Raw genomic sequence first — 144179 nt, 5'->3', positions numbered from 1 at the left:
TTTATTGACTTTAAAAAAAATGTAGGATATTCCAAAGGCGTGCATCAGCAGCTTGTATGCAGGGAGGCCTGAAGATGCTAAACGTGTTTACGTGAATTACAATTACTGTGAGACTTTCAGCACGTACATAGAGAAGGGCACTCAACTTGTACTACACTGACTCCGATGACAGATGATTGGTTAAAATAAATGGATAACAAGATGATAGTTGGAGCTGTATTGCTGGATTTCAGTGCAGCCTTTGTTGTTACTGATCATAAATTGTTGTTGAAGAAACTCACTTGCTATGGCTTTACATGACCTGCCATCACATGGTTGGAGAGTTACTTGTCCAATAGAACCCAGAGAGTGTTCTTCAATGCAAGCTTCTTTAATATCAGATATGTACAGTGCAGTGTCGCTTAGGGCAGTTGCCTTGGGCCATTACTCTTCTCTATTTTTACAAGTGATTCGCCACTGGTCTTACACAAAGCCAGAATGACTATGTATGAGGATGATTCCACACTCTACATGTCAGCAGCCAGTGAGCTCACCGACATTCACAATCAGGAGTTACAGACAGTATCAGAATGGGTGATTTAATAATAAACTGGTCTAAAATACATCCACAACTAAAACCATTGTATTTGGTTTAAAACGTTCGCTAAGACCTAATTCTCAACTGGAGTGTATAAAGGATGTGACCATTGAGCAAGTTGACGAAGCTAAACTCCTAGGTATAACATTGGATGGACAATTATAATGGTCAAGTCATATTAACAAAGTTGTTGTGAAGATGGGGAGGGGTATGTTCTGCACACAAAAATCAACTGTACTAGTTGTTCAGGCTCTGGTCTTGTCCCATCTTGATTACTGTCTGGTAATATGGCCAAGTGCAGCAAAGAAAAACTGCAGCTGGCTCAGAACAGAGCAGCTCACCTTGCCCTTAACTGCACATACAGAACTAACAACATGCATTAACAACAGTATTTCCTGGTTGAGGGTTGATGAGAGATGAACTGCTTATTTTCTAGTTTTTATAAGAAGTATAACTGTAATGAAAATTCCAGATTGTCTGCATAATCAAATAACATTCAGCACAGACACCCATACATACCCCACAAGACATGCCACCAGGGGTCTCTTCACAGTCCACAAGTCTAAAATAATTCACGGCAACACACAGTATTATAAAGAGCTCACTTCCATCTCCAATTACTCAAGCAAACAGCAAAATTACCTTTAAAAAAAGATGAAACAACATCTCACGGCAGGGACTGCGAGGGAACACATGTAAACACACGCACACAGAGACACACTCTAATACACATATTATATATATATATACACACACACACACACAGTTGAAGTCAGAAGTTTACATACACTTAGGTTGGAGTCATTAAAACTAATTTTTCAACCACTCCACAAATTCCTTGTTATTAACAAACTAAAGTTTTGGCAAGTCGGTTAGGACATCTACTTTGTGCATGACACAAGTTATTTCTCCAACAATTGTTAAAAGACAGATTATTTCACGTATAATTCACTGTATCACAATTCCAGTGGGTCAGAAGTTTACATACACTAAATTGACTGTGCCTTTAATCAGCTTGGAAAATTCCAGAAAATTATGTCATGGCTTTAGGAACTTCTGATAGGCTAATGGACATAATTTGAGTCAATTGGAGGTGTACCTGTGGATATATATCAAGGCCTACCTTCAAACTCAGTGCCTCTTTTCTTGACATCATGGGAAAATCTAAATAAATCAGCCAAGACCTCAGACAAAAAATTGTAGACCTCCACAAGTCTGGTTCATCCTTGGGAGCAATTTCCAAACGCCTGAAGGTACCACGTTCATCTGTACAAACAATAGTACGCAAGTATAAACACCATGGGACCATGCAGCCGTCATACCGCTCAGGAGACGCGTTCTGTCTCCTAGAAAGGAACGTACTTTGGTGCAAAAAGTGCAAATCAATCCCAGAACAACAGCCAAGGACCCTGTGAAGATGCTGGAGGAAACAGGTACAAAAGTATCTATATCCACAGTAAAACAAATCCTATATCGACATAACCTGAAAGGCCGCTCAGCAAGGAAGAAGCCACTGCTCCAAAACCGCCATGAAAAAGCCAGACTACGGTTTTTGCAACTGCACATGGGGACAAAGATCTTGGAGAAATTCACATTTTTTGAGAAATTAAACAAAAATAGAACTGTTTGGCCATAATGACCATTGTTTTGTTTGGAGGAAAAAGGGGGCGGCTTGCATGCCGAAGAACACCATCCAAACCGTGAAGCACGATGGTGGCAGCATCATTTTGTGGGGGTGCTTTGCTGCAGGAGGGACTGGTGCACTTCACAAAATAGATGACATCATGAGGTAGGAAAATTATGTGGATATATTGAAGCAACATCTCAAGACATCAGTCAGGAAGTTAAAGCATGGTCGCAAATGGGTCTTCCAAATGGACAATGACCCCAAGCATACTTCCAAAGTTGTGGCAAAATGGCTTAAGGACAACAAAGTCAAGGTATTGAAGTGGACATCACAAAGCCCTGACCTCAATCCCATAGAAAATGTGTCAGCAGAACTAAAAAAGTGTGTGCGAGCAAGGAGGCCTACAAACTTGACTCAGTTACACCAGCTCTGTCAGGAGGAATGGGCCAAAATTCACCCAACGTATTGTGGGAAGCTTGTGGAAGGCTACCAGAAACGTTTGACCCAAGTTAAACAATTTAAAGGCCATGCCAACAAATACAAATTGAGTGTATGTAAACGTCTGACCCACTGGGAATGTGATGAAATAAATAAAAGCTGAAATAAATCACTCTACTATTTTTCTGACATTTCACATTCTTAAAATAAAGTTGTGATCCTACCTGACCCAAGACAGGGAATTTTTTACTAGGATTAAATATCAGGAATTGTGAAAAACTGAGTTTAAATGTATTTGACTAAGGTGTATGTTTTTTATTTATTTTATTTCACCTTTATTTAACCAGGTAAGCTGGTTCAGAACGAGTTCTCATTTGCAACTGCGACCTGGCTAAGATAAAGCATGGCAGCTCGACACATACAACAACACAGAGTTACACATGGAATGAACAAAACATACAGTCAATAATACAGTAGAAAAAAAGAAAAAAAAGTATATATACAGTGAGTGCAAATAAGTTAAAATAAGGGAGTTAAGGCAATAAATAGGCCATGGTGGCGAAGTAATTACAATATGGCAATTAAACACTGGAATGGTAGATGTGCACAAGATGGATGTGCAAGTAGAGATACTGTGGTGCAAAAGGAGCAAAATAAATAAATACAGTATGGGGATGAGGTAGATAGATGGGCTGTATACAGATGGGCTATGAACAGGTTCAGTGATCTGTGAGCTGCTTTGACAGCTGGTTCTTAAAGCTAGTGAGGGAGATGGGAATCTTCAGCTTCAGTGATTTTTGTAGTTCATTCCAGTCAGTGGCAGCAGATTACTGGCAGGAAAGGCGACCAAAGGAGGAATTGGGTTTGGGGGTGACCAGTGAGATATACCTGCTGGAGCGTGTGCTAGGAGTGGGTGCTGCTATGGTGACCAGCGAGCTGAGATAGGACGGGGCTTTACCTAGCAGAGACTTGTAGATAACCTGTAGCCAGTGGGTTTGGCGACTAGTATGAAGCGAGGGCCAGCCAACAAGAGCGTACAGGTCGCAGTGGTGGGTAGTATATGGGGCTTTGGTGACAAAACGGAGGGCACTGTGATAGACTACATCCAGTTTGCTGAGTAGAGTGTTGGAGGCTATTTTATAGATGACTTCGCCGAAGTCCATGAACGGTAGGATGGTCAGTTTTACGAGGGTATGTTTGGCAGCATGAGTGAAGGAAGCTTTGTTGCGAAATAGGAAGCCGATTCTAGATTTAATTTTTGATTGGAGATGCTTAATGTGAGTCTGGAAGGAGAGTTACCAGTCTAGCCAGACACCGAGGTATTTGTAGTTATCCACGTATTCTAAGTCAGAGCCGTCCAGAGTAGTGATGCTGGTATGGGCGGGCAGGTGCGGACAGTGATCGGTTGAAGAGCATGCATTTAGTTTTATATGTGTTTAAGAGCAGTTGGAGGCCACGGAAGGAGAGTTATATGGCATTGACGTTCGTTTGGAGGTTTGTTAACACAGTGTCCAAAGAAGGGCCAGAAGTATACAGAATGGTGTCGTCTGCGTAGAGGTGGATTAGAGAATCACCAGCAGCAAGAGCGACATCATTGATGTATACAGAGAAGAGAGTCATCCCGAGAATTGAACCCTGTGGAGACTGCCAGAGGTCCGGGCAACAGACCCTCCGATTTGACACACTGAGCTCTATCAGAGAAGTAGTTGGTGAACCAGGCGAGGCAATCATTTGAGAAACCAAGGCTGTTGAGTCTGCCAATAAGAATGTGGTGATTGACAGAGTCAAAAGCCTTGGCCAGGTCGATGAATACATCTGCACAGTAATGTCTCTTATCGATGGTGGTTATGATATCGTTAAGGACCTTGAGCGTGGCTGAGGTGCACCCATGACCAGCTCTGAAACCAGATTGCATAGCGGAGAAGGTACAATGTTATTCGAAATGGTCAGTAATCTGTTTGTTAACTTGGCTTTCGAAGACTTTAGAGATGCAGGGTAGGATAGATATAGGTCTGTAGCAGTTTGGGTCTAGAGTGTCTCCCCCTTTGAAGAGGGGGATGACCGCGGCAGCTTTCCAATCTTTGGGAATCTCAGACGATACGAAAGAGAGGTTGAACAGGTTAGTAATAGGGGTTGCAACAATTTCGGCAGATAATTTAAGAAAGAGAGGGTCCAGATTGTCTTGCCCGGCTGATTTGTAGGGGTCCAGATTTTGCAGCTCTTTCAGAACATCAGCTATCTGGATATGGGTGAAGGAGAAACGGTGGGGGCTTGGGCGGGTTACTGTGGAGGGTGCCGGACAGTTGACCGGGGTAGCCAGGTGAAAAGCATGGCCAGCCGTAGAGAAACTTCCGACTTCAACTGTATATATATTTTGCATTGTTTTTTAAGTTTGTGTTTTGTGCTCTTTTCTATCTGTCACGCCCTGACCTTAGTTATCTTTGTTTTCTTTATTATTTTGGTTAGGTCAGGGTGTGACGATGGTGATATATGCCTTGGATAGTTTGTGGGTTATTGTCTATGTGTAGTTGCCTGTCAGTACTCATGTCGCATAGCTTCACATTCGTTTTGTATAGTTTGTTCAGTGTTTATTTTTCATTAAAAGAAGTATGTATTCTAATCACGCTGCGCTTTGGTCTTCTCTATACGACGAACGTGACACTATCAGTACATCAGTGTTTTGTTACTTAAAATGGGGATACAAATAAATTAACAAATAAATATGCTCTGGGTGAGGTGTTCCCTTCATTAAACAGTAACTAGCATAGTCTGGTAGTTGTGCCATTTTTGCTAACCCTAGTCGGCAGGTGTTACTACAATATACAGTCATGTACACAAAAACACTACAGTAAATACTACATTATACTACAGCCATGTCCGCAAAACACTACAGTGAAAACGACAGTAAAGTCCGAAAAAACACGACAATGAATACTTTAGTATACTACAGTCATGTCCGCAAAAACACTACAATGAATACTAAAGTATACTACAGCCATGTCTGCAAAAACACTATAGTGAATACTATAGTATACTACAGTTATGTCTTCAAAAATACTACAGTGAATACTATCGTATATAAATATAGTAATACTACATTATTTAGACCATAGTATGCTATAGCATTTTTTCACGTGTTGTTTGATGTGGTACTGTTTTCAATCAGATAAGGGCTAATATCATTTGGAAGTGGATGATTCCTTCAAAGATGAAGTCTCCATTCCATTCCATTCTCTCTATGGAACCTCTCGATGTGTGCTTGGAGAAAGTAAGTGAAGTAGTGCCAATACATCTTGGACTCCACACATACCAATGGCAAAATAACCGCAGAACAACAGTTGGAGCATGATACAGAGATTTAGTTTTATTGATTGTTTTTTCCCTTTGAAAATATGCATGCGGTCCTTTGGCCCAGGGAGAAGTTTTTCAAAGCAGGTGTGACACAGAGTGGAAAGAATTTAGAGCGTTCCAAATTCTGTTGTCGTCATGCGGCAAAGTTTTTTTTATGACAAGGCATTTTTTATCAACCATTCTCTCGCAAAAGCCTGCGGTCACATGGCTGGAGAAGTACATTTATGCTGACTGATATTCCGAGTCATGGAAGTAAACATGTTTTAATTTCATGACAGTTTGAGATCTGAGCTGCTCTTATATCAACGGTCCGCCATAAAATCAAGGTCAAACCATTCTATTTATTTTGTTGCTGAACAATTTATCCATTGAAAGTTATTTTGACATCAGCAGATCTTTCATCTTACAGTTAAGTCGACATAAGTTTACTACCATACTATTCTATATGCATATTAAGAACGCAGTGTGTGTGAGGTGTTGTCACTCATCCACTCTAGCCAACATCCAACAGAAGAAGAATGACATCCTTGATTAATCAGTGCAATTGCTGCCGTGGGGAGATTGATGTGTCTTGTTTAGAATTTACCTTGGCTATAGCAGCACTTCAAGATTCATGAGGGAAGAAGGGAGACGGGATCAGAGGGGCAATCAAGATGCTGGGGTCCATCTCTATTGAAACAGACTCTTAGTATTCCAGCCACATCCAGACAGAGGAGAGAAGGCAGCGCCAGTGTCTGCACCCACCCATATGAGGGCAGCAAGCTCCTCTGATGAGCTCAGCCCTCGTCTGAACTCAAATCTGGGCTAAATCTCCTGGCCTCCACACAGGTCAGTCGATGACTAGGGGATGGGATGGTTGCAGTGACAACGAGTGTGAGGGAAACACTTTTTGAAGCCCACCGACCGACTGTTTGCTCTGAAATAGAAACGATTAGGATGATGCTTTCAGCAGCTGAGAGTAAAAAATGTGATGGTTTGAGACAGGTCTTTGTGTTTCTCCAGAACTACAGTGCCTTTATGAAGTATTCATACCCCTTGATTTATTCCACGTGTTGTGTTAAAGCCTGATATCAAAATTGATTAAATATATTTTTTTTTACTCTCACCCATCTACACACAATACCCCATAACAACAAAGTGAAAATATATTTTTAGAAATAAAATACAGAAATATCTCATTTATGTAAGTATTCACACCCCTGAGTCAAAACTTTGTGACCTTTGTCAGTGATTACAGCTGTGAGTCGTTATGGGTAAGTCTCTAAGAGCTTTTGACACCTGGATTGTGCGACAATTGTCCATAATTATTTTCAGAATTCTTCAAGCTCTGTAGAATTGTTTTTTGATCATTGCTAGACAATCATTTTCAGGCCTTGCCATACATTTTCAAGTAGACTTAAGTCAAAACTGTAACTCAGCCTCTCAGGAACATTCACTGTGTTCTTGGTAAGCAACTCCAGTGTAGATTTGGCCTTGTGTTTTAGGTTATTGTCCTGCTGAAAGGGGAATTGATCTGCCAGTGTCTGGTGAAGAGCAGACTGAACCAGGTTTTCCTCTAGGATTTTGTCTGTGCTTAGCTCTGTTCCATTTCTTTTTTATCCTGAAAAACTCCCAGTCCTTAATGATTACATGCATCCCCAGAACATGATGCAGCCACCACTATGCTTGAAAATTTGGAGAGTGGTACTCAGTAATGTGTTGAATTAGATTTGCACCAAGTATAACACTGTATTCAGGACAAAAAGTTAATTGCTTTGCCACATTTTTTGCAGTATTACTTTAGTGCCTTGTTGCAAACAGGATACATATTTTGGAATATTTGTATTATGTACAGGCTTCCTTCTTTTCATTCGGTCAACTAGGTTCGTACAATATTGTTGATTCATCCTCAGTTTTCTGCTATCACAGCCATTAAACACTGTAACTGTTTAAAATCACCACTGGTCCCATGGTGAAATCCCTGAGTGGTTTCCTTTCTCTTTGGCAACTGAGTTAGGAAGGACGCCTGTATCTTTGTAGTGACTGGGTGTTGATACACTATCAAAAAATACCAAAATGTGCACAACTGAGGGACCTTATAATAATTGTACGTGTGGGGTACAGAGGTGAGGTAGTCATTCTAAAATCATGTTAAGCACTATTATTGCATACAGAGCTGGGCTGGCCACTCATCAGGCAGGATTGGCGTCAGATTGACGAGGGCTGCATTTTCTGAGCTAAACTGACCAAGACACACCTCCAAAAACACATAAAACTTCACAGAATCCTGCCCAAAAACAATGACAATTTCTCTCAACCGGTGGCATATGGGCTTTAAATGAGTGCTGATGCCGCCCTGGGATAAGCAGTGCCCACCTATTTATCTTGTCCATTCCCAGCGCGCCTCTCCAAGGTGCTGTTGGAGAGACACATCGCTGCGGTGCTCCACCAACATTCCGTCCAAAAAATGATCTAACATGAAGCAGATATAGCATATGGTAGAAAGAATATGTGGCCTTTTCTGTAGCCTACAGGCTGGAGATAAGATGTATGACAATGTAATAAGACGAAAACTTTTTACATCCAATCAAATAGCCCAACCTAAATGGCATCCAATCAAATAGCCCAACCTAAATGGCATCCAATCAAATAGCCAAACCTAAATGGCATCCAATCAAATAGCCAAACCTAAATGGCATCCAATCAAATAGCCAAACCTAAATGGCATCCAATCAAATAGCCCAACCTAAATGGCATCCAATCAAATAGCCCAACCTAAATGGCATCAATCAATCAAAAAATGGCCAATCAAATAGCCCAACCTAAATGGCATCCAATCAAATAGCCAAACCTAAATGGCATCCAATCAAATAGCCAAACCTAAATGGCATCCAATCAAATAGCCAAACCTAAATGGCATCCAATCAAATAGCCAAACCTAAATGGCATCCAATCAAATAAAAAATGGACTGACATAAAAAAAAACATAATTCCATTTTGACATTATGTGGTATTGTGCATTGGCCTGTGACAAAAAAAATTGTAATGTAATTCATTGTAAATTCAGGCTGTAACATAACAAAATGCGGAAAAAGTCCAGAGGTGTGAATCCTTTCTGAAGGCCCTGTTGGTCTTCCTTCTGACCTCGACTTTGAGGAGGTCTGTAATGTTCCACTTTTCTTAGGATCCTTCTTTTGTTATGCACAGTGTCATCCTGGAAATCTTTAAAGGGACATTATCATGTAGTTGCAACTGTGGTAATAGGCACATTTTTGAAATAAATAAATGTTCCTTATAATCCCATGTACTGTTTGTTATTGTATTTATTTTCTGTTTATCAGTTGCAATTATGTACTCTCAATGCTTCCAGCCAAATAAATAACGTATTATAACTCAGGGGGATGATCGAAGCAGCAGTGTTTGAGAAACATTAAGAAACATTTGCACAAAGTCTCTTTGTTTGATGAAGTGTTGATGTACACCCACTTCTCCAGTGAGAAACAACAAACAATCCTTCTGCTGTGCATCCCTGTTTATAATTGAATGGGCGACCCATAGCCAACATTAGAGCAAATAATAGGCGGTGCCTTGGTGAATTATGCCGTGGTGGTCTGAGAGGAACGGCTATCTGGACAGCTCAGGCCTGGCTGGAACAGACGGGGAGTTGTTGGATTGCCATGCTCTGTCCACAACAGTTGTCTTAATAATAATCAGTAGGCGAGCAGCAGTCGGAGAAGAGGCTCTTCCATCACTCAGGACTGGGAGGGGAAGGGGGAGGGGTTGATAAGGACATCATGTTTGTGTGGCTTGTACGGGTTCTGAATACACACCAGGCACCCAAGGAGTTACAATCAAGTGTTGGTGTTTTTCCTCATACCGAGAGTATCTAGTCGCTGGTTCATGCTTTAAAGCTAAAATCCTTAGGTTGCTAAATCGATTTTCGGACTTACACTGAGTGTACAAAACATTAGGAACACCTTCCTACTATTGAATTGCAACCCCGTTTGCCCTCAGAACAGCCTCAATTTGTTGGGGCATGGACTCTGCAAGGTGTTGAAAGTGTTCCATAGGAATTCTGGCCAATGTTGACTCAAATGCTCCATTCCAAAGGTGTGTCAAATTGGCTGGATGTCCTTTGGGTGGTGGACCATTCTTGATACACACGGGAAACTGTAGAGCGTGAAAAACCCAGCTGCGTTGCAGTTCTTGACACGGTCGAACCGGTGAGCCTGGCACCTACTATCATACCCCGTTCAAAGGCGCTTAAATATTTTTATTGCCTGTTCACTCTCTGGATGGCACACAGACATAATCCATGTCTCAATTGTCTCAAGGCTTAAAAATCCTTCTTTAACCTGTCTCCTCCTCTTCATCTACACTGATTGAAGTGGATTTAACAGGTGACATTAATATGAGATCATAGAATGACCAGGTGAATCCAGGTGAAAGCTATGTCATGGAAAGAGCAGATGTTCCTAATGTTTTGTCCACTGAGTGTAGATTTGCGTTGACCGTGATTAGGGCACAGGAATAGAATATGATCTACTAAGCTAAATTAACAAACTAGGCATGCATAGCTCATCACGTGATCCTCAAACCAAAGACTGGCTAAACTCATGTTTCTAAAAGTAAATTAACTAACCTAAATGACTATATAAATCAGGTACATAATTGTCTTAAGCTAACAAGGGGTAGCCCTATGCTTTTAGCCATTGTCCTTAACAAAAGCCAAGACCCTCACATACCCCCTCAATTCGAGCCCTGGTTTTAACTTAACACATGAACCAAGCCCTTCACTCACACTGAGATATTAAAGGAGTGCATGGAGACTGAAGGTATAATATAGATTATTGTGAGGTCAAAAGCTCTGATAAATGCAGTGCCTTCAGGAAGTATTCACACCGCTTGACTTTTTACACATTTTGTTGTGTTACGGTCTTAAATGAAAATATATTAAAATGAGATTTCGTGTCACTGGCCAATGGACAGTACCCATATTGTCAAAGTGGAATTATGTTTTTAGATTATTTTTATTTTGTTATTTTAATTTTACAAATGAATGAAAAATGAAAAGCTGAAATGTCTTGAGTCAATAAGTATTCAACCCCTTTGTTATGGCAAGCCTAAATAATTCAATAAAAGCCCATATGCCAATTAATAACTGGTGAAGTTATTAATTACATTTTTTAAGGTGTATCAATATGATGGGGGTCACCTTGGGGTCATGATAGGGGCTGCACCAAATTGTTGTATTAATAGAAGGGGAAGGGCTATAAGACACTCCCCCACTACATTTATAGGGTCCTGGACCCCAGATGAGCAATATATGCATGAAAGGTTTAATACTGTTCCACGGTTCTTTTCTAGTCTCTGTGTCACGGCCGTTGAAAGAAGAGGACCATGGCACAGCGTACATTCTCTTTTCTTTAGAAAAAGACTCCGAACATAACAATAAACACTACCAAACAAACCGTGAAGCTAAAGGCTATGTGCCATAAACAAAGTCAACTTCCCAAAAAGACAGGTGGGAAAAAGGGCTACCTAAGTATGGTTCTCAATCAGAGACAACGATAGACATCTGTCCCTGATTAAGAACCATACCCTGCCAAAACATACAAACAATAGAACATAGAATACCCACCCCAAATCACACCCTGACCAAACCAAATAGAGACATAAAAGGATCTCTAAGGTCAGGGTGTGACAGTACCCCCCCCCCCCCCCAAAAAAAAGGTGCGGACTCAGGCCGCAAAACCTGAACCTATAGGGGAGGGTCTGGGTGGGCATCTATCCACGGTGGCGGCTCAGGTGCGAGACGCAGACCCCGCTCCACCACTGGCTCACCCCACTTTGGTGGCACCTCCGGTGCGAGGACCCTCGTCGCCGACCCCGGACTAGGCACCCTCATTGCGGGCCCTGGACTGGGAACCCTCGTTGCGGGCCCCGGACTGGAGACCGTCGCTGGAGGCTCCGGTCTGGAGGCCGTCGTTGGAGGTTTCTTGCCATGGATCATCACTGAAGTGGAGAGACACACAGGAGGCCTGGATATGGGAGCAGGCACAGGACTCACCAGGCTGGGGAGACATACAGGAGGCCTTGTCCTTGGCAGAGGCACCGGATACACTGGGCCGTGGAGGCGCACTGGCGGTCTCGAGCGCAGAGCTGGCACAACCCGTTCTGGCTGGATGCCCACTTCCACCTGGCAAATGCGGGACACTGACACAGAGCACACCGGCCTGTAAATGCTCACTCGAGACACCCTGTGCGCATCACCCCATAGCACGGTGCCTGACCAGTCACATGCTCGCCACAGTAAGCACGGGGAGTTGGCTCAAGTCTGAATCCTGACTCTTCCACACTCCCCGTGTGCCCCCAATTTTCTTTTGGGGGGGGCTGCCTCTCGTGCCTGCATCGATGGTTAGCCTCCTCATATCGCCGCCGCTCAGCTTTAGCTGCTTCCTGTTCCTCTTTCGGACGATGATATTCCCCAGCCTGCCTCCAGGGTCCTTTCCCGTCCTGGATTTCCTCCCAAGTCCATGAATCCTGGACACGCTGCTCCTCCTTACCACGCTGCTTGGTCCGTTGTTGGTGGGAAGGTCTGTCACGGCCGTTGAAAGAAGAAGACCAAGGCGCAGCGTGGTAAGCGTACATTCTCTTTTTATTAGAAAAAGATGAAGAACAAAACAATAAACAGTACCAACAAATACACCCAGTCACTACAAAGATACAGGCATCCTTACTATAAATCAGTTGCTGGGGAGAAAGGAAAATGCTCAGTGATTTCCCCATGAGGCCTGTAGTGACTTTAAAACAGTTACAGAGTTTCATGGATGTGATAGGCGAACTACATTATAGTTACTTCACAACACTGACCTAAATGACAGATTGAAAAGAAGGAAGCCTGTATATAGAATAAAAATATTCTAAAATATGCACTGAAGTAATACTGCAAAATAAATGTGCAAAGAAATTAACTTTATGTCCTGAATACAAAGCGTTATGGTTGGGGCAAATCCAACACAACACATCACTAAGTACACTCTTCATATTTTCAAGCATGGTGGTGGCTGCATCATGTTATCGGTAAGCTTGTCATTGGCAAGGGAGTTTGTGGAATAAAAATAAACAAAATAGAGCTAAAGCACAAGCAAAATCCTAGAGGGAAACCTGGTTAAGTCTGCTTTCAAACAGACATAGGGAGACAAATTCACCTTTCAGCAGGTCAATAACCTAAAACACAAGGCCAAATATACACTGGAGAACACAGGAGGCTGCTGAGGGGAGAACGGCTCATAATAATGTCCAGAACAAGGCAAATGGAATGGCATCAAGCACCTGGAAACCACGTTTGATGTATTTGATACCATTCCACTCATCCTGCTCCAGTCATTAACATGAGCCCATTCTCCTCAATTAAGGTGCCACCAAGCTCCTGTGCTGGAGTTGGTTACCAAGACGACATTGAATGTTCCCGAGTGGCCTAGTTACAGTTTTGACTTAATTCGGCTTGAAAATCTATGGCAAGACTTGAAAATGGCTGTCTAGCAATGATCAACAACCAACTTGACAGAACTTGAAGGAAAGAAAAGTATTGTATGTATGAGTGTGCAAAGCTCTTACATGCTGACCAGAACAGACACGTCGCGTGCGTGAGCGTCGCAAAATACATTTAGAAATCCATGTTATTCTATTATTGCAGCCACACTGCTCACGCGCACCAACGAGCGTCTGCGATGCCAAGGGCTAAAATAGAACTCATTTCTATTTCTGGCGCTGATTGCGCTGGAAGTCCTGCCTCTCCCATCTCCTCATTGGTTTATAGAAGCAGGTACCCACGTGCCATCTCCTCATTGGTTATACCCACGTGGGTGATTGAAAGACTAACTGTTTTGCCGGTAGTCGTGGTAATACTATGAAAGTTTAGATGCCAATCACCATATAGATTCAAAGATGAAAGCCTGGAAGGAGGAGAGATGACTAGAAACGATTTGGTTGGCTGTTTCATGTGTGGATTAATTGGCGGAGTAGAGGAGCATGTGCATTTCAGGTAAAACAACAACTCAATGTTTATATCCCAGGACAAATTAGCCAGCAACAGCAAGCTAGCTAAATAGGACAAATTAGCTAGCAAGTGCAAGCTAACTAGCTAAATTGCCATACATGTTTAATGCTTTTTGACCTGTCTCCAAATTAAGCTAATTGGTTCAGAGTTTGTTTTGATATTTTAACCTGCGTGTCGTGATCGCGTTTGGTGTAGGGGGACAAAATAAATGTATGCACGATGGTGCAGCTGGTTTGGGTTCCGTGTTAGACTTACCCAGGAAGACTCACTTCTGTAATCGCTGCCAAAGGTGATTCTAACATGTATTGACTCAGAAATCACATTTACATAAGTTTTCAGACCCTTTACTCAGTACTTTGTTGAAGCACCTTTGGCAGTGATTACAGCCTCGAGTCTTCTTGATAACGTATTATACAGGTGTGCCAAATTTCAAGCTTGGCGCACCTGTATTTGCAGAGTTTCTCCCATTCTTCTCTGCAAACCCCCTCAAGCTCTGTCAGGTTGGATGGGAAGTGTTGATGCACAGCTATTTTCAGGTCTCTCCAGAGATGTTCGATCGGGTTCAAGTCCAGGCTCCGGCTGGGCCACTCAAGGACATTCAGAGACTTGTCCCAAAGCTACTCCTGCGTTGTCTTAGCTGTGTGCTTAGGGTTGTTGTCCTGTTGGATGGTGAACCTTCGCCACAGTCTGAGGTCCTGAGTGCTATGGAGCAGGATTTCATCAAGGATTTCTCTGTACTTTGCTCCGTTCATCTTTCTCCGTTCATCGATCCAGACTAGTCTTCCAGTCCCAGGCCACTGAAAAACATCCCCACGGTATGATGCTGCCACCACCATGCATCACAGTAGGGATGGTGCCTGGTTTCCTCCAGACATGACGCTTGGCTTTCAGATAAAAGAGTTGAATCTTGGTTTCATCAGACCAGAGAATCTTGTTTCTCATGGTCTGAGAGTCCTTTAGGTGTCTTTTGGCTAACTACAAGCAGACTGTCATGTGCCTTATACTAAGGAGTGGCTTCTGTCTGGCCACTCTACCATAAAGGCCTGATTGGTGGAGTGCTGCAGAGATGGTTGTCCTTCTGGAAGATTCTCCCATCTCCACAGAGGAACTCTGGAGCTCTGTCAGAGTGATCATCGGGTTCTTGTTCACCTCCCTGCCGGGCAGCCAGATCTTGGAAGAGTCTTGGTGGTTCCAAATGTCTTCAATTTAAGAATGATGGAAGCCACTGTGTTATTGGGGACCTTCAACGCTGCCAACATTTTTTGGTAACTTGCCAAGATCTGTGCCTCGACAATCCTGTTTATTTTTTATAAATTAGCAAAAATGTCTAAAATCAGTTTTCGCTTTGTCAAGCTTACCTCCGTCCTCCTTCTCATCTTCACACTCCCTCTCTCTCAAACTGAACAGGACATCAGTAGGCCTAGTCTGTGCGCACAGATATATATATTTTTTCTACAAATAAAAACATATTTTGAGAAGAAGCCTTTGATTCGCCTCCTGAAATGCCACCGTACACGGAACAGCCATTAGTTAGGTAGCACAAAAGGGTTTACATCAGCAAGAGTCGGGCAGGCCAGGGCTCATGTTTGGGATAGCCTATCTATTGCAGTGTGTAATTCTCTGTAGCCTAGTATTAAGTACACCATCCCAAACTCGGGAAGGAAGTACATTTTATTAGAAATATAACTTTGCCCAATGCTACTCTTCTCTGAGCATGCTATTTGATTGAGACCACTTGATATTGCGCACCCAGTAGAGAATCAGGAATGAGGAGCAGCATCGAGCACACATCAAGATATAATAAGCAACTAACTGTCAAACACTGAGCAATATGGCATTTAATTTATTTGAAATTACATGACCCTCCCCTGGACTAAAAAAATAAATAATAATAAACGCTAATTGAAATTGAATAAGAATGACCCCCATTTTCCTCTGGGAAACAATTGTTCACGTTTCGACCGCTCTCTTACTGTTCCCAATCAAAATATATAAGTATTCTGGCTTTCTGTAGTTTCACTAGCCACATTGTCTTCAGTGAAGAGGCACTGTCACAGTGCATTTCCACATAACACGATCATTCGGAAAGCCACGCTAATTCCGGCCCTCATGTGGGTGCTAGCAAGCAGGCTAGGTAGTGCTAGGTACTGTATCATCAGCCAATACATTAGATGCTGGAAGCATATAGTAAGCTATAGTAGTAAGTTTTAGTGGAGTGCGGGTCAGCGGTTTGTGACCCGCGCCTGCCCGCAGTTCCTAATAACCCATCCGCAACAGCCCAACTATATGCCCAACTATATGCTCTAAAGTGAAAATCTGAGGCTCACACCCAACCCTAACCCGCAAATATAGAACATTTAACAACTTTAACTGAAAGTTAAAGAAAGTTTCTGACAGGGGGTGCAGGATTTTTGTTCTTTTTCCTGATTTATAATTTCTGACGTTTTGGTTGTCTATTTGTTAGTCAACTTGTATATAATAGATACATGTAGCTTCTCTTTTGTCATTATACACTGCTCAAAAAAATAAAGGGAACACTTAAACAACACAATGTAACTCCAAGTCAATCACACTTCTGTGAAATCAAACTGTCCACTTAGGCAGCAACACTGATTGACAATAAATTTCACATGCTGTTGTGCAAATGGAATAGACAACAGATGGAAATTATAGGCAATTAGCAATACACCCCCAATAAAGGAGTGGTTCTGCAGGGGGTGACCACAGACCACTTCTCAGTTCCTATGCTTCCTGGCTGATGTTTTGGTCACTTTTGAATGCTGGCGGTGCTTTCACTCTAGTGGTAGCATGAGACGGAGTCTACAACCCACACAAGTGGCTCAGGTAGTGCAGCTCATCCAGGATGACACATCAATGCGAGCTGTGGCAAGAAGGTTTGCTGTGTCTGTCAGCGTAGTGTCCAGAGCATGGAGGCGCTACCAGGAGACAGGTCAGTACATCAGGAGACGTGGAGGAGGCCGTAGGAGGGCAACAACCCAGCAGCAGGACCAAACCCTCCGCCTTTGTGCAAGGAGGAGCAGGAGGAGCACTGCCAGAGCCCTGCAAAATGACCTCCAGCAGGCCACAAATGTGCATGTGAACACCAAGATTGGCAAATTCGCCACTGGTGCCCTGTGCTCTTCACAGATGAAAGCAGGTTCACACTGAGCACATGTGACAGACGTGACAGAGTCTGGAGTCGCCGTGGAGAACATTCTGCTGCCTGCAACATCCTCCAGCATGACCGGTTTGGCGGTGGGTAAGTCACGGTGTGGGGTGGCATTTCTTTGGGGGGCCGCACAGCCCTCCATGTGCTCGTCAGAGGTAGCCTGACTGCCATTAGGTACCGAGATGAGATCCTCAGACCCCTTGTGAGACCATATGCTGGTGTTGTTGGCACTGGGTTCGTCCTAATGCAAGACAATGCTAGACCTCATGTGGCTGGAGTGTGTCAGCAGTTCCTGCAAGAGGAAGGCATTGATGCTATGCACTGGCCCGCTCGTTCCCCAGACCTGAATCCAATTGAGCACATCTGGGACATCATGTCTCGCTCCATCCACATGCACCACAGACTGTCCAGGAGTTGGCGGATGCTTTAGTCCAGGACTGGGAGGAGATCCCTCAGGAGACCATCCGCCACCTCATCAGGAGCATGCCCAGGCGTTGTAGGGAGGTCATACAGGCACGTGGAGGCCACACACACACTACTGAGGACATTACATCAAAGTTGGATCAGCCTGTAGTGTGGTTTTCCACTTTATAATTTTGAGTGTGACTCCAAATCCAGACCTCCATGGGTTGATAAATTTGATTTCCATTGATAATTTTTTGTGTGATTTTGTTGTCAGCACATTCAACTATGTAAAGAAAAAAGTATTTAATAAGAATATTTCATTCATTCAGATCTAGGATGTGTTATTTTAGTGTTCCCTTTATTTTTTTGAGCAGTGTATGTTGCCCTAGAAGACTAAATATACCCATACTCAACAGAATGTAATTGATCGATTGAATGAATGCTTCAATCTAGTTGACATCGGTGAAGTTTCCTCTGTCATCTTTCACGAAGCAAAGATGTTTAGGGACAGGGGAGAAAATACAATAAAGCAACAAAAAAACAGGAAAGATTTTCTGTGCAAAATATCCAAATTACATCAGTTTTACAGGTTGTAAGGAAAAGGTAAGCTGTGAAAACGACATAACGTGTTTCTGATAAAAATATTAATCGAAGCCAAACTGAAATCTTATGTGTTTGAAATACTATTAGCTTTTATGATGCTTTTATGATGAAGACAGCACCTCTACAGATGGTATCTAACTGAGCATTGCATTCTCTCAAGATGCAGGGGAAGCCCCATCTTGTGACTGTCAAATATTAATAGAGCCTCATAATCATCACACATAACATCGCTGGCACTGCTATCATCCTCTTTTACCACTTCACCAAATCTTTTCCAAACAAGACTTTTCTGGTCCTCCCTTCTCTTTATTTTAAACTGTCCTTTCACAGCTTTTATCTTATTGAATTCAACTTCGACAATGTCCTTTTTGCCTGTGGATTGACGTGAACCTTTTCTGCTCTTCCCAAAAGCCTTATTTGGCCATTGGCTGTGTAGGCTACTTGGCAAGCGTACAGTTAAACCCTGAAGTTTAGGTTTATGCAATAATACCAGATAGCCTGAAATAATGACAATATAGCCTATATAAATTGCACAATAATTATACATTTATGGATTTTTTTAAAGGTATTGTTTCACTTTATTCAACCCACCCACCCTTCAGCCACACACTATTTAATGACCCTAAACACGTCCGCCCCGCAGATATAACCGCGGGACTGTGGGTTATGAGTCAACCCGCGCATCACTAGTGAGCTTCAATTGGTCAATAGTGTCGCAATATCGCAGAGTATTTGCATAAAGTTCAGCTTTCTCCAACTTTGGTCCCACCCTGTTCACGCTCTCTCGTCTATTGCATCACCCAACAGTCCCCCCCGCCCACTTCGCTTCCATCCATTGAAAATGAATGGCCTCAGTTGTTTCATCGCCCCCATCGTGTTATGTGGAAACGCACTGTCAGGGAAGAGCTGCGTTCTACCCTAAATCAATTTTCTCATGTATTTCTAGTCAATCCACCATTCATACAGTCTTGATCCACGGTAAACGCAGCGGTACAGATTGAATCGAGCCCTCACGGTGAGCGACAATAGGGGTCAGAAAAAACAAAAGACACCACCATCACCATGGGAAATAGGTAGATAGAACCACAGAACTGGAAGGAATATACTGTAACTTAGAACTCCCAACCCCAATGAAGAGATGCATAGAGCAAGAGAGAAATTCTCTTTCAGGACATAAAGGTAAGGCTATTTATCAGATGCTATTTCAGTCAGCATGAAACGAAATAATACCCTCCCGAGTTCAAATTCACTTTTTGACTAGATGAGAAAAGATACCAATATCATGCTCTATTTTACGTTTGCTTAGAAATGAATTTGAATCAATATTGTCATATGACTTTGTCTCAATCCTCATGTGTAAGGATTTATGCTTAGAATTGTTTTAAGTTTTTATGACAATGACAATAAAAATATTGAATCATTTTCAATCACAGATCTTTAATTTTTAGGTTTCTGATAGCATTTTACTCTGATTCCTTGAAAGTTATCCTTGGAGGTTTAATTAATGCTTTGAGAACAGAAATTATAGGTTATTTGGATAACTTCCTTAAAGTGTTCACTGAATGTTTCAACAAGACTTTTAATAACATTGCTAGCTTTATGGGTTAACTTTTTTGACCCCCAAGCACACATGGAAATTAATTTCCTTAGGCATTAATCATGCAAACACATTTCTTTTTTATTGTGACACAGCATCAGTGAGACTTGAACCTATAATATTTGCTCACTAGTCATGGAATTAGTCCACTGCAACACCAGGATGGAGATAGCATTCTAGGTTTTCTTACGAATACAAAGCTGATCATTTTAGTCTAATCAAAAAGACCCCATTTCAAAGGAAATAAGCACCAGTGGGTGTGGCCAACACACCTGATCACACTTAACAAGATAGAGTTTTGTTGATGCTGAGAGCAGAAGGGATATGATTTTAAATATCATTCTTAGAACGTTCTCTGAACGATCTTGGAACAATTTGAGAACATTACTAAATAAAACCACGAGGAAACGTTATGTACTAAAAGTCCCACATAAGATCATTGTTTGCAGTTAATAAAACATGTTTTACTGTAATTTTTGTATATTTCCACACTATGAGGTTGAAGTAACACTGAAATTGTGAAAATGATGATAATGGCATTTTGTGTAAGAGCTGTTTGAAAAAGAAACACCTGAAATTTTCACCTGTGTGTGGGATTTAATTTTGGCCCACTCGGCGATCTGATTATAATAGACCAATTTAACATTCATTGTCTATTTACATATTCCCTCTGTTTCGATGCGGGTCCAGCCCAAAAGCAAGAGAGATTGTTCAATATGGCTGCCTTGGCACTGTATTCCATTCGAACAATCAGTTTATCTGATTTGGCTGTGAATGATTTTTCATAATCAACTGTCAGAGAAGTTCAGTCGAACCTTCTGTACAGCACACTTTGAATCGGACTACATTGTAAATCAGGCTAGGTACATGTGAATTTCCCAGCAGCTCCATCAAGTATCGCATAGATCTTAAAATCGGCAGCATCAGTAGCAACCATTCATGAAGTAAATGTCTAGATAGTTATTTTTCTGTTATAAGCGAAGGACATGCTATTCATGGGTTGCATGCTTTGTCACAAAATTGCTTTGACCGTTCTCTTGAGGACCAATAACAGAATGAATGTTCTCCTAGCGACTCAATGGCATTCTCTGAGCCGCCATATGGTGATGAAGATTTGATCTCATGTGCATTACAGTGACTTTTCTAAAGGAGGCAAATCATTAGTAGGAAAACCTTTTGTCATCACTGTGATGTCGCCAGATTGACTTTAGATGGAGTAAACTTTAGCTAGCTAGCTAAGATTGAGGGGCAGGACCGGATTTTAGCTAGCTAATTTATCTCTTCCTTCAAAGACTCAATCATGGACACCCTTACTGAAAGTTGTGGCTGATTCACGTGATGTATTGTCTCTACCTTCTTGCCCTGTGTACTGTTGCCTGTGTCCAATAATGTTTGTACCATGTTTTGTGCTGCTGCCATGTTGTGTTGCTACCATGCTAAACTAAACAAAAAAAGAAAACAGCCTTTTTTCAGGACCCTGTCTTCAAAGATAATTCGTAAAAATCCAAATAACTTCACCGATCTTCATTGTAAAGGGTTTAAACACTGTATTCCATGCATGTTCAATGAACCATAAACAATTCATGAACATGCACCTGTGGAACGGTCGTTAAGACACTAACAGCTTACAGACAGTAGGCAATTAAGGTCACCGTTATGAAAACTTAGGACACTAAAGAGGTCTTTCTACGGACTCTGAAAAACACCAAAAGAAAGATGACCAGGGTCCCTGCTCATCTGTGTGAACGTGCCTTAGGCATGAAGACTGCAGATATGGCCAGGGCAATAAATTGCAATGTCTGTACTGTGAGACGCCTAAGACAGCACTACAGGGATACAGGACGGACAGCTGATCGTCCTCGCAGTGGCAGACCATGTGTAACACCTGCACAGGATCGGTACATCGGAACATCACACCTGCGGGGCAGGTACTGGATGGCAACAACAACTGCCCAAGTTACACCAGGAATGCACAATTCCTCCATCAGTGCTCAGACTGTCCGCAATAGGCTGAGAGGCTGGACTGAGGGCTTGTACAGTAGGCCTGTTGTAAGGCAAGTCCTCACCAGACATCATCGGCAACAACGTTGCCTATGGGCACAAACCCACCGTCGCTGGACAAGACAGGACTGGCAAAAAGTGCTCTTCACTGACGAGTTGCGGTTTTGTCTCACCAGGGGTGATGGTCGGATTTGCGTTTATTGTCGAAGGAATGAGCGTTACCTGTACTGTAGAGTGGGATAGATCTCACAGCAAGAACTGGCAAATCTGGTGCAGTCCATGAGGAGGAGATGCACTGCAGTACTTAATGCAGCTGGTGGCCACACCAGCTACTGACTGGTACTTGATTTTGACCCCCCCTTTTTTCAGGGACACATTATTCCATTTCTGTTAGACACATGTCTTTGGAACTTGTACAGTTTGTCTCAGTTGTTGAATCTGGTTATGTTCATGCTGTCAAGTGTCAGTGTGCAGCGGTGAGGACGGAGTCAGGCGCAGAACTGAGTTAAAGAATGAACTTTACTCGAAAAGAAACAACCATAAATTCCACGCAGGGAGAGCACACCAAACCACAGCAGTCTAACACTCAATAAGGAACAAACACACACAAAACATATTGGGAACCAGAGGGTAAATAGGGGAAAAAATACTAACGTAATGGGAACCAGGTGTGTACAATCAAGACAAAACAACATAGAAAAAGAAATGTAGATCGGTGGCAGCTAGAAAGCCGGTGACGACAAAGTCATGACAGCACCCCCCTCCTGGCGCGCGGTTCCAGCTGCGCGCCAACGCCGGCCTCGGGGACGACCCGGAGGACGAGGCGCAGGGCGATCTGAGTGGAGACGGTGAAATTCCTGCAGTAAGGAAGGGTCCAGGATGTCCTCCACCGGCACCCAGCATCTCTCCTCAGGACCGTACCCCTCCCACTCCACGAGGTACTGAAGAAGGCCCCTCGCCCGACGCCTTGAGTCCATGATGGCTCGCACAGTATAGGGTCCCCCTCGATGTCCAAAGGGGGCAGAGGAACCTCCCGCACCTCAGACTGCTGGAGCGGACCAGCAACCACCGGCCTGAGGAGAGACACATGGAATGAGAGGTTAATACGATAATCAGGGGGAAGCTATAACCTATAACATACCTAGTTCAATCTCCTCGGGACTTTAAATGGCCCCACAAACCGCAGACCCAGCTTCCGGCAGGGCAGACGAAGGAGCAGATTTCTGGTCGAGAGCCAGACCCGGTCTCCCGGTGCATACACCGGAGCCTCACTGAAGAGGCGGTTGGCGCCCGCCTTCTGTCGCCTGATGGCCCGTTGCAGGCGCACATGGGCAGTGTCCCAGGTCTCCTCCGAGCGCCGAAACCATTCATCCACCGCAGGTGCCTCAATCTGGCTCTGATGCCACGGTGCCAGGACCGGCTGATAACCTAGTACTGAAACGGAGACAGGTTAGTGGAGGAGTGGTGGAGGGAGTTTTGGGCCATCTCTGCCCAGGGGATGAAAGCCACCCACTCCCCCGGCCGGTCCTGGCAATAAGACCGCAGAAACCTACCCACTCTCTCCACCTGCCCATTACTTTCGGGGTGAAACCCTGAGGTCAGGCTGGCAGAGAAGCAGCTGAACTGGTTCCCCCTAACCCTCCTAGGCTGATCCTGGTGGTGGCTGCTGTACATACCAAGCTGGTGGTGCAGGTTGTAGAAATGCTATAGCCTGATCTGTTTATTATGTCTTGCTAACTCCTTCTGTATGATAGTTGATGATAGTCATGCCATGTTAACATAGCAGTTGGCTTGGCTATACATACAGTGCATTCGGAAAGTATACTGGGGAAGAGTACCAACATTTTTTGCCAGCATGGAAGGTCCCCAAGAACACAGTGTCCTCCATCTTTCTTAAATGGAAGAAGTTCGGCACCACCAAGACTCTTCCTAGAGCTGGCTGCCCGGCCAAACTGAGCCATCGGGGGAGAAGGTTCTTGGTCAGGGAGGCGACTAAGAACCCGATGGTCACTCTGACAGAGCTCCAGAGTTCCTCTGTGGAGATGGGAGAATCTTCCAGGAGGACAACCTGACAGAGATTGAGAGGATCTGCAGAGAAGAATGGGAGAAACTCCCCAAATACAGCTAGCGTCATACCCAAGAAGATTCGAGGCTCTAATCGCTGCCAAAGGTGCTTCAACAAAGTACTGAGTAAAGGGGTCTGAATACTTTTTCTTTGTAATAAGTTAGCAAAAACTTCCAAAAAATGTTTTTGCTTTGTCATTGTGGGGCATTGTGTGTAGATTGATGAAGAAAACAATCATTTAATCAATTTTAGAATAAGGCTGTAATGTAATAAAATGTTGAAAAAGTCGGGGGGGGGGGGTCGGAATACTTTCCGAATGCACTGTATACTATACCCCCCAGAGCTTCAGCTGTAAAACAATAACTTGAAAAGATACTTACATGCCATCATTATAACCTTGTTTACCATCAGACAATCAGACTGTCTATGTAAATAATTCATTTCATATTCAATTTTGTTTCCTAATGCCCACACGGTCAGACTGAGCATTTCAGTGGCCCAATGAGGCTCATGGAAATACATTATTAAACATATATTTTGAAGTTATATATTAAAAAAATAAAACACACACAGTGATCTATTAGTTATCTCTGAACTATTTGAGAACATTTGCAATGTCAAACCAGTTGGAGAAGGTTCCTAGAACATTACCAAAATAAATGTAAAATGAAATGTAATCCTGTTTGAGTTTAGGAAAACATTCTGTTATTAAAGTAAATTAAATACCAAGATTTTTTTTTTTGGCATGTTCCTTAAATGTGCTGAGAATGTACCAAAGCCAAGCAACTATCCTGCACCATTCCCAGAAGGTTGTGGGATGGTTGTATGCAAAATAACCATAGGACAACCATGCTCTCACCAAGCTCAAAGAAACATATCCCACTGGGCAGTGTGATTTCCACATAATTTCAACCCAAAAGATCTTTGTGATGACGTTGAATCAACGTGGGCAACTAATTGGATTACCAAAAATCCATGAACGTAAAGGGCATTGTATTTTTTTTTTACCCAACTTTGAACCTAAATCCAATGACATGGTGAAATTATTTGTTGATTTCACGTTAAATCCATATTAGTTGACCACACAAATGTAAATCAAAACTTAGACGATGAACTGACATCTGTGCCCAGTGGGATGGTTTTCATAACGTTATGTACAAGCTTGGATCTGTGTACCAGAGTCTCACTGATCCATGCTGCTACCCACAAGGGCGCTTGTGGGTAGCAGCATGGATACACTTGGCAGGAGGATCGGGCAAGGCAAGAGGGCTGGTGTCCCACACCACCAGCCCTATATTCTGTGGTTGTGATGATGCCAAAGTCACTGCTTATTTTCTCAACCTTCAGTCAAACACTAAAAGTCTCAACTCAGTAATGATTTGAGAGGTCCAAAATCATGCAACGCTTATGGATTTGCTAATACTGTATACAATTACACCACCCATACGGTTGTGACCATTTCAAATTAAAACAGGAACTGTTATCACATAACTTCTCCACATTGCAAAAAAACAAGGCTACCTACTTGTTGTGTTCATTAACTCACAAGTAATCAAACAAAACTTAAGTTCTTCCAATGGAAAGCTGTAATGAAGTGTCATGAAGTCACAGTTGGCATGTTGAAAACATATTTTCAAATGCTTTCTTGAAGAACAGGCACTAAATTCCCTCCATTTCAATCCATCTCGAGAAGACAATCAGTATAGAAAAGGTTGCCATCTGGCATGTTTACACTTAATTGAGAGGTAAATATAATATTTTGATAAAGCTATTGTGCCAAAGGTTTGCAAAGAATTCTCAGTCTTTATGGGGGGGGGGGGGAAACACCAAAAGGCAGCACAAATGACTTCTCTTTTGGAATTATGAATGTGCCCCTCAGAACAAATTGTATAATAATAGATTTGTGTTTTCCCTTTGACGGCATCATGTTCTTTTTCAACTCCTCCTGTCTCAATCTCACACCTCGGTCCCCTCCAGCTATCATTTCTGACAGTCTCAGAACCTCATCATTCTATCAATTCCTCCAACCCCTTTACTTTTAGGTCTGGATGGAGGACAAGAACACGCAGTACTGGCACAGTAGGTAATTTTATCACTCTATTTCGACCCACAGTTCCCTAGGAGCCCAGGGAAAATGTAATTTCCCACCCAGAGCTCCTCATCCTTTGGCCTCATCAATCCCCATTCATTTCGAGCAGGTCCACTTCCTCACCTATTCAAAACAAGGTGTTATTCAGAGAGCATCTATGATTGAGCCTCTTCATGTCAATGGGTCCATGGGCTGCGTTCCAATTAACATCCTATTCCCTATATAGTGCACTTCTTCTAAACAGAGCCTTATGGGTCCTGGTCAAAAGTAGTACTCTATATAGGAAATAGGGTGCCATTTGAGATGTACCCCATGTCAACTAGATGGGTCTCATCCATGACTGAGGACATGCAACAGGCATGCGAGGATGAGAAGCCAGCTCTTGACTGATAAGCCCAGTCATGAGTGGCTACAGGGGCTTTGCACAAAAGGCCATGACCAGTCATGTCTGTCGGATTGGATCCTTCAGACCCTTATCACCAACACTATCATCATAGGTATCATCGTATTAAGCCTGGTGTATGAGAAGGTTGGCCAATAGCCATCAGACATGAAATAGAAGAGAGTTGCTTCTAATGGAAGGCCTCCCTCTCCACATGTAGTGCCTCCACTCTCTCTTTCAGCCTAAAATGAAACTCACTCATGCAGGTCTACGGTATGTTGTGGACGTTTGTCTTTGGGTGTTGAATGTGAAGTGGAAAGGTGAGAGAGATTGTCAGTGTGTTTTCCCCAGTTCAAGCCCACATAAACACAGAGATCCGCATTCATTTTGTGAGCAGCTGTCATTTAATAACAGAGGACTTCTCTTGAGAAGCTCTCAGATGTTCTGCGAAAAGTTTCATCCATTTCATTTTTCATCCAACCTCAGGCGTGGCTTTTATTTCAAATAATCAGTGAAGTAGTAGTTCCTATTATTTCAACTGTTACCATGTCTTATGGTTGGAGAGGTGCTGATACAACACACGTATTACTAGAACTGAGTATTATATTACTACAAAATACTGCCACATGCAGCTTGCCTACCTCCTCTCTGGGTATGGCTACATATCGCCATTATTTAATGTGTACTGCCACCTTGTGCATCTAAGGTGTCCCTGCAGTCTAACTAATGAGAACTTTTCACTCCAATTTTTTTAAGCATTAAAAACATACCAAATAAAGGCTTGGTAAATGTGTAATGAACAACCAAGGAAGAGGTAAAATACATGTATCACTGCTCAGAGTTCATGGGAATTCAGTGGACTTTGTGGAAGGATAAAAAATAATATTTAAACACAGGATTGTTATGGGAGCAATAATGTGAATTGACATTCATGGGGAATTCTCCTTCATATTACATGACTTTGAGTACAATGTTTAATTTGTTCAGCATTTCATAACCACACACTTTAATGGACCCTAGGGGTCCGATCCTCAGACAGAGATAGGACTTAGTTCTAGTCTAATAAGAATGTCCAATGGAGAATCTCCATTGAAATTGTCAAGGAAACTGGCCATAAATGTCTACCACATCGGGCCCTGAGGACAAATCTTCCTTGCAAAAATGAGCCTTTCCACGGAAACTACTAAATGTCTTGCTGTTCTCAATTGTTCTAGAAAACTTGTACGGTACCTAGAAAAGAATGGATGACGACACCCACTTACATAGAGCTTTTAATGTGACACTACAAATACTCAGGCTACTGTATGTCCCAAATGGTCACAGACATATACTGTGCAAGCATTCTGTAGACAGCCATGCTGTTATCGCCTCTAGCCCATTACTGGGCGTTCTGGCCCCTGTATAGTGTACACACTGCCAGCAGACATGAGAGTGAAATTGTTTCATAAGTGTAGTCTTTATCTCTTACGTTGTGGAACAGGCTTACGGCAGAATATACAGTGCATTCGGAAAGTATTCAGACCCCTTCCCTTTTTCCACATTTTGTTACATTACAGCCTTGTTCTACAATTGATTAAATTCACTTTTTCCTCAATCTACTCTACACATAATACCCCATAATGACGAAGCGAAACAGGCTTTCGGAAATTTTTGCAAATGTATTAAGACATTTACAGAAAGACATTTACATAAGTATTCAGACCCATTGCTATGAGACTCGAAATTGAGCTCAGGTGCATCCTGTTTCCATTGATCATCCTTGAATTTTTTCTACAACTTGATTGGAGTCCACCTGTGGTAAATTAAATTGATTGGACATGATTTGGAAAGGTGCACACACCTGTCTATATAAGACACCACAGTTGACAGTGCATGTCGGAGCAAAAACCAAGCTATGAGGTCAAAGGAATTGTCTGTAGAGCTCCGACACAGGATTGTGTTGAGGCACAGATCTGAGGAAGGGTACCAAAACATTTCTACAGCATTGAAGGTCCCCAAGAACACAGTGGCCTTCATCATTCTTCAATGCAAGAAGTTTGGAACCACTAAGACACTTCCTAGAGCTGGCCTCCTGGCCAAACTAGGCAAGCTGGGGAGAAGGGACTTGGTCAGGGAGGTGAACAAGAACACTATGGTCATTCTGACAGAGCTCCAGAGCTCTGTGGAGATTGGCGAGCCTTCCAGAAGGACAACATCTCTGCAGCACTCCACCAATCTGGCCTTTATGGTAGAGTGGCCAGAGGGAAGGCATTCCTCAGTAAAAGGCACACGACAGGCCGCTTGGAGTTTGCCAAAAAGGCAGCTCGAGGAATCTCAGACCATGAGAAACATTCAAGGATGTAATTGCTGCCAAATTTGCTTCAGAGTAAATGGTCAAAATATTTACGTAAATGTGATATTTCAGTTGTAAAAATGTTATACATTTGCAAATAAAAAAAATTTAAAAACTGTTTTTGCTTTGTCATTATGGAGAGTATTGTGTGTAGATTGAGGGGGGGAAATAATGTAACACATTTTAGAATAAGGCTGTAACGTAACAAAATGTGGAAAAAGTCAATGGTCTGAATATTCTGTGAGCAGTGATTATAGCCTCCTCCCTTTGCGGTGATGATTTGGCAGACTTTGTTGTTTTCTCACTTAGTGCAAGTCAGGGGAAAAACCTCCCTTTTCCTTCAAATTATTGTCAAACTATCTTTTGGTTCAAAACGGATGTCAAAATAGTCAGACAATTTTAACACAGCAGACATGGCACAGCGTATTTTGTGTTTGTGTGAAACAGAAATATTTATTGGGAGATGGAAATAAATAAATAAAACAAAGTGAAAGCTCTTATTCTCCCTGTACAACATGTTCCAAACCGTCATCTATCATTCGAAATGAGGATACCAGTAGCAGCTCAAACAGATACAGATGGGTTAGGGGAGGGAGAGAGTGGATTGACAAATTCCTCTCAGTGTACTTTGCTATCATTCAGTGGGTGGTGACTAAATTCAGCAATGGGGAGAAATGTCCTCGATCTTTATGAAGTATAATAATCTCTGTCTCTCAGCTAGCACATTATATGTTTCTTAGAGCTTGGTTGTCCTGTGGTTATTTTGCAGACAACTTTCTGAAAATGGTGCAGGATAGACTATATAAGGCACTGGATGAAAAGGCACACCTGTCTATATAAAGGTCCCACAGTTGACAGTGTATTTCAGAGCAAAAACCAAGCCATGAGGTCAAAGGAATTGTCCATAGAGCTCCGAGACAGGAATCTTCCAGAAGGACAACCATCTCTGCAGCACTCCACCCAGGCCTTTATGGTAGAGTGGCCAGAAGCCACTCCTCAATGAAAGGAACATGACAGCCCACTTCGCCAAACAGTTTGCCAAAAGGCACATAAAGACTCTCAGACCATGAGAAACAAGATTCTCTGGTCTGATGAAACCAAGATTGAACTCTTTAGCCTGAATGCCAAGCTTCACGTCTGTGCCAAGCTTGTAGCATCATACCCAGTAAGAATCGATGCTGTAATCGCTGCCAAAGATGCTTCAACAAAGTACTGAGTAAAGGGCCTGAATCCTAACGTAAATGTGATATTTCCGTTTTTTTTTACCAAACATTTCTAAAAACTTGTTTTTGATTTGACATTATGGGGTATTGTGTGTAGATTGATGAGGGGAAAAAAAGATTGAATCAATTTTAGAATAAGGCTGTAATGTAACAAAATGTGAGAGAAAAGAAGTCAAGGGGTCTGAATACTTTCCGAAGGCACTGTACACTTCTTGAAGGATGACAATTAATTTAAGTAGAGCAGGAGAAAGCGGGTAACAGCATCTGCATTGAGGCTAAGCAGGACCTGAAACTAAAGTAACCCCCGTGGAGGCTAACTCTGGGCCAAGCTGGATGATTCCTGCCAGTATTTTGTGCGAGTCTTTTAAACTCATTAATCTTTGAATTTCGAATGTGGTGCTTACCTGCCTATATGGGTTAAAGGGGCTGAGGGGTATACCTCATATGGAGGAATATGAACGAGCCAATTCAAAGATCCACAAAAGTGTATTCAAAGATCCACAAGTGTTTTCAAAAGAATCAAGCACAGTAGACAGGAAGTCATCCAGCTTAGCCCAGGGCGAACCTCCATTTGGGGTGCTATAGTGTTGAAAGATGAGGGGTCTCAACACTACATCACCCACAAACACCGACCCAAAGGTCATTATGATCAAGCAATGATGGGAAAAGTACTCAATTGTCATCTTGAGTAAAAGTATAGATAGCTTAATAGAAAGTTACAAGTAAAAGTGAAAGTATTTGGTTTTAAATGTACTTAAGTATCAAAAGTAAATGTAATTGCTAAAATATACTTACAGTGGGGAAAAAACGTATTTAGTCAGCCACCAATTGTGCAAGTTCTCCCACTTAAAAAGATGAGGCCTGTAATTTTCATCATAGTTGAAGTGTACCTATGACAGACAATATGAGAAAGAAAAAAAATCCAGAAAATCATGTAGGATTTTTAATGAATTAATTTGCAAATTATGGTGGAAAATAAGTATTTGGTCACCTACAAACAAGCAAGATTTCTGGCTCTCACAGACCTGTAACATCTTTAAGAGGCTCCTATTTCCTCCACTCATTACCTGTATTAATTGCACCCGTTTGAACTTGTTATCAGTATAAAAGACACCTGTCCACAACCTCAAACAGTCACACTACAAACTCCACTATGGCCAAGACCAAAGAGCTGTCAAAGGACACCAGAAACAAAATTGTAGACCTGTAGAAGCAGCTTGGATTGAAGAAATCAAGTGTGGGAGCAATTCTTAGGAAATGGAAGACATACAAGACCACTGATAATCTCCCTCGATCTGGGGCTCCACACAAGATCTCACCCCGTGAGGTCAAAATGATCACAAGAACGGTGAGCAAAAATCCCAGAACCACACGGGGGGACCTAGTGAATGACCTGCAGAGAGTTGGGACCAAAGTAACAGAGCCTACCACCAGTAACACACTACACCGCCAGGGACTCAAATCCTGCAGTGCCAGACATGTCCCCCTGCTTAGGCCAGTACATGTCCAGGCCCGTCTGAAGTTTGCTAGAGAGCATTTGGATGATCCAGAAGAAGATTGGGAGAATGTCATATGGTCAGATGAAACCGAAATATAACTTTTTGGTAAAAACTCAACTCGTCGTGTTTGGAGGACAAAGAATGCTGAGTTGCATCCAAAGAACACCATACCTACTGTGAAGCATGGGGGTGGAAACATCATGCTTTGGCGCTGTTTTTCTGCAAAGGGACCAGGACGACTGATCCGTGTAAAGGAAAGAATGAATGGGGCCATGTATCGTGAGATTTTGAGTGAAAACCTCCTTCCATCAGCAAGGGCATTGAAGATGAAACGTGGCTGGGTCTTTCAGCATGACAATGATCCCAAACACACCGCCCGGGCAATGAAGGAGTGGCTTCATAAGAAGCATTTCAAGGTCCTGGAGTGGCCTAGCCAGTCTCCAGATCTCAACCCCATAGAAAATCTTTGAAGGGAGTTGAAAGTCCGTGTTGCCCAGCAACAGCCCCAAAACGTCACTGCTCTAGAGGAGATCTGCATGGAGGAATGAGCCAAAATACCAGCAACAGTGTGTGAAAACCTTGTGAAGACTTACAGAAAACATTTGACCTCTGTCATTGCCAACAAAGGGTATATAACAAAGTATTGAGATAAGCTTTTGTTATTAACCAAATACTTATTTTCCACCATAATTTGCAAATTAATTAATTAAAAATCCTACAATGTGATTTTCTGGATTTTTTTTCTAATTTTGTCTGTCATAGTTGAAGTGTAACTATGATGAAAATTGCAGGCCTCTCTCATCTTTTTAAGTGGGAGAACTTGCACAATTGGTGGCTGACTGAATACTTTTTTGCCCCACTAAGTATCAAAAGTAAATTCCTTATATTAAGCAAACCAGACAGCACCATTTTCTTTTTTATGTATGGATAGCCAGGGGCACACTCCAACACTATTTACAAAATATGCATTTGTGTTTAGTGAGTCCACCAGGCCAGAGGCAGTAGGAATGAATTTGACAATTTTCCTGTCCTGCTAAGCATTTAAATATAACAACGAGTACTTTTGGTTGTCAAGGAAAATGTATGGAGTAAAAAGTACAATGTTTTCTTTAGGAATGTAGTGAAGTAAAAGTAGTCAAAAATAAAAATAGTAAAGTACAGATACCTGATAAGGGATTTTTATGAATAATGACTAAATTATGTATACATTTAAATTAGAACTATAACTTAACAGAATACTACTATGTTACTGTATGGATGTATGAATCTTATTATAATCATAATACTGAATGTAATGTGTGTAGTTCTCGTCAAGAATTAGAGGGACTTTCTGTTCCTTGTTAGAAACGAATGGAGCTATCGTCAGACCGGCTGGAATGCTGTGTTCCTTACAGGACATTCTGTCCCCACCCAGGGAGGGGAGAGACCTTGGGCTAGTAGTAGATTGTTTAACAGGTGGCAGACAATGTGGGAAGGCTTGTGAACTATACTGCCATTGTATCTGAGAGGTGGAGAGACATTTATGATGAAATATGAGGTATATAAACTAATGTTCATGTTATTATGGGTAGAGCTCTCGAAAATAAACGCTACTGACTAATTATGAGACTGGTCTCTGTCCATTTTATGCAAATAAGTATCTTACAAATTCTTAGAAACGGACAGAGTGTTTTAATTGAACATATCGGAAAGAAATTCCTCTAACAATACCCCCAAAAACTACTTAAGTTATACTTTAAGGTAGTTTTACTTAAGTACTTTACACCACTGCAAGCAAATTACAAGTTTTGCATGTGATACTATCAGTGCACAGAGCTACAGGCATGTGAATTCAAGTGGGAAATGGAATTGTGGATAAAACCTGTATCAAATTCATGAATACTGTTATTTTCAGTTAAACTGTCAATGCAGTTCTGATGAGGCAATTAGTGTTACAACAAATTACTGGGGGCTATAGCAGCCACTCTAGACCAGGTGGGTGAAATTCAATATCTGTTTTCATTTTCTAACTTGAAACATGTAATATATAACTTGAAACATGTAATAGGGCCATGTATGCACTTTGTATTCCAAGGACAGGGAGTAATACAGGAGTAATAAACCTAGTGTTAAACAGAAACTACTTTGACCTGTTCTCTACTCTGGTGACCCTTCTTTGCATGGTTCTCCAAGATTGTGTCCCGTGTTCTCTTGTAAACCTGTTAGTTACGCCCACCTCACGTTCTCACAATAGGTGGCACAAGAACCTGCATAAGGTTCATTTTATAGTGTTGGTGGCCAGGCCACCGGTGCAGAGCCTTGCTATCATATGTAAAAAAATATAAAAATTAAAAAAAGAGCATTAAGCATACCTTGAGAGAATCACTCTTTTTCTAGTGTTTGAATGAGAAAATTGAGTACAACATTAACATCCGATGACGTGTTTGTGCTCTTTGACAATGCACAGCGTGGTTTTTGGATTGGCATCCAGACCAGCCATTTTCCAGAGGACAATAGACAATCTGCTGCAGGGGATCCCTCATGTACCAGTGTACCTGGACAACATCCTGGTTACAGAGGAGGAGCACCTCCACCATCTTTGCTAGAGAGATTCTCCAGTCAGGGCTGCACCTGAAGCGTAGCAAGTGTACATTCCAAGCACAGAGTGTGACATACCTAGGTCACACTATCACAGTGCAGGGTCTGTGTCCTGTGGAGGGCAATCAAGGATGCTCCAAATCCCAAGAACGTGTCTGAGCTCAGGTCGTTCCTGGGCATGGGGAACTACTATGGTAAGTTCCCCCCGGAGCTGTCAGTGTTGACTCCACTTTATCAGCTGCTCCACAAAGACTGTAAATGGAAGTGGGGGCCAGCTCAAGTGAAAGCACTACAACAATCAGCACACCTGCTTGTTCAAGAGATCATTCTGTCATGTGACACCTCGCCCTACGGCGTCGGGGCAGTCCTCTCTCATCAGATGGAGGACGGGTCAGAGAAACCCATTTGATTCGCCACACGCACGCTGACGAGTGCTGAGAAGGGTTATTCACAGTTAGACAAGGAAGGTCTGGCCATAGTTTTAGCTGTGAAACGCTTCCATCAGTACCTCTGCGGTCGTCATTTCACCATATGCACTGACCACCAACCACTGATGAGCCTTTTCAGTGAATCAAGATGCATTCCTCCCATGGCTTCAGCGCTTGGCCATCACACTGTCAGCTTACCGGTACACTATCGTGTACAGAGTGAGGAAGGACAATGCAAACGCAGATGCGTTCAGACGTCACCCGCTACCAGAGATGCCCGCCACAACTGTGGTGCCTCCCGAGACAATTTTCCTAATGGAGAGATTGTCAAACTCACCTGTAAATTCCAAACAGATCAAACAATGGACAGACCGGGATCCTATCCTGGCCCTAGTGCAAAGATTCCTTATGCAAGGCTGGCCTCCTGTAATAGAGGATGATGGACTGAGACCTTATGCCAAGTGCAAAACAGAGCTGAGTGTGCAGGATGACTGCATACTCTGGGGGTACAGAGTGGTTGTTCCACCCCCTGGCCGTTCACAAGTCATGGATGAGATCCATGAGGCTCACCCGGGTGCCTGCCGGATGAAAGGTTTAGCCAGATCTTACATATGGTGGCCTAACATGGATCAGGAAATAGAAAACAAAGTGAAATCATGTTCTGAGTGCCAGATCAACCCTTTAGATGGCGCCACTCCATCTGTGTGAGTGGCCTGATCACCCATGGGCCAGGCTGCACATAGACTTTGCAGGCCCCTTTTGTGGGCCACATGTTCTTTGTCATGGTGGACGCACACTCCAAGTGGCTGGAGGCTCACATCATGAGCAACATCACAACCATCGAAAAGCTTCGGCAGGCGTTTGTAACCTATGGTCTGCTTGACTCTCGTGTCCGACAATGCCACCTTTACCTGTGATTTGTTCCAAGAATTCATGCGGAAAAACAGGATTTGCCATGTCCGAGTGCGCCATTTCATCCGGCCTCAAGCAGCTTAAAGCAGGCTGTGCAGACACTGAAAGAGGGGCTCGAAAAGATGACTGGGGGAACCATTACAACTAAGCTCTCTCAGTTCCAGTACTGCATCATACCACAAACAGGACAGGCTCCAGCTGAGATATTGATGGGCAGAAAGCAAAAAGCTCACCTGGATGTACTATGTCCAGACATCAAAGCACGAGTGGAATGGAAGCAGGAGAAACAAAAAGAAAGACATGACCACCTCGTGAGGGAGAGACATTTAAAACCCAATGACACTGTCTACATCCGCAACTTCACAAGCAGCCAACTTTGGTTGCCAAGTACCATTCTGAGTCAAGAGTGGCCCAGTCTCCTTTGTGGTCAAACTGACTGATAGTCGATTCATGCGCAGACACCGGGATCACATTCACCTGCGCTATGACAAAGAAAATGCCATGTTTTCAGACAGAACAGCTACGGGTGGTAGTATACAAGTGGAAACGCCACAGGAAACAGTTCACGAGGAACATTCAGTGGACTTCCTCTAACAAACACCCAACCAGCTCCTGTGGCCTCAGACCCAGCTCCACTGGAACACGGCTTATACCCGTGTGTTGTTGCACACCAGATCATAGCGTCGTCACGAGCCTCCTGAAAGACGAACTCTTTGGTTGAGACGAAGAGGCTTGTGGTGTTAGTGTTTGTTTGGAACAGCAGACTTAGTGGAAAATAAATAAGGACTGTCAATTTTCGTTTGTTTACATTTACAGTAACACTAGCAGAAGTTCTAAAATGTTGAAAAGAAAACACTGATGGGGTTTACTTGTTAATCATATGTTCTTTCCTCACCGGGGGATTGAAATTAAGGGGGGATAAGTGTTATAGTGTGGACATTATATAAATAATTACATTGAATATGTTATTGTACTTACCTGCAATATAGTATGATTACTATTCATGTGTCCATGGTTATTATTAGCATTGGCCTTGACGTTTGATGATGTCGTCACCCAGAGTTGTACCTGTTCAATGCGATGGTTGAGTGGGCTGTATAACTTTGTTGCGTTTGTGCATGGCTGTACACCTTTTATTAGGTTGAAAGTAATCGAATTGCGTGTGGGCATTGCTTGTCAAGTTACTGCACACTGTAAACATAAACCAACCCAAGCTATGTAAATGATATGCTACGATTGGAGAAGAACACCCCTTCTTTTGTCCACGCCTTCTGGTGCAGTCAATGTACGGGTGAACTTCTGTGTTCTAATACAGTGCGCTGTCAACGACAAGATGGCAGTGAGTGGGTCTATGAAGGGTCTTCTACTCTACCTCTGCATCTGTAGTCATGTTTCTACTGTGGAAGCGTGGGAACTCACCCTGCTTCACACCAACGACGTCCACGCAAGGGTTGAGGAGACGAGCAACAGTTACGGCAAATGCAACAAGCCTCCGTGTTTTGCCGGTGTGGCAAGGAGGTTTACGAAAATACAGGAGATCCGGAGCCGGGAGAAGAACGTGATGTTGCTGGACGCAGGCGACCAATTTCAGGGAACCGTTTGGTTTAATGTATATAAGGGAGCCGAGGCTGCCTATTTTATGAATAAACTTGGCTACGATGCGATGGTAAGCAGTTCACATCATTCCAGTTGAATATTAATGTGGGCAACTGTATCATTTCATAACGGAGGATGCTCTCTGGGTGACCACATTTAAAATACCCATATGCGGGACAACAGAATGATTTGGCACGACATTCTCCGGACACTGTATCACTATTTCAAAATAGGCCATCACTGTCAATCGTGAATGATAATTCTTCACGTTTTACGGTGAAACGTCCAAACTGCATCTGCATGCCAGTTTCATGGGAATATCGGCATTTAGAATTTGTGAGCAAATTAGAGCAGATGGTTTTAACCTTCCAGTATTTTTATGCAGCTATCTAGCTAACCATCCTAAAATCTCACAACTGAGGTGGTGTTTTTGGTGTAAAAGTAACGTTATACTATGCTGTTAAGTTTGTATCCGATATGTTGAATACTAATGAATCATTATGATCTTCCAAGACATTGATTCAACTTTGATCAAACTTTACTAAAGGACCACAATTGTGAGAAGTGGCGGTGCGACGCAACCCCTGCTCAGCTGTATTGAACGAGCTAATTGAAGCGCACCAAGACTAGCCTACTCATTTGCCTCGGGCAAAACTTAGTGACGCAGAATCTTGCCCCCATGTGTGGCTGTTTTATGAAAATCTGGAAATATGTGGCCAAAGAAACATTTTCTGGTTGGTGTTAGGAAATTATCATTTTTAAAACGGGATTGAGTGAAGTAGCGGAAAATGATGATTGATCAACTAATTAGCTACCCTCACTAATTTGAAGAAATTACCTTATATACCATCTTTCAGTTACTTAGGTAGCTCTTCGTCACAAGCACGCGTTTTGTAAGTGTTATTGTTAGGTCGAACTGTCCTCTCCATGCGTAGCTGGAATTTACCCCGAAAGGATTTGAGAAATGTGATTGGTTGATATTGTCTGGCCTACCTCTCCTCTTGCACTTTGCAGAATATCAGATCTCAACAATGATTGGAAAAGTCTAACACCGCCTTTCTTAAAGTATAGGTCGCGACGTGTCATAGTACATGTATAATTAGTTAGTGAATTTATTTGGCCAAGTGCAACTGCGGTCTCTGTTCAGTATGGCAGCTGCCGGTGTGCTTCGGGGTTTACCAGATCTTTTTTTCTTGAGTGTTCACGACGTTCACTCGGTGACAAGCTGCAGCGCTGTCGTTTAACAGCAGATGCGCTGTCAGCCACTGACTTGTCATTGCCACTCCCCAAATTGACTCATGCTAGCAACAAGTTCTGACTGAGCTCAATCGTCACGAAAAGGCAATAAACCGATGAGTTTCTCTTTCATACAAACTTTGAGAATTTAACGAGGAGATCCCTCAATGTGATTTGTGCGGGGAAGTGCTTAGTTACTTAATGAGTCAATGAAAACGAAAAAAATCCTATAATGACACGTCCTGACTATCCACAGCATGGCGGTATACCTAGGGAATTCTTTCAGAACAGGGCACAATGCGTCAGGAAACAGTGTTTCGACAGTGGAAAGTAGGTAAGCCAGCAAGGCATTGTTGTCATTTTATAAAAAGGTGATAAGCAGAAATAAGGGAGTACTGTCTCAGTAGTATATGAGAGAGTTTCTCTTTCAAACAGTCCCCTGGCCTTCTACACAGCTAATAGCTAACGTGAGGCAAAGCGAGTGAGCTAGCTACTGATAGCTCAACCCTAAGTAACAGTACAACTGAAGATGAAAAATGATCAAGCCTACTGTACATCTTACTGTAGAAATTGTTGGAAACAAGTCTAGGTTGGATCCGTTGCTGTCAAAATACAAGTCATTTTTATTCTGAACTGGAATAAACTGATTGAAGCAAGATACTGAGGCAAACACCGTTCTGGGTTGTTCATCTACAGCAGGAAGCTGTCTCCTGTCTAACTGAGAAAGCACAAGATGTTCTGGTCCTGTTTGACTCCACATACTTAAATCAGTCAGGGTTCTCAACATTACCAGTACCACATTCTTATGATACACTGCTCAAAAAAATAAAGGGAACACTAAAATAACACATCCTAGATCTGAATGAATGAAATATTCTTAAATACTTTTTTCTTTACATAGTTGAATGTGCTGACAAAAATCACAAATTATCAATGGAAATCAAATTTATCAACCCATGTAGATCTGGATTTGGAGTCACACAAAATTAAAGTGGTAAACCACACTACAGGCTGATCCAACTTTGATGTAATGTCCTTAAAACAAGTCAAAATAAGGCTCAGTAGTGTGTGTGGCCTCCACGTGCCTGTTTGACCTCCCTACAGCGCCTGGGCATGCTCCTGATGAGGTGGCGGATGGTCTCCTGAGGGATCTCCTCCCAGACCTGGACTAAAGCATCCGCCAACTCCTGGACAGTTGGTGGATGGAGCAAGACATGATGTCCCAGATGTGCTCAATTGGATTCAGGTCTGGGGAACGGGCGGGCCAGTCCATAGCATCAATGCCTTCCTCTTGCAGGAACTGCTGACACGCTCCAGCCACATGAGGTCTAGCATTGTCTTGCATTAGGAGGAACCCAGGGCCAACCGCACCAGCATATGGTCTCACAAGGGGTCTGAGGATCTCATCTCGGTACCTAATGGCAGTCAGGCTACCTCTGGCGAGCCCCTGGAGGGCTGTGCGGCCCCCCAAAGAAAAGCCACCCCACACCATGACTGACCCACCGCCAAACCGGTCATGCTGGAGGATGTTGCAGGCAGCAGAACATTCTCCACAGCGTCTCCAGACTGTCACATGTGCTCAGTGTGAACCTGCTTTCATCTGTGAAGAGCACAGGGCGCCCGTGGCGAATTTGCCAATCTTGGTGTTCTCTGGCAAATGAAAAACGTCCTACACGATGTTGGGCTGTAAGCACAACCCCCACCTGTGGATGTCGAGCCCTCATACCACCCTCATGGAGTCTGTTTCTGACCGTTTGAGCAGACACATGCACATTTGTGGCCTGCTGGAGGTCATTTTGCAGGGCTCTGGCAGTGCTCCTCCTGCTCCTCCTTGCACAAAGGCGGAGGTAGCGGTCCTGCTGCTGGGTTGTTGCCCTCCTACGGCCTCCTCCACGTCTCCTGATGTACTGGCCTGTCTCCTTGTAGCGCCTCCATGCTCTGGACACTACGCTGACAGACACAGCAAACCCTCTTGCCACAGCTCGCATTGATGTGCCATCCTGGATGAGCTGCACTACCTGAGCCACTTGTGTGGGTTGTAGACTCAGTCTCATGCTACCACTAGAGTGAAAGCACCGCCAGCATTCAAGTGACCAAAACATCAGCCAGGAAGCATAGGAACTGAGAAGTGGTCTGTGGTCCCCACCTGCAGAACCACTCCTTTATTGGGGGTGTCTTGCTAATTGCCTATAATTTCCACCTGTTGTCTATTCCATTTGCACAACAGCATGTGAAATTTATTGTCAATCAGTGTTGCTGCCTAAGTGGACAGTTTGATTTCACAGAAGTGTGATTGACTTGGAGTTACATTGTGTTGTTTAAGTGTTCCCTTTATTTTTTTGAGCAGTGTATATTTAAGCAATATATGGCCAATATGTGGTATATGGCCAAAATACCATGGCTAAGGGCTGTTCTCAAACACAACAGTGCCTGGATACAGCCCTTAGCCATATGCCACAAACCCCTGAGCTGCCTTATTGCTATTATAAACTGGTTACCAATGTAATTAGAGCAGTAAAATGCATGTTTTGTCATACCCGTGGTATATGGTCTGTTATACCACAGCTGTCAGCCAATCAGCATTCAGCGCTCGAACCACCCGGTTTATAAATATTTTTAATATTTTTAAATTAAGTGGACACTTCTGATGACGTTTGACAAGTACACACTGCTCGCAAGGGGGCGAGGTAGGAAGGAAGGATTTATTTTTAAATTATCCACCCTTGGCCGGAAATTTACCACTCGTTCATCCCTCCGATTGCGTTTTCAGCCACTGGTAACTTGCGCTACAGTCAATTATGAGTGCATGTCTACTTATATTAAATATGTAATTATTAATATACGTATAACGAGCAAATAAATTAGCTAACTGACGTTAGCCTGCCCAGCTAGAACTTCTGAAGGAAAATGTTTTATTTCTACACTTTCCAAAAGATAACCAAACAAAAACAAACTTTTCTAACTTATTGGCATTTGTTTTTACTTACACTTGCATGTTGACTGCTCCATTGATGTTTAAGTTTTCGCAGACTTTTCTTAGTGGAGGTACCATTGTCGCGGATTAAATTATGGGGCGTTTCAGGCCCGGAGTGAACATAATTGTACACTCGCAAAGCCGACTGAAAACGAGGACTGAGGGGCTTACTTTGCAAACTTCCCTTGCTTGGCTAATCATTTGGAACACCCTCCAAGATGGCGATGGAGATTCCCCCAAGGGCATAAGGCGAGGGTAAGTGGGTGTGTCTTAAGTGTTTGGACCACAGCCCTATAGAACGTTAGTTTTCCAGGAACAGGGTTGGAGAGCCCTGGCCTACACGTTCTCATTTTGAACTTCTAACGCGGGTGGGATGGGTGTGGCTTTGACTTTAATGCAGGCAAACTTAAATCAGTTTTACCAGCATGTCACGTGCAACCAGAGGGGGAAAAAAACAAAAAAACTCTAGACTTTTACTCCACACACAGAGATGCATACAAAGCTCTCCCCCGCCCTCCATTTGGAAAATCTGACTGATTCTATCCTGATTCCTGTTTACAAGCAGAAACTAAGCTTCTAAGAAATCCCACTACACCCTCAGATGAACCATCAAACATGCAAAGCGTCAACACAGGATTAAGATTGAATCTTACTACACAGGCTCTGACGCTTGTCGGATGTGGCAGGGCTTGAAAACTATTAAGGACTACAAAGGGAAATCCAGATAGGTTCGCGTCACTGGGCAGCATCAATCAGACCAGCTAAATGCCTTTTATGCTCGCTTCAAGGCAATTAACACTGAAGCATGCATGAGAGCACCAGCTGTTCCGGACGACTGTGATAAGACTCGGTAGCCGATGTGAGCAAGACCTTCTGTTACGCACGCCTCTATGAGGGAACGCAACACCCTGCTACAACTCAACTCTCCGTGAAGTGAAAGAGGTATGGACTGTAGGTGTGAGTAAGGATGACAAAGGCATAGAATTTACCGTTTACTAGGAATTTATTCCTTCACACGGTAATATGGGGAAAAAGGGCTGGACGGAACCAAAGCAAAGATAGTAAATCTCAAAGCCCCCTGTCCTACCTTACCTGTCTACCCACTACTTACCTAATTTGGCACCACCTGGTGCCCTACTAAAATACAGGGGGTGGTCCGCCCAGGTCTTATCTAGTGTGCCAAGACGGTGAATATACTACGGGTATATGCATGCCCACGGGCCTCTTGCCTAAGCACTCCCTAGGTGCCTTCCCCTTCCCCCTGGGAACAAATGAAACAGAATATTAAACAATCCACTTTACAACAAAACTGAGGGAAAAAAAATAACTCAGGCCATTAAAGAAGCTCTGACAAAGCAACAAATACACCAAAGCTGTTGCTACCACCACCACCACCACCAACTAACATAGTACATACCAACGACCAACATGCTAGAACCCTCAGTCAGTCAACCTTCTCTCTCAGCAATGATCTATATCGCAATCAATCGCTCTCTTGAACAGCAGAACACTGGCTTTTATAGCTTCAGAAGGCATTGGAAATTGGAAACAGCTGCATCCTGACGAGGGGGCGGGGTCAGTTCTCCAAATAATCGTGGAGTTGACCAATCAGCTGCTGGGGGATTTCAGGAAGCCGTCTCCTGAAACACACTCAAATACACAAACTACAACACAGAAACTGGGGAACGTAACAACTTCAAACAGGTCAACATTCACAAAGCTGCAGGGCCAGAAGCATTATCAGGACATGTACTCAAAGTATGCGCCGACCAACTGGCAAGTGTCTTCATTGACATTTTCAACCTCTCCCTGACCAAGTCTGTAATACCTACATGTTTCAAGCAGACCACCATAGTCCCTGTGCCCAAGGAAGTGAAGGTAACCTGCCTAAATGATTACCACCCCGTAGCACTCATGTCGGTAGCCTTGAAGTGCTTTGAAAGGTTGGTCATGGCTCACATCAACAGCATCCTCCCGGATACCCTAGATCCACTCCAATTCGCATACCGCCCCAACAGATCCACAGATGACGCACTCAATCGCACTCCACACTTTCCCACCTGGACAAAAGGAACACCGATGTGAGAGTGCTGTTCATTGACTACAGCTCAGCGGTCAACACCATAGTGGCCACAAAGCTCATCACTAAGCAAGGACCCTGGGACTAAGCACCTCCCTCTTCAACTGGATCCCGGGCTTCCTGACGGGCCGCCCACAGGTGATAAGGTTAGGCAACAACACGTCTGCAACGCTGCTCCTCAGTACTGGGGCCCCTTCTGTACTCCCTGTTCACCCGCGACTGCATGGCCAAGCACGACTCCAACACCATCATTAAGTTTGCTGACGACACAACAGTGGTAGGCCTGATCAATGATAATGATGAGACAGCCTATATGGAGGAGGTCAGAGAACTGGCAGTGTGGTGCCAGGACCACAACCTCTTCCTCAATGTGAGCAAGACAAATGAGCTGATCTTAGACTACAGGAAAAAGCGGGCCGAACAGGCCCCCATTCTCATTGACGGGGCTGTAGTGGATCAGGTTGAAAGCTTCCTTGGTGTCCACATCACCAACTAACTATCATGGTCCAAACATAACAAGACAGTCGTGAAGAGGGCCCACCAAAACCTTTTCCACCTCAGGAGACTGAAAAGATTTGGCATGGGACCCCAGATCCTCAAAAAGTTCTACAGCTGCACCATCGAGAGCATCCTGACCGGTTGCATCACCACCTGGAATGACAACTGTTCGGCATCTGACCGTGAAGTGCTACAGAGGGTAGTGCGTATGGCCCAGTACATCACTGGGGCCAAGCTTCCTGCCATCCAGGACCTATATACCAGGTGGTGTCAGAGGAAAGCCCATAAAATGATCAGAGACTCCAGTCACCCACGTCATAGACTGTTTTCTCTGATACCGCACGTCAAGTGGTACCGGAGCGCCAAGTCTAGGACCAAAAGGCTCCTTAACAGCTTCACTGGGACCAAGCTTCCTGCCATCCGGGACCTATATAATAGGCGGTGTCAGAGGAAAGCCCATAAAATGATCAGAGACTCCAGTCACCCACGTCATAGACTGTTTTCTCTGATACCGCACGTCGAGTGGTCCCGGAGCGCCAAGTCTAGGACCAAAAGGCTCCTTAACAGCTTCTAACCCCAAGCCATAAGACTGCTGAACAATTAATCAAATGGCCACCAACTATTTACATTGACCCCCCCCCCCCATTTGTTTTGTACACTGCTGCTACTCAAAGTTTATTATCTATGCACAGTCACTTCACCCCTACCTAAATGTACAAATTACATCAACAAACCTGTAACCCCGCACACTGACTTGGTTACAGTACCCCCTATACATAGCCTCGTTATTGTTATTTTATTGTTACTTGTTTTATTTTTTACTTTAGTTTATTTGGTAAATATTTTCTTAACTCTTCTTGAACTGCACTGTTGATTAAGGGCTTGTAAGTAAGCATTTCACGGTAAGGTCTACACCTGTTGTATTCGGCGCATGTGACAGTTTGATTAGATTGAATTATCAGGTAGAACAGAAAGCCAGCAGGCTCCGGACCGCCATAGGGTAAGAGATAAGTACCCTGCCCTATACAGTGCACTACGTTTGACCAGGGGCCTTTTTGTTAAAAGTAGTACACTATAAAGAGAATAAGAACAGGGTGCCATTTGGGATGCACCCTGGTGTGTAGAGATATATTTTCCGTAGGGTCTTTAGGGATAGGGTACTCCGCGGTGTATTAATCTGTGACGTACAAGGGACAAGGAGCCTGGAGCAAGGTGTCAATGTGGTGGACAAGACAAGTCCAGACAAAGGTCTTCAATTCTCAGTGTGACATTGTCTGGGAAAAATTGAAGCCATGTTCATAATATGGTCAGGAAGCCTACCCCAGGAGGACGCTAATTAGTTATGTATAAAACAAATAATAGATTATTTTTTTCCCATCAGTTGTTAGTGGACATGCACTTACGTGGCAATTAGATGAAGAAAAACATTAGATAAACTCATCTAAAATGCACTTGGCAGCACAATAACACCAGAACAGTATGGTTGGTTGAACATTGTTGTTAATCGGGAAATATTGTGGTTGACCTTTGCCTTTGTTTGTAACTTTATAGGCTCTGGGGAATCATGAGTTTGACAATAACGTGGAGGGACTTATCAAGCCGTTTCTCCAGGAGGTGAAGTGCACAGTCCTCAGTGCTAACATCAAAGCAGATGACACACTTGCCCCACACATCAGCGGGCTTTATTTCCCATATAAGATATTTGATGTTGGCTCTCAGAAAGTGGGCGTGGTTGGATACACTTCAAAGGAAACACCTGCCCTGTCACAAACGGGTACAATTATGTTTTGACTTGATTAAGGTTTTGATTGAAGTTTTAGCTTCTCCTCACCCCCCCCCCCCCTCTTAATGTATCTTCCTTCTCTTCTCAATCCTTTTATTCTCCCTCTATTCAGTTTCATATTCATGCATTCGCTCCTCTCCTACTCTCGTCACAATAATCCATATTGATTGCTCTGTCAAGGTTGCTTCATGTTTGCTTCCAATATTTACACTATGATTTTAATGCCTTCCTCTAGATCAGGGTTTCTCAAACTCGGTCGTCGGGACCGCAAGTGGTGCACGTTTTGTTTTTTGCCATCGCACTACACAGCTGATTCAAATAATTAACTAATCGCCAAGCTTTGATCATTTGAATCAGCTGTGTAGTGCTAGGGCAAAAAACTAAATGTGCACCACTTGGGGTCATAAGGACTAAGTTTGGGAAACATTTAAATAATTTCCCTTATATAAAATGTATTTTTGTTCCTCATTCTGTTGCAGGACCTAACTTAGTGTTTGAGGACGAGATTGATGCCCTTCAGCCCCAGGTCGACAAACTCATCACCTTGGGGGTCAACAAGATCATCGCCCTCGGTCACTCTGGCTTCGTTACGGACAAAGAAATAGCCAGAAGGGTGAAGGGCGTGGATGTGGTCATTGGAGGACACAGCAACACATTTCTGTACACGGGTACGGTATGCAGTGTTTACCACAGACTACTGTTTAATATTTACAATCATAGTAATTGCATCTGCCAGCCTGGGCTCTCTCTGAGCTTGGTGACGAGGTTACAATCTCTGATTGTATTTCATCCTAACACCATCATTTTTAACTGTCATAAGTTTTTGTAAGGAATTGTGGAAACTACAGTTGATTCCCGAACTGAACATGTGTCCATGGATGTCTTCAGTTTTCCTTCCTTACAAGCGATCCAACCATGAAATCATATAATGGAAAAACAGACTGGAAATATAATTGGAAGCATCAGTGGTCTCACTCTAACCACAGCACCATAGAAACTCCAAAACAACAAGCACATAAATTCTGCCTTCAGTCCTGAAGGAAGAAGGCTTACTAATAACTCAACCAACAACCACACCATGCTGTTTTTACCACACAGGCAGTGTATTACTTTATGCCTCAGCAGCTCTTGGTCTGTGATTTGAGGGATCCACATCCTTAATTAGTGCAATATCAAAAAGCTGGAACAATGAGTATCTGCCACCTGTCTTACCTGATGCCGATCCTGGCCTTTTGTTTTATGGATGCGTCCCAAATGGCACTCCCTACAAAGAGATTAGGGTGTCATTTGGGATTTAGCCACAGTTAGCTTGTGCCGTGCTGAGCTTTTTCCACAACAGCAGCCATGATTCATATTGGTTAGAATCAGTGCACTGACTGGTTCCCATGCTTGCAAGTTCAGTACCTATGCTATGCTGCTTTTTCTTTTTTTAAAGAGCGAGGACTCTGTGATGGCTATAAGGATTCCCTTTGATGTGAGGCCTACACTTTAGAACAGTTTACTAAACCACAAACAGTAAGCCCTTTGTTCAGTAATTCTGCCTGGAAAGTCAGTGTAGTTCAGGCTGATGTGGTGGGAAAGTAAGAACATAAGAATCCAAGGGGTCGATGGCCTGGATTCATTCTGTTACACAGCAGCTAATTGAAACCCAGTTGATATCTTAATGCATTCACAGTTATTTAGGCATTGTTTAATTGCTAAGGCTGTTTTCTTAAGCATGATTACAATGCAACTGATGCTTGAAATGGAAAAACATTAATTTAATTCCATTGTTTACAATTCACTGTTTCGATAGGAGAGAAACCTTCCTCTGAGGTTCCGGCAGGTCCTTACCCCGTCATGGTGAAATCAGAGGATGGGCGGGACGTCCCTGTGGTGCAGGCCTTTGCGTTTGGGAAATATCTGGGTTACCTCAAGGTGGCATTTGATGAGGCTGGCAATGTGGTCCAGTCCACAGGCAACCCCATCCTGCTGGACAGCTCTGTACCAGAGGGTGAGTACAGTACTACTGAGTAAAATGAGATGAAGTTGCCAGTAAGTGTGTCTTAAATGGCACCCTATTCTCTACCGTATATAGTCCACTACTTTTGAACAGAGCCTATTGGCCCTTATCAAAAGCAGTATAGGAAATAGGGTGCCATTTCGGACCTACACAGTGAAATGGGCATCCGTTTGCATCAGCAGTGCTACTGTTTATCTTATCACTTGTGAAGTGTGAAAATAGCACGTTTGGTTCTCGACTTTGTGTAGCATGGTGATACTGTTCTATGTTTTGTAATTATTTGAATGTCTGGTGGAGAACACTACTGAACATTACTGTGGACACATACCATTGACCTTCTACTTCAAGCTTTTATTTCATATTTACTAATTCAATGAGAATGTGTTTCGCTTAAGCATGAGTTCACTGTTACCAATCTGCTATTTATTAGAATTTTAATGTGAAGACTACGTCGGTTTCAGTACCACTATCAGTATAACTTTAATATATAAAAGTATTATTCAACTTTATATAGTTGGGTTGTTCCACAATTTTAGTGCCTTTTGCGTCCCTTTAATATTATGTCTCTGATAAGCTACCCAGGAAAAGGCTGAAAATAGCCCATATTGATATGTAGCCATATAAGGTTCATGAAATCAATAACTTTGTATCAGATAACAGTCATGTATTAGCCACCGCTTAGATAATTAATTTGATGCATCAGTAGCAATACAAGGATATAACATTTATAGAAGATACAGAAATGCTTGTGGGGGAGGAGTTGCTGTATATATTCAGAGCCATATCCCTGTAATGCTTAGAGAAGATCTTATGTCAAGTGTTATTGAAGTGTTGTGGTTGCAGGTTCACTTGGCACATCTAAAGCCCTTTCTTTGGGGGTGTTGCTATAGGCCATCAGTCAGTATCTAAATAATATGTGAAATGCTTGATAGTGTATGTAAACCGAGAGGTCTACTTCCTTGGGGACCTGATTTTTCATCAAGCTGTCCGCTCAAGAGGAAGCTTCTCACTGTAACCAGTGTCTGTAATCTGGTTCAGGTTATTAATCAACCACTACACGAACAAGATCATCCACATGTATCGATCATATTTTTACTAATACTGTAGAACTTTGCGCTAAAGCTGTACCCGTACCCATTGGATGCAGTGATCACAAAAAAAGTGGCTATATCTAGGAAAGAAACATTAATGTTGAAATTCCCAAATTGTTTGCCTAGTCAATTTACACACAGCTCTGACACACACTTATCCCACCAGACATGCCACAAGGGGTCTTTTCTTAGTCCCCAAATCCAGAACAAAGTCAAGAAAACGTACATATTATTATTGCATGGAACTTCCTTCCATCTCATATTGCTCAAATAAAAAAAAAACAGTTTTGCGGTTTAAGATAAAGCAATAATTCGTGGCCCAACGCCTCTCCCCTATTTGACCTAGATAGTTTGTGTCTGCATTGATATGTAGGCTACATGTGACTTAAAAAAAAATGTAGTTCTGTCCATGAGCTGTTCTTGTATAATGATCTGTATTATGTTTTGTGTGGACCCCAGGAAGAGTAGCTGCTGCTTTTGCAACAGCTAATGGGGATCCTAATAAAATACCTTTGATATTGAATTTTAAAAGCCTGTTCTGTTAAATGAAGTGCACTTTAATATAGTCACATGGAGAATTCAATAAATACTTAATATGAATAAAGGCTTGCTAAAGTACCAAAATTCAGCATCAGTCAAACCTGTCACTTCTAGGAAGATTTTAATCCACTGTCTCCAAGTTTCACCACTATTGTAAAGCCCTAGTTATTTATTTTCTTTGACAGTCACTTCTGAAGATTACTATTTCATGTGATTAGTGATTCATTTACATCTGACCCTTATTTTAAGGTGAACTGAACTCTCGTTTTAAAAAGGTGAAACTAATAGTCAAATCAGAGTAAAAGCAGGTGAGCAAGTTCTACTTTTTTTCTTTCTTTTTTTTGCCATTTTCTTGTGGAAAACTGAGCGGGCCAAGCATAACATGTCAACCTAGTTACCACAGTGGATCTGGACCGATTCTGGCTGAGAGTCAGACTCTGCCGACATCATGTGGCCTGAGTCTGGGCCGCCTTGGGCAGTATTGCTTATGGTTAGGATGCAGGGATTTGAACTCGGGCCCATTCCGGTGCGAGTTATCTGGCCCAAATGTATTACTTGGGGCTCGGACCTACTCTCTGGCAGATGATTACACGGGCTGCTTTATATAAATAACATTTCAATAGAAAAATACATTCTCAATGTTTGATCAAAAAATACAATTCATTTTCAAATTAATTTCTTTAAGAGTCCTGTTTTAAGTAGTATTTTGATGCTTTGTGTAAGGCAATTGATACGCATTAACTTTGTGGCTGGAGCCTCCTGAGTGGGGAAGCGCCCTAAGACAATGCATCGCAGTGCAAACTGCTTGCCAAAGATGCTAGTTTGATACTCGTGCCGGTCACGACCAGGAGACCCATGAGGCAACGCACAATTGGCCCGGAGTCGTCCGAGTTAGGGGAGGGTTTGGCCGGCCGGGATGTCCTTGTGCTGTAGCGACTCCTGTGGCGGGCCAGGCGCATGCACGCTGACATGGTCACCAGGTGTACGGTGTTTCCTCCGACAGACTACTTTTTTTGTTGGGTGGATGGGTATAATTTGTATGCATAAAATGGATAATAGTTATTTAAATGACTAAATTTGGGTAATTTTGTATACATTTAAATTTGCATCGGGACGCTTCTGGGGCAATCCTGGTAAAATGCCGGCAAAGTTGACTGAATTTCCAGTAGATGGAAATGGGCCGATTCTGCGCAGTCATTAATTTTGATTCCGGGCCAAGTCCAACACCCGATTCTGGGCAGACTCAATCAGTTCCAGCCCCCCAGAAGAGGTCTCGTTTTGGGCCGAAGTGTTTGAATTTTTTCCCCCCCCATTGCTAGCTGGGTACCCATAAACGAGAAATGTTTTAAATCTGTGTTTTGTGAAGCTTGCATTCAATTGACACTCCGTTGCACACAAGCTTCCATTCCCCGTGTCACAAGTCTCTATCATCAATAGTAATTTTATTTAACCTCTTGAGATGGGGAAAACAAGGCATTTTAAAATGTATCATGACCGAATGTTAAATTGAGGTGAAACCAAGTTACACTTCTCAAAAGGCACCGAATTAACCCAGTAACTGCATCTGATTTCCTCTTGTCAGACCCCAGTATTCTTGCTGACGTAAACGAGTGGAAAAAGGCCCTGGCAAATTACTCCTCCCAGTATGTGGGGGAGACCCTGGTGTATCTCAATGGAACGTTTGAAGAGTGCAGGTTCCGAGAGTGCAACCTGGGAAACCTAATCTGCGATGCTATGGTGAGTTAGTAGTACCCAGGACAGCTACCCAAACCTGGTACCTTTCGGTCAGTCTGTAGCCTACTGATGAAATCCTGTTATTTTGCTGTAGGTACACCACAACATTAAATATGCAGATGAGCTTCAGTGGAACCATGTCAGCTCCTGCATCGTCCAAGGGGGATCAATACGGTCATCCATAGATGAACGCAGCCGAAATGGTGCATTTGCCTTATGGGGCTGTTTCCTGGACAACAGCAGAAAATTCTATGGAGATTCTCCATTGAGCTTGTTTTTTTGTTGTCCAGGACAAGGCTTAATCTGTGTCTAGGAAACCAGCCTTGTTTGCCATTTGTGTTTTTCTCCCTAAATGTGGAAACTGATTGAAATGTATTTTGTTAGGTTCCATCACGATGGAAGACCTGATTGCTGTGTTGCCGTTTGGAGGCACCTATGATCTGGTGCAGCTGAAGGGCTCCACTCTGAGGAAAGCTTTTGAGCACTCTGTCAGGAGATATGGAGGGAACACAGGGGAATTCCTTCAAGTATCAGGTATCAGTCTGCATTTCATTTTCTTTGGTAAAGAGGTTCATAATGTAACCTAAACCAGTTGACGTCAGGCACTTGTCTCCAGCTATCTATCCCCAAGAACCTGTGCACCTACATTGAATTTACTATTGTTTAGCTTTTCCCCTCTTAGTCAAACTACATGGAGAGGAATGAGGACAAGTGTTTTGGACTGAATTTATTTCACTCCTATAATCTCAATAGGATTCCATGTAGAGTATGATATGTCAAGGCCCCCAGGGGAGCGTGCCAGGAGTATCAGTGTGCTCTGTACGAACTGCCGGGTGCCCGTCTATGAGCCACTGGACAACAGCAGACTATACAAGGTGGTCCTGCCCTCCTACTTGGTGGAAGGAGGAGACGGATTCTCCATGATCAAAGAGGAGAAGCTGAAACACGACAGTGGTGAGCTCACAGAATTGAATAGATTAGAACACTAAGGGTGCCATTGGAGACGAACAATTCCCTGTATAGTGCACCAGGATTGGGGTCAATTCAGAAAGTAAACCAAATTCTACATTTTCCTCAAAGCATTAAGAGAATTGAAGTTGGAATTTCAGTGTACTTCCTGAATTGTCTGCAATGTAATTGACCCCAACCCTTTAGTCCACTAAATAAGGAATTGGCCAGGGTGCCTTTTGGGACGCTGATATCTCTAGGGATGAGCTCCTTTCATGAACAGGAACCCCTTGAGCATTTTCTGTTGCACAACTATTATTTACCAGATAAGTTGTTGGTTAACTGGTTCATGGGGGTTGAAAATAGTTTATCTTACAGGTGACATGGACATTTCAGTGGTGGCCAGCTACATTACTGAGAGGAAGAAGGTGCACCCAGCTGTAGAAGGACGTATCAAGATTTCCAACTCAAATTCAGGAGGATCTGGACACACAACTCTGTTAATCCTCATAGGGCTGGTGATGGCTCTGTCTAGGAGCCTATGAGATCCCTGCCTGCAACACTAGCTCGCCATTGGACGTGTTCTTCTCAGCATCCAAGGGAAGAGCTCAACTCTAGTTAGTCTAGTGAGAGTACAAATTAAGGACATTGGTGAAATATCCATTAACAAGGCGCTTAGATATTTCTATATAAATACTGTAAATGACACACTGGACTACTCTAGATGACAGGTTTTGCTTTGTCAAGTCTAATGTACAGTAACTGCTGTCAAGCTCTTGCTCAAATTATGTCTATATAATAGTACCACATACAGTACTAACATAAGCAAACTACAACAGAGATGTTAACAGATGACCACTGGCTGTTTTAATGTGTGCACTGTGCAGCGTATGCTTGCTTAACCAGCATTAGTTTATGGGAGAAGATATACAAACAACAAGCTCTGTTTTTAAGCTCTTTGGGACCAGAGAGGAGAAATGAGTTGGTCAACCTTTTGTAAATATTTATAGATTTCTTTACTATGGTCATGAATGCTATACTACTGTTTCTAAAGTTGGTTAGCTTGTTTCAAATCCAAAGAAGTACATTGAGAACCAGAGGTCATAAATTGAGTTTCTCAGTTGTAATTTGTAAATGTGAAATGTTTTATTTGGCTTAGTTGTGATATTGAAATAAGCTTGGTAGTAGTACATTTAGACATGTCAATGTTTGTCTAGCAGATATTTGTGATTTAAAAGCTGATCTTGAACTAGCGCTCATGCAAAAAAAATGAAAGTACACTGCCTCATTCCATCTAATGTAGCGTTTCAAAAAGGAAACAATGAAATCCCTCTGACTCAATGGTGTGAGTGGTGTGGCTTTGCTGCTCTCACCATTGATCAGAACTGTTTAAGGCCACAGGAGTATTTGAGGAAAGGGAACATTCTCTCTCAACCTCCCAAAGGCTTTATTCTTTACAGGGGCCAGCCATTCATCTCCACCCACCGCTGGCACTGGGAATTACCATGGAATGTATCTCCTTTCCACAGTGGGAGAAACAAGATTCCAAGGGAGGGCAGATGGAAATCGTATTAGGTCATATGCAGGACACCTCAATTTAGAAAACTGAGAAGCCGACTTTAACCACAGGTCTCAGCTCATTGCTGCAGCCTGCATCTATTTTTACAGCACACAAATTAAACCATAGTTACGGTCGAGGAAGACCTCTTACACATCAAGAAAGGACCTCGGTGCAGCAGCCAGCAAGGAATTATTTAAGCCAGATAAAATATGACATTTGACCACCCAGTAAAATCAATAAATATATTTTATTATTGTACATTGGAATGTTGATATGATCTCAGAGACATTGGAATTTTCACTCCAGGGAAGGGAAGCGTGCTGTTATCTACATCCACTGGCTACTATCGGCCGATGGCTCTCTCTGTCCCTGCTGAATAGACAACATTATCACGGTATCCGCAGGAAGGTACACAAACTACATCCTGGTAGCTTCCTACTTTATAAATAAGCGTGTCTAAATAGTTTGGAAAAGACATGGTTGGCCTGTGTATCCGATTCTTAGGAATTTACCTTGCCAAGCTCTGGAAACAGTTCTTCGACAGCAATATCCATCAGAACGTAAGTCATCTGAGGGACAGAAACAAGAGAGAAAACAGATAATGCACCATGAAACCTTGGCTGCAGAGAAAATTGTCTCCTTGTTTGGCTTTACCTGCTTGTTAAGAAGGGGCTGCTGAAAACCGTCAAAGAGAAGCCTGATGCCCTCGTATTTGGCCTCCTGTCCGATGCACTTTTCCACAAAGTCTATGAGGTGAAAAGACAAAGACATCAATACAGTACAACGGAGGCCCACTTAATCCATCAAATTATTATGACTATTTCCATGGATGATGCCATTGCACTTGTTCAACATGCAGCGTTTCTGCCAGGACATGCTTTCAAAAGTAGGACCAGGCTTCCAGAGATTAGAATGAAACCGATAAATCAGGGAGTGTTCAGACAAAGGTTGTGTCCCAAAATGGCATCCAATTCCCTTTATAGTGCACTACTTTTGACCAGGGCCCATAGGGGCATATGCACTGGCAATGGGACTTATTGATATGACGAAATGGAAAATATCTGGGCTTGGTGAAAACTATTCTCTGTGTCTGGATGTCATTTGTTAATACAATGTAACAAAACGGAACTTGCTTGGTGGCTAATGAACTGTGATTAAGACATGAATCCATCATGCTGAGAGCTAGATATCTTGTGTAGAGAGTGCATACTGGATCTGTGCAGCACATGAATAGAGTAAAAGAATACTAGGTAGCCTGAGTTCCAGTCTGTTTGTATAATAACAATTTGGTGGGTGCTTATATTTTCTTATTTCACACGTGTGATTTGGAAATGTTTTTTTTGCATATCCCAACTCACCGTCGGCGAGTGCCAGTCTGTTTCTGCTATCATACCAACTCCTTGTCATATCATGTTTGTCATTCCATGACCAGGCTAAAAGCTTGGGTCTAACCTGGCACATAATTCATCATCTCTTCGAATGCCTTCTTGGCTCTTCTCTGCTTGTCTCCTGTAGTGAGTTCCTCACTGGTCTCACAGAACACAGCATCTAAGATAGGATCAGAAAACATCATCATGAGTCTGGGAGAAGTGGATCAAGGCAAGGCAATTCCAGAACTTAATGGACAGTAATTCACAACAACAAAAGTGAGATTGGCTAAGCACTGAAGTGGAACAGCAACATCTACAGTGATTGTGTATATTGCCCTAAAACCCTTTGGTGGAGCCCTAGGAAGGAAATAGGAGGGGTCGGGGAAGAAAAACAGTCAAAAGGTTTATAAAGGGGGAAACATTACTGATGCAATTCACCGTACCTCTGAGCATGGTGATGAGAGAGACGACGTGGTGCTCCTGCAGGATCACGTCCAGTTTGTGCTGGATGTAGTTATCCATGTAGGCCTCCAGCGTGTTCTTGAACAAGATCCGTCCCCCTGACAGGATATGGTGCAACCAGTCTGGCATGTGGAACACCACTCGACCTGTCGGGTCAAACAATCATTTCATCAAATGTATTTTGTTACATGAGCAGTTGTCACAAACACAGTCTCTCAACACAGCACCAAACACAATGAGAAGAATCATGGCTGGGTAATAGGTGTGGGCCTGACAGTCCTGACCTTCCTACAACTAGCACTGTGACGGTCACAATTCTGTTTGTACACTTGCTTGCATGAATATGGTTCTTAATAAAAGCTATTTTAAAAAGCCATTACACTTTGTTATTATCATCATGCCATTTCATTATTATTATTTCAGGTTACTTATAAATATGAATCAACAAATTAAGAAATGCCAGGTTGGAGAGTGTCATATTTTCGTATTGACATCGCTAATGGAGTCAAAATATATATATATATATATATATATATGCCTACATTGTCCTTGTTTTACTTTCATGTTGGACTTCATTCATTACCATCAGTTACAGGCCTACCTACACGTACTGTAGTGGCCATCACTGGCAATACTAAAACCCTCCATATTCTTTCACTAGATTAACTTCTAATGACAGCCGTATTATGCTCAAGATGTTTGTGTTATTTGTGTGACTACCATATTTCATGGTTCAGTCACGGGACTACTTCTTCCCTGGTGCCTGGTCACTTACCCATGAACATCATGTAGTCATACATCCCTTCCACTGAGATCACCTCCATAAAGCAGTTCCGGTTGTGTTTCTTCTCCAGGCCCTCGGGCAGGTTAGCGTTGTTTTTGTACAGGTCAGTGAATAGCTAGGGAGATAGAAATCTTTTATATTGATGAGAAATGGACTACAAAACACACAACTCAGCCTTTCAAGGAAGTTCAGAGTGAGTCAAACCACACAGTTAACAGTCTGCCACACTTCATCGTTTAAATCTGAGATTACACATGCAACATATCCATGGAATATGTTTTTTCAAAAGTGCTAAACTCTGGAATGACCGGAACATTCTCTCATTACGGTTAGTGGAAGGAACATGCAAATATTTATCATTGTGACTGAAATGAGCACATCCTGTCAAAGAGCAGGGCTAAGGAGTATTTGACACTGACAAAAACACTTTTTTATTTTTTAAACGGAAGATGGTCAAATATTTGGTTCCAGCATCCATCGTGGGGTCATTTGTAAAAACACCTGAGAGTTACGAGGAATGGTTTTAATTTATTAGTTGGGGTCAAGGCCAATGCTCCTTCAAATGTTTAGTGTCACTGAACAAGTTTCAGGTCTGCTGAGCACAAGCTTCTACGTTGTGAAGATGCAGTGCAACTTCCAGCGGTTGTTTACTGTGAACACTGAGGCTGTACCGACTTTAAGTTAGTTGCAGACAGAGGTCAAGTAGGCTACTGTGGCTATCTAATCATAAGGGCCTACCATCAAAAACAACAGAAAATGCATCCCATAACATTTTAACACAGAAATAGCTGTTCTATCATTCAGCCTACAGTAGCAGGCAATGTTTGGTGTTCAATGTAGGCCCACATTCCAGGAGCCTCTTGGGAAAAAAAACCTGTAGGGCTTGACATAAACCTGTTTATGCAGTTGTCCTTTTGTTAAGGGAATTTTTATCAATAATGACTAATTATGTATACATTTCAATCAGGACAGACTAATTACAATACTATTATGTTACTGTATATGTACTAATCAGAATACTATTATGTTACTGTATATGTACTAATCAGAATACTATTATGTTACTGTATATGTACTAATCAGAATACTATTATGTTACTGTATATGTACTAATCACAATACTATTATGTTACTGTATATGTACTAATCAGAATACTATTATGTTACTGTATATGTACTAATCAGACTACTATTATGTTACTGTATATGTACTAATCACAATACTATTATGTTACTGTATATGTATGAATTTTCTTTTTAACCTTAGTACTGAATATAATGTGTGCAAATATAATCAAGAATTAGAACAATGCCTGTCTGTACCATGGTAGAAATGAATGAACTCATAGCCAGACTGGCTAGAGGGCTTATCTACACCAGCTGTCCTGAGCTCAAGTCATATATCATCTTAATAGGGAAAGACGATGTGAGAACCATACAGCCTTTGTATTAGAGCGGAGATGTCATTAGTTTCAGTACCAACCCGTGACGTCATTTTCAGTTTATAACCTGTGGTAAAATGTGTAAGGAGCAGTACTCTCGTGAATAAAGGCTGCTGTTTGACTTTAAGACTGGGCTCTGTCTATTATTATAGAATAAGGGTCTTACAAATCCTTATTAATTGACAGAGTGTTTAATTTCAATTGGGTGTTAAAACAGAGCAATTTAATTCCTGCAACACCTTTAGACAAGGAAGGTGACTGAAAATTAAACCACTTTACAAAATAAAATGTATTCTTGTTCCCATAATTATAGAGAATCAGACATATTATGCTGCCCTCTGCCTATTGGTTACTTAGCCTGTCTCAAAATACAACACTGCCCCTTTAAGACAAGAAAAAGCTCTTTACCCTACTCACTTTTCAAAGATGCTTTTGTAGGAAGCAATCACTCCCCCATTGCGGACTACAAATGATCTAGGCTAATAACTCCTAACTAGCAAAGGATATGAACAAATGGGCACGTGGCTACATGCAGAGCTCGCTTTGTTCTCAAAACAAGACTTCGAAGGAACATTGGTCAAGGTTGTCCACTGAAGCAGGACACATTCCTAGATATCCCTCCCATCAATCTCAGATATGTATACAACCAGTGTTCACTGTGAAGTGTGTACGTGGTCCCAGGGCAAATGGGGAGCTTTGCACAGTAAGTGTAAAGGTAAAACTAGGGAATGTGGGGAAAATGTGACCCTATAGGCTTTTTTTTAGGTTACTTTGGGGAATTGTGCAACCCTAGCCTCACCTTCTTGTTCTTCTCAGCAGTAGGGCTGAGCATGGTCATCTCTGGTCTGCTAGATTTGGCTTTGGGAGATTCACAGGAGTTGAAGAAGGACTGGATGAAGGGCTCCAGGTTCTGTCCTTTCTGGCAGGCAGAGATGCAGAGGAAAACAAAGACAGAACACTGTGAATACTATCAGTCGACTGAGCCGGAATATTGTCTGATCATATCTACTTCCTTTTCCAGTTAAATTGAGTCTCAGAGATGAACTATGACATTGATATATTGGTATTGGCCAGAACCCCAAGAGATATTCTACTATTAAAAGCACATTGGAAAAATGCCTCTTACCTCTTTAATAATTTTTCCAGGGACAGACCTGAATATTTTACCTGAGAAGGAATAAAATCAATCAACACAGATCCACATGGCGCTACATAGCTAATCAATGATGAACTTCATGTATTTTACCATGGCATTTTTAGTCCTATAAATTCTGTATGAATGCATGGTCAAAAGTAGTGCACTATAGAGGATAGGGTGGCATTTGGGACACAGAACATGTACTTCTCCAGGGCATCTTTAGCCCTCCTCGTGTTATAATGTATGAATATGTTAGAAAATGCTCCATAGATGTTAATGATGTACTGTATGAATGTGTTAGAAAATGCTCCATACCGAGGTTGACATCAGGCAACATCTTGTCCATGAACTGAGACTCCATGCTGTGAGGCGATAGGAAATCTGCCAACAACTGACTGTTACTTAGCTCTGGGTGCTGCATCAGTCTCTGTTCCCAACACACGCACGTAAAGGCATGGATGCAGGCACGGATGCACGCATAGATGTGCACACACACATACACACACAATACAAATATGCATATGCACACACGCACAGGACTCACCAAAAGCGAGAGATGACGATATATTAGAGTAATTTGATTGTTGTTTTTTTAAGCCTTGAATGCACTACAGTTACTTCACACTATGCAGAGGAACAGGCCTATGAATCATTACCTGCAAATATTCCTCAAATTCTTCCCTTTTGGATGACAAGAACTCACAGTTCTTTGGTCCAATAATTCTTTTGGAGGGAAGCTGTGCATCTGCAAATGAGCCTGTGCAAAAGTGAACAAGGTCAATTTACTAGTGACATTTACAGTGTCAAAAAAGGAAACAAAAGTTCTGTCTGAATCCACTAGCCACAGGACTGAAATAAAGCCAAAAGGATATACTTCCTCTGTTAAAATGTGTCAGAAAGTATAAATGACGTCTTACCATGGAACTCTGTGAGTTTATTTTCTAGAACGTAGAATTCCATGTATCTTCTGAAGATGGACCAGTTCTCCGGTTCTTGCCACACTGAGAAAACCACTCAAGAATCAACAGAATTGAAAACCAACATCAATACTGCAGTTTTATATTTCCCAATCCCCACTGTCATAATTCATCAAATGTATGGCTGCTTCCCAAATGGCACTTCATTCCCTACATAGTAGGTAGGCCGACTTATAGAATTCATTAGATTGATTTGAATTTATGTTTTAGCGCAACAATCAAAAGTACATTTTTTCCCTGTCTTTGAGCGTTTATGTATTTTTGGTCTCATCTCCTTCGCTCCTTCTGTGCACCTTCTCACTCGCACACAGACACTAAGTCCCTCCCCATGCCACTCACAACAATGACAAACGATAACTTCTTGCTCTCTGACAACAAGCAGTCTAAACTTGCTATTTGCATTTGAGGTTTGGGTGAACAGAATCGGTCATATGGACACCGAAATACTTAAGACATTATTTTTCTGTAATAAAGGAGAACGATACTCTTTATGTCTCAACTCCCAACATTCATAACATGGATGGATTCAAAGACCTCACTGTCTTGCCAGGAGGGTGCAGGGTGTTCTAGAGTTCTGGTAGACATGTTTTGCTGAAGTATTTACGGCTCAGGATCTCGTATCTTGGGTATAGAGTTCGAATCAACTTTCTGAAACAGTCTTTCTCCACAGTTTGATTTGTTTCCATGTCTTTCGCTATGTGATACGTAATTGCATTCGTTATTTCATTCCACTTCTTGTCATACGGATTACCACTAATGATTGGTGCGTTGAGTGATAGCTGAATGCGGGTCTGGCTTGAAGATGTCTTGAGACTTGTTCTGCTGCTCCGGGGGTTTGTTGCACACAGTCTGGTAGATTCTTCATATTCGCGCACATTTCAGATGGTGAAAAAGATTGCTGGTGTTTCCACATTTGGCAAGCACAATGAGTCTACACAACTTACACAATACTATTTGTTGGTTGAGGTCCGATATCTGAAAGCCAAACCAGTTCCAGTCGTCCTGCAAATCAACCTCAATAGTGTTATTTTCCTCGTCTTCAGTCATCCTCAATTCTTGCTTACACTTTTGCGCTTGTGTTTCGGACACCTTTGCTAACGAAAGGAGTTTACTTCACTAAATGTTTGCTTGCATGTTCCTTTTGTTGACTTTGATTGATAGGCAGATTGCTTGTAACGTCCATGCTCCTACTTTTTTTCTTTGCTAAAAAAAAAAAAAAAGCTATGTAAAAGATTAAACTATTTGAACTAGCCCACTAAGCTGTATCACTCGACTGAAATTTTGAACAAAACAAAAGACGCCTTATTTCATACATTTATTAATTTACCATGATATGGCAAAATCCACATCATGGCATTACATCATACCAGTATTCACATTCATACCAGTACACCACCCAGCCCCAATATATCTTGAATCACTCATAACTATCTTTAGGCCATATCTAGGCCCAGCCCTACTACATAGTGCCCTACTTTTGACCAGGACTCTCTGATCAAAAGTAGTGCATTATGTTGGTAATAGGGCGCCATTTGGGACTAACTCATAAACACCTCTGGTCGTGCCCTCACCTTCCTTCCTGTCGTTGCGTTCCACTTCGATACAGAACACAGGGACTCTCTCCCTATTGAGCTCATCAACGTAGGGGATGGTGATGCTCCAGGCTGACAGGTTCCTCAGGACTCCTGGAGTACTGCAAGCCTCCACTGGGATGTTATCCTCCACCACCACTGTGGCCTCCTCAATCTGCAACATATGGGAGGTGTGGGACGACAGTTGAACTAAGCTCATGAGGCACATAAGTTATATTCTTTTAGAATGAAATAATTTACATATAAGTAAAAAAATATATATGCACCAATAGCAGAACGTCCCTTTAAATTGTACTAAGCCAAAAAAATAAACCCTTTGGTGATAAACATGAAAACCACCTATTCATATACAGATAGTGGAGGATGAGGAAGTGATATTGGTTTCTCTTTGGGTGTCCGTTCTAAATTATTGCACTATATCAGGAATAGAGTGCCATTTGGAGGGGAAGCGCTCACCGCTTCATCTTCAGCGTTGACCATGGCGTACGGCAGCATAGTCCCCTCCATGGTGGTGCTTTTGAAGACACCTTTGATTTTGCTGCCGATCCTGCTTATCCCGAAGGACTCCCCTCGTTTTGAGATATTCCTTCACAGGCACAAACAAAAACAGAGAGTCGGAAAGGGAGCTGTGAGCGACTGCATGTGTTCCTGCCAACAGTTGAGGCCACTTATGCAAACGTCTGATGTTAATGCAGCCTTGCCTCATGTCAAAATGCCGTGCTGATTTCCAAATCCGAACAACACACAACGAGAGAACACATTATGAAACGCTGCACATTCAACTAACGGACAGACGAAAACAGATGAGAGGTACTTTGAAGTTGTGTATTACAGGAGTACATGCTTACAGACTAAGGCTCAAAGCTAGCCACACACAAAGCATCCTCCATTCAAGCACTCGCATCTTTGTATTAGAGGTCGAGCGATTAATCGGAATGGCCGATTAATTAGGGCCAATTTCAAGTTTTCATAACAGTCGGAAATTGCTATTTTTGGACAAAGACTTTGCCGATTTTACACGTTTATTTAATCTTTATTTAACTAGGCAAGTCAGTTGAGAACACATTCTTATTTTCAATGACGGCCTAGGAACAGTGGGTTAACTGCCTCGTTCAGGGGCAGAACGACAGATTTTACCTGGTCAACTTGGGGGATTCAATCTTGCAACCTTACAGTTAACTAGTCCAACGCTCTAACCACCTGCCTCTCATTGCACTCCAAGAGGAGACTGCCTGTTACGCGAATGCAGTAAGAAGCTAGCATTAAACTTATCTTATAAAAAACAATCAATCAATCATAATCACTAGTTAACTACACATGGTTGATGATATTACTACTTTATCTAGCGTGTCCTGCGTTGCATATAATTGATGCGGTGCGTATTGTTGCTCCAATGTGTACCTAACCATGAACATCAATGCCTTTTTGAAAATCAACTACACAGAAGTATATATTTTTAAACCTGCATATTTAGCCAAAAGAAATCCAGGTTAGCAGGCAATATTAACCAGGTGAAATTGTGTCACTTCTCTTGTGTTCATTGCACGCAGAGTCAGTGTATATGCAACAGTTTGGGCCGCCTAATTTGCCAGAATGTTATGTAATTATGACATAACATTGAAGGTTGTGCAATGTAACAGGATTTTTTAGATGAATGGATGCCACCCGTTAGATAAAATACGGAACGGTTCCGTATTTCATTGAAAGAATAAACTTGTCTTGTTTTCGAGATGATAGTTTCTGGATTCGACCATATTAATGTCCTAATGCTCGTATTTATGTGTGTTATTATGTTATAATTAAGTCTATGATTTGATAGAGCAGTCTGAGCGGTGGTAGGCAGCAGCAGGCTCGTAAGCATTCATTCAAACAGCTCTTTCGTGCGTTTTGCCAGCAGCTCTTCGTTGTGCGTCAAGCATTGCGCTGTTTATGACTTCAAGCCTATCAACTCTTGAGATTAGGCTGGTGTAACCGATGTGAAATGGCAAGCTAGTTAGCGGGGTGCGCGCTAATAGAGTTTCAAATGTCACTCGCTCTGAGACTTGAAGTGGTTGTTCCCCTTGCTCTGCAAGAGTAACGCTGCTTCGAGGGTGGCTGTTGTCGTTGTGTTCCTGGTTCGAGCCCAGGGAGGAGCGAGGAGAGGGACGGAAGCTATACTGCTACACTGGCAATACTAAAGTGCCTATAAGAACATCCAATAGTCAAAGGTTAATGAAATACAAATGGTATAGAGGGAAATAGTCCTAGAATTCCTATAATAACTACACCTTAACTTCTTACCTGGGAATATTGAAGACTCATGTTAAAAGGAACCACCAGCTTTCATGTTCTCATGTTCTGAGCAAGGAACTTAAATGTTAGCTTTCTTACATGGCGCATATTGCACTTTTACTTTCTTCTCGAACACTTTGTTTTTGCATTATTTAAACCAAATGTAACATGTTTCATTATTTATTTGAGGCTAAATTGATTTTATTGATGTTTTATGTTAAGTTAAAATAAGTGTTCATTCAGTATTGTTGTAATTGTCATTATTACAAATACATTAAAAAAATAAAAAACATGTAAATCGGCCGATTAATCGGTATCGGCTTCTTTTTTTTGGGGGGGGGGGGTCCTCCAATAATCGGTATCGTATAGGCGTTAAAAATCATAAATCGGTCGACCTCTACTTTGTATATTCAAAAGGTGCAGCTAAAATAAAGACCAATACATCTATCCAAAATGTAACATAGGCCAATAACCCCAATTCTTGTTCAGTTAGCGCAATTCAACACGGTAAAGGTAAGTCAATACAAAAACACATAAACACTAGATTGCAAAAGCCTACTGAAGACAAGTGCTTATTGCCCCACAATGCTTTTGTTCTCAGGCAAATTTTGGTTCCATTCACTTCATTCTGGGCATATTAAATAGCATATCTTGCAAGCAGCTAAATCAACGGAAGCCAGCCGAGGGACATTAGCTTGGCCTGCATCATTCAAAACACATACTCACCTCATATCATCCAAACTCAGACTATTCCTGGAATAATAGGCACAATGAATCACAGGCTGCCAGGATAAACAGGAGCAGCCCACAAATAGTACAAATTAGCCTCAGTGCCCTTTGTGTGGATGTGGTGGGCGTCAACAGGTCTGTTACTGGGGCCAAAAATAATACACCACCCTAATGTAGTGTTGATGTGAACTTGATTTAGACTTGGAGGCATTCTGTGTATTACATGAATGACATAATGAAACTAGTCTTAACACTTCTGTTTGGAAGAATATTAAAGCTCTCCAATTAAGTCTCTATTTAGATGTAAAGGGAACATTTGTGGGCTATATTATGACAACACCAAAAAAAACTATAAAACGAACTACACTAAACCACTTAAGGTTAGAGTAATATTAGACATCTTTCCAATGTAGTCATTGCCATCAGGAGCACAAACCTGTTCATTCTGGTGTCCATTTTTGGAGACTCCACCCCCCTCAGAAGGTGTCTGAAATACTGCAGAGAGAAAGAGAGCTATAAATGTGGGAAAATGTTATCCATTTGTCAACTTGCTTTTGTATATCTTTTGACTCTGTCATAGTATGTTTGCCCTATGTGCAATTTAGAACACAGACGATAGTATAGTAGTGTAGGTGCTGTACTTGGGCTCACCTCATCGCTGTGGCAGAACATGGGGGTGAAGACGCTCTCCAGCAGGGACAGCACATGCTCATAGGCCTCAAACAGGCAGTGCATAGTCTGCAGCTTCACCACACCCTCGTACGGCCCCTGTGCAACTAGTGCCAATTATGACAGAGTACAGTAAAATAAATAAAATATATTAAAAAGAGCAAGTCATATATATTTTCAAGGTTTGTGGACTTTGAGAAAATCGCACATATCTGAACAAAAAAGGCTGCATATGTCACACTATGTTGAACAATGATTGTGTACTGAGAATCTAGCAGAGCTTACTGTTTCGTATTTCCTCGATGATGAAGGGGTCAAAGCTGATCTTGTCGATGCTTTCTTCCAGGCAGTAGGTCTCATAGAGGTGCTGCACCTCTCCATGCAGCCGCTGCAGCTCAGAGTCACTCAGCTCCGGACACAGGATCTTATCATTGAACTCCTCTGGAATGACATGAAGGAGAAGTAGATGAATGCTATTACAGTGTTACTTGATTGATCAATGTTTTATAAAACTTCCAAACAGTAGAGGTGCGTGGGTAAAATCACTGGGGAAGCCAAGCCAGGGGGGAAAAAAGCCATATTACGACCTACGTGTTGTGATACTTGGGTGGTTTGTTCTATACCGTTAGTTCATATGCCTTGCGACCCTGATATAAAGGCTTAATGGTCGGGACAATAATGCACAGTGGCAGAATAAACTCAACCACACCTTTGTTTCAACACAAAACCAGAGAGTGGACATATTATGGACTTCACCGGACATATGTCCAGTGAAGTCCACAAAACATATAGCATGTAACAAACAGTCACATGACCTACAGCATGGTTAAGCAAGTTAACGTTTCCGACATTTTCAGACTACTAAACAACTATTGATTTAGAACACCGTAGGGTTAACACAAGTCAAAGAAAACAGGGAGCTGCCTCCACTAATTCCAGCACCATTTCAACATCATCAAATCACCTATGCTTAGTCTAATATAGTGACAACTAAAAGATTTCAAAAACAATTTAGTCCAATCAACATAAGCTAGATATGTGGCTGTCCATGGTACTGATGTGTGCGCGCGTGTAAGTAAATAACATGTCGATTCACCCTACGTGTAGAAAAACACTAATGCCATCCTCCTCTCTTTCATGTTGCCGAAACGGTCTATGATTTTCATACAGTACACACAGTTTTTGTTGTCCTCGGCTACCTGGCTAAAATGCTGGCTGGCTAGTCTGACTTCATGGGCAACGATTAGCCTGCTAGTTAACATTAGCCTACTACATCTAGCTTCCATCCTCTCAGGCCTGAGGCACAATGTATGAATTTATGGTCAGATCAAAATCACCGTTATAATCACAGGCCAGTACAGAGAAGTAAGTAAAGCCACAAGTTGAAATTCCTACCTCCGTCCATGGCTAATTTAGTGTGGCTATTATTAATGAGTCATTAATGTAACTTAAGTTGTTCTACAAACGTTGGGCTATATGTTTTGATTTTTAATACATTGTAAGGCTGCATGATGCAACTAATGATTTGAAAAAAGTTGCTTGAAAGGCATGAGCTCTGCTTTTTTTGCTCAAACTGCACACTTCATTTGTCTCTCATTCTCTCACAATTAGACAAGCGCTTGATAATGCCTCGAATTTCACGCCGGCATCCCCTTTGTGTCCGTAATGCCCCCTAAAAAATACATGCCTTTTGCAGCCAGTGGCCATTGTGCTACATTGTACCCTTCACCCCGAGTGCTGTACGCTCCTAAGCACCGCTCACTCACATGGCTCTCCATCACATCATTGGGTCTTTCTCACAGGATACAAGTGACGACCGACACATCCGAGACGCAACTGCGCGTGTCCTTATCCAATTTGGAGGTGCATATTGAAGATATTGGAAGAACTGTCCACATTTACTTTTCGTCAGCCAACAAGATGAGGAGGCCTAACGAACAGCAAAAGGACTAGCCTATGTCAATCTACTATCACCCATAGTACAACAGTCAACCTATTCTATTCTGTGCGAGAAATAAATATTCCAAACATAGTCTGGGACAGTTCTGGTATGCAATAAAAGTGATAATATATAGGTTAATATTGCCACCCATCAGACTATTCTTGACTTAATCTTGTCTTTACGTGTACTAAATAATATATGTGTAAAATGTTTTTTGATTTAGAATGGACCATTATCATGCACCTGTCTCGAAACAGGGGCAGTGGTAAAAAATACATGTCATCTTTGAACTTCAGTAGCGAATGGAGGGCGCTTTTCCCATGGTTCATTTTATAAATGCCAGCCAGGTTGGCTATACTCCTGAGGTAAAGATAAGCAATGTGCTTAATATTAGGAAAGTTGAGAAATAAATATAGTAGGCCTAGCCTATAGAAAGATGGGATCCTCTTTTTAAAATAGAGGCCATCACTCTGTTTTCTCATGCAATTGCATAGCCTATAGAAATGTTGTGTAACAGGAGCTCATTGGCTCTCATGAAGTGTTTGATTAGATTTTCAAATACATTTGCATTGATGTTAGAGTGATTAGAGGGACAATGGGTGCTGAGTCCCAAGCAGTTAGCAAGTTTGGTAGGCTACTAATGACCATCAGCAGCATTAGAACTTGGAGAAGCCTAATTACCCTGACTAAACGGTCACGTGGAATTTGACTGCCTTTTGACTTGTGACCGCTGGTGTGGCGGCAATACAGTCATCGCAACAGCCCTAGGTGGCAACAATATCAAACTATTTTTGACCAGACATCATCTGTTAGATGGGATACACATACAGAGGGGCGCATTTTGAATTGCTACCTCTGTATTCCTATGGGTTTCATTCAAACTCATGATTATTTATACACATTTGAAACAGTTATAGTTCAAAGATTATATATAGTACCAACAGGTTTTTGACAAGCAATCTAAGTAGGGTCAGTCTGAACATCTCAATGTTGGTTTGGAGTTGATAGCTTAAACAGTAAAATGGTTGATAGGTCTATATTATTATTTAAAAAAAATACCATTTTAGTCTATGGGAGCTCATTTAAATATTTAAATATTGCAGTAATAAAAAAAAAGTAGAAATGCTATCAAAAATATTTTCTCAAACAATCTAAACTGGGGCAATCCGGTTTCATGTTAATAGCTAACATATTTTAAGCTCTAGAGTGGGCCTGAAGAAGTCGAATAAGAAATAGTGTCTTGCCTTCAGCAAGCACACTAATAAAGAAAGAGAAGTGGGGTTGAGTGTTGTAACTCTAGACATCACTGACTATGGTTACTCTGTCATCATGGACTTATGGTCTTCAATATACATGCCTCTCAATATGGGAGTAGCATGCAGGAAAGATGGCAATACAAATGTATTTCTGTCATGACAAACAACTCAATAAAAAAAAAAAATTAAGGGGTGAGAATGTGGTAGGAGGCAAACAAAAGGCCTTTTATAGCCTTGTATGAGGATCTCTGAAAGTGGTGCTGTCCTTACCCACAGTGAGGCAGAATTGAAGAACCTGCACGGCCCCCTCCTGCTTCAGGAAGTTCATGAAGCGGAAGAGCAGGTCCTGTTGCTCCCGGATCTCCTTCAGCTCCAGCTTCAGCACCTGGGAAACCACAGGCGGGAGGACAGCCACAGAGTTCAGAAACTGTGCTTGTCCATGCAAAACTCTAAACCAATACTTTAACTATTGCCTTCATTTTTATTATTTTGTCATGTCTTCTGTTTTAGTTTACCGACTACCTTTCTATTTGTGCTTGTTAGAACTAGGAGGGTACAGTAGTACAGCTATTAATGGTTAGTTATGTATCCATTCCAATGACAAGGGCTTTCTGTTCCAAATGCTGAAGGGACTAAGTACTTACAGATGTATTCTTGGTACGAGGGTCAGCGTATTTCTGCAGGAATGGAACCAGGGCATATGGTGGATCCATGGCCAGCTCAGGCTGGGCAAACAATTTGAGGAATAAATCACAAATGCATTACAGCATGATGCTTCCACATGAGGTTTGGTAAAACGCCCAATTTACTTACTGGAGAGTCATCAACAAATATTAGAACCATGTGGTTCACAGTATCCTGAAAAGCAACAGGAGGAATGCATCAATAAGACGGAATGTCAACCACCGCTCAGTTAAATTGCTACCATTCCAGAAGTACATGTTCTGCTCATTTATATCCGTTCGTATTCATATCCTATATCACTAAGCACACAACATTCTACTTACAGGATCAGCCATGAAGTCCAAGGTGGGGAGGAACACAGACCCTACCATGACCTCTCGCATCAGCAGAGCTAAAGATCTGACAATCAGGAAGACATAGGATTCAGATAAAGTGCCTGATTTCAAATGAATTTAACAGTAGTGTTCTCAGTTTTTACTTGAGGAAGATCTGACAGAAAAAATGTTCACTCAGTATATTTAGTGGTTAAGATCAATAATAAACAGTTAAATGTCAATTATTTTGATAACAAGATAGTGATAAGAATAATAAAATACATATAAAATATATAAAACTGACAGAGGTGCATGGACTGCCTGGTTGGGTGGGCCTACCTGCAGTCAGTAGCTTTGGGTGGCATGAGATAGGAAAAGAGCATCTCCGTCACCTTCCTGAGATAAAGCAGCTCCTCTCTGCGACTGCGCAGGGCAACATGCAGGTCAGGGCCATACTCATCCAGAGCAGCCTGCTGCAAACCTTCAGTGTTCTTCACTAGAACACACACAGAGTATTAACCCTTGCACAGCCAGTACACATTTTGTTTTCTTTATTGACCAACATCTTGCAGTGCAGAATACTACTGTGAGAATGAAAATGTGCAAATCTACAAAACAAATTGTAAACCTTTTTGTTTGGCCTTTGCAATGATTTCAACGTGCTTCATGGCAGCTTTCATCATTTTGCCAGAAATAAGTGAGGGGACATCAACCTGTGTGAAACAATTACACAGTTAGCGTAGAGTCTGAAAAACAGCCACAGCACATTAACACGGTATTAACCATTAGCAATATGTGGATTCAAATTACATACAAAATTCTAATATATGCTAAGATGTCTTGACAAAGGTTACTATTCGGGGAACAGAATGTGGGTGAAAGAGATTAATAGACAGAACTATATATCACCTTCTGAGCGCGTCGAACTAACACAGATGCAAAGAAACGAAAAGTCATTCTCAGTTCATCTACGCATGCCTCATCATCGGTGATGTCTCTATAAAGTAAAGTAATAAAAAGCATAATGAAATACGCATTCCAAAATCCAGACAGAAAACCCAAGTCAAATTGTTCAAAACTGTGGTAGAAACTACTCACCTGTACCAGGGATATACAAAATTCTCCAGAACCAACTCGAGCAACTAAGGGCCAAATATCAATAATTAATTTCATTTGTGATTTTGTAAATTCTATCTTTGAAATGACCCATTACTGTACCTCTGACATAGAAGCATCCACTTTTGAGTAGACTTTCAAGTCCAACCATGGCTGATAGTTTTCTAGGAGCAATGTTGGTCTGTGAAGGACAACATATTTCAAGTTTTTTAACTTTAATTTTTACATTACAATTTTTACAATTTTTTACAAATCACAATTCAGCCATATTTATCACAATAATTTGCATAGTGATGTGTGAATGTGTCAGTCGGTCCTGTGCAACACATACTCAGAGTAAGTTTACATGCAAAGTAATAATTCAATAATAAACTGATTATGGCAGTAGGCAGATGACGCAAGTCAAGTAAACGCCTTACTCTGCTCATCTTAAAATCGGCGTACAGTCAAAAATCAAAGTAAGCATACAACAATTAAATCACCTGGTTTTCTGAGCAATCTTTCAAATTATTAGGACATGTAAACACCTTAGAAATCGGCGTTCCAGCAGTGTATTTGATCTGCGCATGTGCTAACACAAACTTACTGTAGCGTGAGTAAGTGAGTTCGGAACAACTGAATGTATGAGTCTTAGAAGTAGTTTTCACAAACAAACTTTATATATGTCTGAACTCAACGTGAAACGCATCCCAAAAATAAGATGATCATAGTGGTAGAACTTTTATTTTGATTGACAATATTCTGCCATCACGTAGCCTGATTTCAGATGTGTCCATGTAAACAGTATTATTTTATGAAATCGTTTTTTCTTGCAAAGCATGTAAAGGTTATATTCAAACTATGCTATAACAAACGCTATATTAATCTGACAATTCACAATCGCATAGTGTTAATGTAACCGTAATCTTGTGTCCACTAGATGGCAGATTAACTCCAGATGCACCTCTAACCAATGGGGCAAAAATCCTTCTTGGCATGTTACTCATCAATGCCACTGCTGTTCATTACTCAACACAAGATTTATTCTTAAGCATTCACAATGTAAACGTGAGTGGTGAGTTGTAGTGATGCGCGTGTCAGCCATTTGCTCACCCCACCTGCACACAATTGCTAATAACCCAACTGCAACGGCCAGACTATGTGTTAAAGTGAAAAGTAACAGGGATGTGGGATTATCTTTTTTTTTACCAATTTAGATAGGCTTACAGTACAAGTCAAAAGTTAGGACACACCTACTCATTCAAGGATGTTTCTCTATTTTTTACCTTGTAGAAAACTAGTGAAAATATCAAAACTATGAAATAACACATACAGAATCATGTAGTAACCAAACAAGTGTTAAAACAAATCAAAATATATTTTATATCTGAGATTCTACAAAGTAGCTACCCTTTGCCTGGATGACAGCTTTGCACACCCGTGGCATTCTCTCAACCAGCTTCACAGGGAATGCTTTTCCAAGTCTTGAAGGAGTTCCCACATATGCTGAGCACTTATTAGCTGCTTTTCCTTCACTCTGTGGACCAACTCATCTCAAACCATCCCAATTGGGTTGAGGTTGGGGGATTGTGGAGGCCAGGTTATCTGATGTAGCACTCCATCACTCTCCATCTTGGTCAAATAGCCCTTACACAGCCTGGAGGTGTGTTGGGTCATTGTCCTGTTGAAAAACAAATGATAGTGGGACTAAGTCCAAACCAGATGGGATGACGTATCGCTGCAGAATGCTGTAGTAGCCAGGCTGGTTATGTGTGCCTTGAATTCTAAATAAATAACCAGCAAAGCACCCCCACACCCTCCATGCTTAATTGTGGGAACCACACATGCGGAGATCATCCGTTCACCTACGCCGCGTCTCGCAAAGACACGGCGGTTGGAACTATAAATCTCAAAATTTGGACTCAGACCAAAGGACAGATTTCCACCAGTCGAATGCCCATTGCTCTTGTTTCTTGGCCCGAGCAAGCATCTTCTTATTGGTGTCTTTAGTAGTGGTTTCTTTGCAGCATTTCGACCTTGAAGGCCTGATTCACGCAGTGTCCTCTGAACAGTTGATGTTGAGATGCGTCTGTTACTTGAACTCTTGTGAAGCATTTATTTGGGCTACAATTTCTGAGCCTGGCAACTCTAATGAACTTATCCTCTGCAGCAGAGGTAACTCTGGGTCTTCCTTTCCTTTTGCCGGTCTTCATGAGAGCCAGATTCATCATTAGCGCTTGGTTTTTACAACTGTAATTGAAGTTCTTGAAATGTTTCCGCATTGAATGACCTTCATGTCTTAAACTAATAACTAATGATATTGATTTGGTCTTCTACCAAATAGGGCTATCTTCTGTATACCACCAGTACCTTGTCACAAAACAACTGATTGGCTCAACTGCATTGAAGAAATTCCACAAATTAACTTAAGGCAAAACTTTTAATTGAAATGCATTCCAGGTGACTACATCATGAAGTTGGTTGAGAGAATGCCAAGAGTATGCCAAGTTTGCAAAGCTGTCATCAAGTCAAAGTGTGGCTACTTTGATGAATCTCAAATTTAAAATGCACTTTTTTGGTTACTACATGATTCCATATGTGTTATTTAATAGTTTTGATGTCGTCACTATTATTGTACAATGTAGAAAATAATACAAATAAAGAAAAACCCTGCAATGAGAAGGTGTGTCCAAACTTTTGACTGGTACTGTATATGTGCGCATGATCAACTTTACTTGGTGGGTTTGCAGTTGTTCAGTGTTGTGAATGTATTTGCAGATCCAAAGAATTCAAATTTGATGGAGAATAACCCGTGAAAGAGAACAGCACTGTGCCCTTTGTCAATGACCCATACAAGAGCCGTTACACTGGTGCCGTGACCCGGATGATCCTCCTGATCAGCCTGACGGGGGAAGTGAAGATCAAGTGTGCTCTTCTGGTCAGATGTTTGGTTTCATGCCATAGGGCTGCTGTTTTGTCATTTCAGTGTTGTGATTTTCCAGTTTTTAGTTTGTCAATTTTTCTTTAACTTTTTCTTTGACATTTAATTTGTTTCATCTAAGGGCGGTGTCAGGGATCACAAATCTTCTACTGATAGTGAAATAGTTGACTATTTTATTACTCCTACTATTGCCAAGGGGAGGGGTGTTTGGTTTGGCAAACATACAGGTAGCAATGCAATGTCCAGTGGGATTCATGGTCGGGGAGTGGGGATATATCAGTCATTAGCTGATCGTGTTAGGAGTGCGGGTACACAGTTCAGGAGTGGGTTGATATGACAGACTATTTGAAAAAGCAAAGATGTGAGGTGCCTGATCAAGCAGCAGCGATCATGAGCAGGTTAATGGGAAAAGCCAGGAATGTTGTGAAGAGTCGTTGGACGTCAAACAGAACCTGGATCTAATCTACCCCATCCTCCTGCAATACTTCCATAACTCCTGCCTTGGTTCAATGCACAGCAGCAGCCAGATGAGATGGACATGTTGGAACTAATGATGGAGAAAGTGCAGCGACAAAACAGTGGTTCCCGTGAACACAACCCCCCTACACACAACCCAGGTCTCAACATTGTACCAGTGACCAGGCCTGCAGGGTCTGTAATGATACCAGGCACTCAGTCTCATTGCATGGGAGAGCGTATGTGCTTCCTCCGTTTGAATCCTGGTCACCCGTGAGATGCATGCCCCAGGCTTTTGTCACAGTCCAGTCCGGCTGAGGAAAACAAGCCAGTGTGTGTTGAGGGAGGCAGTACAGGTAAAGATACTCCCAATGCCGAAGCTCTATACATGTCAGCCAAAGACTAATGACATGACTGGATATGTTGTGTACCAGAACACACATATAGTAGGAAGAAGCAACAGCCTGTTTTACACACCTGTTGGTAACAAAGTGACTCTCGGCACTAAGCTTGACAGCGGGTCAATGGCGTGTACAATGAGTGAGATGGCTGAGCTGAAGTTAATAGATGCTGGGGTAGTTGATGTGAAAAGCCAGTTTAACTCAGATGTCGTACTTGTTGGCTGTGGAGGACACCTTGTGAGGCCAAAGTCTGCATTCAACATAAACATTGAAGTCTATGGATGCAAGATGGTTGTTCCAACCTCGGGAGTAGAAGGTCAACATGATGAACTAATACTGGAAACCAAAGTGATCAAGCACATACTCCGTGTATCAAAACAATGTGACAATTATTGGAAAGCAGTCTCGGCTCCCTGCATCACAGATGAAACGGAATCTGAGCAGTTTTTCACCATGTTAGCTGGAATCAACCACTGGAGAGGCGACAACATCTCTAACGAGATAGGAAGAGTGAGATGAAACTCAGCCATTTGCCTTGACCGTGGTCACGAGTATCTGGTTCGGGGAAAGCTCAACAAAAACTAGTGTTGCGTCTCCTGGCAGCTCAGCGATGACAGAACCTACTACGTCTCGCTCAGCACTATGGGGGATCATGTTGGCAAGGATTGTTATGCCTGTGTGGGGAGACAGATGGGTCCCACTGAAGCTGATCAACACGTCTGGCCGTCCAGTGTGGCTGAAGTACAATGTAAAGCTTGCAGACATCTTCCCATGTGTAGCAATGGAGGACATGCAAGACACTGAACCAGAACAGTGTAGTCCACCAGGTCAGCTGTCCTCCAGCCACGTCTGAGGCCGATCTGACGGGCCACAAGAGGCACGTTCCACAGAAGAGAAGCTAAGATTGCTGGAGTTGAGTGCTTTGGACCTCAGCCCTGTGATGTGAATGAGAAGTGCAAGAGTCAGCGGCTGACATAGCTCACTCCTATGAGGATATCTTTTCACGTCACCATCTTGATTGTAGAGAAGATGAAGGATTTGTTCACAGAATCCGCATGACTGACAGACAGTTCCGGCTTCCGTTCCAAAGAGTGCCTCCAAGTCAATACCAGAAGATGCGCCAGGTCTTGAGTGAGAAGGGGGGGGATCTTCTAGTCTAGAAGAAAAATGGAGACCTTTGTATCTGTACAGACCTTCGCTGGTTGAACAAGAGGACCCTGAAAGATGCACATCCTCTCCCGCACTAGATGGACTGCTTGGTTGCGCTCAGCGGCAACGCTCTCTTCAGCACACTGGATCTCACCTCTGGGTTCTATAACATGTCACTGCACGAAGATGACAGGAAGTATTCAGCCTTCACAACACCTATGGGGCTCTTTGAATATAACCGTCTACGTCAGGGTCTCTGTAACATCCCTCGAAGCTTCATGCGCATGATGGACCGTATCTTCGGAGATCTGAACTTCATGTATTTGCTGTGTTATTTGGATGATCTATTGGTCTTTGGCCCAGACGAGACGACGGCCTTGGAACCTTTGGAGATGGTCACAACATGGAGTTGGCCCCATAGAAGTGCTTTTTCTCTGGAAGTCTCAAGTTCCTTGGTCATATCATTTATGAAAATGGTGTGTATACAGATCCTAATAAAGTTGCGAGCAACGCAGAGTGGCCAAGTTAGCCAGTTATGATTTTGACATCAAGGACGTGCCAGGTCCTCAGAATATGGTTGCTAATACTCCAAGTCGAGTGCCCTTTATCAAAGCTGTTGGCAACAGACTGCTTTGTGAGCCCAATGGAAAAACTCCTTAGTGACGTTCAGGCAGTGTCAAACACTTCAGTCCAAGATGACTTCAGGAGGTCAAGCGATCTCAAAGGTAGCTCCAAATGTGTAAGCTCACAGAACTTCCATGTCTGTTTACATGTGTTCTCAGTCCTTGGCAGTGAATACATCAGCCATACTCCAGTCACATGACAACTAGGAAACAGGAGCTAGAACATGTGCATCATTTACCTCAACTGATATCTCCTGGCCAAGACACCTTACCTGCCTACTCTTAGAAGGAGCTTTGTGATGATCTACTCAACGACAGGACCATTTCTCGTGTGCTATTCTATGTGGAGAGACAACGCAGGCCTTCAAAAAGGGAAAGAGCAAGAGAAACAGTTACAGCCATCAGACACTTGAAGAGCTGGGAGAAGCTTGTTGTCAGTAATGACGTACTGTACAGAGTCTCACGAGATCAGATAAAGACAAAGTAGTTCCAGTACGTAGTTCCTGAGTCTCTCAAAGCAAAAGTCTTGAAGGGTGTTCATGATCATGCAGGTCATCAGGGTCAGTTCAATTGCCATAGCTAGACAGAGATTATTCTGGCTGCGCCTTGACAGAGATGTTAGGGATTATGTCCGTGGTTGCCACTGTTGTATCGTCAGCAAGACAGTTGAGCCCGAGGGCAGGGCTCCACTGGAAAGTATCACCTTGACGGGGCCGCTACAACTGGTTTGTATCAATTTCTGGTCCGCTGAATGATCAAACAACAAGTTCATTGACATACTAGTGACAACATATCACTTTACAAGAATGGCTCAAGCCTTTCCCTGCAGAGACCAATCAGCTAAGCAGGGAGCAAGAATCCTGTAGGACCGATACTTCTGTGTGTATGGATTTTCTGAGAGAATTCATAGTGACCGAGGAGCAAGTTTCGAGAGACAGTTGATCAGCGAGTTACTGAGAGTCTCTGGTGTGAGGAAGTCGCACACAACACCGTATCACCTGATGGGGAATGTCAGCGTGGAATGTTTCAATCAGACATTTGGCAGCATGATCCAAGCTCTAGCACCAAGCAAGACAGGCCGAGGCACCTGCAAACATTGGCGTTCATGTACAATTGCACCACCCATGAGAAGACCGGGTAAGCCCCCTTCTACTTGATGTATGGAAGGATCCCTCGTCTGCCAGTAAATGTGCTTTTCAGAAACACTGAACGATCCAGCTGTTACCAGTTACGACGAGTATGTGGTGTCGCTCTCCAAGGATGTGAAGGATGCTATGGTGATTGCACTGGAACATGTTGTAAAAGAACAGAACCGAAAAACAGATTTTATAACAGAAAGATCAAGGGGCCACCATAGAAGTTAGCGATCAAGTACTGTTGGCAAACAAGAAAGAAAGAGGCAAGTGGCAGACCGATGGGAATCGACAATATACACAATTGATCAAAAGTTTAAGAAAACCCTTGAATGAGTAGGTTCTCTTTATTTTTACTATTTTCTACATTGTAGAATAATAGTGAATACATCAAAACTATGAAATAAGATATGGAATCATGTAGTAACCAAAATATAATATTTTATATTTGAGATTCCTCAAATAGACACCCTTTGCCTTGACAGCTATGCACATTCTTGGCATTCTCTCAACCAGCTTCATGAGGTAGTCACCTTGAATACATTTCAATTAACAGGTGTGTCTTCTTAAAATTAAATTTGTGGAATTGATTTTCTTCTTAATGCATTTGAGCCAATCAGTTGTGTTGTGACAAGGTATGGGGTAGTATACAGAAGATCGCCCTCTTTGGTAAAAGACTAAGTCCAAATTATGGCAAGAAAAGCTCAAATAAGCAATGAAAAACGTTGGTCCATCATTAGTATAAGACATGAACGTCAGTCAATGCGGAAATTTTCAAGTGCAGTCGCAAAAATCATCAAGCGCTATGATGAAACTGGCTCTCATAAGGACCGCCACAGGAAAGGAAGTCCCAGAGTTACCTCTGCTGCAGAGGATAAGTTCATTAGAGTTACCAGCCCAAATAAATGCTTCAGAGTTCAAGTAACAGACACATCAACATCAACTAATCAGAAGAGACTGTGTGAATCAGGCCTTCATGGTCAAATTGCTGCAAAGAAACTACTACTAAAGGTCACCAAGAAACACGAGTAATGGACATTAGACCGGTGGAAATCTGTCCTTTGGTCTGATGAGTCCACATTAGAGATTTTTGGTTCCAACCGCCGTGTCTGTGAGACACAGAGTATGTGAATGGATGATCTCCAGATGTGTGGTTCACACCGTGAAGCATGGAGGAGGTGTAATAGTGTGAGGGTGCTTTGCTGGAGACACTCTGATTTATTTAGAATTCAAGTCACAATTAACCAGCATGGTAAAAGCATTCTGCAGCGATATGCCATCCCATCTGGTTTGCGCTTAGTGGGACTATAATTTGTTTTTCAACAGGACAATGACCCAACACACCTCCAGGCTTTATACGGGCTATTTGACCAAGAAGGAGAGGGATGGAGTGTTGCATCAGATGACCTGGCCTCCACAATCACCCGACCTAAACCCATTGAGATGGTTTGGGATGAGTTGGACCACAGAGTGAAGGAAAAGCAGCCAACAAGTGCTCAGCATATGTGGGAACTCCTTCAAGACGGTTTGAAAAGCATTACAGGTGAAGCTGGTTGACAGAATACCAAGAGTGTGCAAAATTGTCATCAAGGCAAAGGGTGGCTACTTTGAAGAATCTCAAATATATTTTAATTTGTTTTAACACTTTTTGGGTTACTACATGATTTCAACTTTGATGGAGATTGCTAGGTGGGTTTGCAGTTGTTCTGAAGTTTACAGTGTTGTGTATGTATTTGCAACCCATCTGAACAGTACAGTTCCTTTCATGTGCCATATTTGATGACCCGGTCTTGTGACTGTCCAAAACATTAGGCTATTGTTCTGACGCACCCTTCTCTTTATTTTCAACTCTCCATTTCGCAGCTTTCATTATTGAATTAAAAACTGTGACAAAGTCCTCTTTGCCTCAGTGGATCAACGTGATCTTTTCTGCCCAAGTTCACAAAAGCATTTGGCAATTGGAGTGTATTTGGCTTTTGGGCCTAACACCAAATAAAAGATTTATCAAGAAAAACATCAATGTAGCAAACCTCAATGTAGCCGATGGAGATTAATTGTACAATAATGATACATTATGAATTTATGCGTTTTTTTCTCTTTATAAAACCTTGCCGCGACCCACCCTTTACTTACACAATATTTAATGACCCTTAACATGCAGGGACTGCGGGTTATGAGTCAACCTCAACATCACTAGTGTGCTGACATACCTGTGACGTTTGCACTTTACTTTCCCACACACTGCACAGCTGTGTCCCAATGGAAACAGCTCCTGTTGCTCCTGCTGCTGTAGAAATAGAGGGAGATCCTAAAGCTACAAAACTTACTTTTGGATATTCTGCTGACAAATGGGAACTGACCCATTAGAAAAGTTAAGCAACTGAGTCACTTCACCACTGGAGTGACACTGCATTGCTCCCAACTACTGGTATTTGTGTATTTAACATTCAACTTACTTTGTTCTTGGGCTTCATGGTGAAGAGGATGTTGGGCAGGAGGGATTCTGTGCCGAGGGAGCAATAGAATGTAATCACTCCAGCCAGGAAGGACCAAAACACCATCAGAATGTGGAGATACCTGTAAGAAAAACCTGGTCAGACACATATAGCTAGACGTCTGGTTATTAATACCGGAACTAAAAAAAGAAAACATTCTGAAATGATGAGTTTAGACGGTGTGCTGAACTAACTTTTCCTGACACTCCAGAATGAGCAAGATAACTTTAACTACAGGTACTTCAAATGACATTTAACATCCCACATGAACAAATATCCATTGTATGTCCACAAAACCTACCTATTAAGAAGTATAGTTGATGAAAGCATGAAAACCAGAAGAAAGCAAATGACAGGATATTGACGTCCAATTTCCCTCAGGACATCAATTTGCAGTCCTTGCTTCAGATTCTCCAAATAAACTCGAATACGTTCCATTTTACAATGGGGTCTGTTGAAGTAAACATTAAAAAGCTAGATGGACACCCTAAACAAGTGACCCATAACACCAGCTAAAAATGTACTAGCTAGCTCAAACGTTATATAACGTTTGACGCGTATGCTAAAGTTAACAAGGAAGGCTCGCGACTTTAGCTACTTACTAATACACAATATAATCCCATCAATTAGTACTTCAAACAGCGAACCATGTCATAATTTTGTTCAGGTTTCACATTGTTTTTTAATTTCTTCAACGATAGATCCTTTTAATTATGGTTAGCACTTTTGTTATTTCCCATTTCAGAAAGTATTGTGATTTCCTTGACAGGTCGAGTTTCCTTAATCCGATGGTTGTCACTTCCGGTTCTAATCCTCACCACAGGAAGTGCCAGTAGACCAGAGAGGGAGGGATAGGCGAAGCTACTGGAAAATCTTTAGTACTGTAGTCTCAACTGGTAATTGCTTGTTATTCATAATCATAAACTATTTCCTAAACGAAATAGTATGTTTGAAAGTAACACGAACTTTAGTCAAATTAAATTAATACCATTACCGTAAATTCCATACCAAGGTGTGGTGCACAAAGCAGAATGCTGATTTTTTTTTGCGTTATTCCATAACATCTACATTTAAATGTATACAACTATGTTGGACGAATAGTCATAAATTGATCAAATATATTTTTATATTGTAAGACAGTGATGAAAATCAAGACCTTTATTTTAAAAATAAATGACACGCGCCTCACTATACAGTATAAAAACATTTATTTGCAAGAATGCAAAAACAATTATTAGCCACCAACAACTGTTTAAACTGGTAACAGCTTTTCAGAGTAAACTGTGTACAAAACCTGATTAAGTTGTCTCCTTTATGCGATCCAGGAAATACATATTTTTATTTTATTTAAACTGCAGTATCCCATTTGAACTGAATATACCAAGTCATATCCAGCTAACTCCGATACTAAATTACATGCTAAACATGATGCAGATTCAAGACACTTGTCACATGTGACAAAAAGGCAGCTCATAGATGTCGGATCGACATTCATGTTGTACATCATGATTAGGCAAATGTATGTACACAAAGTAGACTGATGTCTCTCAAACTTAAATGTGTATGCAACCTTCCAAATGGGTTGCCTGAAAACACAATGTTGAATGGCATATAATGCTACATTGGGTTTCCAGGCAACCAAAAGGAATGGATCATATACAAAATACTTACTATCCTATCCCAGAAAGAAAAGGGGACGCTGCAATGCTTCTGAAAAAAGCATGTCTTTCCTTCAAGCTTTTACAAGAAGTACCATTTTCCTAAACTATTATACAACCTATAACTACATTATGAATAAGCACATAGCCAATGCAGTTCAAACCATATGAAAGCAAGGTTTGTTCCATCATTCGCTCATTATATGAGATTATTTAACATGCTCAGCTTGACTGTTGGCAGTGTTAGAATAACAGCATGCAGCACCTATAATAAACAAACTACATGGAACAAGCCCTGCTTTCATCAATTACGTTTCCATACTTAAAGTAGACAGGGCAGTTTAATCCTCTGTACTGAGGTATTTAACTGACCCTTTAAAGACAAGTTCTGAAAATAACCACTTTCCTGGAATGCCTGACCATTATGCCAGTTGGTTAAACCTAAAACCCTCCTAAACATTATATTAAAATCAATCAAAACAGAATTAAATAGGTCTATTCCATCGTAAAGCTGCATTATTCATCAAAATATACATTGGTGTCAAGCTCATCTGAGCCACTTCAAACTTAGACAAAGTGCAAAAGGCATAACTACATTTCGGGATGAACATTCCACTGGGAACGCAACATCTTCAATAGTAATTTTAAAATGGCATATTCTTTGGAGACATGGGGTAGGTGGCAAGCTTATAATAACAATGGCATGGCTGTGGTTTTGGATTTTCTGGAACTACACTTTCCTGTGGATAATGAGCTTTCTGCACATGTGCAGTATTTATTTTTTTACTTAACTTGCTGCCCACAGTAGTGTCTGCTCAGTGATCCACTGCTACTTCCACTTAATGTTGTAGCCTACACTATATACATACATACGTTTTTTTTTAGTCTATGCTTAAGACATGGTCAACATGTTCAAACTATGCTTTCCATGCCTCAAGCGTGACTTAATGTAATTATTTTCAGGTGGCGTTACATGCAGCAATCATGCTTTGTACAAACTGTGTCGGTTGGAACAGTTGTCTGTTGCAAACATAAGCAGTCTAGCAAGTCCATGTTCTTTTTAGCTGCTGAGTTAACATGCAGCAATTTAGGCAAGAATATCAAACACGAGCAAGACACACAGTCAAAATAGTGATTTAATGTTTCTCATCGCAAACATTGGCTAGTTATTTTTTTCCAGCAATCATCGATATGGCAGCATACTATGAAGATTATGACAAATAGTAGGCAGTCTAAGCAGTAGTTGACAAAACGACACAAGCAATAATAGCGCGCCGGGCGATGCAAAACACTCGCCCATTGTCAGACACTGGTTAACGGGTTAAAATACATGCTCACCTGTCCAGAGTTGGAACAGCTAGGACGCTTACTCGTGCGGTACTTGCATTATCATTGAAAAGCAAAATAGTAGTTAGTAGGGTCAGGGTGTGGGTGTGGTTGAAACGCAGATAATATTTTGCCCCAAAGCAAAACTCAAGTGGGGAGTTCTCGTTCTATGCAGCTATTTAGGCAGCATATGAAACACAAGCAAGACACAGAGACGCAGTCTAATTAGCAATTTAATGTTATTTTCTCATCACAAGAATTGGCTAAGCAGAAGGCAGACAGGCAGTCAAAGTAGTAGTGTTGTTCTCCCCCCCAGGAACTCTGGCTAGTGGCTACGATATGACTATAAAGCATTAGCCTACTTCACACAAAAAACTGACTGTTTTTTCTCCAATGGAATGAATGTGTAAGGACTGCTTCCTGCTTGTGCAACTGCAATATCCGTTACAACAGACAATGGTTGTAATAGCCTTAATATATTTTGGGGGAACGTTAGATCAAATCACTTTGGGGTTTATTTCAGCTGTTCAGAAATATGAGAAAGTCATAGGCTACATCAGCATGGTCCAGAAGAGGGTGAGTAAAAAGAAAAACGGGAGGGGAGTGTGAGCAGCAGCTACAAAGTGTGCATAAAATAACATGCGCAGAATATGATCTGGATAGTTAGCTTTGAGAGGTTTTCAGAGGTGTGAAAACTATTTGCAGCAACGGTCTAAAAAGTCCAAGCAACAAGTGTCTTGAGTTTGCCCTTTTGATTATCTTCTAATTTGGCAGATATGCTCCTGTAAAGTTGGAATATCATTGGACCATTGAGTTGACCTTACCATCACTTCAATTGGCAGCTTCCAGTATAACCCCACATAGCAGGTCAGTCTTCATAGTGACAGGTCAGGACCGGCCTCGACCACTTTTCCCTGCTAGTCAGGTAACAAAAGGACGCAATTAGAAGATAGATCACGGCACATAACATCCAGCTAGCTACCCACAAGTAACTACAGAACACAGTCCAATGCACATTAAAGACAAGCAAATTAACTTGAGTAAGGAAAAAGCAAAGGGGTTTCTAGACATTCACCAAGACCTCTACACCCTTCAACTTCACATGCACTATGCCATCAGGAAAAGGTACAGCAGAACAGTGGCCTTGCTGTGTTATTTTAAAAAGGTAACCAGAGTCAAGTGGTTGGGATATGGAAAGATTGGTGGTTATGTCCAAACTACAAGCACTACGTACAGACAGTTGATGCATGCCAATTATTCCCATCGTTGCTTAATTTGATTGAGAAACACGTAAAATCAGTGTTAATGCTACCAATGACTATGTAGAGCCTTCGGGGACAAGAACATCTTCACAGACTAATTTCTTAATAGCCAAAGGGATACATTTGAACTGGCCATCGGAGAAAGACTCCACTTTTCATGACATTTCTTTAAAACGGGAATCCATTTAAATTTGGGCTACGAAATTGTGAAATGTAAATTGAGAATGTTCGAGATACGGTCTCGAATTAAAAAAACAACTCAAATGGAGTATGTCTCTACACATACGTAATACTTGAATTGTGGAATATGCCGACTACTGAAATAAGTGATAACATTTTTTATGGCAAAAGTGAAGTTGCTGCATGTGGCAAACATAAGCAAACCTTTAGTTATTATCTTCCACAATAAGCCTTAAATTTGAAGGCAATTTGAAGAGAGAATTTTCCGAAACATGAATTTGAAACACAATGAGGTTTTGTACACTTCTGCGTGTATGTTTATTAAAGCAGACAAATAGCAAAAAAATACAAGCCAAAATGTAAAGCCCAATAAATAGGACTAGTCTTTTTTTTTCTTCTTTTTTTACAAGACATGCCATTTCCTAGCATTATCTTCTGTAACATACAAATTGTGGTTTCATTTGTTTTAAGTAGGTACATGTTTAAGAGACATAAGTTTAGTTGCTGTTAGCTACTTAAAACATGGAATCACTAAAAACATACATAAAACTACAGCCAAATAAAATAGCTGGATCACATGATTGCACATTTTTAAATCTTTAAACCTGATTATGGAAATCGCATTAATCAACTTTGAAAAAATAAAAAACAGTTAGTCAAAAACAGTTGGAAGTGTGACTACTGTTCAAGTACAAGCAGATTATTAAAATATATACAAGAAATCTTGCCAGATGTCACCAAATTGGAGGAAAAAAAACTGAGGCAACCATATGGATTTAGGGCCAATCAGATCAAGTCTAAAAAAGGATTTGGAATTAAAGCCCTTATGTTCTACTTCCACTGTTGCCCAAAATAATCCTGATAAAACTCCTGGTTGTCAGATTTGTAACCATAGTTACCAGAATGATCACCACCTTGGAGTGGTTGCTGAGCAATGGGTTGAGAGCCCCAGTTCTGATTATTGGTTTGGCACCGCTTGGAATCTGGCTGATTGTACCCATCAGCTTTGCGCTTTCCTCCTACATTTCCACTGTGGTCACCCCTCACACCACGTACCCCGCCGCGGCCACGCTGTTGCACACCTCCTCTACTTGATCCTGGACCACCACGCGGGGAAAAGCCACCTCTTCCCCTGGGAGCGCCTGGCCTACCTCTGGCTGGGGATGCCCCCCGTGCACCTCTGCCACCTCTTCCTCTAGCGGGAGCCTGAAAGTCATCATAGCCGTAGTAGTCGTAGTCATAGTCGTATCCCCCGCGGTAGTTGGGATAATCATAACCATAATAATCCTCGTAATCATCGTAGCCATAATAGTCGGGTGGGTAAGAATAACCTGCCCTGCCCCGGCCGCCTCTTGTGGGAGGGGGCAACTGAGGGGGGCCGTAGTTGTAATAATAATCATCATCATACCTATGGGAGAAACAAGCAGAACCTGGTAAAATTGTTCAAGGCACTGAACACACATGGACTCATTGTTCTGATTTGATCACTAAAGCCTTGTTCACACTGGCAGCTTAAAGTGACTCAATTAGAATCCCATTAGAATCGGTTACTTTTCCTGCAGTCTGAACAGCCAAAAATCACATAATTCAAATTCAAAACACATTTCAAACCTTCATATATATATACATTGGCTAACCGGGCTATCTGCATTGTGTCCTGCCACCAACCACACCAACCCCTCTTTTTACGCTACTCTCTGTTTATCATATATGCATAGTCACTTTAATCATATCTACATGTACATACTACCTCAACAGCCCGACTAACCGGTGTCTGTATGTAGCCTCTCTACTGTTATTTTACACTGTCTTTTTACTGTTGTTTTTATTTCTTTACTTAACTATTGTTCACCTAATACCGTTTTTACACTGTTGGTTAGAGCCTGTAAGTAAGTATTTCACTGTAAGGTTGTATTCGGCACACGTGACAAATAAACTTATTTGAAACCACCTTCGTAGATGGTTTGAAATCAGATACAAATCTGATTCCTAGCCATGCGACTTTTCTGAATGGTAAAATATGATTTATTTGCCCGTCCTGTCTGGGTGGGTGCCCCCCTTGGGTGTGCCATGGCAGAGATCTTTGTGCGCTATACTCAGCCTTGTCTCAGGATGGTAAGTTGGTGGTTGAAGATATCCCTCTAGTGGTGTGGGGGCTGTGCTTTGGCAAAGTGGGTGGGGTTATATCCTTCCTGTTTGGCCCTGTCCGGGGGTGTCCTTGGATGGGTCCACAGTGTCTCCTGACCCCTCCTGTCTCAGCCTCCAGTATTTATGCTGCAGTAATTTGTGTGTCAGGGGGCTAGGGTCAATTTGTTATATCTGGAGTACTTCTCCAGTCCTATTCGGTGTCCTGTGTGAATCTAAGTGTGTGTTCTCTAATTCTCTCCTTCTTTCTCTCTCTCGGAGGACCTGAGCCCTAGGACCATGCCCCAGGACGACCTGACATGATGATTCCTTGCTGTCCCCAGTCCACCTGGCCGTGCTGCTGCTCCAGTTTCAACTGTTCTGCCTTATTATTATTGACCATGCTGGTCATTTATGAACATTTGAACATTTTGGCCATGTTCTGTTATAATCTCCACCCGGCACAGCCAGAAGAGGACTGGCCACCCCACATAGCCTGGTTCCTCTCTAGGTTTCTTCCAAGGTGTTGGACTTTCTAGGGAGTTTTTCCTAGCCACCATGCTTCTACACCTGCATTGCTTGCTGTTTGGGGTTTTAGGCTGAGTTTCTGTACAGCACTTTGAGATATCAGCTGATGTATGAAGGGCTATATAAATCAATTTGATTTGATTTATGACACTATTTGAACTTTCAAAGCAAAACCTTAGCCTGCTACATAACTTCTGATTGATAGGAAGCACAAGCACAGCCAAATCAGCCTACACCACTGCACACACACACATCATTACTATGACAACTAGCATAGCCATGTCAGCAAATAACTGCCATCTGAACACCCACAAATTTGATGTGGTCACTTGTACCTTGCCATTTTGACAGTCAGTACTCCAAAACGGATTTGAACATTAGGGCCTTCAGTGTAAACAAGGCTTTAGAATCAGTCATGCACCAATTTAAAATTGGGCCTTGAAAAGCCTTGTCTTACATGTTTGTTCTGGCTGCTTGTCTCTGAGCTTTGCGTTCCTTCCTCTTCTGATCAGGGGGCTTTGCAAAAACTATGTCAATGTTCTCTCCTTCCAGAACTTTGCCATTCATTTGAGCCAACGCCTGTGGAGATGATGGCAAACTACAGTAATCATACAATTACACTGTACACAATGTAATTCTCATTATATTACCACTCAATATAAAGTACCTTGACTGCAGCGTCCCTCTCATCAAAATGAACGAAGGCGTAATCTTTCAGCTTTTTCACTCGCTCCAGTTTACCAAACTGGCCAAAGGATTTTTCAAGTATTTCTTCCGTAACACTGTTCGCAAGGTTTCGGACAAACAAAACTTTGACCTGTGGGTTGAAATGCACAATGAGAAATGTGTTAAGAACTTCAACTACATGGGTTACACACAGGCATCAGTGTGATCTGCACCCACTTAAAGACTAGTGGTTGTATTTTGTTAAATTAAAGACATCAAAGGTTGATCAAGCATCAACTGCAAGCCTATAAAGCGAGACTTCAGGTTGGAAATATCTCAAATGAAAATCTCCAGTGTTGCTTACAGTTTTGACGTAAAACCCGCTTGAAAATCTATGACTTGAAAATGGCTGTCCAGCAATGATCAACCAACTTGACAGAGCTTGAAGAATATTAAAAATAATAATGTGCTAATATTGTACAATCCATGTGTGCAAAGCTCTTAAGAGACTTACCCAGAAAAACTCAGCTGTAAATCTGTGCCAAAGGTGATTCTAACATGTGTTTCTTACATGGGTGCGACTACATATGTAAATGTGATAACGGCTTCATTTTCAATAAATTTGCAAGCATTTCTAAAAATGTGTTTTCACTTTGTCATTACGGGGTATTGTGTGCAGATGGGTGAGAAATCTATTTAATCCATTTTATATTCAGGCTGTAACAAAATGTAGAATAAGGGGTATTGTGTGCAGATGGGTGAGAAATCTATTTAATCCATTTTGAATTCAGGCTGTAACAAAATGTGGAATAAGTCGAGGGGTATGAATACTTTCTGAAGGCACTGTATATAGTGCACTACTGTTGAGCAGGTCCAATGGGCCCTGGTCAAAAGCAGTGCACTATATAGGGAATAGGGTGCCCTTTGGGACATAACGCCTTGTTTCTCCAGTGTTTCATCACTTTGTAGTCAGCAGATCACTTACCTTGGCCATAACCTCTGGATCTGGATCCTCGATGGGGTCTGCCCATTCCACAGTAACCACGTTCCCCCACACTTTCACCTTGCCACTCATTAGCCTGCGTCTGGCCTGAGCAGCAGTTTTATGGTCCTCGTATTCCAAAAAGCAAAAACCTCTGTTCTTCTTTTTGTCATCTGGCTGATGGTACAGTATGACATCATTAAGACCCTCTGTTAGAAATAGAAAAAGTTTAGCGAGGTTTGAGCAATATGTGATCATGTATTTAGTTACAACTACAAGACATGTCGTTGACAAAATCAAATGAAAAGTACCCATCTCACCCATCAACAAAGACATTTCTTACCTGTGACTTTAGCAAACTCCTCCACAATCTGTTCTTTCGTTTTACTCTTGGGGATGGAGCCGACAAACAGCCGGTTATTGGCAACAGATATACACACTCCAATGTGTTTGCCGGGGCGTATTTCATGGTTATTACACTGGGGAAATAGGAACTCATCAACCAGTGTGACAAGGATAAATATGAAACAGCCATGGCACAGATTATGCCAAAGTTCATACTTCCAAACTGACTGATAAGGCTGAAGAGACAGACCATAACTGGAAGCATGGGGAGACACTGACCAGGTTTACAGCCTCCGAGGCAGCTTCTTTAGTGCAGAAGGTGACAAAGGCGTAGCCCCTGTTCAAGCCACTCAGGGGATCCATCATTAGACGTAGATCCCAGATAGGTCCCGCCTTCTCAAAGAGGGGTACCAGCTCATCCTCAAACAAGTCTCGAGGAATTTTCCCAACAAATATCTGCAAAGGGAGGTCATGAAAAAACATTTGTGAGCAGTTAAGAAAGTGTTCAGTTCTGGAAATGTAAAATATTTATGGGAATGTTTTACAATTTGGCACAGTCAGATCTTAGCGGTAAGCTCTCAGTGCAACAAGAGTCACTCCAGAATTACAAACGTCATCATAAGGCCAAACAGAGATGTCGACATTTGATGGTCTTATTCTAAAGTGTTTGTTCGCTGAAAGATAAAGACCTTACCTCTGTTCCAATAGTGGGTTGAGCACCTGAATACACAGACTCTGGGGGGGGGCCTCCATACTTCCGCTGACCCGTTGTCACATCAAGTGTATAGATGGTTCTATCAAGCAGGGCCTGTCATTATCAAAATAAAAATATTTAATGTTGCTGTAACCACACACAGACGGCGCTTGATTTTCACACAACCACAATAAATCAGTTATGCAAAAAATGTGACCGCGTAGCCTAAACTGACAGACTTTTGTAACATTGGTATATTACTCAGGCGAGCTAAGTCAAGATCAAGTCTGCCAACAAATGAGCAAGGCTCTTACAATTGGCTATGGCAAGATATTGGAAAAGAGGCATGCCTTCATCTCTACAAAGAGTAAACTTAATTCCTGGTGTTGACATACTTTTATTTTCGCCTCATCTGGTCCTTTCGTGGAATCTGAAACTTTGGTTCCTTGCTTCTCCCTCTGTCTATAAGTCTTCATTACTCCACAGAGGAAGGCACTTTTGTTCTGAAAGGGAAAGTTGAAGCTTTTAGTACTCCCTGCGTTTCATTAAATCATCCTCAACTAAGTGTAACGCAGTGGCCACTTACTTGCACATGCGACAGATCACTTTCCTTAAATTCAAGCAGGACTTGTAGAGCACCTTCTTCGTTAAATTCTTTCAATGCTTCAATAGCCCTTTCATCTAGGTCACTGTGCGATACCAAGCCTGTAGAAGGGTGACATTTCAAATATAACCACTGTTTGCCAATGAAATCACAAAGAACTCATGGGATTATGTCCAATCAGATCTTAGCGGTAAACCATCACAGCAATGTTGAGTTGCTCCAGTATTTGAGTATAGAGATCATCATGTGGACAACCAAAACCCCCCCCCAAAATTGTCAACATTGCTAGAAATATTAACCAGACAGGCTAGTTGTACATTATAAAATATGAAGAATGATTTATGCTTACAGAAACCAAGGAAATGCACACAAACAAGCTAATCAAAGGAGGGAAAAAGTATCTTGCTAACAGCACCCACACCCAAAGCATTAATCCTACTGCATGAACCAGGTCAGCTGTACATGCACAAGTCAATTCAGACATCTGCAATGAAGAATAATGATTTATGCTTACAGAAACCAAGGAAATGCACACAAACAAGCTAATCAAAGGAGGGAAAAAGTATCTTGCTAACAGCATCCACACCCAAAGCATTAATCCTACTGCATGAACCAGGTCAGCTGTACATGCACAAGTCAATTCAGACATCTGCAATGAAGAATAATGATTTATGCTTACAGAAACCAAGGAAATGCACACAAACAAGCTAATCAAAGGAGGGAAAAAGTATCTTGCTAACAGCACCCACACCCAAAGCATTAATCCTACTGCATGAACCAGGTCAGCTGTACATGCACAAGTCAATTCAGACATCTGCAATGAATCAATACATGCATAACCTATTAGCAGAATTAGTGTTAGCCATAGCAAAACTCGTCAACTCAACCCAAACACAATAGAATCAAATTCACAGTTCTTTGTTCTGGTGGGGATAGCTTAGTTTGTAAATATATCACACAAAGTTGCTGAGGTAAATAAATACAAGTTTCTAGCAGAAATACAAACTAAAAAAGGAAGAACATGACAACAAAAAACAGTTAGGTTATGCTTAACATGCACTTACCTGCTATGTAAATTGCATCTAGTTTTTCTGCAACTTTCTGTGGTAAACCAGCATCTAATAAAGTCTGGAAATTGTCTGAATGGATAACCTCAGCTGTAGTTGTGTCCACTTCAGTTATGTCTATTGGTTCCTCTGTACCATTCCCATTTACATGATCAGTTGTCTGATCGGTCGCCATCTGTTTAATGCAATGATGAGTAAAATTACTTGAATGACTGTTCCAATAACAGTTAAGCACCTACTGCACTTAGCCAATTCAAATAAGCAAAACATAACTGTCAGGCATAACATCATTGCTTGCCTGGAAATCTTAAGTTGAATTGCATTGAATACTATGTCGGGCTGAAATTAGTGTTTGACTCGGGAAAGTTTTTGACTCGGGAAAGCCAGAGTGTTTAATAAAATTATATTTTAACGTACTTTACCGTTTGTCTGTGGAGTTGATCCTTTTGGCGTCAGCAATGTGAGACAATATATTCACAGGAATGTACAATTACATCAACTCTGTAAAGTGCTGGTAGTGTTCAGATCTCTGATGCATGCACAGAACCATGTAAACGAGATCGACAAGTATGCATGCATCTCCTGCATATATATATTTTATATTGTGCGCAAGCTTTCAGGTGAATGATTTCTTCATTTCAGAAAGAATGGTACTGCTATGGGATCCCCTATGGCTCCTAACTATGCTAATTGGTATGTGGGTTACATGGCGAAACAGTCTATTTTCAATCCTCTCGAAAATGTTTTCTTGCCTAACATCAGTATTTGGAAACGGTATATTGATGATAATTTTGTTCTGTGGAGTGTTGATGCAAAACAGCTCCAGGCGTTCCAAGCTTTTCTTAACTCCTGTTCTGAGCATCTGAGATTTACTATGCAATCTGATAAATGTCAAAATAGTATCTTAATCTTAAGTATTCTTAATCTTCTGATCTTGTGTGAAGATAATGTTCTATACACTGATCTTTATAGGAAACCCACCAATCATAAGTTTGTTGAGGGCTGATAGTTGTCACCCACTTACATCCCTTGAAAAACAGTTTGCCAATTCTGTCAAATCAAAAGAATTTGTAAAAAAAAAACAAATCAAATTGACAGAAATATGGTTGAGACGCAAAGAAAATTCAAGGGGAGGGGGTACAAAATTGGTCAGATTAATAATGCCACTGAGAAAATTCTAAACAGAACATTACCTTTTTCAAGGTCAGTCTTGCAAAAATAAGCATTCTTGCGTTCTAACTACCCGCTATTCAAAGTAGAGGTTGACCGATTATGATTTTTCAACGCCAATACCGATTATTGGAGGAACAAAAAAAAGCCAATACCGATTAAATCGGACAATTTGTTAAAATGTAATTGTAATAATGACAATTACAACAACTGAATGAACACTTAATATAATACATCAATAAAATCAATTAATCCTCAAATAAAACAAAACGTTCAATTTGGTTTAAATAATGCAAAAACAAAGTGTTGGAGAAGAAAGTAAAAGTGCGATATGTACCATGTATGAAAGCTAACGTTTAAGTTCCTTGCTCAGAACATGAGAACATATGAAAGCTGGTGGTTCCTTTTAACATGAGACTTCAATATTCCCAGTTTAGAGGTTTTAGGTTGTAGTTAATATAGTATTTATAGGACTTTCTCTCTATACCATTTATATTTCATATACCTTTGACTATTGGATGTTCTTATAGGCACAGTAAAGTTTCCGTCCCTCTCCTTGCCCCTACCTGGGCTTGAACTAGGAACACATCGACAACAGCCACTCTCGAAACAGCATTACCCTTACCCATGCAGAGCAAGGGGAATAACTACTCCAAGTCTCAGAGCGAGTGACGTTTGAAATGCTATTAGTGCGCATCCCGCTAAATAGCTAGCCATTTCACATCGGTTACACCAGCCTAATCTCGGGAATTGATGGGCTTGAAGTCATAAACAGTACAATGCTTGAAGCACAGCGACAAGCTGCTGGCAAAAAGCACAAAAGTGCTGTTTGAATAAATGCTTACGAGCCTGCTGGTGCCTACCATTGCTCAGTCAGACTGCTCTATCAAATCATAGACTTAGTTATAACATAATAACACACAGAAATACGAGCCTTAGGTCATTAATATGGCCGAATCCGGAAACTATCATCTTGAAAACAAGACGTTTATTCTTTCAGTGAAATACGGAACAGTCCCATATTTTATCTAAGGGGTGGCATCCATAAGTCTAAATATTCCTGTTACATTGCACAACCTTCAATGTTATGTCATAATTACATATAAATTCTAGCAATTTAGGCAGCCCAAACTGTTGCATATACCCTGACTGTGTGCAATGAACGCAAGAGAAGTGACACAATTTCACCTGGTTAATATTGCCTGCTAACCTGGATTTCTTTTATCCAAATATGCAGGTTTCAAAATATATACTTCTGTGTATTGATTTTAACTTCTTGGTGACAGGGGGGGCAGTATTGACTAGTTTGGATGAATAAAGTGCCCAGAGTAAACTGCCCTGCTACTCTGTCCCAGATGCTAAAATTATTAGTAGTATTAGATAGAAAACACTGAAGTTTCTAAAACTGTTTGAACGATGTCTGTGAGTATAACAGAACTCATATGGCAGGCAAAAACCGGAGACAAATCCAACCCGGAAGTGGGAAATCTGAGGTTTGTAGTTCCATTTAAGCGATTGCCTATCCAATATGCTGTGTCTATGGGGCCAGATTGCACTTCCCAAGGCTTCCAGCAGATGTCAACAGTCTTTTGAAAGTTGTTTGAGGCTTCTATTGTGGAAGGGTGTCGAATAAGAGCTGTTTCAACAAGTGGACTAGGCTGAGGCCAATCAGTTGTTTACTGCACGGTCACACCGTTCCTTCTTTTTCCTCTGTAATGAATACGCTATTGTCCGGTTGGAATATTATTGAAGATTTATTATAAAAAGACCCTAAGGATTGATTGTAAACATCGTTAGACATGTTTCTACAAACTGTAATGGAACTCGACTGTCTGGATTTTGCGCTTGCACATTGCGCCTTTGGAATAGTGAACAAAACGGAGGTATTTGGACATAAATATGGACGTAATCGGAAAAAAACGAACATTTCTTGTGGAAGTGGGAGTCCTGGGAGTGCATTCCGACAAAGATCAGCAAAGGTAAGTGAAGATTTATAATGCTATTTATGACTTTTGTTGACTCCACAATTTGGCAGGTAACTGTATGGCTTACTTTTGTGGCAGAACGCTGTTCTCAGATTATTGAATATTGTGCTTTGCCTTAAAGCTTTTTTGAAATCTGACACAGCGGTTGCATTAAGAACAAGTTTATCTTTAATTCTATGTAAAAACATGCATCTTTCATCAAAGTTAACGATGAGTATTTATGTTATTTGATGATGTGGCTCTCTGCAGTTTCTCCGGATGTTTTGGAGGCAGTTCTGAACATGGCGCCAATGTAAACTGAGGTTTTTGGATAAAAATATGAACTTGATCGAACAAAACATACACATATTGTGTAACATTGAGTCCTGTGAGTGTCATCTGATGAAGATTGTCAAAGGTTAGTGATTCATTTTGTCTATATTTCTGCTTTTTGTGAACTCTTTGGTTGGAAAATGGCTGAATGCTTTCTGTGACTAGTTGCTGACCTAACATAATGATATGTTCTGCTTTCGCCGAAAAACCTTTTTGAAATCGGACACTGTGGTTGGATTAATGAGAAGTGTATCTTTAAAATGGTGTAAAATACTTGCAATTATGAGATTTCTGTTTTGAATTTGGCGCCCTGCAATTTCACTGGCTGTTGGCGAGGTGGGACGATAGCGTGCCGAACGATCCCAAAGAGGTTATTAAGAAAGGCATTGGTGTTTATGGTTAGGTACACATTGGAGCAAGGACAGTCCTTTTTCGCGAATACACACCGCATCGATTATATGCAATGCAGGACACGCTAGATAAACTAGTAATATCGTCAACCATGTGTAGTTAACTAGCGATTATGATTGATTGTTTTTAATAAGATAAGTTTAATGCTAACTAGCAACTTACCTTGGCTTACTGCATTCGCATAACAGGCAGGCTCCTCGTGGAGTGCAATGAGAGGCAGGTGGTTAGAGCGCTGGACTGTTAACTGTAAGGTTGCAAGATCTAATCCCCGAGCTGACAAGGTAAAAATCTGTCGTTCTGCCCCTGAACAAGACCCACCGTTACTAGGCCATCATTGAAAATAAGAATGTGTTCTTAACTGACTTGCCTAGTTAAATAAAGATTGCATAAAAAGGTGTCAAAAAAAAACACGCAAAAAAACATATCGGCCAAATCGGTGTCCAACAATACCGATTTCCGATTGTTATGAAAACTTGAAATCGACCCTAATTAAAAATCGGCCATTCCGATGAATCGGTCGACCTCTAATTCAAAGTGCTCTGAACAAATTGAGGGAATCGTTCAAACATTGGCACATTCTAAGATCCGATGATAGTATCAGTAATGTGGTTTCTGCCCCCATATTCTCGCAGGGCAGAAACCTCAGAGATCAACTGGTAAACTCTGATTTACCACCCCAAGATATCCCTGCACAACGTGTATTTGCTCCCTTACTGGATGGAAACTACAAGTGTAATGGCTGTGCTCAATGTAATGGAACTTATAAATGTAGATCCTTCAAAGGTGTTATCACATGCTCCACTAAAGGCAGTTATTTATCTTATAACTTGTCCCTGTAGTAAAAAATGATGTGGGTAAAACAAAGCGCAAATTAAAAGTATGTATCTTGGAGCATCGTAGCACCATAAGGCGCCAAAGCTGGACTTACCCAGTTGCGGCCCACTTTTTTTGGAAGAAAACCACTCGATTTCGTCTCTACATTATATTGGCATCGAACATGTCACCCTCCCTCGGAAAGGGGATGACCTTGACAATTTATTGTTAAAACGAAAGGCTGCTTGGATCTTTAATTTAAAGACCCTTGCTCCCTTCGGTCTCAACGTAGACATTTATCTGAAGCCATTCTTGTGATTATGCTATTGTAAATGTTTGTAGGCTTATGTAGCCAAATTGTATCTATGATCGTACACTATCCATTTCTGTTTTTTGTATGCTATTTTAATATGAAAATTAACCAATGATATCAGGCCACACCCGGCCATTATTACAGACCTGTGTGTCTTTTGATATGAAATATCAGGCCACACCCGGCCATTATTACAGACCTGTGTGTCTTTTGACACTATATGAGTCATCCCGCAGTGTTGTCACTATACACTGATGAAGACAGCTTGTCTGTCGAAACGTTATCCATAAATATTTTTGCATCTGAGCTCCGAGATTGTGAGGCTCTCCTTAATTTTTAAAAAGTGTTCCACTCCCCGAGCCAGCACCTCGCCTAAATAGGTGTGCGTTTCTTTAGCCTCGAGAATCTGAATGCACTACCAGCGCTCTGAAAAGTTGATGTAATTATACATTCCTAATGGAATACCAACCGGTAAAGTATGATTTTATTCAACATTCGAAACTGATTCAAAAGCTAATTTCTGTCCAACATAGAATTCAATGTAATTCAACGTTAGGTTTCCAGGCCACATTGCATACAAATAAACATTTAATTCATTGTCCTGGCAAGTTTAGTGCACAGGTGACAAATCAACCCGCCTATGCTCATGCTAATCACGAAACTACAATGAAGACATAGCTAACGTTATAATAAAAGCCATCAGTTATGTTACGTCGATGGTCTTGTTTTAGCTAGCTACTATAGGGCCTGAACAATTTGTCAGGACACCAGGCATTATACTGAACATATTGATACTTAACTGAATTGGGAGTCATTGGTTTACCATTAACTACATTCAGTTAGCTAACTAACATTTGGTTTGAGTTGTTGGACTACCAATTCGAGTAGAACCAGCTAGTTACTTACTGTAGTTAACGTTACACGTGCTTTTGTGCACAACGATAATTTTTTCCTGGCGTTACTGTAACGTACATGGAAACAATAGTTGCCAAGAAATGCTTGAATGTCAGTTAAATGTTAACGACTTAGCTAACTAACTATGTTAAGACTTCAGTGTTTGCAATCCCGTTAACCAACCCATGCGAGACATCCACGCCGCGTAGCCAATGCTAGCCATAGTTCTACGTAACCGGTTACTAGCTAAAGCGAATAACAAGTTAACCTTAGCTAGTAAACGTTAGTTAACATTTACATTTAAGTCATTTAGCAGACGCTCTTATCCAGAGCGACTTACAAATTAACCTTTGTCATGCGTTTCACGTCTGCAATGTCTCACCGCTTCCGCATCGCTAGTGGATCTACTCTAGTGGCGCCGGCCTGGGCTCCAGGCGCAAAATAGCTAGCCAATCCTGGAATTCATTTTCAAAATGTCGAGTAGGACTCTTAGGAGTAACGTTTAACGTTACTAGCTAGCTAACCACTTTCCACATTGTTTTAAAAATACAGCCAGAACCTATCCGCGTGAATTCACCAGTTAACACCATGTAAATTACTTACCATTCGATAGTTCACCAAGGTGCACGTTGCTGATTTTGTCTGATTTCAGGGTGTTTAAAAAAAAATAATAATAAAAAAATACGATTCCCGGCATAAGGTTAGGTCAGGCTCCTGTCCCGATAATGAAAAATGGCGGCTACTTGACTGTAGATGCGAGTGTGTTGTCACTAGTTACCTCAGCCACAAAGTCAACTGACTAAATAATGAAAACAAATTAGATTTTGATCTTAATTTCAATTTTAGGTTAGGCATATGGTTAGATTTAGTCAGGTTTGACAAAAATTAATTTTGTAGAAATGGGCGGGGTTATGACTTTGTAGCTGTGGTAACTAATGACGTGCTATCAGAGTGCTTCTACATATGGGGTTTCAGCAACTGCTGACCACGGGCTTGGTGTATTTTCGCTTGGGTGGGAGCATGCACCTTTTGGCACAGAACAGAAGCAATGGCATAGTAACTTTATTTTTCTAGAACAAACGGAGTCAAAGGTGTTAAATATTTAGGCATCATAGCTATCTTCATCACTCTTCATGTCCCATGAATTAGTTTCACAAGAAAAGGTATCAGGGCATATGGACCCAAATGAAAGTGTATTTAGAAAGTATTCACACCTTGACTTTTTCTACGTTTTGTTTTACAGACTGAATTGATTAAATTTAGATTTTTTTTGTCACTGACCTATACACAATACCCCAAAATGTTAACGTAGAATTTGTTTTGACATATTGCTTAAATGAAAAGCTGGAATGTCTGAAATCAATATTCAACCCCTTTTTGATATGGCAAGCCTAAATAAATGTAGGTGTAACCCCACCACAGGCAAAATCCTAAAGGTTAACCCAGTACAGTCTGCTTTCCACCAGACACTGGGAGATGAATTCACCTTTCAACAGGACACTTACCTAAAACAGAAGGCCAAATCTAAACTGGAGTTGCTTACCAAGTTAGTTTTGACTTAAATCTAGGCAAGACCTGAAAATGTTTGTCTAGCAATGATCAACAACCAATTTGACCGAGTTTGATTTTAAGAATTATGTCCAAATGTTGTACAATCCAGGTTTGGAATGCTTTTACACCGAACCTAAACCTGCTGCGCACGCGCTTATCGTGCATTAATGTATTTTGTCCCCCTACACCAAACGCGATCACGACACGAAGGCTAAAATATCAAAACAAACTCTGAACCAAATCCATGAATTTGGGGACAGGTCGAAAACCATTAAACATGTATGGAAATTTAGCTAGCTTGCTGTTGCTAGCTAATTTGTCCTGGGATATAAACATTGAGTTGTTATTTTCTCTGAAATGCACAAGAACCTCTACTCCGACAATTAATCCACACATAAAACGGTCAACCGAATCGTTTCGAGTCTTCTCTCCTCCTTCCAGGCTTTTTCATCTTTGAACTTATATGGTGATCCATCTATACTTTCATTAGTATTACCACGACAACCGGCAACAATGTTCGTATTTCAATCACCCACGTGGGTATAACCAATGAGATGGCAAGCGGGTACCTGCTTCTATAAACCAATGAGGAGATGGGAGAGGCAGGATTTTCAGCCCAAGATCTGCGTCAGAAATAGAAAGGAGTTCTATTTTATAGCCCTTGGCATCGCAGACACTGGCACAATAATTAAATAACATGGATTTCTAAATGTATTTCCAGCATGTTAAACCCAGAAAGGCACATAGCTGTAATCACTGCCAAAGGTGATACTAACATGTATTGACTCAGGGGCTGAATACTTATCTAATCAATATACTGTTTAAAAGTGGAATTTTTCTTCCACTTTGACAGAGTATTTTGTGTAGATCGTTAACAAAAATGACAATTAAATCCATGTTAATCCCACTTTGTAACACAACAAAATGTGGGATAAGTCAAGGGGTGTGAATACTTTCTGAAGGCACTGTAGGTGGACCCAAGTTATGTAATCTTCAGAACAGCCAGACAAATAACCATTTCAAAAGCATTATTTTTCAAGGCTTCACATAATTTCATAAAGAAATGTAAATTATTCTGGACAAGACAACCATCATATCATATTACATTATGCAGTGCTAGTACTGATCCTTAGAGCTAACTTAATCTCATTCAGGTTTATGCCTCCGTCTCAGGGTCAGATGAATTGGATTCAGATTAAGCCAGACAAAGAGTCAAATTAATCAGACATTTCAGATGATGAGTCAGACGAGGCCAACAATGCATCCAATTTAATATCTGAATCGCTTTCAGGCTGTCTCAGATAAAGAGATCCTGATCCTTGATGGGGACTGTCTTCTGCTTGACTGGTTGGCTTATGGTCCTTGAGGCTTCCGACTCAGCCAGTGCAGTTCTGGAAGCACGTTCAGGTGCATCCTCCTATACAATTTGGTCTGTACTGCTCAGCTCATTAACTGGTACAGTGGGGCAAAAAAGTATTTAGTCAGCCACCAATTGTGCAAGTTCTCCCACTTAAAAAGATGAGAGAGGCCTGTAATTTTCATCATAGGTACACTTCAACTATGACAGACAAAATGAGGGGAAAAAATCCAGAATATCACATTGTAGGATTTTTTTTAAATTTATTTGCAAATTATGGTGGAAAATAAGTATTTGGTCAATAACAAAAGCTTAACTCAATACTTCATTATATACCCTTTGTTGGCAATGACAGAGGTCAAATGTTTTCTGTAAGTCTTCACAAGGTTTTCACACACTGTTGCTGGTATTTTGGCCCATTCCTCCATGCAGATCTCCTCTAGAGCAGTGATGTTTTGGGGCTGTTGCTGGGCAACACGGACTTCCAACTCCCTCCAAAGATTTTCTATGGGGTTGAGATCTGGAGACTGGCTAGGCCACTCCAGGACCTTGAAATGCTTCTTACAAAGCCACTCCTTCGTTGCCCAGGCGGTGTGTTTGGGATCATTGTTATGCTGAAAGACCCAGCCACGTTTCATCTTCAATGCCCTTGCTGATGGAAGGAGGTTTTCACTCAAAATCTCACGATACATGGCCCCATTCATTCTTTCCTTTACACGGATCAGTTGTCCTGGTCCCTTTGCAGAAAAAGAGACCCAAAGCATGATGTTTCCACCCCCATGCTTCACAGTATGTATGGTGTTCTTTGGATGCAACTCAGCATTCTTTGTCCTCCAAACACGACGAGTTGAGTTTTTACCAAAAAGTTCTATTTTGGTTTCATCTGACCATATGACATTCTCCCGATCTTCTTCTGGATCATCCAAATGCTCTCTAGCAAACTTGAGACGGGCCTGGACATGTACTGGCTTAAGCAGGGGGACACGTCTGGCACTGCATGATTTGAGTCCCTGGCGGCATAGTGTGTTACTGATGGTAGGCTTTGTTACTTTGGTCCCAGCTCTCTGCAGGTCATTCACTAGGTCCCCCCGTGTGGTTCTGGGATTTTTGCTCACCATTCTTGTGATCATTTTGACCCCACGGGGTGAGATCTTGCATGGAGCCCCAGATCGAGGTAGATTATCAGTGGTCTTGTATGTCTTCCATTTCCTAATAATTGCTCCCACAGTTGATTTCTTCAAACCAAGCTGCTTACCTATTGCAGATTCAGTCTTCCCAGCCTGGTGCAGGTATTTAATTTTGTTTCTGTTGTCCTTTGACAGCTCTATGGTCTTGGCCATAGTGGAGTTTGGAGTGTGACTGTTTGAGGTTATGGACAGGTGTCTTTTATACCGATAACAAGTTCAAACAGATGCCATTAATACAGGTAACGAGTGGAGGACAGAGGAGCCTCTTAAATAAGAAGTTACAGGTCTGTGAAAGCCAGAAATCTTGCTTGTTTGAAGGTGACCATATACTTATTTTCCACCATAATTTGCAAATAAATTCATTAAAAATCCTACAATGTGATTTTCTGGATTTTTTTTCTCATTTTGTCTGTCATAGTTGAAGTGTCCCTATGATGAAAATTACAGGCCTCTCTCATCTTTTTAAGTGGGAGAACTTGCACAATTGGTGGCTGACTAAATACTTTTTTGCCCCACTGTACCTGTCTTTCAAGATAAATACCTAGTAAATTACCAGTACCCTACTTTCACCCCTTCAGGTCTTCTATTGCATTTTACTAGCACCTAAGGTACACAATTTAAGAAACATTTTTAGGGGTGGTTTCCCAGACACAGATTCTTCATTGAAAGTGCATTATAGTCCAGGAAGCTGTCCCTTCAAATAAAATAAAGCTAAAATGTATTTACTTTAAATTTGTAGCTATGGTTAAAAACAGAGAATTACGTCAACAGGAGGATGTTCCTGGATAGGTTCGGCCTGATGTAGGACTTGCAACCTCTGGGGGACTATAGTCCCATGCTCTCCACCTGCCACTGTTCGGTTTTTGGGCCTGACCACAGCTACCTGGGGAGGGAACACAATTTGCATTGCTTCAGTTGTGCTGCTACAGTAAAATGAAAAACATAGCTACATTATTGCAAAGTGATGGAGGCCCTCCCCTATAACATTTTCCAATGGCTTTTGAGAAGGATGGGGAGAATTGAGGAAATATGAATTGACGAAGGGTCAAAGGTATTACCTTTCTTCTTACATCTCTCCTCTGGCTCCATGGGTCAGGGCGACTCTTCGAACCCAACATCACATATGGTTCATGCATGTCATTACGACTTGCTCCAAGTGCAGCACCATCTCTAAAGTCTATGGTAAGGTCCTTGGTGGAGGGGAGGGGACAGGACAAATGTACCAATTACAACTGGACAGGACAAATGTACCAATTACAACTGGAACTATTAGTCTAATATCTTGTAGATCTCCACGCTGTGGATTAAATTTACAAAAAAATTGTACCTTTATTTAACTAGGCAAGTCAGTTAAGAACAAATTCTTATTTTCAATGACGGGCCTAGAAACAGTGGGTTAACTGCCTGTTCAGGGGCAGAACAAAATATTTATACCTTGTCAGCTCGGGGATTTGAGCTTGCAACCTTCCGCAACTTTCTGGTTACTCGTCCAACACTCTAACCACTAGGCTACCCTGCCGCCCCATAATATGCAATGCTGTGGAAAACTGTGGAAAACTTTCACCCTTGTATCTAAGACAATTGTGTAGTCTAGAGCGATTTTCTAGGTTAGCTGGCCAGCTATTGTCGTTCTTCTAACGTAGCTAGCCAGCTAGCCCCCGAATAGCAGCACTGTAGTAACTATTACAGTACAACGGTTTGTTTTGTTTGATCGTAGCTAGCTAGCTACATAGCCGTCTTTGTATCTAAGACAATTGTGTAGCCTAGAGCGATTTTCTAGGTTAGCCAGCCAGCTATTGTCGTTCTTTTAAAGTAACGGAACGCAATCAACCTTGCTAGCTAGCCAGCTAGCCCCCGAATAGCAGCACTGTAGAAACTATTACACTCGACGGAACGACTTGATTAGTGTAGTGTCAACATCGCAGCCACTACCAGCTAGCCTACTCCAGCCTACTCCAGCAGTACTGTTTCATTTCAATCATTTTAGTCAATAAGATTCTTGCTACGTAAGCTTAACTTTCTGAACATTCGAGACGTGTAGTCCACTTGTCATTCCAATCTCCTTTGCATTAGCGTAGCCTCTTCTGTACCCTGTTAACTATGTGTCTATCTATCCCTGTTCTCTCCTCTCTGCACAGACCATACAAACGCTCCACACCGCGTGGCCGCGGCCACCCTAATCTGGTGGTCCCAGCGCGCACGACCCACGTGGAGTTCCTGGTCTCCGGTAGCCTCTGGAACTGCCGATCTGCGGCCAACAAGGCAGAGTTCATCTCAGCCTATGCCTCCCTCCAGTCCCTCGACTTCCTGGCACTGACGGAAACATGGATCACCACAGATAACACTGCTACTCCTACTGCTCTCTCTTCGTCCGCCCACGTGTTCTCGCACAGCCCGAGAGCTTCTGGTCAGCGGGGTGGTGGCACCGGGATCCTCATCTCTCCCAAGTGGTCATTCTCTCTCTCTCCCCTTACCCATCTATCTATCGCCTCCTTTGAATTCCATGCTGTCACAGTTACCAGCCCTTTCAAGCTTAACATTCTTATCATTTATCGCCCTCCAGGTTCCCTCGGAGAGTTCATCAATGAGCTTGATGCCTTGATAAGCTCCTTTCCTGAGGACGGCTCACCTCTCACAGTCCTGGGCGACTTTAACCTCCCCACGTCTACCTTTGACTCATTCCTCTCTGCCTCCTTCTTTCCACTCCTCTCCTCTTTTGACCTCACCCTCTCACCTTCCCCCCCTACTCACAAGGCAGGCAATACGCTCGACCTCATCTTCACTAGATGCTGTTCTTCCACTAACCTCACTGCAACTCCCCTCCAAGTCTCCGACCACTACCTTGTATCCTTTTCCCTCTCGCTCTCATCCAACACTTCCCACACTGCCCCTACTCGGATGGTATCGCGCCGTCCCAACCTTCGCTCTCTCTCCCCCGCTACTCTTTCCTCTTCCATCCTTTCATCTCTTCCCCCTGCTCATACCTTCTCCAACCTTTCTCCTGACTCTGCCTCCTCAACCCTCCTCTCTTCCCTTTCTGCATCCTTTGACTCTCTATGTCCCCTATCCTCCAGGCCGGCTCGGTCCTCCCCTCCCGCTCCGTGGCTCGATGACTCATTGCGAGCTCACAGAACAGAGCTCCGGGCAGCCGAGCGGAAATGGAGGAAAACTCGCCTCCCTGCGGACCTGGCATCCTTTCACTCCCTCCTCTCTACATTTTCCTCCTCTGTCTCTGCTGCTAAAGCCACTTTCTACCACTCTAAATTCCAAGCATCTGCCTCTAACCCTAGGAAGCTCTTTGCCACCTTCTCCTCCCTCCTGAATCCTCCTCCCCCTCCCCCCCTCCTCCCTCTCTGCAGATGACTTCGTCAACCATTTTGAAAAGAAGGTCGACGACATCCGATCCTCGTTTGCTAAGTCAAACGACACCGCTGGTTCTGCTCACACTGCCCTACCCTGTGCTCTGACCTCTTTCTCCCCTCTCTCTCCAGATGAAATCTCGCTTCTTGTGACGGCCGGCCGCCCAACAACCTGCCCGCTCGACCCTATCCCCTCCTCTCTCCTCCAGACCATTTCCGGGGACCTTCTCCCTTACCTCACCTCGCTCATCAACTCATCCCTGACCGCTGGCTACGTCCCTTCCGTCTTCAAGAGAGCGAGAGTTGCACCCCTTCTGAAGAAACCTACACTCGATCCCTCCGATGTCAACAACTACAGACCAGTATCCCTTCTTTCTTTTCTCTCCAAAACTCTTGAACGTGCCGTCCTTGGCCAGCTCTCCCGCTATCTCTCTCAGAATGACCTTCTTGATCCAAATCAGTCAGGTTTCAAGACTAGTCATTCAACTGAGACTGCTCTTCTCTGCATCACGGAGGCGCTCCGCACTGCTAAAGCTAACTCTCTCTCCTCTGCTCTCATCCTTCTAGACCTATCGGCTGCCTTCGATACTGTGAACCATCAGATCCTCCTCTCCACCCTCTCCGAGTTGGGCATCTCCGGCGCGGCCCACGCTTGGATTGCGTCCTACCTGACAGGTCGCTCCTACCAGGTGGCGTGGCGAGAATCTGTCTCCTCGCCACGCGCTTTCACCACTGGTGTCCCCCAGGGCTCTGTTCTAGGCCCTCTCCTATTCTCGCTATACACCAAGTCACTTGGCTCTGTCATAACCTCACATGGTCTCTCCTATCATTGCTATGCAGACGACACACAATTAATCTTCTCCTTTCCCCCTTCTGATGACCAGGTGGCGAATCGCATCTCTGCATGTCTGGCAGACATATCAGTGTGGATGACGGATCACCACCTCAAGCTGAACCTCGGCAAGACGGAGCTGCTCTTCCTCCCGGGGAAGGACTGCCCGTTCCATGATCTCGCCATCACGGTTGACAACTCCATTGTGTCCTCCTCCCAGAGCGCTAAGAACCTTGGCGTGATCCTGGACAACACCCTGTCGTTCTCAACCAACATCAAGGCGGTGGCCCGTTCCTGTAGGTTCATGCTCTACAACATCCGCAGAGTACGACCCTGCCTCACACAGGAAGCGGCGCAGGTCCTAATCCAGGCACTTGTCATCTCCCGTCTGGATTACTGCAACTCGCTGTTGGCTGGGCTCCCTGCCTGTGCCATTAAACCCCTACAACTCATCCAGAACGCCGCAGCCCGTCTGGTGTTCAACCTTCCCAAGTTCTCTCACGTCACCCCGCTCCTCCGCTCTCTCCACTGGCTTCCAGTTGAAGCTCGCATCCGCTACAAGACCATGGTGCTTGCCTACGGAGCTGTGAGGGGAACGGCACCGCAGTACCTCCAGGCTCTGATCAGGCCCTACACCCAAGCAAGGGCACTGCGTTCATCCACCTCTGGCCTGCTCGCCTCCCTACCATTGAGGAAGTACAGTTCCCGCTCAGCCCAGTCAAAACTGTTCGCTGCTCTGGCCCCCAATGGTGGAACAAACTCCCTCACGACGCCAGGACAGCGGAGTCAATCACCACCTTCCGGAGACACCTGAAACCCCACCTCTTCAAGGAATACCTAGGATAGGATAAGTAATCCTTCTCACCACCCCCCCCCTTAATGATTTAGATGCACTATTGTAAAGTGGCTGTTCCACTGGATGTCAGAAGGTGAATTCACCAATTTGTAAGTCGCTCTGGATAAGAGCGTCTGCTAAATGACTTAAATGTAAATGTAAAACATGTTTTGATTGATAAGGTCCATGTTGAGAAAGCCATGTGCAAAGCATTTTAAATATCAGTTGTCAAACCTTACCGCTACAGAATAGTCTTTCTCCATTCTCTCAAATGACAATTGCTCCCTCACCTTGAGCCAATTATGCCAAATTCATTAGAGCTGTGTGATAATATAATTTAAATGTTGAAAGATAATGATTAAAGAATTCCACTCTGAAACCTTATAATTGTATGAAATTGATTAGAATCATAAAATTATAATCTGATGATGTGTGTAGTTTTAGTCAGAATTAGATTAAACAATGTATCTGTATAGTGGAAAAACACAGACTGTCTGAGGAAGGTTTCGCTCAGGATTTGAACTTGTATGTGGGGGCCGAAGAAAGATACAGAGAACAGTAAAACTGTGTTTGGACCGACCTGGCTTGGCCTCTGAGGAACTTATGAGGGCATAAGGAGTACTTCTCAAGGTCTCCCTAATCTCGGGGGAATGGAACTGTCGGCTGGGTAGTGATACAGTGGTGAGAAGTATGTGCGTAGGATACCTACTGTTTGTGTGGAAGTATGTGCGTAGGATACCTACTGTTTGTGTGGAAGTATGTGCGTAGGATACCTACTGTTTGTGTGGAAGTATGTGCGCCGCTATTAAATGGATGTCTTTGTATAATAGACTTCAGAACGTTCTCGTGAATAAACACTTAGATTTTTGTAAGCTGGGACTCTTGTCTGCTTCATTCAACCAGAATCTTACAAACTCTGAGTTGCAGACTGAGTAGATTAATTGAAGTTTATGAACATTGATAACAAAATTCTCATAACACTGTGTCATACCACCATGAAATTGAACATGGTGTGTTCCTTAGGAATTACATATCCCCAATATGATTCTTTAGAGAACTTAGCTCTACAGAATAGAATTGAAACAATGACACATTTTGTCATTATAAGATCAGACATGGTGTGGTCATAAGATTACACAAGCCATCATTCTCAGCCAAAGGCGTCAAACGCCTAAGCAGTGAAACAAATACCCAAGACAGAATGCACTTGGCTAAATTATCTTTACTAAAAGAAAAGTTTTTAATACAGTTAATCCAAAAAAACACTACAGTCAATATGAAAAAACTCAACGCTAATTTAGGACTTTGTCATTTAACTTTGTAAATTAAAATAAGTCAAAGCTGTGGTCTCTGCATTGCCCGTGATTGCCAGCCCAGTTTCTGATACAGATCACAATGAGTATGGTTACATGCACACAATAATTATACGATTATTGTGGATAGTAAGATTAATATAATAGTTTAAAACATTTACATGCTTTGCAAGAAGATCAATTTCCCTAAAAATCCTGTTTACATGGACACATCTAAAATCAGTCTACCTGATGCCATGGAACTTAAATAAATGCCGAAATCGTCAACCAAAATAAACATTCTATCACAGCGACCATTTTTGCAAAGCCTATTTGATTCTGAGTTCGGACATAAGCTATAAAGTTTGTATGTGAAACCTATTGCTACAATGTACATTGCCGTGGAAAAAGTATTTGCTCCTTTCTGGCTCCCACATTTTGTACACTTTTTTTTCAACCAAAACCTAATACTAGATAAAGGGAAGCGGAGTGAATAACATGATTCGATGTGTTATTTCAAAGTGTTGATGTCTTCACTATTATTCTGCAAAGTAGAATAAAGAAAAAACATTGAATGAGTCGGTGTGTCCAAAGTTTTGACTGGTACTGTACTTCCCCAGTCAGATGAACACGTGGATACTATTTTTATGTCTCTGCGTCCAGTATGAAAGAAGATGGAAATGCATGTGAAAAGCGAGATCATGTGGGAATATTCTAGCAAATGAGAGGGCAGATGCACGTGTGAACAACAGGCACAACTCCGCTATAAAATAGCTTTCCTCAAAGTTGCCAGAATGTCATGTGCGTTACACACCGAGTATACCAAACATTAGGAACATCTTCCTTAAATTGAGTTTCACCCCCCCCCCCCCCTGCTTTTGCCCTCAGAACATGCTCAATTCATCGAGGGATGGACTATACAAGGTGTCGAAAGCGTTCCACAGGGATGCTGGCCCATGTTGACCAATCCTTCCAGCAGTTGTGTCAAGTTGGCTGGATGTCCTTTGGGTGGTGGAAAATTCTTGATACACACGGGAAACTGTTGAGCATGAAAACCCAGCAGCATTGCAATTCTTGACACAAACTGGTGCACCTGGTGTAACAGTATAACTTTAGACTGTCCCCTCGCCCATACCCGGAGCGAACCAGGGACCCTCTGCACACATCAACAACTGACACCCACGAAGCATCGTTACCCATCGTTCCACGAAAGCCGCGGCCCTTGCAGAGCAAGGGGAACCACTACTTCAAAGTCTCAGAGCAAGTGACGTCACCAATTGAAACACTATTTAGTGCGCACCGCCGCTAACTAAGCTAGCCGTTTCACATCCGTTACACTCACGACCTCCTCCTTTTCCGCAGCAACCAGTGATCCGGGTCACGGCACCAATGTAACAGTATAACCTTAGACCGTCCCCTCGCCCATACCCGGGCGCAAACCAGGGACCCTGTGCACACATCAACAACTGACACCCATGAAGCATCTTTACCCAACGCTCCACAAAAGCCACAGCCCTTGCAGTGCAAGGGGAACCACTACTTCAAGGTCTCAGAGCAAGTGGCGTCACAGATTGAAACGCTATTTCGCGCACACCACCGCTAACTAAGCTAGCCGTTTCACATTCGTTCCACTGGCACCTACTACCATTACCTGTTCAAAGGCACTTAAATATTTTGTCTTTCCCATTCACCCTCTGAATGGCACACATACACAATCCATGTCTCAATTGTCTCAAGGCTTAAAAATCCTTCTTTAACCCGCTCCCTCCCATTCATCTACATTGAAGTGGATTTAAATTAGTAGTGGAACTACATGTAGTTCACTACTCACCAACACTGACCACAATGCTAACCTTATCCCTGACTTTAAATTAAGACCAAAAAGCATATTTTTGTTGTCATTCATTTTTAAGATACAGCACTTTTTCATTTGCACGTTTTGTAACATATTTATAGTCGAATTCATCAAACGATTCAAAATTGCAGATTCAGGCATTAGCGAAAGTATCACGTCGGTGAATAGCTTTTTTTTCACCCAGCCAATGAAATTGCGTTTACTCGCCCCAAAGGCGCTGATTGGATGCATTCATTTATGATGCTGTTTTTTGACGTATCAGCTAGGCGCGGAATTTGAAATACCCTACCAGCAAAGTCCGTTCTTAATATAGCTCAATGGCAAAGGCAGTTTCACAGTACTCTGTGACACCAGCCATGCTAACGACACAGATAGAATAAGCCACCAGTGTCTTTGCTGGCGACGTGAATGCAATACTTGGTATTTAGTTACTGAATTAATCTAACTTAGATTTGCGCGTATTTGCTCATATTTGTGTTGTTGGAATTTGGAGTGGGAACCGCCAGTCTGCTGTTCAATCCACACCATGAATGTCGGTTCACATTTACAGTAAGTTCGGTAGCTAGCTAACTGCTTTTATTCCCCCCCCCACCCAGCTAACGTTAATCCTGATTCCTTGCTAGCTAACTATAACAGTAACTAACAGTAGCTAGCCAACTAATGTTACGTAACTATTTCCTAGTTTCCTACTTGGTGAATAATACAATATTTGATACTAGAGTTTCTTTGCTGATACAACTTGCAGTAATAACGTTACTTTGTTTTGATTGACATAAACATATTGTCATCCATGCTAGATGTTAGCTAGCTACAGTTAAGCAGAAGAGAAAGGGGTTCAAACTGCTGTTAAGTTTTTAAATCAAATTAATTTGTTTTACAGGAGCTTTGAGGAAAGTTTGAGCAACTATACTGGAGACGACCCCCTAGATCCATGGGACAGGTACTTTAACTTGTGCATGCGTTTTATTCCATTATTATCTTCATAGAGGGGGCCACCAACAAAAGTAAACAATTAAGGGTTATGCATCTGCCATTGATGGGATATTTTTGCATGCAAATCTCACCTGGTTTGGGAGCAACAACTTTTTTTTGTGTGTGTGAATATTTATTGGTGTGTAAACTAGCTTTACCATACTTTTACATTATTTCAGATTTATTGAATATCTAGAGAAGAGATTACCTGCTGAAGACGCCAAGGGGATGTCTCTTGTGCTAGATCGTCTAGTACAAAGATTTCTCCAAGAGGAGCGCTACTCCAATGACATCCGATACGTAAACTACTGCATCAAATGTGCAAGTTATTATGATGAGCCCATCAAACTGTACAGTCACATATACAGTAAGGGTATTGGCACCAGAGCTGCAGTCCTTTATGTGGCATGGGCTCAACAGTTTGAGCAGCAGGGCCTGCTTCAACAGGCTGACGCCGTCTACCAGAGAGCCATGGAGAACCAAGCTGAGCCGGCTGACACTGTCCTTCAGCAATACAGGTAACCTCCAACACTTAAGTTAGAATGCAAATTATTGCATTTGAATTAAATGTAAAAATTAAGGACTCTATTGACTGAAACTGATTAAGTTTTAACCTTTCCATGTTGTTTATTGTTGATACATCTAAATGTATTCACAGGAGGTTCCAAACCAGCTCTTCTAGAGGTGGGACAGGGGCATCAGGTGAGACTGTTTTCTTCCTGGTGGACTGGTTCTTTGACTAAAGTATCCACAATCTAACCTGAATTTGTTTATGAAAACAGAAGGTGTACGGAATCCTCTTCAGACTTCTCACTTGGTAAATCAGCTGCAATCCCACAGAGAGCCTGGCCCACAGTACAAGGTGAGTTACCACATTTCAGATGTGATCAGAATCATTTCTCATGTTTGTTCATAGAAAGTGATAAACAGAGAAATATAAATGTTTCTGCCACAGGACCCCGAAGGTCTGTCCCAATTCCCTGCAGACAGAACAGTTCGCATGTAAGTCTTTATAATGTAATAACAGCTTGTTTTAGTGTGTGTAATATATATTTTTTTTATAGAAAAGTTAATTGTATTCCCTCTAATGAAACGACTCTCCCGCAGAATCTCCCGGTCTGAAAATGTGGTGGTAAATAAACCCAATCAAGGACTGGCTGTAAACTTGCAAACAGTGTCGATGTACCATACTGAAGACCTCATCTGCGAAGGATCTGAACTTTGCTTCGAGGAGGTCCGAGCCAGACGATACTTTGTGAGATGCAAGCAAGTGGAGAAGCAGAGAGAGTTTGGTAGGATCATATGACTTTCTAACGCAGCGTTGTTGCAGCCCACTCCTCTAACAGTAGAAATGCACGGCTGTATTTTATAGTGTAGTCAGACATCAATATGAGCTGGCCACATGACATCCTTTACAGACACGCTTTATCTAAATCAAATGCACCAACAGCTGAGTGTGTGCCTCACTACCACAGTGCCAACTGTCAGTTTTGACCAATGTTTGTTTGTGTTTTATTACCAGAGGAACGTCAGAGGTTGGCTAGAGAGCAGGAGGAGGAAGTGATAAGGATGAACCAACTGCTGGAGGAGCTGGAGAGTAACCTCGGTGTGAGCTCTCCAGTCCAGGGAAGCTCAGCCATTGCTCCACCAGTGCAGGTAAAAGGAATCCACATGGCTCCTTAACTTCAGTTTTTTCTATTGTTGTGGTTCCCGTAGAATTTGTAGGACTCTTTTGTAAATGTGGCATGCACTTCTGTTTTCAGGCATCCTGCACACCTGCAACAGGACTGAATCCTGGGTTTCTACAACAGTCCTTTAGGCACCCTCCACTCTCAAACAACCTTGGAGTCAAACCCACTCCAGGATTGAGACTGAATAGTGGACAGGACCCCAGAAAAGGCACGGTGAGGGAACCTGAGGCCCACTCTCAGCGCGTCAGTCTCAGGGTTCCCATCACAGACACCCTGCTCTCACAGATGTCCTCTCCCCCATCTGGACAGGTCGAAGAGGAAAACACCTCCCATAGCTGCTCCTTTCACCTGCCAAAAGCACCAAAGGGTGACTTGCGTCAATGTACAGAAGCACCGAAATCATCTGCAATTGCTCCACAGGCATATTCTCTACAGGCCTCTCTGGTTCAACCCCAACCAGGACAACACCCTAAGCCTATTGGATTGTCATTTGGATCAGCCCCACAGAAGCTAGCAGCCTATGAATCTGAGTTGCAGCACGGGGGAGATCCTCTCCAGGATGTTCGCTCCCAGTCCCAACTCGGTGGCTCAGTGAACTACCACCGCAGCAGCTTCCAGCAGCACAATGGTAGAGATTCCCAGTAAGTGATAATGAGGCATCATGTCTCTAGATTAGTCCTGGTTTCAGATGTGTCATTATTCACAACCCAAATTTCATTATGTGTTTCTAGCCTATTTAGCTCTGGCAGGGCGAGACACCTCAGAGATGTAGGTAATTAATTTGTTTTTAATTATTTAGCCTTTTGTCATCTAAGCTAATCGTTTCCCTTTGTTTTTCCAGTGAGGTGTCTGTCAGTGAAGCTACTGAGTCGGAGGTGAAATTAGATGGTAAGTAAAATATCATAATCTGGGCCCTTTATTCTCCTCATTAGTTTTCGTATATGAATTAAAACGTTTAATCTCACTCTCTCTGTCAGTGTCACAGGGAGGGACTGGGAACCTGTCCCATATCACTCCTAACACCTCTTTGGGACTGGTGCAAGCCACCCCGTCCAGGGTTCTCCCATCCCCAACAGTCAACACACGGGAGGCACTTGGTGAGTTGGGTACTCAACTCTTTTCATTTACTGAAATGAAGGCATTTCTTCATACATGTATTGGTCAATCAGTCATAGTGTGTTGTGTTCAGATATTGGTGATTTAAATTCAAAGGCAGAACAAAAACAATTGGTGCTCAAATCAATCACTTCCATTGTGCTGTCTGCTACACTCTATCCCTTTTTTGATGGAGATATTCAAATGTATACCATACATGTGTATGATAAAGGCAGTACAACCAATGGAGATTTTGCATAGAGATCCTATTAAATTACTGGAGGGGACCTGAATCAAAGTTCCAGAATGGGGTTAAAATGGTAGCCATATTGGTCAGGGAGGAATGAATGGCAGTACAGTGATGATCCTGGTTTTACTTATGCAGGAAAATAAAAGTAAGGCATGTGATACAGTGTTTGGAAAGTATTTAGACCTCTTGCCTTTTTCCACATTTTGTTACGTTACAGCCTTACTCTAAATAATTTCTTCCTCTCATCAATCTACGCACAATACCCCATAATGACAAAGTGAAAACAGTTTTTTAGAAATTTTAGCAAATGTATTACAATTTAAAAACAGAAGTACCTTATTTATGGAAGTACTCAGACCCTTTGTTATGAGACTTGAAATTGAGCTCAGGTGCATCCTGTTTCCATTGATCATCCTTGAGATGTTTCTAAAACTTGGTTGGAGTCCACCTGTGGTAAATTGAATTGATTGGACATGATTTAGAAAGGCACACACCTGTCTATATAAGGTCCCACAGTTGACTGTGCATGTCAGAGCAAAAACAAAGCCATGAGGTCAAAGGAATGGTCTGTTGAGCTCCAAGACAGGATTGTCGAGGCACAGATCTGGGGAAGGGTACCAAAAACATTCTGCAGCATTGAAGGTCCCCTAGAACATAGTGGCCTCCATTATTCTAAAATGAAAGAAGTTTGGTACCACCAATACTCTACCTAGAGCTGGTCGCCCGGCCAAACTGAGCAATTGGGAGAGAAGGGCGTTGATCATTGAGGTGACTAAGAACCAGACGGTCACTCTGAAAGAGCTCCAGACGTCCACTGTGGAGATGGGAGAACATTCCAGAAGGATAACCATCTCTGCAGCACTCAACCAATCAGGCCTTTATGGTAGAGGGGCCAGACAGAAGCCACTCCTCCATAAAAGGCACTGACAGCCTGCTTGGAGTATGCCAAAAGGCACCTAAAGGACTCTGACCATGAGAGACCAGATGTTCTGGTCTGATGAAACTTTGGCCTGAATGCAAAGCATCATGTCTGGAGGGAACCTGGCACCATCCCTACGATGAAGCATGGTGGTGGCAGCAACATGCTGTGGGGATGTTTTTCAGCGGCAGGGACTGGGAGACAACTGAGGATGTAGGAGGTCGAAGGTCGAGAGCCATGCGTCCTCTGAAACCCAACCTAGCCGCACTGCTTCTTGACACAGCTAGCACTGCAACGCAGTGCCTTAGACCACTGCGCCACTCGGGAGAGTGTCAGCTAGCACTGCGATGAGATTCTTGATGAAAACCTGTTCCAGAGCGTTCAGGCAGGAAGGTTCACCTTCCAACAGGACAACGACCCTAATGGCCCGGACTTGAACCCAATCGAACATGTCTGGAGAGACTTGAAAATAGCTCTGCGGCGACACTCCCCATCCAACCTGACAGAGCGTGAGAGGATCTGCAGAGAAGAATGGGAGAAACTCTCCATATTAACGTGTGCCAAGCTTGTTGCGTCGTACCCAAGAAGACTCGAGGCTGTAATCGCTGCCAAAGATGCTTTTACAAAGTACTGTGTAAAGGGTCTGAATACTTATGGAAATGTGATATTTCAGTATTTTATTACATTTCTAAGAACCTGTTTTTGCTTTGTCATTATGGGCTATTGTGTGTAGATTGATGAGGGGAGAAAGAACTATTTAATACATTTTAGAATGAGGCTGTAACGTCACACAATGTGGAAAAAGTCAAGGAGTATGAATACTTTCTGAATGCACTATATATCAGAAATTGTGTAATGGAATTGTCAGCCTAAAATACTGTCATATAATTATACATAGTTTATACAGGTTTTATACACTTTCTGTATAAATAGCCTTTAAAATATATGGAAACGGACCATAAATATTTAAGATTTTGTTTTCTTGGAAAGCTGTGAGTGCTATTGTATGATAGAATATCAGTAGTCGTTGCATTTACAACATGTCTATCATTAACTTATTTCAGCCAGTATATGGAAATGGCTGTGGATTGACTATATTGTTTGAATGGAATGTTGGCATATTGGCAGTTAATTAGAAAAATGGATTAAATTATTCCTGTAAAACTAGCTGGCTAGCTACAGTAGCTAACAAATATGCAGTGCAGATGATAAATGATTCAAATGCATTATTTTCCACTATCTTATCACAGCACAGGCAAACCATGGTTTACCAATTCCCTGACCAAAATGGCTGACCTTTGTCATCCCATCCATAAGAAGGTTCATGTCCATTCTAGAATTGTAATTCCTAATTATATGGTCCTTTTAGTATTGCACCTCTCTTTACCTTCCCATCCAGATGCGATCATGGACATGTTCCAGGCTCCAACCCTCATGCAGGAGGAACAGTTCCCCAGCATGTCAATGCATCAGGCTGAGAAGAGCTTTGATGCTGCCTACCAGAGAATGGGTAATCCAATTCCCCCTTCGATTGTAACTTCTCAACTTTTTGTTTGTCTGTAGGTTAAATAAAAAGTGTATTTACAATTGCAAAACACTTTACAGTAAAACAATAAAGTAGAAATGCATAATGGCAGGTTGTCCTTTTTGATTTTACATTGTGGTTAAATGTCTTTTTTTTCTCTTTAAAAAAAAAATTGTTATTTAAAGGAGGCGCCTCTTTGTTCAGCAAGCCCCCCGATGCAGTGCCTTTCGCAATTTTTCAGGATGAGAACGAAAACAAGGAGAACTGCAGGTGAAGCATGCAGTTCTTCTCCTGCATCCCATTTTCTTTGCTATCTCCTTTAATTCTCAAAGTAAATTATGAACACTGCTTTATGGTGCGTTTCCTGCTCCATTTAGTGCTACTATGGTGAACAAGGCTAAGCCACCAAGGGCCCTAGCTGAAATCTCTGTATCTAAAAGAGAGAAACAAGATGTAAGTGCAAAATTACATGGTGACATACTCATTTCCATTTAGCAAGGACTCAATGAAAGAATATGGTTGGGTTATGTTATTAAGTTGTGTACACAATGCAAACCTTTATCGTTTCGTGTGTATGTGTGTTTGCTCAGGAATCTCCTTCGGAATTGATACCAGATGAAAGCACTATGTGGGGAGCACGCTACAACTCCCTGGCCACCTGCCCCAACAGCACCAGAGACTTTTCCCTGTCGGCCCACCTGGTCTCAACGCCCTTCCAAAACAAAGCTCCTTCCTCCTGGAACTTTGAGCAGGACCAAGGTAGCCCTCTATCTGAGCTCATGCATAGGATGCATGCATCCCAATTGCCACCATAGGGCTCTGGTCAAAAGTAATGCACTACATAGGGAATAGGGTGCCATTTGGGATGCAACCATAAGCAGTTCAGAAATCAAATGCCCTCACTTGGTTAAAAGGTGTCTGTTGTTCAGAACAACAATGTGGTCTAAAGCAAGTACTTGACCATTTTTGGCTGACTTTTTATTTTATTTTTCTCCTCCCTCTAGAAAATGGTCACCCCCGAGGCTTTAGTGGTCCAGAAGAGGGCCCTTTCCTGCGACAGCCCACTAAACTCAGGTACTTACTGGTAACCGGATATTGTAGACTACCAGTAACTGCAGTATACTGTACTTTTTCACTCGAATGCTCATTGGTCAATGTTTTAGAAGTGTAGTCAAAGTGTTTGGATCAAACGCCTCCATGGTGGAGATAATGAGTTTGTTTCCCTTCCCTCAGCCCTATCATAGAGCAGAGCCCACCTGATGGGATATCTGAGACCGGCGCTGAGTGCTCTATGAGGGTGCAGGGCTTTGCTGAGCAGGGCACTATCGTGGGGGAAGGGCTAGCCCTGGCCCAGCGAAGCCTGGCTACGTGCTCCATGACTGAGGTGCAGCATCATGCCCCGGCCGCACTGTCCTTCAGAGACCAGACTGCCCCCCTGGCTCATACTGAGGGGGCAGGGGCCAAAAGCCCTCCTCCCAAGGCCTCTAAACCAGACTGGGATGTCTATGTGAGCCCAGAGCAGTCTTTAAAGCCAGCCTGTCCTCTCTCACAGCGTGCACCTGCGGAAGAAGTATCCTTTTCAAAGAGCCAGATGGATGCCTTCAAATCCAACTTTGATGTTTCAACTAGTCCAGAGAAAGCCCCAAAACCTGCTTTCGATATCCCAATGAGCCCGGAGTGTGCACCCAAGCCAGACTGGTTAGTGGTCAAAAGCCCAGAGGTTGGGGTTGAACTCGACTTGGATGCCTTCATGAGTCCCTGTCAGGGTCAGAGAACAGATGGCTTCCCTCTGAAGACCATGGACATCCCTATGAGTCCCGAACCATCAAAGTTTGGCTCTGATGTTACCATGAGTCCAGTCCATCTGTCATCAAGGATCAGAATGGATATTCCTATGAGTCCAGCTCCAGAGGTGAGGTACGGCATGGATATTCCTATGAGCCCAGACCAAGGGTCAGAGCTGTTCTCCGACCCCTGGGATGATGAGCTGATCTCTTCCCTGCTCTCCAAACTGCCCATGCCACTCACCTCCCAGCCAAACTTCATCACCTGGCAGTGCAAAGTCCCCAGCATCGCGCCCAAGATGACCATCAAGATGGGTAAGAAAGTCTTACTGGCTGTGACTTTTTTTAAATCACCATATTTCTTTAAAAAAAAATACATCTAAAAATCACTTTGACGGTCATACATAGGTGAAGGCTCCTTACGGGTTGACTGCGTCCTCGGACAGGGTGCCTTTGCCACGGTCTACCAGGCAACTGACCTGACAACCTCAGAGAAGAGGATTTTAAAGGTAGGAATATTAATTTAAACTTGGTAACTCCCCTGACCTTTCATGAATTGATTGGTGACTGTTTTGGTGCTGCCATTAGTAAAGCCTGATAACATGACTGTTTTATAGTGACCGTATCCCCACAATTCAAGCACTCCTATTGAATGCTTGATTTTCCATTCTTGTGTGTATCTTGATCTGTACATGTAGGTGCAGAAACCAGCCAATCCATGGGAGTTTTACATCAACACTCAGCTAAATGCCCGACTGCAGCCGAGCGTGCGTCACCTCTTCACCAACATCCACTCTGCCCACTTCTTTCAGAACGGCAGCGTGCTATTGGGCGAGCTCCACAACTGTGGCACCCTACTGGTGGGTAGTAACCCCTCTTCATCACCCACCATATTTTATCAATCAATTGAACATCAGGGCTACATATGTGTGCACTTCCCTTCACTGATTTGAAAGGAAATGACTGGTATTAAAAATATGATGGAAACTCCCTGTAGCCCATGTCTCTACCGATCCAATGCTTTTAGATATGTGGGAAGTAATGAACAAGTTTACACAAAAGGAGAAAGGAGATTGGGATGCACCCAAAGATGCCACACTGGAGCACTAAATGGAGTTAAAGATGTTTATTATTCCCCTCCAGAACGCTGTGAACCTGTACAAAAACCTGACTGACAAGGTGATGCCCCAGCCTCTGGTGATTTACTTCACTGTCTGCATGCTGCACATGGTGGAACAGCTGCACAGCATCCACATCATTCACGCTGACATCAAACCAGACAACTTCCTGCTGGGAGATAGGTAGGGATGGCTCCTTACTGGTGCTTATGCCTCTCGGATGTGTTTTTGTTTTCCCTGTAGTCATTTCTAGTAATGGGTGGATGCAGTACTCTACCAGGGCTTACCAGTGGCTCTTCACTGTGCTAATTGTCTGTTGTGTTTTAGGTTCCTGGAGAACAAGTCTTTTGACCCAGATAACCTGTATCACGGCCTTGCCCTGATTGACCTGGGTCAGAGCATTGACATGACTCTGTTCCCAGAGGGCACTTCGTTCACTGCCAAGTGTATGACCTCAGGCTTCCAGTGTACAGAGATGAGGAGTGGGAGACCATGGAACTACCAGGTAAAGTGTGTCTGTCGGTGGCAAGTGCGTGTCCTGTCGTGATGGGTGGATGTCCAATACGACCTGCTGAGAATATTAACTACGTTTCTTTGTGTTTTAGACCGACTACTTTGGAATAGCGGGAACGGTGTACTGCATGATTTTTGGAACATACATGCAAGTAACACAGGAGGGTGGTGTGTGGAAGACAAATGCAGTATTTAGAAGGTAACCCTTGAGTAGGAGTGCTAATGGATTTTATGGTTTCACTACTTTTTGTTGCTCTGAGTAATCGCTTGAATATTTTTGTTTGTGTTTTGAAAATATCTCCCCCCTTTTTTGACCTGAAATATTTCCAGCATAGTTCAAATTCACACTACTTTCTCCTTCCCTCTCTCTCTTCTTCAGAAATCCCCACAGTGATCTGTGGACAGAGTTATTCCACACTCTGCTGAATGTGCCTGACTGCAACTCCCTGCCCTGCCTGCAGAGCATGCGCAGTAGACTGAGCACCGTGCTCCAACAGAACTACAGCAGCAAGCTGCCGTCGATGAAGACCCGCCTGGTCATCCAGCTGTTAGAAAGCCGGTCGGCACGAAGATAGAACTCCCAGAGAACCTTGATACTCCTGGGTGCTGTTCAGTAGGTCTAAAATGAAAGAAAGTGGTCCGAAACGGAGTGGAACAAGGAGATGCTGTGTGAACTTGTCCACTAAGAAACATTTGTTTTTGTGTTTCGTAACAAAACGTTGTCAACACGAGCCTAATGTACACAACCCTGGATGATTGGTATTACTGCCATGTCTCATCTCTACTCCATTTGTAAATATAAAAGATTTACCTTGACTTGGGTCTTGAATAACCTTTTTATGCATTGTCTATCTTTTTGTCCATTTGTAAATGACATAAATAGGGAGATTGATGTTGGAGATGTTATGGTGTATTTTAATTTGTAAATAATTAAAAACCTTTTCAGTCTGCCTAGAGTAGTCATGGTCATGGCCTCTTGGCTTTCAGTTGGGTCCCAACAGAGATCATTGGGGTGCTGTCAGCATTTCTGATGCTTCTGGGTGAGCACGTGCAGTCGGACTACTTTGGAATTAAAACATTTGTATTGTCCCGTAGATTATTTGGATATGGTTGTCTGTATGCGTTGGCCTACCTATTGTATTACATTGACATAGTGGGCTGCCTATGGGTGGGCAGAGAATGACGTGGCTGTTCTATTTTCAAGGAATGTAACTTTTTTAAATGATTACACCACGGGAGGTTGGTGACACTTTAATTGGGGAGAACAGGCTCGTGGTAATGACTAGAGCAGAATCAGTGGAATGGTATCAAATACCCCAAACATATGGTTTCCATGTGTTTGATGCCATTCCATTAGCTCAGTTCCAGCCATTATTATGAACCGTCATCCCCTACATTCGAAATATATATTGATTATGGAAAAAAGTGGAGGGCGCTCAACCAACGTGAGCCAAGTGCAATCAACATTGAAAACGCGAGCGCCAGCTACGAGCGAGCATTGCGTATTTTAATTAACTATTGATTACCCATTTGTCTGCCTGCAAATCGTCCTCCTAAAAGGTAGGCTATAGCCTATATGTACTATTTAGCTCAAGAGAAAGTGCATGTGTCCGCTTCCATCATTCTTGCTTCAAATTCCTTAATTTCTCAATTACAGAGTAGGTTAGAACGGGACCGTTATTTTCAAGGAAATGTTCTTCCCAAATATGATTAGGCTGTAACTTACCACGTTTCGTATAAATACATATTGATCACCTATATTTCTCCGTCTTAAAATCTTCCCACCTCTAAAAGGTAGACTATAAAAATAGCTAAAAAGGAAGTGCGTGTCTCCCCAACTCTGCTCTCTTCAAACTACATCTAGCATATTGGCTAATATAGCCCAGTAATACCCATGGTCTAATATCATGGGCCACGTGAGAATCTGGTCATTTAACCTATGTAAGTTATTGTTGCGCATTTTTATATTGCTTATATGGCGCACAATTGCTGGGACCATGGCTAGAAAGTGAGCTGCGTCACGTACGCTTAAAATAACATTGCGGAACAGAGGTTGGCTTTGGGACCCGTTTTTGCGATTGCGGATGCCGTATGAAAAGATGCGGAGTGGAATGAAGAAATGTGTCCAGCACAGACATCTAAATCCAATTTTAATGCAGGATGATGTCACTAGGCGTCGCGCTTGTTCATAAAGCTAAGCAACGTGCTATAGATTTAGTGTGTAATTTTAAATCCGGTATTTGATATCTCGCTAAATACTAATACAGCATATGTGTGTGTGTGTGTGTGTGTGTGTACAGTCAACCGAGTATTTCACAGGCCATTTACCAGTCATTTTCCTGAGACTACAGTAGAAAGTAAATGAAGGCAAGGCAATTATTCGTGATGTTTCCATACATGAATCCTATCTGGATCTAGCTGTGTCATGATTATAGATGGGTTAATGCACCAGCAGTATACAGCAATCGGATAGTGGTTTTCATCCTGAAGACAGAGCTAGAATGCATTCTGAGTAAATTATATTTCCATGATCTAGACTGAGAGAACATAACAGATCAAAACAAACGAAGCAGGTTAATGAAGCTTGTATTCTGTTTTTTAAACTATCAAAAGAAACTCCAGGTGAAGATTTTCACTAGATGTTATCCACACTGTATACCTGAATCTGGACATGTATTATAGTGCATTACATAATTGAAGATTAGGAGGAAGTGATATATGAAATGACCACAGTTACTAGCCTGGATCCAAACCACATTTTTCAACTGGAGCAATTCAGTTTCAAGTCATACCAAATATTATTTTAAACAGCACCGATGCCTCTGCTTGGCACTCGGCATTAAGGAAATGGATTGTTTTGATAAGCCCCTTTGGCAGACTAGCGTCCTGTCCTGGGGTTGTACTGGTGCATTAAACTGCCTCCTGCTACAGAACCAGGAGATAACCTTCATAGAATGGCCTTTCTTACAATTTAGTTTGGATCCAGGCCACATACTTAGTTACCACAATCTGTACCCCTACCGTACAGTTCCCTCAGAAGTGCCTCTAGCTTTGCCACTGACTGTCCCATTGCCAGCCAGACTGTTTGACTCCCACTTACAGTTCTGGTCTCCCTCTGATGCCCTCTGCTCTCTGCGTGCTTAATGAGATTTGTTGTGTTTGGTCACAGGGTCTGAGTTCCAAATATCAATCTAATTTCCCTGTTGGCCCTGGTTAAAAGTAGTGCACCATAGAGTGAACGGGGTGCCATTTGGGACGTATACAGCATTGTCAATTATGTCACTATCTGAAGCCTGGGAGATGAAAAGAGAGATGAGCGCAGCAGTGACGTGCTGCTCTTGGTATTGCTGCTAATTAAATCTCCAGGCAGCTGGAAAGGTGATGCTGCAACAGACCTGCCTTTTAGGGCGGACGCTGGAGTAAACCTCTCAAGGGGTTTGATGATAAAAACGTGCCTCGATCGTCCCCCCCCCATTTCCATCCCCTCAGGTGCGAGTGATGCCAGAGAACATCAGAACAGGTGGTTCTCAACAAACTCCTGAGAAAGCGCACTTTGAAAGTGACCCTCTTTTATAAATATCGGATTTTGTGCCGTGGCTCACAGTGGGGTGTTTTACATACATTATCATGATCTGTTTTGCATAACATTGTCCATCCAGCGGGACAAAGAGCAGAGGAACAGAAGGGCAAAAGCCATTTGTTTGTTGAATAGAGATACTGTAGGCGCGCAAGGACAAAGGGTCGGGTGCGACTGATCATTTGAAATGCAACCAAAAACTCGAGAGAAGATAATTATCCGGTATATTCAAGCCACTGTGCTGACACCTTGTAATGAGAACCTAGCCACCCTAGCGAATGGGGGGCATTTACACATAGCAAAAACCTCATAACGTTGAATATTCATCAAGGGCAATGACTTTTTAATTTGGTGTGTTCCATTGTGTGAGATATTAAATGTCACAAACTGAAGATGTCATTTATAATTGTGTGGTGGCTTTAATAGGCAGCCTTGTGTGAGACTTAAGCCACAGGTAGCAGAAGAGAGATGGGTCATGCCTTGCTGGCTGCCCTTAGTGGAATTATTACTTCCCATTCTAACGGCATTAAGACGAACTACAACGGTGTTGATTAATGAGCGGTTTCTGAGGGATTTGGGATTCCTACACGTTTTCGTCCAATGCACCATAGCATGTGCCTTGGTTCTGAGGGCCAGGAGCCAGCTGAAATACCTCCCCACGGTCTGCTGTGGTCACCTCAGAGCAGAGTAGTGAATCATAGTGACACTCCTGAGAGGTCATTTGATGTTAAAGTGTCCTTTGGTTTGATGCTATGTGACTCTCTACCTTGGCCACAGCCAGTACACTTATGAAAAGAGCCACTGACATGAGAGATGTGGCTGAGCCATGAAAAACCTCACCAAGGTAACCAATTATCAAGAAGTCTCCTTGCTTTTGTTTCCCCAAGGTCTCTCTGTTCAATGTTGTTCGCAGGATCACAGAGAATGGTGTCATTCACAGGAGAATGAAAGCAACTTTATTCGAGACCGTTTCCCCTGTACTCATGATGTGCTCATGATGTTATCATTCTGACGACAGAGCTGTACCCCTGAGTGCAGGGCAGGGTATCAATATTATATATCTCATTCACTTCGGAAAAGAGAGGAACATCTGTATCCACCCTGGCAACGTTGCATCTATCATTTTGCTACCAGGAGGATATCTACATAGAATTCGACTCAGAGACCCCATAGACACTCAGAATGTACAACTGACGATTTGACACAATGGTTTTGATACAGCTGATATTTTTGCGATATAACAGTTTTACACAACCATTGTATGTTGCGATTTATTTTTGTGCCGAATAACTCCATTGTATCACAAGTGACTATTGTGCTAACTGTGTGGTACATCAGTTCTGTATACGGGCTGTAGAGAGAGGTGTGATCTCCTTCCTGTACATTAGGCTCAGCGTTTTCAAAGGTATCTCTGGGACCCAGTCCAACACTATATTTCACCCACAGCGACCAACTCTGTTGTTTCCTTCTCAGCCACAGCTGTCTGCTAGAAACTGTGTGCAGGGCTGTTTACTAAGCTCATCATTATTGCCTTTCTCATCAAAATCAGATTAGGGGGCACTGCATAATACATTGAAGCATGGTATGTGTCACATCTGCTGAAATGCGTATCTGAGAAGAACGCTCTTCTGGAATAGCCTGGCATATGATGAATAAGCCTGCGCCCCCAAGTGGCACCCTATTCCCTATGTAGTGCACTACTTTTGACCAAGAGCCCAGGGCTCTTGTCAATCATTTTGCACTATGTAGGGAATAGGGTGCCATTTGGGACACAGATGAGTTTCCATGCATGGCACAGGTGGCTCAGAATTGCAGGTTGTGCTCCTTTCTCTATTTATTCTGACCTTTTTATTATCGCTGACACCTGGGTTTTGGGAGTCTCATTAGCATAAATATATTAATAGCAAGAGAGCACAGTGGGGATGTAAATGTTAGCTGTCAAAAGATGATGCAGCACACAGTTAGTGAGACAAACACCCTCTGCCCCCCCCCTTCCCCCTCCTACTGTCCTCTCATTCCCAGTCTGCTGGAGCATGTGACAGGACTCCAGGGAGAGAGCCGTAGCACTGTTCCTGCATCAGCCTCATCAAGGCACTGTCTTCTAAATCTGATCTGTTGTCTTTGTTAGAGGCTGAGTAACAAGGTCCTACTCCTTGATTCGGAGACTCTGGGCCCATCCTGAATTGCACCCTATTCCCTACACAGTGCACTACTTCTGACTGGTCAATATTAGCTGTTTATAGTAACACTCCAGCTAAAGTGGTCAGGTATAATTTAGCACGTATCCTTCTCTTTGTTCTGGTATTGTTCCATGTGCACGAAATATAAATACTTGTATGTGGACAGGTGTGCGACAGGGAGTGGGAGTATAGCTCTGTCTGTCTGCTCTCACTGTCTCCAAGGTAGAGTCGCTTTGTTCTGACATTAGGAGGAATCCGCAAGCATAGACTGAAACATAACACAGGGGAATGAACTGGTCTGTTTACATCCATAAAGATAGACCTGTCACCTGTCATTCCAATGGGCTCACTGGACAAACAGGTGACTGGGAAAAGAGCTGATTGGGCTAACGGCTCTGCGATGGAAATGGAAAGCGGCAGTAGACCTTCTAGAGGCGCCACCTCAGACCAAAATAGCTCAACATGTCAGTTTGTTACTGTAAAGTGCATTATAGCATCAATATCCCTGCTATTTCATCTCCAGTCAGCTGTGTTTGCTTGTGTCTATGTGGCCATCAAAGACTCAGTTTTGACTGTGTATTTTAAACTATGCATGTTGTATTTAAAACAAACCGAAATGAATAAGCCCAAATTAATATTCATCAGGAACAGATACATACTCTACTCATAGAGTATCCCGAGTGGCGCAGCGGTCTAAGGCACTACATCTCAGTGCAAGAGGCATCACTACAGTCCCTGGTTTGAATCCAGGCTGTATCACATCCGCCCATGATTGGGAGTCCCATAGGGCAGCGCACAATTTGCCTAGTGTCGTCCGGGGTAGGCCATCATTGTAAATAAGAATTTGTTCTTAACTGACTTGCCTAGTTAAATAAAACATGTTTTAAAAAAAGAAAATAGAACAAAGTCAAATAATGTGAAATGCAAAACTCTGTATTTGGTAGAAAGAATACACTCTATTCATTTCTGGATCTATCTTTTGCTAAAATATGCAGGAAATGAGAGGAGGCCTAATCAAAGGAGGCAGCAGGAGCCCTCTGGACCTCTGTGCTGGATGATGCTGCCACAGATTCACATGATGCTGCAGCATCTTCCCACCTTGACTGTGGCTGAGCCAGGCTTCACATTGTACTGCTGTGGGGCCTGCAGCGTCTTTCTCTCCCTGGCACCTTGTTCCAAACCATTCACTAGCACCAGCTGTTTAATGAGGGCAGGGTAGGGATGTGAGACGGTGGTGCCGGTCGAGGTCTCCAGGTTGTGAGAGCTATGCGAGAGGGCCGAGGCGGTTGTCACTCCCTGGGTGTGGGTCGAAGGGGTTGTCACTCCCTGTCTCTGAAGATGCTCCATGTGTTTCATGATCAGGTTGTCTGCCAGGTGCCTCAGCTCCCCCTGGTCCATGAATGATACCTTATCCCTCTGTCTGAGTGGGGCGGGGCATTTCGGAACAAAAGTGGAGGCTTTCGCCACCTGGGTGGGCTTCCTGGTTGGCTGGCTAGTTGTCCAGGCAAGGGCGGAGTGGTATGACTGGGCAACAATGCCCGGGAAGTGTTTGAGCTTTACCTCCATACACTTACTCCTCATTTTCTTCTCCAGCCATTGTCTCTCTGGGGTCAAGGTTATCGCAGAGGAGGGCTGGTTCAGAGTGGCTCTGGTCTGGGTTGGTTTAGTAGCATGAGTGTCGGCTGGCTGGAGCATGGTGCTGATGGTGGTAGTCTTTTCCACAGTTCTGGTGGCTGGTGAAATGTCATTTGCTGCAGCTACAGCTACAGCTACAGCAGTAGCCTTCTGCTCCCCCGCTGGCTTGGTAGTCTTGTTCTTCAACCTGAACTCTGTGTTGAGGTGCACTCGTCCAGAGAACACTGCCCGGCGGTCAGTCACGTTGCCCATGATTTTCCAGTTGCCTTCGCTGCAGGAGGTGGGGGGTTGCAGGAGCGTGAGGTCGCCCACATACTTGGTGACCAGCTTGGGGAAGCCCCAGAGGCGCTGGCTCTGCTTGCGGCGGACGTGGGACTCCAGCTTCTCCCGGACCTCCTGGGAAATTAAGGGGATCCTGGCACCCTGAGCGTACATCATAATGAGTTTACCCTCCGCCCCTAGAAACTGGCATGGAGCCTGGGAGTGAGGTGGAGGGTTTACACCCTGTGGGAAGAAGGCTGGAATGCTGACAGTTTTCCTAATGATCTCGGATCTTTTCTTAGCCTGAGAGGTGGTTGAGGTGTTGGAGTGGTTGGTAGTGGTGGACGTTGGGGGGGAGGTTGAGCTCGTGGTGCCTCCTCCCTTCAGCCTCTCGGCGAGCAGCCACCTTACAATTGAGATCATCAGCACAGCAATCCTCCAGCGATTGCGGGCCACCTTAGATTATAGTTTGGATTCGATTAGTTTTATTGTCTTCCAAGTATATGTTACTTTTCACAGACTTGTACATTTAGACGAACACCTAACCAACAACTCATCACCCAGACATTTTAACAGTAGTGGTTGTGTCTCAAATGGCACCCTATTTCCTTTATTTGTACACTGTGTAGGAAATAGGGTCCCATTGGGGACGCAGGTTAACAGTACATTTCTACAGACCTTCTGCGTCACGTTGAGTTCCAGGCGTCTACGGTGCCAGCGGTGCAGGAGGGGTGGGTCTGCTTTCCTCGGCACTACCTCAAACAGCTGTCTCACCGTCAGAATCTGTCTCACAGTCGGAGTCTTGGAGTGGTCTGGAGTGGTCTTGGAATGGTCTGGAGTGGTCTTGGACCAGTTTGTATGGTCTGTGAGGTCAGCAGCTCTGTCTTTGCAGTCAGGGAACGTGACAGTAGAAGGAGCTGCCACAGGAATAGTCACAGAGTCCTCTTTGGTCTCCATCAAAGTCCAGTTTCGCCTCCAACCAGTAGCAGCAGGCTGATGAGGGCTGGGCTGGTATTCAAGGGGCAGAGGGGAGTCAGAAGGAGACACGTACCTAGAGGAGCTGCAGGAGGAGCTATGGGAGAAGAGAGTGGAGCCATGGTAACTGTCCTCATCATCCCCACCTCCTGGTAGCTGGAGGCAGGGAGTGGCCTTTGAGCTAGGACTACCCACTGGGCTAGGATTAACTGGAGGGCAGGGACTATCTTGACCATCTGGCCTACAGCCTTTCGGGTATTTAAACCTGTCAGGTGGAGGCTGTTTCTTACAGGTTTGGCATGTGCTGCCATCACTAGATCTAGAGGATACAGAAGATCTAGAATGTGATCTAGAAGATGATCTTGAGCAGCATGAGTCAGAGCATGACTTGGATTCAGAGCAGCAGTCCAGGTCCATCTCAGAGGTGAGGTCCTCTATCTCTGACTTCTTCATGTCCAGAAGTTCCTCCAGTTGTTTGAGGTATCTGTAGTTGAGCTGTACTCCCTCTGTGAACTTAGTGACCAGCTCTCTGCAAGAGAAAATACAAGACTGGGTTTAAATTGAGTTCAGAGCTATTCATTTTCAGGATTCTTCTTTTTTTTTTACCCACATGAAAGATCCCTTTGAATACACAATGAATTATGAAGGATGAGACTTACGGGTCAATCTCCCCGAAGACATCATCCTGCGAAGAGAAAAATACATGTATAAGATAAGGATTTTGAATTATACATTCTAGTTGTAGTGCCTGCATTTATATGGAGAGCTGTGGTCTTATAGTGGTAGTCACTCCGCAGTGCTAAAAGGACAGCGTAACTGCAGCTATAGTTCTCATGTTTGTGGGCATGGAACAGTTTGTGGGAAGTTTGTGACAGCCTGGCTGATAGTAGTCCCGCGTCAAACACCATTACACAAAGAAGTAAAGTCTACTGGCGGCGCGCACTTACATCGTTTTTACGCAGATGGATAGCCCAGAACAGGAGCAAGAGGAGAATCAGGAAAAGGTTGAGCCCGATGACACGATCTGAGCCGAACTCATCTGATGTTTGCAGGAGCTGGGCCACACGGAGGCCCAGGTATTCTGCTGAAGTGGTAAACATGTTAAGTTCTTCAGTCCGACATCGTCATGATCACTCGGATATGAAAGATACGCGTCCGCTTCGATCCAGTGCTGTTATGGTGATTGCGCGCTCTTTTACCAATGGAAAACGTGGGGTTGAAGCAACGTTACTGCTCCGTCCCGTACACTGAAGGTTTCTATCGGACGGTTACAGGTGGTTGTGGGCCACATAAGTAGCAGGTGCGCGCAACGCTATTATGACGCAAGTTTGATGTTCGCATAGAATGAGGAATTAGAATACAATTGAATATACCGAATTGAATATGACCTCTATGACGTGTAGTGCGTTACACAATCAAAGTAAACAGTAGATGGGTATCCCAACGCATCCTGAATCGAGAACTCTATGGCCCAATATGCCTCAAAGATAAACTCCCGTATACTGTGTCCCTTTATACACCACTCTAATTTACCCTATGGACAATGTATTTCATAGGCTATTTTGTTTGCACTTTTGGTAGACCTACCTATTGTGTTGTTTGAAAATTCCACAAATGAAAGCAGAACATCCTCAATTTAGAATTTAAAAAATTCCAGCGTGGGTTTTGCTAGTCTACGCAGTCTGATTTGGAATATTTTAAGTCTATGAGCCAGTGGGATCGGTTGGGTTTACTTGGGTTAACCATGTCTAATAGTGATTTTCCTTAAGGTCTATGTCCCTAGAGTTGGCAAATGTGGGATAGCATTGCAGCAATGACAGCTTTCTGTGTGTTTATCACTCTTCCTTTCACATCTCCATCCCATTCACTTTTCCATATGAATTTAACCCTATGACAACAACAAAAATGTCAGTATACAACAAGTTATTGCTCAAGTGTAGCCTACCCTTGACTTTAATCATATATCATTGGAAAGCGTAGATCAGCTATCCATCAGGAAAAAAAATGTAATGTAAAATTCGAATCAAATCCAATTTTATTAATCACGAACACAGTTAACAAGCAGGTATAATAGGTGTAGTAAAATGCTTACCTGTGAGCTCCCTCAACAGTATAGTACAATATCAATAATAATCAAAAGTCAAATAAAAAATCTAAAGTAAGACGGCAGTATGCATAGTAATTACACTGTACACAATAAGATATATACAGTATAAATGAGTGAAATTTCAACTGACTGTATTGGTAAGTATAAAGTGGATAATATCTTGGTTGTGTAGTTGTATAAACAGTATATAAGTAGAGCATCAAATCAAATGTTTTGTCACATGCACCGAATGCACCGTGAGATGCTTTACTTACAAGCCCTTAACCATCAATGCAGTTAAAGAAATAGAGTTAAGAAAATATTTACTAAATAAACTAAAGTAAAAATCAAGTTTTATTTTATTTTTATTTTTTTATAAAAAGCAACACAAGAGAATTACATAATAATCCATGTGTGGGGGTACAGGAGTATTGAATGGAGTAGCAGTGTTGACTGTGTGTGTGCTTGTGTGTGAGGGTGCAGGTCTGTGCAGGAAGACAGCTACGGTTATCTGTTGAACAGTCTGGTGGCCGGATGCTAGAGGTTGTCTCAGAGCCTGTTGGCTCAATCAGGTGCATCATGCACTCCAAAAACCGGAGGGGGCACAAAGTATGTGAGGATGGCTGGGGGCTGGTCCAGGGGGGCAAGGGCCCCCGATCGTAAATTAGGTAATTTAGAATTGTTCAAACACCTGAAACAGCTTTTTCCTGCAATCTAGAGACATAATCATTATTCTTAATTCAAAAATATTTATAATTTTCTGCATATCTAAGCATGCCTCTTCAGCTGTCTGTATCCTCCTGACTGGTGATTATTTTCGTTTCGAAACTAAATATGCTTATCTCAACAACTAAAATTGCTATAAATACATCTGGGTAAAAGATTGAAAGGAATGTGAGTCTTATTCAGTACATTTAGTTATTGCTTGCTTTCTAAAGGCTACCAACCTTGCCAGCAAGCATGCCAGATAATATGCAGATGCTGTATCTTAATTTGATCATCCTGTTTTTGCAGGAAAATAAAACCTGTAGAGTATTCAAGGTTTAAAAAGGCTTCTAAAGTTTGTAATTTCCACTTAAAAATATCACACTTGATTTTCACTAACAAAAAATGTATCAACCCTTATTATAAACTACATAATAATCCACATTTCCTGTTGCTGCAGGATTATTTCCCTGCTGTAGCACACTGGCTCAAATTAAGATCCTACATCTGTAGTTAGACAAGCCACCTTCTCTAACTTGATAGCTAATTATGAGGTTGGGAGATCAATCTGGGCTAGCTAAAGCCAACTTCATAAATATGCTAGGTGTCTCGTAGTATTAGCGAGAACCAAACAAAACCAACAACAACAAAAAAAGATAAAAACTGTCAAGATTATTACTGCCCTGCCCCTGGAAGATGGAGTAACAGTTTGGGTGCTCCTCAGACCCATAGCTGATGAAGCAGAACAAGTCTGAAGACAGAAATGCTAAGGGAATAAATATGCAAACACATGGTGCACACTAGTTCACAAACAGTATGGAAAACAGGCAGGATGAAAAGTTCTTGCTTGACCTTAGGCAACAAAAGAAAAGCAACTTAGTACTATCCCAAATGGCACACCTATGGCCCCTGGTCAAAAGTAGTGCACTGTATAGGAAATAGGGTGCCATTTGGGACGTAGACATAATCATAGTAACAACCATCTTATATCTCCATCTATACTGGTATGTTGCTAGGATACTTTTTTTTAAACTCTTGAGACCTTTCCATTATATTGCCTGTGGTACTGGCCACTTCTCAAAAAAAAGAAACATGTTTCACTCCACATTCCCTTAGCACTTGTGTCTTCAGACTTGTTCTGCTTCGTCACCTGTGGGTCTGAGGAACACCCAAACTGTCACTCTGTCTTCCAGGGCGAGGGCAATAATAATAACTCATGTCAGTTTTTCTTCTTGCCTTCTCCGTCCCCAAGCCCCGAACTGAAGACAATTTCAGCCTTACAACCTACTGGGCAAAAACTGGTCAACGTTGTTTCTATGTGATGACCGTTCAATGTGATGACTGTTGAATCAATGTGGAAAACTGATTGGATTTGCAAAAAGTCCCCAAGGTAATGGAATTTAGGTTTTTTTCACCCAACTTTTAACCTAAATACAATGACATTGACATTTTTTGGTGATTTCACATTGAATTGACATTAATTGACATCTCAACCAAATGTAAATTCAAATCAAATTGTATTGGTCACATGTGCCAAATACAATGCCTTGCGAAAGTATTCGGCCCCCTTGAACTTTGCGACCTTTTGCCACATTTCAGGCTTCAAACATAAAGATAGAAGAATCAACAAGTGGGACACAATCATGAAGTGGAACGACATTTATTGGATATTTCAAACTTTTTTAACAACTCAAAAACTGAAAAATTGGGCGTGCAAAATTATGTTTGAAGCCTGAAATGTGGCAAAAGGTCGCAAAGTTCAAGGTGGCCGAATACTTTCGCAAGGCACTGTACAACAGGTGTAAAATTGTATCATATTACTCCAGTGCTCGCCTCTCTACACTGGCTTCCTGTTAAGACTAGGGCTGATTTTAAGGTTTTAATGCTAACCTACAAAGATAGCATTACATTGGCTTGCTCCTATCTTTCCGTTTTGGTCCTGCCGTGCATACCTACACGTATGCTACGGTCACAAGACGCAGGTCTTATTGTCCCTGGAATTTCTAAACAAACAGCTGGAGGCTGGGCTTTCACCTATAGAGCTCCATTTTTATGGAACGGTCTGCCTACCCATGTCAGAGACACAGACTCGGTCTCAACCTTTAAGTCTTTATTGAAGACTCATCTCTTCAGTAGGTCCTATGATTGAGTGTAGTCTGGCCCAGGGGTGTGAAGGTGAACGGAAAGGCACTGGAGCGACGAACCACCCTTGCTGTCTCTGACTGGCCGGGTTCCCCTCTCTCCACTGGGATTCTCTGCCTCTAACCCTATTACGGGGTCTGAGTCACTGGCTTACTGGTGCTCTTCCATGCCGTCCCTAGGAGGGTTGCGTCACTTGAGTGGGTTGAGTCTGACATGATCTTCCTGTCCGGGTTGGTGCCCCCCTTGAGTTCGTGCCGTGGGGGAAATCTTTGTGGGCTATACTCGGCTTGTCTCAAGGTAGTAAGTTGGTGGTTGAAGATATCTCTCTAGTGGTGTGGGGGCTGTGCTTTGGCAAAGTGGGTGGGTTTATATCCTAGTTGGCCCTGTCCGGGGGTATAGTCGGATGGGGCCACAGTGTCTCCCGACCCCTCCTGTCTCAGCCTCCAGTAATTATGCTGCAATAGTTTATGTGTCAGGGGGCTGGGTCAGTCTGTTATATCTGGAGTATTTATCCTGTCTTATCCTGTGTCCTGTGTGAATTTAAGTAGGCTCCCTCTAATTCTCTTTTTCTTTGTCTTCTCTTGGAGGACCTGAGCCTAGGACCATGCCTCACGACTACCTGGCCTGATGACTCCTTGCTGTCCCCAGTCCACCTGGTCGTGCTGCTGCTCCAGTTTCAACTGTTCTGCCTGCGGCTATGGAACCCTGACCTGTTCACCAGACGTGCTACCTTGTCCCGGACCTGCTGTTTTCAACTCTCTCTCTCTACCATACCTGCTGTCTCTAACTCTGAATTATCAGCTATGAAAGCCAACTAACATTTACTCCTGAGGTGCTGACCTGTTGCACCCTCTACAACCACTGTGATTATTATTATTTGACCCTGCTGGCCATCTATGAACGTTTGTACATCTTGGCCGTGTATTGTTATAATCTCGACCCGGCACAGCCAGAAGAGGACTGACCAGCCCTCAGAGCCTGGTTTCTCTCTAGCTTTCTTCCTAGGTTACTGCCTTCCTAGGGAGTTTTTCCCATCCACCGTGCTTCTACATCTGCATTGCTTGCTGTTTGGGGTTTTAGGCTGGGATTCTGTATAGCACTTTGACATCGTCTGATGTAAAAAGGGCTTTATAAATACATTTGATTGGTTTGATTGAGTGTCGACCTCACAGTGAAATGCTTACTTACAAGCCCCTAACCAACAATGCAGTTTAATAAATACGATTAAGAATAATAAATAAAAGTAACAAGTTGTTAAAGAGCAGCAGTAAAATAACAATAGTGAGACTATATACAGGGGGTACCAGTACAGAGTCAATGTGCGGGGGCACCGGTTAGTTGAGGTAATATGTACATGTACACTACCGTTCAAAAGTTTGGGGTCACTTAGAAATATCCTTGTTTGGTCAGAAATTTAGTGTAGACATTGTTAATGTTGTAAATGTCTATTGTCACTGGAAACTACAGATTTGTTATGGAATATCTACATAGGCATACAGAGGCCCATTATCAGCAACCATCACTCCTGTGTTCCAATGACATGTTGTGTTAGCTAATCCAAGTTCATCATTTTAAAAGGCTAGTCAATCATTAGAAAACCCTTTGAAATTATGTTAGCACAGCTGAAATCTGTTGTCTTGTTTAAAAAGCAATAAAACTGGCCTTCCTTAGACTAGTTGAGTATCTGGAGCATCAGCATTTGTGGGTTCGATTACAGGCTCAAAATGGCCAAAAACAAAGAACTTTCTTCTGAAACTCGTCAGTCTATTATTGTTCTGAGAAATGAAGGCTATTCCATGCGAGAAAGATCTCGTAGAACGCAGTGTACTAGAACGCAGCGCAAACTGGCTCGATCCAAAATAGAAAGAGGAGTGAGAGGCCCCGGTGCACAACTGAGCAGATGACATGTACATTAGAGTAGATTTTTTAAACACTTTTTAGGTTACTACATGATTCCATATGTGTTATTTCATAGTTTTTATGTCTTCACTGTTATTCTACAATGTAGAAAATAGTAAAAATAAAGAAAAACCCTTGAATGAGTAGGTGTTTCCAAACCTTTGACTGGTACTGTATACATACAGTTGAAGTCGGAGGTTTACATACACCTTAGCCAAGTACATTTAAACTCAGTTTTTCACAATTCCTGACATTCAATTCTAGTAACTGAGTCAGGTTTGTAGGCCTCCTTGCTCTCACACTTTTTTTTTCAGTTCTGCCCACAAACGTTCTATAGGCTTGAGGTCAGGGCTTTGTGATGGCCACTCCAGTACCTTGACTTTGTCGTCCTTAGCCGTTTTTCCCCAACTCTGGAAGTATGCTTGGGTTCATTGTCCATTTGGAAGACCTATTTGCAACCAAGCTTTAACTTCCTGACTGATGTCTTGAGATGTTTCTTCAATATAGCCATAATTGTTCTCCCTCATGATGCCATCTATTTTGTCAAGTGCACCAGTTCCTTCAATATATCCACATAATTTTCCTCATGATGTGATCTATTTTGTGTTCCAGTCCCTCCTGCAGCATAGCTCCCCCATAATATGATGCTGCCACCTCCGCGCTTCACGGTTGGGATTGTGTTTTAGTCAAAACTGGAATTCGGACACTCAGGAACATTCACTGTCTTCTTGGTAAGCAACTCCCGTGTAGATTTGGCCTTGTGTTTAGGTTATTGTCCTGTTGAACGGTGAATTCATCTACCGGTGTCTGGTGGAAAGCAGACTGAACCAGGTTTTTCTGTAGGATTTTGCCTGTGCTTAGCTCCATTCCATTTTATTTTTTATCCTGAAAAACGATTAAAAACATACCCATAACATGATGCAACCACCACTATGCTGGAAAATATGGAGAGTAGTACTCAGTACCCAGTCATGTGTAATTTTGGATTTGACTCAAACATAACACTTTGTTTTCAGGACAGAAAGTTCATTGCTTTGCCACATTTCCAGTATTACTTTATTTTCTTGTTGCAAACAGGATGCATGTTTTGGAATATTTTATTCTATACAGGCTTCCTTCTTTTTACTCTGTCAATTAGGTTAGTATTGTGGAGTAACTACGATGTTGTTGATCCATCCTCAGTTTTCTCCTATTACAGCTATTAAACTCTGTAACTGTTTTATTGTCACCTTTGGCCATGGTGAAATCCCTGAGAGGTTTCCTTCCTCTCTGGCAAATGAGATTTTGGGCAAAAAGGCAAAATTGTCTCATCATTCATCATTCATTGACTCAGATGGCTCAGTCATTAAAAACACACTGATATTGCCAATTACTTTAATGATTTTTCATTGGCAAGATGAGCAAACGTAAGAATGACATGCCAGCAACAAACCTTGACATTATACATCCAACTATATCTGACCAAATGATGCAATTTTGAATTCCATAAAGTGAGTGTGGAAGAGGTGACACAATGATTGTCTAGCCACTGGGGTCTGACAACTTGGATGGAAAATTACTGAGAATAATAGTGGACAATATTGCCACTCCTATTTTCCCTATCTTCAATCTAAGCCTACTGTGTGCCTTTAGGCCTGGAGGGAAGCAAAAGTAATTCCTCTACCTAAGAATATTAAAGCCCCCTTTACTGGCTCAAATAGCTGACCAATCAGACTGTTACCGACCCTGAGTAAACTTTTGGAAAAAATAGTGTGACCAGACAGTGCTATTTTACAGTAAACAAATTGACAACATACTTTTTGCATGCTGAGAGGGAAGGACATTCAACAAGCACAACACTTACACAAATGACTGATAATTGGCTGAGAGACATTTTGTTAGACTTCAGTGTGGCTTTTGACATTATCGATCATAGTCTGCTGCTGGAAAAACATGTGTGTTATGGCTTTACACCCCCTGCTATATTATGGATAAAGTGTTACCTGTCTAACAGACCACAGAGGGTATTCTTTAATGAAATTCTATCCAGCATAATCCAGGTAGAATCAGGAATTCCCCAGGGAAGCTGTCTAGGCCCCTTACTTTCTTCAATCTTTACTAAAGACATGCCACTGGCTTTGAGTAAAGGATGACTCAACACTATACACATCAGCTACTACTGTGACTGAAATGACTGCAGCACTTAAGATCTGCAGTTAGTTTCAGAATGGGTTGCAAGGAATAAGTTAGCCCTAAATATTTCAAAAAAAATAAAAAAGCGTTGTATTTTGGACAAATCATTCACTGAACTCTAAACCTCAACTAAATATTGTGCCTTGGCAGCAGCTTAAGGGGATCCATAATAAATACAAACTGAGTTAGGAAGGACGCCTGTATCTTTGTACTGACTGGGTGTTGATACACTATCCAAAGTGTATTTAATAACTTCACCGTGTTCAAAGGGATATTCAATGTCTGCTTATTTTTTTACCCATCAACCAATAGAAGCCCTTCTTTGTGAGGCATTGAAAAACCTCACTGGTCTTTATGGTTGAATCTGTGTTTGAAGTTCACTGCTCGACTGAGGGACCTTACAAGTATGTGTATGTGTGGGGTACAGAGATGAAGGTAGTCATTAAAAGTGTTAGTGTTAAACACTATTATTGCACAGAGTGAGTCCATCAAATAAAATAAAATGTTATTTGTCAGATGCACCTTACAGTGAAATGCTTACTTACAAGCCCTTAACCAACAATGCAGTTTTAAGAAAATAAGAAGTAACAAATAATTAAAATAAGAGTAGCAGTAAAATAACAACAGCGAGGCTATATACAGGGGGTACCGGTACAGAGTCAATGTGCGGGGGCACCGGTTAGTCAAGGTAATTGAGGTAATATATACACGTGGGTAGAGTTATTAAAGTGACTATGCATAGATAATAACAGAGAGTAGCAGCAGCATAAAAGGGGGTGGGCAATGCAAGTAGTCTGGGTAGCCATTTGATTAGATATTCAGTCTTATGGCTTGGGGGTAGAAGCTGTTTTAGAAGCCTCTTGGACCTAGACTTGGCGCTCCGGTAGGGTGGAGTCTTTGACAATTTTTAGGGGCATCCACTGACACAGCCTGGTGTAGAGGTCCTGGATGGCAGGAAGCTTAGCCCCAGTGATGTACTGGGTTGTACACACTACCCTCTGTAGTGCCTTGCGGTCAGAGGCCGAGCAGTTGCCATACCAGGCAGTGATGCAACCAGTCAGGATGCTCTCGATGATGCAGCTGTAGAATCTTTTGTGGATCTGAGGGACCCATGCCAAATCTTTTCAGTCTCCTTAGGGTTAGGGGGAATAGGTTTTGTTGTGCCCTCTTCACGAAAGTCTTGGTGTGTTTGGACCATGTTAGTTTGTTGGAGATGTGGACACCAAGGAACTTGAAGCTCTCAACCTGCTCCACTACATCCCCGTCGATGAGAATGGGGGCATGCTCGGTCCTCCTTTTCCTGTAGTCCACAATCATCTCCTTTGTCTTGATCATGTTGAGGGAGAGGTTGTTGCCTTGGCACCACACGGCCAGATCTCTGACCTCCTCCCTACCTTAGTGTTATTGGGCACAGGGTCTATGGTGGTCTGCTTGAAACATGTTGCTATTACAGACTCAGACAGGGAGAGGTTGAAAATGTCAGTGAAGACACTTGCCAGTTGGTCAGTGCATGCTCAGAGTACACGTCCTGGTAATCCGTCTGGCCCTGCGGCCTTGTGAATGTTGACCTGTTTAAAGGTCTTCCTCACCTTGGCTGAGGAGAGTGTGATCACACAGTCGTCCGGAACAGCTGGTTCTCTCATACATGTTTCACTGTTACTTGCCTCAAAGCGAGCATAGAAGTAATTTGGCTCGTCTGGTAGGCTTGTGTCACTGGCTGTGCTTCCCTTTGTAGTCTGTAATAGTTTGCAAGCCTTGCCACATCCAACACGCGTCGGAGCCAGTGTGGTATGATTCGATCTTAGTCCTGTATTGACGCTTTGCCTGTTTGATGGTTCGATTGAGGGCATAGCAAGATTTCTTATAAGCTTCCGGCTTAGAGTCCCGTTCCTTGAAAGCGGCAGCTCTACCCTTTAGCTCAGTGCGGATGTTGCCTGTAATCCATGGCTTCTGGTTGGGATATATAGGTAGGATAACTGTGGGGATGACGTCATTGATGCACTTATTGATGAAGCCAGTGACTGATGTGGTGTAATCATCAATGCTATCGGAAGAATCCCGGAACATATTCCAGTCTGTGCTAGCAAAACAGTCCTGTAGCTTAGCATCTGCGTCATCTGACCATTTTTTTAATGACCGAGTCACTGGTGCTTCCTGCTTTAATTTTTGCTTGTAAGTAGGAATCAGGAGGATAGAATTATGGTCAGATTTGCCAAATGGAGGGCAAGGGAGAGCTTTGTATGCTTTTCTGTGTGTGGAGTAAAGGTTGTCTAGAGTTTTTTTCCCCTCTGGTTGCATGTTTAACATGCTGGTAGAAATTGCAACATTTTCTGTGACTTGTTAAGCACATTTCTACTTCTGTACTTGCCATAACAAAGGGGTTGAATAATTATTGACTCTAGACATTTCAGCTTTTCATTTTTAATTCATTTGTAAAAATGTCTAAAAACATAATTCCACATCCACACTATGGGATACTGTGTGTAGGCCAGTGACAAAAAAATCTAAATGTAATCAATTTTAAATTCAGGCTGTAACACAACAAAATATGGAAAAAGTCAAGGGGTGTGAAAACTTTTTTAAGGCTTATAGGTCAAATGGGATTGTTTTCCGCTTCAATCTTTATCTATATCCTTCAAGATTGGCACTCCGTTTAGTGTTTACCTCAAAAGTTAAACATTGATATACTTCTCAGAGGATGTGAGAATAGGTCATTGGTAAAGATGTGCCACTTTTACTGGGACAAATGACTCCAGGTCTTTTCCACATATGACTACGCAAGGGCTATTTCAAATGTTCAATCAATAAATATTTCAAACATTCTGTGTCCCAAATGACACTCTATTCCCTATGTCCTGCACTACAAAAGCCGTATGCTCAAAAGTAGTGCACCGTAAAGACCAGGGAATAGGGTGCCATTTGGAATGCACCCACACAGTGTGATTAATGTGGGGACTAACGGAGTTCACGTGGAACATTTGTCTCAATGTAAAAAAAAAAATATGGATCTGACCTCTATGGCCTAAGATAAACAGGGCACCTGTGATTGATCTTCAGATTCCTCATAATAAAATTCATCAAATAGTCTTGTTCATCATACACACTAAAAACAAATGGTTTTATAACAGGAGGTTGGTGGCACCTTAATTGGGGAGGACGGAGTAGGTGGAATGTTATCAAACACATGGTTTCCAAGCCATTATTATGAGCCTTCCTCCCCTCAGCAGCCTCCACTGAGTTCTAAATAATGCCAAATAAGGATTCTTTGGCTTTTAACCATTTCTGAAGGTTCTATAGAGAACCATTTCCCCAAGGTTCTAAATGGTTCTATAAAGGACCATTAACAAAAGCTTCTACATAGCACCAAAACAGTGTTCTGTTATGGTTGCATCCCTTTTTGGTGCTATATACTACAGACTCCTTATTTTATGATTCATTTTAGAACCATTCTCAATATCAAAGGTTCTTTGTAGAACCATTCGTGTCTTTCTTTTATGCTGGTTTAAAAACCATTTAATATATTTTTTAAATTCCATAGGTTTTATTATTGTGTTCAGTAACAAGTTGAATCAGGTGTGCTAGCTTTGGGATGGCTAAAGGTCCCTGAGGACAGAATTGAAAACCGTTGATTTACTCATCCTTCTCAATTAACACGAGGCCATACATGAGTCTTTCACATTTACACTATCACTGTTCATAGTCATAAACATAATTGTATAACACAACAGAATACATAAACTAGAATGACACTCTCACTCATGGTTGCACAAAAAGAGTTGTTAGCAAACCACGCCCCAAAATATTCAAATGAGCCCCAAAGAACTGCAAAGAACCATTTAAAGGCTCAAAGAGTTCTTTGGGTCAGTATGGTTCCACATATAACCATTACCCTTCCTAAAGAACCCTGGAGGAACCCTAATGTTTTAGTGTGTAGGGCAAAGACACAGCATTTCCCATTCCTTGAGGAAAGCTATTATATTCTGATGTTTTCAAGGTGCCCTGAAATTGTGACTTGTGCACTTGTAGTAAACTGATGGAATTCTATATAGAGCAGAATATACTCTAATGAATAAAATAGTCCAAAAGGAAATTTTTGGCTTACTGTTTGGCTTGCTCCTCAATTATGCTTTTCGATGCTTTGTCTCAGCTTGTCAAGATGTAGGCCAGATCCTTGTTTCATCTTACCACTTAGCTTTTTTTATGCAATAGATTTATGAATAGTGCCATCCAAGGCAGAATTAGGTTCACAGCTGAGAGATGTATGGTGCTCAAAGGTTCAGCAGAGACCTGTCCTACCAGCCAGCCAACAGATATGGGCCTCACAGAGAAAAGAAAAATCACACCAATATCATGCCAAACTCACAATGTGGGGCCCGGACATAAGAGGAGTGAAAGAGACCAGATGTTTGTGGATTTCTCCTTCATTTGTTGGAACATCATTCATACATTGCCTAAATCTGGTTATTGGTTATTGTTGAACTCTGTAACATACTGTAGGCTACCATCTGTTAGTCTGCTTTGTATAACAGTTACTGAACATGTTGTTGAAATGTTAAAAATGGGACTCTGCATTTGCAGAGCAGGAAAATCTATTCCATGGGTTGATTATTGGGTTAAGTCCCCCACTGGTTCAGTCAGATGAATCATAATCACTCAGAGAAAATCCATTATGCTTGCCAGAAATAAATACGGGGAAAGTAGGAATGGTTGTGATGACATGACATTGACCATTGATTGAACCTGGAGTGGTTGGGTCCAGTCTTTGGAAATGTCCTGTGAACCCTCAAGCAGTTTACTCTCTAAAAGGATTTTTAAATGTAAAATACACTTTTAATAATGTAACATTAGCTGAAATTATATGTCATAGCTCAAGGAGTCAGTCCTTTTCTGAATCTGAATCCTCTTATGGGTTATTTAAAATAACAATCAGAAACATTTTGGGATCACGAATCATGACCAAATGTCCTGTGAACCCATAGCAGTTCACTATCTAAAGGGATTTGTTTTACATGTCAAATTAATTGCAAAAATGATTGGATCATGGATCATGAACTTTTGAAGGAGTGGTTTTGAAACAAATCTCTATTTTTGCATCCAGACACTTTTTGTCCACTTGGTTTTGAGAAACACCGCACCAGCAATTACTTCCTTATTGCTCGTTCTGCAGTGGATATACATGAACAGAGGCTACAAGAACACCCAAATACGTCCTTTACAGCTATACGGCAAAGCGCTCAGTGTAGTGATGCAGGTCTTTAGATGTTGTACATTTTGTAACTCAGAACTTTATCCTCAACATTATGTTCCAATTTGTTGGACTCAAGCGATACTTTTCTGTGTGAAAGCATGTGCATGCTTTCCCATTGTGGTGATACGAGAAAGCATGTGCGTGCTCGCATACGGAAATGTATTGCTTGAGACCAACAAAATGGAATATAACGTTGCGAATGCGGAAGTCAGTTGAACGGTGTGTTCTCCAACACATTCGGTTTAAGTGGGCGGGTTGTTAAGAAGCGCGGTTTGGAGGGTCATTTTTCAGAGGACGCATGACTCGTCCTTCACCTCCTGAGCCCGTTGGGGAGTTGCAGCGATGAGACAAGATCGAAATTGGGGAGAAAAAGGAGGTAAAATATCCCCCTAAAATATTTTTTTTATAGTCAACTACTCATTTAACCCTCTACAGGATCGGTCCCCCCACTAGACAGTTGAGCTAAAGTAGGTTAATGTGATTAGCATGAGGTTGTAAGTAACAAAAACTAGAAAATGTATTAATAAACCAATTAGGCACATTTGGGCAGTCTTGATACAACATTTTGAACAGATATGCAATGGTTCATTAGATCAGTCTAAAACTTTGCTCATACACTGCTGCCATCTAGTGGTCAAAATCTAAATTGTGCCTGAGCTAAAATACTACATTATGGTCCCTCTCTTGCATTTCAAAGATGCATTTACCATATCTAATGTGTTATATTCTCCTACATTAATTTCACATTTCCACAAACTTCAAAGTGTTTCCTTTAAATGGTATCAAGAAAATGCATATCCTTGCTTCAGGTCCTGAGCTACAGGCAGTTAGATTTGGGTATGCCATTTTAGGCGGAAATTGGAAAAAAGGGTCGGATCCTTAAGAGGTTTTAAGCTGTGACCACTCATGCTCATTAGCCCCAACCCAAGGCATGATAACAGTCAGCACACTTGACTGGAGTACCAATGGGGAAACCTGACCAACAACCAGTCACTTTTAAGTTGTACACTACAGGGTTCAAACACTAAGCCCCTTTGAGATTTTCAAAACAAATATGACAGTTGGGACCTAATTATAAATAATTATGAGTTCAATCATGTTACTGTGCCAGATGAATGATACTCTGGTTTGGTTTGATCCTTTAATAAATCTCTGGGGTTTTTCTAGAGACCCTCATAATCTCTGGAATGAGCAGCAACATGCTCTAAAATACTCTCAAACATTTTTAAGACAGCTAAAACTATTTTCTTGTGCTGGCTGGTATTTTGTTGTGTATTTTGTTCACTTTACTTGACACTATTGTGTGTTACTTTCTGACATAGGCCTGTCAAATCATTGACTTTCCAAGGGAAGGCAAAAAGTGCCGTGATCCCACGGGAAAGTTTGGACAAAGTTCTCTGGAACTGAGAATATTAGCATCCTGTATAAACAACACATCTTTTCAGGGGGGGGTTGTTTATTGAGTTGAAGACTATGGAAGTTACTTCACTGTCTTTCCTCAAAGATGAAATTGCATTGAATCAAATTAATCATTTCCAATTAAGTTTACCACACATAAGGGTGAGTTGCTAGGAGTAATTTAGAGCCACAACGTCACATAGTGATGGTCATACTGTTATTGTCTGTTTGCGGACATTGTTCTTTGCTCTTGGAAGAGAACTGGAAGACAACAGATGGAAGTGGGCCACTAAGAGGTTGTTAATGTCATCCATCCATAACAAGAACACTTTTTGCTACTGCCATGGATTATTTAACACAGGCTAATTCCATTTAGGACAAAACCCAATATCTGTATTAGCTGATTATTCAGTGTTGTTAAATCTGGGATTTTGACTAATTTGTCTCTGTATGACAGGCTTTTATAGCATAAATCCAAATCCTTTCTGCAATTGTCTCATTTTGTCCTCACAATAATAATTGTTTGAATAAGCAGAGTAACTGTCAAATCCAGCATAGCAAATTACGGGGTGTCAGCAGGGGACGAACCTCCCCTGAATGAGAGATGAGCCCCCTATGCAACAAAAGTCCAACTTTGGACTAATTTAACCATTCTCCTTTTTGTTAAAAAGGCTATTTGTACTGCTGTAGTGGTAAATATGAAAATAAAAGCTTATTCCAAATTTAACAAACACCCCTGCCTCTGTGTCAAGGTTTAAACCCTTTTTTCCCCCCATGTGTCTGCACTTGTCATCCCGGGAAAGTCCCGTATTTAAGCCCCTTTTCACGTGTGCGAAAAGGTCCTTTGGTCAGCAAGATGCATCAATTAATTGATGCTACAGTAGTGTAGACCCAATGACAATCCCCGAATGTCATTACACTTTTTGGTGTTTTGCAACAGATTTCTCTTTCTATTCATCCAATGGCTGGTGCACAGTGCACTGTTTGGATGCTGGGATTATTTTGGAGTGGATGAACATGTGCAGGTAGCCTACTTTTTGAAGCGATTTGTTTGACAATAAGAGGAAAACATCATGACTGGTTGTGTTCATGCCAAATTTAAAGGTCATAATATAATTTTTTACTGTTAATGACATCTTTAATATTAGGC

The 144179-nt window shown here is 42.3% G+C and overlaps 4 protein-coding genes across 20 annotated transcripts; 2 read left to right on the top strand and 2 right to left on the bottom strand.

The window, feature by feature from the left end:
- The first annotated feature begins 36611 nt into the window (after positions 1-36611).
- On the top strand, positions 36612-53617 carry LOC135557414 (5'-nucleotidase-like). Its single transcript, XM_064990658.1, has 9 exons — positions 36612-36982; positions 45252-45474; positions 45963-46151; positions 47279-47476; positions 50699-50853; positions 50945-51053; positions 51235-51384; positions 51604-51804; positions 52177-53617. The coding sequence occupies exons 1-9, from the start codon at positions 36650-36652 to the stop codon at positions 52341-52343; spliced, it is 1725 nt and encodes a 574-aa protein (XP_064846730.1). The 5' UTR covers positions 36612-36649; the 3' UTR covers positions 52344-53617.
- LOC135557410 (sorting nexin-14-like) lies at positions 53588-83627 on the bottom strand. 12 transcript variants are annotated; one of them, XM_064990645.1, is made up of 30 exons: positions 79885-80099; positions 79584-79733; positions 79244-79364; positions 78998-79074; positions 70208-70286; positions 70088-70131; positions 69899-69986; positions 69618-69702; positions 69329-69485; positions 68999-69074; positions 68805-68849; positions 68636-68716; positions 68262-68376; positions 65079-65234; positions 64776-64900; positions 64561-64619; positions 64122-64148; positions 61581-61710; positions 61104-61278; positions 59473-59556; positions 59212-59312; positions 58871-58982; positions 58544-58584; positions 58217-58336; positions 55967-56090; positions 55173-55337; positions 54812-54907; positions 54014-54105; positions 53872-53928; positions 53588-53731 (listed from the first exon to the last, which is right to left on the bottom strand). In XM_064990645.1, exons 2-30 carry the CDS (start codon positions 79718-79720, stop codon positions 53687-53689), a joined length of 2814 nt encoding a protein of 937 aa, XP_064846717.1. In that variant the 5' UTR covers positions 79721-79733; positions 79885-80099; the 3' UTR covers positions 53588-53686. The 12 variants fall into 12 exon arrangements, 11 of the variants coding, with proteins under 11 accessions (XP_064846717.1, XP_064846715.1, XP_064846718.1 ...); XM_064990643.1 differs by having other exon boundaries at positions 53872-54105; positions 79885-80100; XM_064990646.1 differs by lacking the exon at positions 64122-64148.
- A 370-nt stretch (positions 83628-83997) lies between these two features.
- LOC135557412 (heterogeneous nuclear ribonucleoprotein Q-like) lies at positions 83998-97405 on the bottom strand. Of its 5 annotated transcripts, none has more exons than XM_064990653.1 (11): positions 97220-97405; positions 90716-90893; positions 89634-89752; positions 89443-89550; positions 89048-89161; positions 88633-88809; positions 88352-88487; positions 88012-88217; positions 87028-87177; positions 86818-86939; positions 83998-85116 (listed from the first exon to the last, which is right to left on the bottom strand). In XM_064990653.1, exons 1-11 carry the CDS (start codon positions 97220-97222, stop codon positions 84540-84542), a joined length of 1890 nt encoding a protein of 629 aa, XP_064846725.1. In that variant the 5' UTR covers positions 97223-97405; the 3' UTR covers positions 83998-84539. The 5 variants fall into 5 exon arrangements, with proteins under 5 accessions (XP_064846725.1, XP_064846728.1, XP_064846724.1 ...); XM_064990656.1 differs by lacking the exon at positions 97220-97405 and adding an exon at positions 96957-97060; XM_064990652.1 differs by lacking the exon at positions 97220-97405 and adding an exon at positions 96965-97046.
- Positions 96095-119699, top strand: LOC135557409 (mitotic checkpoint serine/threonine-protein kinase BUB1-like). Of its 2 annotated transcripts, none has more exons than XM_064990639.1 (23): positions 96095-96193; positions 109765-109824; positions 110036-110374; positions 110515-110558; positions 110639-110718; positions 110812-110858; positions 110964-111148; positions 111379-111512; positions 111620-112188; positions 112389-112435; positions 112525-112644; positions 115211-115321; positions 115522-115606; positions 115714-115789; positions 115927-116095; positions 116341-116410; positions 116570-117435; positions 117529-117629; positions 117819-117980; positions 118264-118421; positions 118566-118743; positions 118844-118950; positions 119131-119699. In XM_064990639.1, exons 3-23 carry the CDS (start codon positions 110085-110087, stop codon positions 119324-119326), a joined length of 3795 nt encoding a protein of 1264 aa, XP_064846711.1. In that variant the 5' UTR covers positions 96095-96193; positions 109765-109824; positions 110036-110084; the 3' UTR covers positions 119327-119699. The 2 variants fall into 2 exon arrangements, with proteins under 2 accessions (XP_064846711.1, XP_064846710.1); XM_064990638.1 differs by lacking the exon at positions 96095-96193 and adding an exon at positions 109193-109433.
- The last annotated feature ends 24480 nt before the right edge of the window (positions 119700-144179 follow it).

This window comes from Oncorhynchus masou, chromosome 16 (assembly GCF_036934945.1).
Source record: "Oncorhynchus masou masou isolate Uvic2021 chromosome 16, UVic_Omas_1.1, whole genome shotgun sequence".
In the NCBI taxonomy this organism is placed as follows: domain Eukaryota; kingdom Metazoa; phylum Chordata; class Actinopteri; order Salmoniformes; family Salmonidae; genus Oncorhynchus; species Oncorhynchus masou.
Note: the sequence above shows the minus strand (reverse complement) of the source record. Positions and strands in the feature narration are given on the sequence as shown.

Excerpts from the sequence above, each read along its gene's own strand:
- LOC135557410 (XM_064990642.1), bottom strand. The coding sequence starts at position 79,720 with ATGGAACGTATTCGAGTTTATTTGGAGAATCTGAAGCAAGGACTGCAA. Across the intron at positions 70,287-78,997 it reads GTAAAGTGCAAACGTCACAG|ACCAACATTGCTCCTAGAAA; the intron begins GTATGTCAGCAC and ends TGTCCTTCACAG. Across the intron at positions 70,132-70,207 it reads TGGATGCTTCTATGTCAGAG|TTGCTCGAGTTGGTTCTGGA; the intron begins GTACAGTAATGG and ends TTTGGCCCTTAG.
- LOC135557412 (XM_064990652.1), bottom strand. Across the intron at positions 89,753-90,715 it reads AGATGCAATTTACATAGCAG|GCTTGGTATCGCACAGTGAC; the intron begins GTAAGTGCATGT and ends ACCCTTCTACAG. Across the intron at positions 87,178-88,011 it reads ATCCAGAGGTTATGGCCAAG|GTCAAAGTTTTGTTTGTCCG; the intron begins GTAAGTGATCTG and ends TTCAACCCACAG.
- LOC135557414 (XM_064990658.1), top strand. The coding sequence starts at position 36,650 with ATGGCAGTGAGTGGGTCTATGAAGGGTCTTCTACTCTACCTCTGCATC. Across the intron at positions 51,385-51,603 it reads GGAATTCCTTCAAGTATCAG|GATTCCATGTAGAGTATGAT; the intron begins GTATCAGTCTGC and ends TAATCTCAATAG. Across the intron at positions 51,805-52,176 it reads GAAGCTGAAACACGACAGTG|GTGACATGGACATTTCAGTG; the intron begins GTGAGCTCACAG and ends TTTATCTTACAG.
- LOC135557409 (XM_064990638.1), top strand. The coding sequence starts at position 109,411 with ATGAATGTCGGTTCACATTTACA. Across the intron at positions 111,513-111,619 it reads CCATTGCTCCACCAGTGCAG|GCATCCTGCACACCTGCAAC; the intron begins GTAAAAGGAATC and ends TTCTGTTTTCAG. Across the intron at positions 118,422-118,565 it reads AACTTCCTGCTGGGAGATAG|GTTCCTGGAGAACAAGTCTT; the intron begins GTAGGGATGGCT and ends GTTGTGTTTTAG.